Source organism: Loxodonta africana, chromosome 26 (genome assembly GCF_030014295.1).
Source record: "Loxodonta africana isolate mLoxAfr1 chromosome 26, mLoxAfr1.hap2, whole genome shotgun sequence".
NCBI lineage: Eukaryota > Metazoa > Chordata > Mammalia > Proboscidea > Elephantidae > Loxodonta > Loxodonta africana.
Genome location: NC_087367.1, coordinates 25328837 through 25473015, shown reverse-complemented (window position 1 = coordinate 25473015; position 144179 = coordinate 25328837). Strand labels below are relative to the sequence as shown.

The following is a 144179-nucleotide window of genomic DNA, read 5'->3' as shown; positions in this document are numbered from 1 at the left end:
CAGGGGATGGTATAGGAAAGAAGCCAGCCAGTGAGAGCAATGTTACTGGTGACGTTCTTCTTCTTTAAGTCAGGCTCACGGGTGGTCCTCTCATTATTATGCGTCATCACGTAACTGCATATTACATTCTCTTGCATATAGCAACTATTGCATAATTATAATAAAAGGAAAAACCAGGTGGCCAGACTTTTCTGAGAACACGGAAACAAGATTCTTGCAGTTACTCATGATTCTGCCTGAGCTCACAGACTTCCTAACACAGAATATTAGAGGTGGTACTGCCAGGAACCAAACCCAGGTCTTCTGACCTCTCTTTGCCCCCAGGCCACACCCTCTGTCTGGTGAATAATGAAAAGAAAAAGCCAATCTTTTCTTCTTCTCTTTGCTCCTCCAATACCTGGCATCAAAAAAAAAAAAAAAAGGAGTTGCAGTCAAGTTCATTCCAACTCATGGCGACCCCATGTGTGCAGAACAGAACTGCTCCATAGGGTTTTTGAGGCTCTGACTTTTTAGAAGCAGATTCCCAGGCCTTTCTTCCAAGGCACCTCTAGGTGCTTCAAACCACCAACCTTTCAGTTAGTAGTCGAACACTTAACGGTTTGTGCCACAGGGCCTGACAATTACAGGCCCTCAAAATGTGTTTGTTAACTGAATATTATGGAATTCTTGTTGGACTGGCCACAAGGCATCTCCGAAGTACTAAAAAGCACTCCTTGTCCTGGTTCAGTGGCTTGAAACCAAAAAATGGTTCCCAGAAGCAGGATGAGAAGACGACCAGCTGTATCATTCACGGGCATTCCCAGAACTCATGTGTGGACATGTGTGAGGAGATATCTGTGGGAAGGGGTGCAGGGACCCCTGCATGGGTACAGTTCTCAGCCGTCCCAGCAGGCCAGCCTCGCGTGACTGACTTCTTTAGCTTTAAGGTGTAGAATTCAAGGGACAGGAGCCAAACCCTGTGAATATATCTGTTGTCTCTGAGGTGAATAGTTGCCAGGATCTGTGGTTTGGCTGTGGATTAAGCAGTGGAAGCACTTTCTCTTCCATTATATCTGCATAAAAGGCTGGCTGCTCCCAAATCATGTTTATAAGTTCCTGGCCAGGGAAGCGGTTTCCATCTCACTTCATTGGCCGTGATACAAGATGTTTCCCTGAACCTCAGATTTCCTCAGTCCCTAGTCCTATGAGGTAAAAGGCCCCTCAGGGATGATTATTCTTCCACTATGCCACCAGAGTTTCCTTGCTTTTTCCAGACCTTCAGTATCACCAAGAGGCTGAGCAGGGGTCCTCGCTTGTGGGGAATTTACAGCCTTTCTCCTTCGTCAGCTCCTGTGTAGAAGAACACTCAGCAAAGGCTCATAAAGCCTAGCTGTGGAATTGCTGGGGCCGAGGTATTAGCACCTTGCCCTGGCTTTCCTGGCTACAATTAGCAGTGGCCAAGATCTCTGATTTCACCTCAGCATTTTCTAGAGTCACAGCCTCTTAGAGCATTGTGACAGACCAAGAATTTTGAGTCTTCCCATCCAGGAACATGACCTATCTCACCCTTTACTCATGTCTTCTTTTATATCCCTCAATAAAATGTCTTTTCTTCTTCATCAGGTCCTACACATTTCTCAATAATGATATTTCCACTTATGTTCTATTTTGGGTGACTCGGGACAACAATCTGATGAGGCAAGATAACCAACTACAACTGCACTGAGGTGACTGATGGCTGGTGTTCTACTGAGGGAACAAGCCAAGACAGCTGCCATTTGTTTACTAAAGACAAATCACTTCTTTACCACTCCCTTCCTGCAGGTTATGCTAAGATTTGGCTGCTTATTTATAATTTCTGGTTGTACAGGTCTTCCGCAGGTATCAGTAGAGAGGGTGCTGCTCCCTACAGGGGAAGCTTCAGCGTGATTCCCAACACCATGTGTCATGGATTGAACTGTGTCCCCAAAAAATATCTGTTAACTTAGCTAGGTCATGATTCCCTTGTATGATTGTCCACTATTTTATCATCTGATGTAATTTCCCTATATGTTGTAAATCCTATCACTATGATGCAATGAGATGGATAAGCGGCAGTTATACTGATGAGGTCTACAAGATTTGTGTCTTAAGCCAATCTCTTTTGAGATATAAAAGAGAGAAGCAAGCAGAGAAACATGAGAACCTCATACCAAGAAAGCAGTGCCAGGAGCAGAGCACATCCTTTGGACCTGAGGTCCCTGCACTGAGATGCTCCCAGACCAAGGGAAGACTGATGACAAGGACCTTCCTCCAGAGCCAACAGAGAGAGATAACCTTCCTCTGGAGCTGGCGCCCTGAATTCAGACTTCTAGGCTGCTGGACTGTGAGAGAATAAACTTCTTGTTAAAGCCATCCACTTGTGGTATTTCTGTTATAGCAGCACCAGATTATTAAGACAGAATTTGGTACCGAGAGTGGGGTGCTGCTCTAACAGATACCTAAAATATGGAAGCAGTTTTGAAACTGTGAATTGATAGAGGACTGGCAGCAGCAGAGAAGCAGCAGCAGCAGAGAAGTGGCAGCAGAAGCAGCAGAATGAGGAGATAAACACCAGATGACTAAGACACTGTGGTAACATCAAGAAAAGGTGTCGGCCACCTCAGCTGGCCACCATACTGTGGCGCAGGCTGCCTTACCTAATACATGCACAAGGGGCAGTGGGTAGATGAACAAAAATACTTTTTTCTAAGCTGAGGATCCCTGGGTGCCTGCTCTGAGGAGCTTCAGCTTCAGACGCAGTTCTTAGCTTGGCTGATACTTTCTCCCCTTCGCAGACTAGCACGCCTTTATAACTAATGTACACTCTCTTTCACTGGACGTTTGGGATGTATGGGCCCATTAGCACTGAAGCTAGTTTTACTTGAGTGTGTAAGACCTGATTTATAAGCTTTGCAGATGTTTGTGTCATTTATTTAACTTAGCTTTAATTCCTAGCAAGTTTGGACTCCAACTTCTGCACTGGTTTTTTCAAGTCACCGACTTGGAAGATCCACCTTGAAGACTGGTTTCACAGGAAATGTAATCCAAACATCTACAGAACACCTGTTCTGTGGAAGAGGAAGTTGTGCTTTGGTAGACCCAACAGCATAACTGGCAAGCCAAAACAGGACAGAGTTCCTGAGGCCTGGGTGACTTCAGAAGCTTGTCCAGTGTCTCACCCCACTCCCATCCAGGTTGGGCTCTATCCATCACGTCTCTTTTAAAGAACACAAAGCAGTGGACTCCCCTGAAGCTGCTTCAATCTCTTTCCTTTGTAATTATGTAGAAAAGTTCCCTTACATTTTCCATTTACATTTCATAAAACCTTCACAAATGTAACTTTTGTAGTGTTTTATTTTTTTCAAAAGTACCAGACACCAGGGTATAAAGTAGAAAGAGCACTGGACATGGATTTCAAGGAGCTGAGCATGAGGCTGACCTTACTGAGATCACCTACATCACCTTGGCCAAGTCACTTGACCTCCCTATGCTTCACCCCATCTGAAAATGGGAAATACCTAGTTCAAAAGATTGTGATGGGGCAAAAATGACCTTGTAGGAGCTGTGCAAGTGTTAGGCATTATTATAATTTTTCCCTAAGATCAATAACAGATGAATTTGAATGATTTCAAGACAACAGTTATTTAGTGGACAGAATATAAGAGATTCTTGTAATAATAATATGATAGCTATAATATAATTACAGTTCATTTGTATGGAGCACTTATGTGCCAGGTACTGTGCTAAGACCTTCATATGAAGTATCTCATTTTTTTCTTGTTGTTAGGTGCCATCCAGTCAGTTCTGACTCATAGCAGCCCTATGTACAACAAAACAAAACACTGCCCAGTCCTGCACCATCCTCACAATCATTGCTATGTTTAAGACCATTGTAGCAGTCACTGTATCAATACATCTCTTTGAGGGCCTTCCTCTTTTTCACTGACCCTCTACTTTACCAAGCATGATCCCCTTCTCCAGGGACTGATCCCTCCTGATAACATGTCCAAATTACATGAGACAAAGTCTCCCCATCCTTGCTTCTAAGGAGCATTCTGGCTGTATTTCCTCCAAGACAGACTTGTTCATTCTTCTGGCAGTCCATGGTATATTCAATATTCTTTGCCAACACCACAATTCAAAGGCATCAATTCTTTGGTCTTCCTTATTCATTGTCCAGCTTTCACATGCATATGAGGCCATTGAAAATACCATGGCTTGGGTTGGGCGTTGCTTAAAGTGAAGTCTTGCTTTTTAACATTTTAAAGAGGTCTTTAGCAACAGATTAAATTTTTTTTTTTTTTTTAGCAGCAGATTTGCTCAATGCAATGTGTCATTTGAATTCTTGACTGCTGCTTCCATGGGCATTGACTGTGGATCCAAGTAAAATGAAATCCTTGACAACTTCAATATTTTGATAGTGCTTACTGGTTGTGAGGATTTTTTTTTTTTTTTTTTTTTATGTTGAGGTGTAATCCGTACTGAAGCCTGTAGTCATTGGTCTTCAACAGTAAGTACTTCAAGTCCTCTTCACTTTTAGCAAGCAAGGTTGTGTCATCCGCATATTGCTGGTTGTTAATAAGTTTTCTTCCAATTCTGATGCCCTGCTCTTCTCCATATAACCTAGCTTCTCAGATTATTAGCTCGGCATACAGACTGAATAAGTATGGTGAAAGGATACAACCCTGACACATACCTTCCCTGACTTTAAACCATGCAGTATTCCCTTGTTCTATTCGAACGACTGTATTTTGACCTATGCCCAGGTTCCTCGTGAGCACAACTAAGTGTCCTGGAATTCCCATTCTTCACAATGGTATCCATAATTTGTTATTATCCACACAGTCAAATGCCTTTGCATAGTCATAAAACACAAGTGAACATCTTTCTGGTGTTCTCTGCTTTCAGCCAAGATCCATCTGAGATCAGCAATGATATCCCTCATTTCACCTCCTCTTCTGAATCTAGCTTGAACTGGCAGTTTCCTGTTGATGTACAGCTACACCTGCTTTTGAATGATCTTCAGCAAAATTTTACTTGCTTGTGATATTAATGATATTGTTCAATAATTTTCGCACTCTGTTGGATCACCTTTCTTTGGAATGGGCACAATTACAGATCTCTTCCAGTCAGTTGGTCAGGAAGCTGTCTTCCAAATTTCTTGACATAGATGAGTAAGTACCTCCAGCACTATATCCTTTTGTTAAAATATCTCAATTGGTATTCCATCAATTCCTGGAGCCTTGTTTTTTGCTAATGCCTTCAGTGCAGCTTGGACTTCTTCCTTCAGTACTATCAGTTCTTGATCATATGCTACCTTCTGAAATGGTTGAAAATCAAACAATTCTTTTTGATATAGTGACTCTATGTATTCATTCCATCCTCTTTTGATGCTTCTTACGTAGTTCAATATTTTCCCCATAGAGTTCTTCAATATTGCAACTCGAGGCTTGAATATTTTCTTCAGTTCTTTCAGCTTGAGATATGCTGAGCAAGTTCTTCCCTTTTGGTTTTCTGTATCATCAGTCAGAACAAGGTCAGGGGCTGATTGCAGAACAGACCATCAATTGCTCATACATATTCAAGTTCAGCTGAAGCTGAAGAAAATTAGAGCAAGTCCACAAGAGCCAAAATACAACTTTCAGGATATCCCACCTGAATTTAGAGACCATCTGAAGAATTGATTTGACTCACTGAACACTAATGACAAAGGCCAGAGGAGTTGTGGAATGATATCAAGGACATCATACATGGAGAAAGCAAAAGGTCACTAAAAAGGAAAGAAAGAAAAAGACCAAAATGGATGTCAGAAGAGACTCTGAAACTCGCTCTTGAACATAGAGTTCCTAAAGTAAATGGAAGAAATGATGAAGTAAAAGAGCTGAACAGAAGATTTCAAAGGATAGCTCAAGAAGACAAAGTATTATAATAAAATTTATTCCCTATGCACTTATATTATTTGCCCATTTTTTACCCAAGAAAAAAAACTAAGCAAGTTTTAGTAACTTGGCCAAGGTCACATAGCTCCTAAGTAGCAGAGCTGGGACTTAAACTCAAAATATCAAATCCTGGAACCTTTCTCCAGAAGCTTCCAAACTATCATGAAAAATAAGACATTCACAAATAAATGTAATATAAGGTATACCATGGATAATGCTATTGATTGTTTTTATTGTCATTAGGTGCCATCGAGTCGGTTCCAACTCATAGGAACCGTATGTATAAATAGAATGTAACATTGCCTGGTCCTGAGCCATCCACACAATTGTCGCTAGGTTTGAGCCCATTATTGCAGCCTTACTGTGTCAGTCCAACTCATTGAGGGTCTCCTTCTTTTTCACTGACCCTCTACTTTTCCAAGCATTGATTAGTCCAGTGTAAACAAAGAGCCAGAGGGAAAGAGGAGAAGAAAGATGAAGGGATAATTTGGGAAGACTTCATGGAAGAGGTGGCATGTCATCTGTGTTTTGAAGGATGAAGAGATTTTTGAAAAATAGAGGGAAAAAGTGTCCCAGACAAAGGAAGGTGTGAACACAAGGAGCCAAAACCAAGTAACAAAGCACATATTTGGGTAACATATTTGCCGTGGCTGGAATGCAGGAAAAGTAAAGGGAGACATGGGAAAAGTAGGGACTGTTTATTGTCCCCTGGTATTCATTTGTCCTTTCTTCCTTTTAGTAAGAAAAGCTCTTATTTTATTGTAGCACGTTACAAGCCAGCCAGAGATTTCATTTCTCAGCCTCTCCTGCAGCTATGTGTCATTATATAACTCCGTTTGAGCCAATAGTGCATGAGATGAAGTGGTGTGCTATTTCTAGGCCATCTCCTAAAGAGTAAGCCTTATTATGCTCGAGGCTTCTCTTTTTCCCTTTCTCCTGGGTGGAAATGGTGACTGCTAGAGCAGAAGCCTTAGACCTAGATATGAAATTCACATGTGGAAGATGGCAAATCTGCCACCAAACCTGGCTGCCCACCTCTAGATACATGACAAAGGAAAACATTTTTTATCTTTTTAAGTCATGGTACTTTGGGTTCCTGGGCAAATCCCAGAAGCACAAATTTTTGTGGTCTATACCCTAATTTATACAGGGCTCATTCATATAGAGCCTTGAATTTGATGGTAAAAAAAAAAAAAAAAAGGGCTCCCATTGGCAGACTTTGTTTAGTTTGAAGCATCTTGAGTTCAAACTGTGATCTAGTGGTACAGTTTCTCTTTCTTAAAAAGCATTAATGCATTAATGGTATGCCAATCTAGCAGGTGAGTTTCAAATTATGTTAGGTAGAGCTTGAGGTCAGCAAAGCATGTTTGCTTGGGTCTCATAGCAGAGGGGTGTATTGCTGAGAAAAAGCTTTGTTGAGAGAGCTTTGTTTTCAAATCAACAGAAAGGGAAGAGGAAATATACACAGAGGTGAAGGACATGTGTCTGAGCACAATTCCACTAAGGAACTGCTTGTCCTTGGGCTTCAGAAAGTACTGTTGCCAGTTATTCTGGAATAGGGTTACTCTAAGGTGAACAGAGTCCCTGGGTGGTGCAAATGGTTAACACACTTAGCTGCCAACTGAAAGGTCCAAGGTTCAAGTCCACCCAGAGGCACCTTGGATAAAAGGCCTTGTGATCTACCTCCAAACAATCGGCCATTGAAAACCCGATAAAGCCCAGGTCTGCCCTGACACACATGGGGTCACCGTGCATCAGAACCAACTCATAGCAACTGGTTTAAGGTGGGCAAAGTCTAAACTGATGGTCCCGAACTAACATCTACCATCTGACTTCTTCCCTGTCAGAAAACATCAGGCGATTAAGGAGACCTAGAGTAACTTCTCATTAATTGTTCTGGTTGGTTCCAAAATGATGATAAAACTGCAAACACAGGCACGAAATTGTGTGTAGCAGCAGGCATCAGAAGGTGGTTATCTGGCTAATCCAGAATGTGTTTGCCTAATTTTTTTCTTAGATTGCCATCATAATAAAAAAAAAAAATCATAATAGAAACATAAAATTAAAGCATTTTCCTAGAGATTTTGGGATCAATCTGTAGTTCTCCTGTTTGGAAGATTCAGGTGTGAGCAGCCAACATTTTCACACATGCAGTCTGTTAACTAATCATTGGTCTTTTATAAATCTTGCCTTATAAACATATATTCAAGGTATTAGTGTGTGTCATAATGAAAACCCATTGCGGTCCAGTCAATTCCGACTCATAGCGACCCTATAGGACAAAGTAGACCTGCCCCACAGGGTATCCAAGGAGCACTTGGTGGTTCAAACTACCAACCTTTTGGTTAGCAGCCATAGCTTTTAAACACTATGCCACCGGGCTTCCACGTGTGTTGTATGTTAAATATTTCTATTACACAGATTTATTCCTCAAGGATTTGTTGCTGAGAAAGAAAAAATTTAAAAATGAAAAGCAACAACTTGTAGTTCTCAAATAAGCAGAAAATCAGGATACTATTACTTGAAGATAAAACAGTCCACTGATTTATAACGTACTTACATTCCTGGAGAATTCAATGTATTTTAACGCCATGCAAAAAAAAATTATATTTGTATGTAAAGTGAAGTTTGAATTTAGGTTCAAACTATTATAAAGAGGTTTTCTACCTAGATGGATTTGTGGTGGGGCCTTAGAAAGCTCTGTGGGATGTGTAGCAGTTTTTTGATGTGAGGGCCATGCTGGGCACAGGAGGATGACTGGCATCCTTGACCCCACCCCCCACAAAATGCAAATGGCACCCCCAATCTTTGTGAAAGTAAAAAAAAAAAAACTCCTGTAATCCCTTTACAGGCAAATTGATTCTGGGCCCTAAGGGGCAGTCTCACTCCCACTGAGTATCGCTGTCAGAGTACCCACCAAGTTGTTTTCTTAATTGGCTTCCTTGGACACGTCCCCAATGCACCTGCAACGCCTCAGCATGGGCGTGTGCGTCAGAAAGCTGGCACCTAGGATGTGTTTAGACAAATCGTTGGGCTTGCTGCTGGCTTCAGATCAAAGAAGGCTCTGAGCCTGAGCATTTCACCCTCCCAAGGAAAGGATTCTTGGCATCACTGAACTGAGACAGAAAAAGGGGTGGGGAGGTGTTCTCACTGTTTGGGCCTCGTGGTAAACCTTACCTCCTCAGGGCCCACAGCACTGGGTGGAGGAGGCAACTCCCAAGTAGATCTTAGCACTGTTGATAGTGAGCACATGCTAAGAGAGTAGAGAACCGAGGGAAGACAGACAATGAGGACACAAGTTGCTGAATCATTAGTGTGAGGGCACCGGCTATTTGCCTTGCCCTCCAGTTTTAGCGACAGGTAAGCGTGGCCTAGGGACAGGGAATTTTTGTGAACAGGAAATCAAAAGAAGGCAGGAGAACCCTGCAATCCTGCATTCTCACAAAGAATTAACTCTCCAGTTAACTAAAATCAAAAAAACCAAACCCAGTGTGGTCGAGTCAATTCCGACTCTTAGGGACCCTATAGGACAGAGTAGAACTGCCCCATGGAGTTTCCAAGGAGAGCCTGGCAGATTCGAACTGCTGACCATTTGGTTAGCAGCAGTAGCACTTAATCACTACACCACCAGGGTTTCCCCAGTTAACTAGGAACTCTAAAAATAGTCTAGTTGAACTAGTTAACATGTCAAAGACTCAAACAGGGCCTTCAGAGCTAAACTTACAGGTGTCCACGTCCTCAGAAAGGAGGGGACACAGACCTGGACTCTTAATAATAAAAACAAGAGTAACAGTGGCAAGGTGCCTCTGATGTCTACATTTTGCTTCCTGGAGTCAACCTAGCAGTTCTTTCACCACCAGGAGCAGAACATCAGTGAAACAGTACTCCCAGCCTGGGTATGGCTTTCCCCTTGCTTCTTAACATTCGCTCACTCTTTCTGTCTCTGCCTCTGTCTCTCTGTCTGTCTCGCTGTCTCTCCTTTTTTAAATTCATGAAACCAGGAGCCAAAATTTGTTGAATGAATTTGTTTCTAAAGCGATAGAAACAGCGTGCTTTGCTGTGCATTGTGTTTGTTTTTTCATTCATTTTTGGGGATCTGTGCTCAAATTGGAAATTCCATAAATTGGTGCCTTTGAATTCTGTCCACTAATGCTGTGAGGCACTGCCCAAATCCCCCCTTTAGGAACAAAGTACTCATCCACTACCTCCCAAGAGTGTTGCCTACTGATGGCTAACTGCTGAATCTCCCTGCACCACCCCAGGAATTGCCCTCAGCCAAAGGGAACAGCCAAACACAAAGTTACAGGGCCTCCATGGAGGCAGCCTGCACGCAATGAGCAGCTGACGCAGGAGCACAAAGGCCCCAGCCCTGTCTTAATTCAAAACATCTCTGAAGGGCCATTCCAACTTCAAGGCACCATGTGACCGGTTGAAAATCCTGTTGCAATTCTATCGCAGTTCAACTTCTCTTTATGCCGTTCTGTTTTGCTCATGCCCTCACAGGTATTGTTCCTGAGAACACTCCCCAGTAAAAATTACTTGCACACAAATCTTTCCCAGAGCCTATTCCCTAGGGAACCCAACCTACAACTGCAGGTGCCAGGAGTTGTCCTAGATAGCAGATTTGGGGGCTAGATCAGCCTCTGGCTGGCTGGCAATGAGGATGTCATTACTAGTGTTGGGTGGAGTGTTGTAGCCCCTGGCATGAAGTAGCAATGCAATTTTTAAAAACGTTACCGATTGTGATCTGGAATGAGATACAGATGCAAGGGAATACGCTGGTAGGTGCAATATTTCAGGCATCTGAGAAGCTCAGAGGAAGTGGTAGTTGCAAGAATTATGAAACTCGATGATTGTTTCTGGGGGGATATTGATTAATCATCAATTTAAGGTGAAGTAAGAAAGCCAGAGGACTTCCTTGACAACGTATAAAAAGACTCTTCCCTCCTGTACCCAGAGGGCAGAAAAAGCTGAGGATCCTTCCCAGAACCCAATTATAAGAGTTGAGGATCTCCAATGAAGGTTGAATTCTCAACCCTGACACTTCAGCTGCAGCAGCAAAGGATGTAGTTTTTCCCATTTACCTTCTTATCCTAAGTTTTCTCAGGGAAAGAAACCAAACAGAGTCCTGGAAGAACTATTGCCAAATGGAGTCGAATTGACTCGACCGCAGTGGTTTTTTTTTTTTTTATCAAGCAAGTGAATCCAAGGTACCAAAAGATGGACTGTGGTGGATCATTTCCTTGTCAAGACCGAAACACACATTCCACCTCAACCTCCAGGAATGCTGCCTACTGATGGTTTACCCTTGGCCAGTGATATCCACCCCAGGATTTGTCCTTGGTTACGTCTGGTACCTTGTCCAGGATTATGCCTGTTCCCCAGGGAAGCTCACATACAGTGACTGAGCCAGGGGTATGAATTCTTGTTCAGGATGTGTTTAAGAGGTATGCCAGCTTCAGAGCTCTTGTGAACTGGCTGAAGTCTCTGTCACTACTGTGTTGTAGTTCATTTTCTCATTCTGCCCAACTTTGTATTCCTCACCACTCACAGGTGGTTTTTTTGAGAACTTTTTGTTGTTCTTGTGCTCCATCGAGTTGATTCTGACTCATAGCCACCCTACAGGACAGAGTAAAGCTGCCCCATAGAGTTCCCAAGGCTATAATCTTTATGGAAGACCGGTTTTTACACCAAAAATATTCAAAACTGATATATCTTCATTGTGAATTTCACCCTTTAACATCATAAAGTATTTCTTTGTCTCATTTAGTTCTTTTTTGGCCTGAATTTAACCTTGTCTGAAGTTAATAATTATAACCTCTAATTTCTTTCTGTCTGGTATCTTGTCATCTTTCTGTTCTTTATTTTAGTTATGTTCTCGTATATGATATAGAATTGAGATTTGCTTCATGAGAAATGTATATTATATTTTATGCTATGTTTTTGTTTTTATTGCTTTTGTAAGTATTTTACTATATAGACTCTGCTATGTTTGTATGTGTGTGCTGCTTTTGATAATTAAGAACATTCGTATTTTTTTAGTGGCTACTTTTTTGTAAATTTAACTTTTTATAATGCCTTAGTACTCTGTATCTGTAGATTCTACCTATCAATACCCTACAGAGATCAATGATAAAATTATTCTATTTCCTCCTTCTCTTCCACCCCTCCCTTTCTTTCAGTCTTGATCATTTTTTGGTTTACCTTAGAATTGTTAAATACGCTTTTATCTTTATTACTTGATTTGCCAGCTATGAATGGTATCTTTTAACCCAGGAGTCAGCAAAATTTCTTTGTAAAGAGCTAGATTGTAAATACTTTAGGCTTTGCAGTTCGGATGGTTTTCATTGCAACTACTCAACTCTGCCATCATAGCATGAAGCAGTTATAGACAATTTGTAAACAAATGGGTGTGGCTGGGTGCCAATAAAATTTTAATTAAAAAGAAGGCCGTAATCAATTGGTCTCAACCCACCTGGATCAAAGGAGAGTGAAGAACACCAGGGTCACACTATAACTATGAGCCCAAGAGACAGAAAGGGCCACATGAACCAGAGACTTACATCATCCTGAGACCAGAAGAACTAGTTGGTGCCTGGCCACAACCGATGACTGCCCTGACAGGGAGCACAACAGAGAACCCCTGAGGGAGCAGGAGATCAGTGGGATGCAGACCCCAAAATCTCATAAAAAGACCAGACTTAATGGTCTGACTGAGACTAGAGGAATCCCGGCGGTCATGGTCCCCAAACCTTCTGTTGGCCCAGGACAGGAACCATTCCCGAAGACAACTCATCAGACATGGAAGAGACTGGACAATGGGTATGAAAGAGATGCTGATGAAGAGTGAGCTACTTGTATCATGTGGACACTTGAGACTGTGTTGGCATCTCCTGTCTGGAGGGGAGATAGGAGGGTAGAGAGGGTTAGAAACTGGCAAAATTGTCACGAAAGGAGAGACTGGAAGGAGGGAGCAGGCTGACTCATTAGGGGGAGAGTAAGTGGGAGTATGGAGTAAGGTGTATATAAGCTTATATGTGACAGACTGACTTGATTTGTAAACGTTCACTTAAAGCTCAATAAAAATTATTAAAAAAAAAAAAAAAGAAGGCCGTGGTTTTCTGATCTCTCTTTTAATTCACTAAGAAGAAATAAACATTTATATAACTTCTTGCCTCCTTTATTTCTGCACCTTCCCACTTTTGCTAGTTATATCAAGTTCAGGTCGTCAGTGCAAATAGTATTTATATTCTATCACTCCAATCTCCACTTTTGCTTAGGTCTAGATTTTACAGTTTAATAGATTCAGTGCTCACCATTAATATTTTTATCATCATTTTTCCATTAATGTTACAGCTGGATATAGTTTTTCCTCTAATAAATTCCTCAAGAAGGGTTTATGGAATTCCAAAACCAAAACTCAGTGCCGTCAAGTAGATTCTGACTCATAGCGACCCTATAGAACAGAGTAGAACTGCCCCATAGAGTTTCCAAGGAGCGCCTGGTGGATTCGAACTGCCGACCTCTTGGTTAGCAGCCATAGTACTTAACCACTAAGCCACCAGGGTTTCCCTAAATTCTTGCCTTTATGACTAAATAAAAGACTGTGGAGTATAAAATCCTTAGTCCACACTTTCTTTCTAGGAAGACTGGGATTCATGGGCCCCACAGGGTGGTTTTGGAATGCAGGGACAGCTCGTCATCCTCCAGGACTCAGAAATCTGATCGCCCAAAGTCAAGGATCAGAACAAGATACAGACTCAGAGAAGCTGAGCTGGCTGGCTTCACACGTGTGCAGCTCGTGTAGTCGCACGGAGTCCCATACTCAGAAGGGTCCTCACTTGGTTTAATGCTCTGCTGTTGCTGTCTTGAAATTCTTAATAATTTTCTTTGAACTTGTGTTTTGTAAGAAAGCTTAATGGGACAATGGTGCACGTGTGTGAGCAGAGGAAACGTGCATACAATGCATGTTCTCCACCACCCCTTGCTGCCCCATTTGTACACCCCGTTTGTACACCTGAGTAAGCAGGGGCGCTGACAGCCCCAGGAGGCCATGTTTCCATTCCAACTAGAGCTTGTTTTGAACACAAAAAGAAAGCGATGGTATTTGAAGAAACACAATCATATCCTTTCTTACTCATCTGTTACTTCCTATTATTAGCCATCCACTTATGCTGAAAATGATGACACAGAAGGAAAGGGAAAGATAAAACCACCCATAGTCTCCTTCTCTCTCAGCCCTTCCTTACTCATCAGTGAGCCAAAAGTATCTCTATCTCGGGTAGAATGTGCACATATGGAGAAGTGAAATAAAAACAGCTGAGTTAGTTTTGTGCAACTTTCTATTGTTCTGGTAACAACAAACCTTTAGAAAATGAATGGTTAGAGGTTCAGGGGAGAATCGGAGTCCTGGCACAACGTCTAAACCTTCCTCCCTTAGATACATATGCTAAGAATATGTTACGAAGACAATATGGAAGGGAAAGAAGAGAACACTACGACTGAACTGAGGAAGATTTCGTGTCTTTTCCTGTTGCTCTGGTAAAATTCTTGTTGTGAGGGTTGGGAATGTTGATTTTGAAAGATTCTAACAATTTTCTTCCAAGGCAGCTGATTAAATAACATGCACAAGTGTCTTTATCAGATTTCATGTCATCTGATGTTCCAACATATACACACACACATTTTATTTTTGCTTCTACAGAGAGATGAGAAGAAACCGGACACTTTTCCTCAAGTTACAGTGGGGAAATTTTAACCTCCCCAACATCCCAAAGCAGTCCCCAAACACAGTACTGCAGTGTTTGCAGCTGTAAAAGGACACCATGCATCATTTAATTTCTTCAAGTGGAAACAATTTTTACTTCCATCCTGCCTTCCCTCCACCTACATTAAAACTGTTAGAGGACATTTTCATCATGTGAAATGTCTTCTGGAACTTCTTTGTGTTGCCTGAAAAGTATTTCTTTTCTAACCAAAATGTTTGGCACAGGTTATGGCTAACCGTGGAGCGGTAAATCAGCTGGGACTGTGGTTTGGGGGGTGAGAGGTAGTGGAGAAGGACCTCCCACCCTGGGACCACCACGCCCCCTCCCTGCTTTCAGCTTGTTAGGCTTCTCAGGAACTTCCTTCCAGGCCACCACCAGCCACAGGCTCAATAAAAATGACCCCCCTCTCTGGCTTTAATGCTGAGGGCTGGGGGGAGACGTACCTAAATTAAAATGAGCTCTGGAGTTGAGAGCCAAATGGAGTGAACTCCATTTGGGGTGGGAGCATGGGGGGTGAGGTGCAGCTTCAGGCTCCATTTCCTGACCCTCGAGCCCTTACAGGCTTCACTACCTCACACACAGCCCTCCCAACAGATGCTTTGCTTTGATCGGGTTCTTCTTTTCCACCCACTCCTACGTGCTGGATTTTTGGATTCGCCGTTGCTCCCTGAACTCTCTTGCCCAGGGCTCAGCACTCAGTCCTGCTTCTCCTGCTCCTCTTGCAAGAACCAGCTGAAGTGTGACTGCCCCTCCTTGCTCTGAAGCCATCCTAGAGCATTTGGCACTGCCTGCATTCTAGCACGTTGCGTTGCTGTCGTGTTTGCTTCCCCCACTAAACTGTAATGCAGGAATAATGCCTTATTTATCTCTGCCTCCCCTCCCACCCAAATGCCTAGGGTAGGACGGGATTATTAAAAAAAAATAAAACAAAAACCAAACCCATTGCCATCGAGTCGATTCCGACTCATAGCGACCCTACAGGACAGAGTAGAACTGCCCTATAGGGCTTCCAAGGACTGCCTGGTAGATTCGAACTGCCGACATTTTGGTAAGCAGCCATAGCTCTTAACCACCACGTCACCAGGGTTGCCAGACTGGCCTATAGGCACATATTTTAAAAAAGAAAACCGGTTACCTTCAAGTCAGTTCCAACTCGTGGCGACCCCATGTGTGTCAGAGCAGAACTGTGTTAGTAGGGTTTTCAGCGGCTGATTTTTCGGAAGTATATCGCCAGAGCTCTCTTCCAGTGGGAGCCCTGGTGGCACAGTGGTTAAGAGCTATGGCTGCTAACTAAAAGGTCGGCAGTTTGAATTCACCAGCTGCTCCTTGGAAACCCTACGGGGCAGTTCTACTCTGTCCTATAGGGTCACTATGAGTCAGATTCAATTTGACGGCAATGGGTTTCTTCGAAGGTGCCTCTGGGTGGACTTGAACCCTCAACCTTTCGGTTAGCAGTCAAGCACATTAATTTTTATTTCTGTTTGATAATTCTCTTTCCGTCGTGTTTTTGGGATTCCTCCTCCGCCACTGCAAAGCCTATAACAGAGGTGGTCACACTTGTGAGATCTAAAAAGTCACATGGGCTGCTCTGCTCAGCTGTAGGGTACTAGGGGCTATTGCTCAGCTTTGAACAAATCTGGGGATTACTTATAATTGAAAATCAGGCTCCAAGAGCCTGGAGAGCCATGAGGGCGTTTATTATCCTCCACCCCCACGTGCTTCCCCTTTGTCCCTCTCGCCAGGGCAGTCGCAGCAGGATCTCAGGCCTCACAAGCACCTGCGCTTGGCAAACAGCCGCTTTCCTGCTGGGGTTGTTCTGGGACTCAAGAATCATAGCCCACCCTGCACGCCCACACATGCACTCCTGACTGGGGTGGAACATCACAGACTGAGACGTAGGGCTGGGTAGCCAGCTGAGGCGGAAACTCCAAAAGGACTCACTTATTCTCAGGGTCATCTCAGCAGAGGCCTGCAGATGTGGGGGCCCAGGACCTGAGGTCACTGCGAGTTCCCTGGTGTGAACTTAGCCCCATTTCCCACCCCCATGGCCACCTCCCTCCCCCTTCATGGCCTGAGCCTGCCCCTCCCACGAATACAGTAGGATCTCAGGCTGCTAATGGGGTACATGCCCCGGCCAGGTGATAAAGAAAGTGGAATAACCCAATAAAGATTGCCAGAACTGGAGAGGCAGGTAAAGATCTTCTAATCCAAAGAACGTAAAACTCTTTTAGCTGCAGAGCCCTTTCTTCAAAAGAACCGTACTGGAAAGCCCAATAAGTAAAGCCAATAAAAACTCAAAAAAAAAAAAAAAGAAAAGGCCATGCTTCTCTTTGAATTCTATTCTCCTGGGCCAAAGGGTTTTTATTTTACTCTCCTTTCTTAGCTCCTTTCCCTTTCTGACATGCAGAGGCACCCGACATGCAGAGGCACCCGACATCTCTGTCCCCAAAGATGGGGTGCAGTTAGGGCCTCTACACCCAGCAAAGGCAGGGTACCTGTCCAGGAGTGGTGCTTATAGAATGCCTTAGGCAAAAAGCACATTGATCGGTGCGCTAGTCAAAATGCTGTTTCTTTCGAGTAGTGGTGGAAGCCCAGCACAAACGAGCCTAGTTAAAATTGGGCTTTTTGGAAAGATACTGGAGCATCCATGTATCTGGGGTTCCCAGGGCCTAGAGTAGAGCCTCCATACCATGAGGAGCACTCTCTCCCGTATCTTAGCTCTCCTTATCTCTGCTTGGTTTTATTCTCTTCAATAGAGGGTTTTCTTCTGTGACTGCAAACACAGCCTCCAACAGCTCGAGTCTCATCCCTCCAGCCACCCTGAGTTAAGATGACTTTACCACTAGCTCTTAGAACCATCCTAGAAAGGCCTCTGATTGGTCCAGATTCTGTCACATGCCCACCCCTGAGACAATCACTATAGTCGGAGGGATGGGGTACCAAGTGGCACACCCATCTAAACAGGACATAGTCTACCCCATGGCCAAGAGCACAGAGTTCTGGAACTGGCAGCCTCCCCAAGGACTGAGTCTTGCCCCAAGGAAGAGGGACTGGGGAGAAAGCCCAAAGAAAGAGGGGTTCCTGTTAGGTTGTTGCTGGTGAATGGCAGAGGTTCTTAACATTTTGACAGACCCCTCTTGGAAACAGAGCCCTAACCAAAAGGAATGGTCTTAGTGAGCCCAGTTTTAAGTATTGTTGTTGTGTGCCATCAAACCAATACTAACTCACAGCAACACCATGGGACAGAGTAGAACGGCCCCATAGGGTTTTCTGGACTGTAATCCTTATGAGAGCAACTGGCCAGGTCTTTTCACCCACAGAGTTGCTGGTGGGTTTAAACCACCAGCCTAGTGCTTAGCCATTGTGCTATCAGGGCTACACCAAGCTTTAGAGACTAAAATTAGAGACTGGAGGTTGGGGGCGAGGGAGAGCCAGCCCAGCCCCTCAGACCACCTGCAGAGGGAGCCTTCTCCACTGGCCCCCTACACAATCATCCTGCCATCAGGAGTACTTCAGAGAACGGAAAGACTTTGCTTTACCACCTAGAGCTATAAACCAAGCATTGGCTGGGAACATGTTTGTTGCTTTTCCTCTTAAACCTAATTCAACTTGAAAAGACTCTGTATCTTATCTTGTGCAAATGAGCAAAGGAAAGTGTGTTGGTTCAGTGGTGCAATAAATAACCCCTCATTATGAGAAATATGATTCCGCAGCCTACTAAGCTGTTTGGTAACCGTAACCTGGCATGCAGGAGCCTTTCTTCGGAGACCGGAGCTATCGGAACCACTTCCCTTTTCAAACAACTTCAGCTAATGGCTCTCCATGCTATTAGTGGAAAGAGTCCAAGCTATCTTTGATTTGTGGTAACTTGATTGAGTCCTGAAAGGAGAGGCCAGCTTTTCGGGGAGGAATAATTGCAGAGTGATATGATTCCTGCAGAGTCTGAGGGACCACAAATTTGGAGAAACTTAACTCCTCCGAAGAGATGAAAAGATATGTCAAGGTTTCTCACTCCCACGCTGGCCCCTTTCTTTCCTCTGTCAGCTGATTGCAGCTTTTTTTTCTTTTTTTTGCCTCTCTAATTTTCTGACACTGGGAATGTTTGCCGAGGAGAGGGGCCTTCCGGGGTCCTTGAGAGCCTGCAAGCCAGAAACCCTTTAGAAAATGATGTAGCAGAACAGCGTGGCGAAAGGTCAAACCGCCATTTATCTCCTTGGGCAAAATTCAGTCCTCAGAACACACTTAAAACCTGCCCATGAATTTCAAACACTGGCTCCAGCCACCACTGGACAGTCAGAGTGGGGAAGGTTGTGGTCTGTGAGGCCATTAAGTTGACCAGCCTTACTAATAGGAAGAGAGACACCATTTTGTAAAGTCACATGACCACCTACACGCTTCTGCAGGCCCATTTCAGGAGCCTTTGAAGCCGCTCGATCTAAAATGAAATTTCCATAGAGCTCAACAGAAGACAGAATGGGACACCATTTGTCCTGACATCTGAATTTATTTTCAGAACAATAATAGCTGAAGGTTATCTCAGGCTTGGGAGAGTCCTTTTTTTAATAAAATTCTATTTTGCAAGAATTTTAGATTTACAGAAGATTTGCAATGATAGTACAGAGTGTTCCCATATACCCTTCACTCAGTTTCCTCTAATATTACGTTAACATCTTATATAACTATGGTACCTTTGTCAGAACTAAAATCATAATGCTAGTACAAGTTCATCAAACTCTAGACTTTATTCAGATTTCACCAGTTTTTCCACTAATGTCCTTTTTACTGTTCTAGGATTCCACCCGGGGTCCCACAGTGCGTTAATTATCGTGTCTCCTTAGCCTTCCCCAGTCTGTGACAGCTTCTCAGCCTTTCCTTGTTTTTCATGACCTTGAGGCTTTTGAGGAGCACTGGTCAGCTATTTTGTAGAAAGTCCCTCAATTTGGATTTGTCTGTCTGATGTTTTCTCACGATTAGGCTATGGTTATGCGTTTTGAGGAAGAATACCTAGAGGTGAAATGACTAGAAGGGATTTTTTAGAGAACAAGTAGCTCAGAAGTCATAAACTGACTTCAAGCCAAATTATATTTTGTTTTTCATAGTCTGTATTTTCAAGAAATTCTGTCAATATTTTAAAATCACAAATTTTTCCAATTCAGATTCCCAGCTTCTCCTTAAAATTAGAAAGAGCTAGTGACTCCAACACTCCATGGCAAACAGAGGCCGGTGCTGAGGAGCTGGTGGCCTCTCCATGGGACATCTTCTCCCCCCACTCCTCCCCCAGTTCTGTTGTCATTTATCACCGTGTCCACAGTGTTGATTTTCTTAAAGACATATTTTCTGTATTTTTACCATATTTCTGTCATAACAGAAATGGACCAAGGGGGTCCCATGCTTCAAGAAAAACAAGGCAAGACCAAGAAATGTGGTGAATTGAATCTCAAGGAAATGTTACATCTCTTTATAGCAAGAGATGGCATGAATGCACACTCAAACTGTGTGTGATTCTACATCACTATTGTCCACCTGACATGGTCCTCACCTCTTATTTGGCAATAGAAGGAAAGGAGAGGTGTGGGTCAAGAGGGAAAGCCAATAATAAGGAAAGTAGATGATGAAGGAAAAGGATGAGTGAAACCTCCACCTGCCCTGACTTCCTCCCAAGATCTTTCCCCCGACCAATTTCATGTCCCTTACCTGGGGATAGTCCTGTCACCTACCGGAAGACAGCCATCCAATGGAGCCTACACATCTGGGCCTATTCTGGGCAGGAATTTCAAGTACTTCAAATTCCACCTCAGAATAGGACCTGCAGTGAGCAGGGAAAGGATCTTCCATGCCTTTTGTACCTTCTATAACATAGGGTGTGTGAGAAGTACAGTGAGAGTCTGAATGATTTCTCCTCTAGCCCCATTTCCTCTTCCCGACAACCTATGAGTCAGACATCCCTATCACATGAGCTAGCATTTTGAGCTCCAGCCTCCCCCTCCCCAGGCAAAATGATAGCCAAACCAAAAAAAAAAAAAAAAACCCGGTGCCATCGAGTCGATTCCGACTCACAGCGATCCTATAGGAGAGAGTAGAACTGCCTCATAGCGTTTCCAAGGAGCGCCTGGCGGACATGAACTGCCAACACTTTAGTTAGCAGATGTAGCATTTAACCACTATGCCACCAGGGCTTCCAAAAAATGATGGCATTAGGTGGGACTCATCAAATGCGTTAGGTGGCAGATTCCCCAAATTCACCTCCTGACCTTCCTCCTTCTCTCTTTCCATCAGGTCACCCTAGCCTTGAAGGATATAGATCTGCTTACAATGTGACCACACCAGATGTTGAGGTGGCAACGCTCATTTTGATGAGTCCCACCTAATGCATCTATTATGGATCAAATTGTGTCCCCCAAAAATAAGTATCAACTTGACTAGGCCATGATTTCCAGTATTGTGTGGCTGTTCACCATTTTGTGATCTGACGTGATTATCCTATACGGTGTTAATCCTAATCTCTGCCTGTGGATAATGAGGCAAGATTAGGTTATGTTAAAGAGGATTTGTGTGGGATGCAATACCCTTACTCAGGTCACAGCCCAGATCCAATGTAAGAGGGTTTTCCCTGGGGTGTGGCCTGCATTGCCTTTTATCTTACAAGAGATGAAAGGAGAGAGAAGTGAGCAGAACAAAAGGGACAACATACCACCATGAAAGAAGCACAGGGAGCATAGCACATCCTTTGGACCCTGGGTCCCTGTGCTGAGAAGCACCTAGACCAGGGAAAGGTTGATGACAAGGACCTTCCCCCAGAACCAACAGAGCGAGAGAAAGCCTTCTCTGGGAGCTGGTGCCATGAATTCGAACTTCTAGCTTCCTAGACTGTGAGAGAATAAATTTCTGTTTGTTAAAGCCATCCGCTTGAGGTATTTCTGTTATATCAGCACTAAATAACTAAGACAGAATAACAAGCACAGACTGGGTGGGGAGAGGATATCACCAGCTAAAAGGAGTGAGTACTGGACCAGGGGCCAGAGGAGCTGGGCTTTGGTCCCGGTATCAGGCCCATGCAGTATCAGGCAAGTCACCTAACCCTCTGAGCCTGAGTTACTTCAGCTATCAAGTCAGGTGACATTTGCGCCTGACTTGCCAACTTCCTGATTTCTGTGATGTGTAAAGGTGACATTATAAGCTTCCTGACTTGTCTTCTTCACTCCCAAACTTGAGTTATATCCTTCTCTGTACGTCCATAGCAGCCCATCTTTCTGCATCTTACATCTCCACTTATATCACATTCCCTGCATATTTGTTCTTCTGGAGCACCCTGACTTCTAATAGAGTTGCCTTGAGGACAAGATATTCATATTGAACATATCACAGGGCTTGGTATAGGGCATGCTCATAAATGTTTGTTGAATGAACAAATGAATCAAACAACCAGGAAAATATGATAGTATATGTAAAAGTGCTTTGTAAACTATTAGATTTTAGCTAGAGGTAAGGGGATGGGGTGGTACCTGGCTAGTTCCTGGCATGGATAACCTGACTCTGGACCTTCCCTCTTCTAAGAGAACCTGTTCTGGCCCACAGCTAGTGGTTATTTTCTAACTCTGCCCTCTGGCCAAAGTTGTTTGGAACAGGCATAGACACCTGACTCAAGTCTGTTAATCTATTGACCAATGAGACATCATCTAGACTTTTGCAGCATTTGAACTGTCTCAGAAGTAACAACTCATTAGATGAAGATGGGTAATAGAACTGAAATGCTATGTAGGGTCATGCCTGGGGTAGTCACGTTGGTCCATTACAAGCAAAAGAAGCTGCCACAGTAAAAGGATACAGAGAACCTGAGATGAAAGAGATCATCTAACCCTAAGAATTGAACAGGGCAATCTCAACTTCCAACATTCCAGTTTCATTTCCAGTGTGGCAGCACTTTGCACCTTGTCCTTGAATGGCTGAGAGATTGCCCCTTGACATCATGTAATAAAACTGCCTTTGCTTAAGCTGGAGGTGGGATATCTGTTCCTTGCACCCACATAATTTTTTGTGAAGAAACTGGGCAATACAAGACATAGTCACTTATTAAGAGGTATAAACTTACCTACAGGGAGAAGGAAAAGACACCAATAAGTGCAGAGGCACAGTCACTTAAACTGAGGCAGGAGTAGATCTGAGGGCTCTCCTTTGGACTAAATCTCAAAGTCAGTGGTGGAATGGTCACTCCCTGAGAAGATTCAAAACATTTCTCTTGGATCAGCACAGGAAGCTGTAAAAATGACTTGGGGGCAGCTTCTGACCTCTATTTTCACAAGGGGGAAGGAGAATCAAGATCAACAGCCCAAGGCTGAGATCTTTACCAGCTCTGACACCAACCGTCCCACGCATGGCACTCTCTACTTTTCTGTTTGGTTTGATAATTTATTGCTATGGCCACACAGAACTCACAGACCATACTCACAGTTATGGGGTTTATTAGGGAAGTAACAGGTTACAACTCAAGTTCAGGAATGCTCAGGATACAGTTCTTCCATCAGGATACCCTCTTCTCACCTGAGCCTACATGCACAACTGTCTCTGGTCCCTCGGCCTCTGCCCTGCTCTGGCAAGTGTTAGAAAGCTCTTTTAGCTCCACCAATAAGTGCCCTGAGGCATCCCCTCCACCAGTAAGCCTTGGCCCAGAGTCACTCACCTCTATCTCCGTAGGCCAGGAAGTCTACAACACTGTCTCCTGCTAGTCTGTTCTGCCACATTTCCCCACCGCTTCTCCACCATCTTCAGTGTTATACCTCTTCTCTCTCTCTCTCTCTCTCTCTACCCCTCTTGGTCTTCTGGTTCAGGAGCTTCTTAGTTCAGGGATCCTGGGTTCAAAGGACCACTGTGTTCTTGGCTTTTCTTCCTTTGTGGTGGTGAGATACTCTCCTCTGTTCTGGAATTAGCTCTCTGTTAAGCCTACCAGGATGGCAAAACTGACCAATTCCTTCTTTAGGTTTCCCTAGACCTTATTTTCATAGTCCCACCCAATCACTCCGGTGAAAGTTACAAGGACCATGGTTAGAAGGGCCGTATTAAGTAATTCACTGCACCCAGAGGCTGAATCAGAAACAAGGAAAAAATATCAAAGAAATAAAACTTCAGCCTAGCATGCTATTGACAGAGCTAAGGGCTAACAGTGGCCAGACCAGGAGGCCTCCCAGAACTCTCTTAGGAGATTGGCTCTGGAGGGTTGGGAAACTCACCAAACCAGGAGAAGACAAATCCACAAGAGTCCACATTGCAAAAAATCACGTGAGTGAAGCAACAAAACAGGAGAATAAGGCATAGCTGACTTTGTGGTCATGGCCAAAGGGATCCTGGTAAGAAAAGATTCCTTATCCAGGATCTATAAGTCACTCTGGGTGGTGCTTGTTGTGTGATTATGAAACACTATGGAGTTTGTGGTTCCTGTCATTTGCCTGCTGTTATAGATTGAATTGTTTACCCCAAAAATGTGTGTTGCAAATCCTAACCTCTGTGCAGATTGTCCTTGTTATGTTAATGAGGCAGGATTAGCATATGGTGTATTTTGAGTCAATCTCTTTTGAGATATAAGAGACTAAATGCATGCTAGCAAACAGACATGGGAGAAGATAGATGCCAAGACACACGGAGATCTCCAAGGAACCAGGAAGCAGAAGCTGAAGATACAAGGACTATCCTCCAGAATAAAATAAATAAATAAATAAAAATCCCCCAGAGCCAATAGAAAAAGAAAGTCTTTCCCTAGAGCCAGTGCTCTGAATTCAGATTTCTAGCCTCCTAAACCATGAGAAAATAAATTTGTTTGAAAAAGCCACCTGTTTGTGGTATTTCTGTTATAGCAGCACGAGATAACTAAGAAGGAGCCCTGGTGGCACAGTGGTCAAGTGCTCAGCTACTAACAGAATGGTTGGCAATTTGAACCCACCAGCCGCTTCATGAGAAAAAAATGTGGCAACCTATTTCTGTAAAGATTTACAGCCTTGAAAACTCTGTGGGGCAGTTCTACTCTGTCCTACAGGGTCACTAGGAGTCAGAATTGACTCGACGGCAATGGATAGATAACTAAGACACCTGCCTCAGAGGAACTAATGTTTATTGACGTTTCTTTTGTAAGAGGCAGAACCATCAATTTGACTTTCCAGTGTCAAAATTTCTCAGGTTTCTGGAAGAAGCTGGGCCCAATTGAAATGGACATCTCCATATTGGCTTTATTCTTAACCATAGACAGTATGGATATTGTTATAATGACAGCATTTACAAACATCCAGATTTGATTCTTATCACAATTTCACTGAAGAAAAAAACCGAAGCTTAAAGAAACTAGATAGCTTGCCCACACGGCACATGGTCTGGCCTAGCCTGCATTCCCTCTAAGGCTGCTTCTTCTCCTTGTCTTGCCAAACCTCCAGCAAGCAGGGAAGCTCCTGCCTCAGGGCCTTTGCACATACACTTGAATTGTTCCCTCCACTTTTTCCCCTTCTGTATGCCTCACTCCCTCACCACTTGTAAGCCTTTACTCAAATGTCATTTCCTCAGTGAGGCCTTCACTGAACCCTCTCTCACCCCGTATTTAAAATTGTACCTTCCCTCCCCATACCCAGGATTTCCTGCCCTCCCTCCCACTTTATTTTTCTCCATTGTCACCCTTTAATGTAGTATCTGATTTAGTTATTTATTTGTCTATCTCCTCTCAGCCACTAGCAAGAAATTTTTTTTTTTTTTTTTTGGTTTTCTCTGCCACTAGCAAGAAATTTCCACAAGGATATTTGTCTGTTTTGTTTACTTTGTAACTACTGTTGCCTGAGCATCTCTGGCACATAATTCAATAAATAATAACAACCTTAACCTTCTCAGATGATGCTGGCAATTCACTTACTAAGACCAAAACAGCAAAATCTCAACCCAGCTTTCGTTCATTTCCTAACAGGTATGTATGTATTATTGCGTTGTTGTTAGGTGTCATTGATTCTAACACACAGTGACCCTATAGGACAGAGTAGAACTGCTCCATAGGGTTTTCTAGGCTGTAATCTTTATGGGAGCAGATTGCCATAAAGATTTACGGGTTCAAACTAAATCCTTTCCTCCCATGGAGCCACTGGTGGGTTTGAACAAATCCTTATTATTTCCCTTTTTTACAGGTAAGGATACAGAGGCTCAGAGAGTTAAATAATATGCTACAATTGACAGCTCTGTACTTTGAACCCAAGTCGATCTGGTATAAAACCTCTATTAGCAAGAGCTTACAGTCTAGTGAGGGATGATTAAACAAATATTTGTGAGACCGTGTGGTAAGTGCTAGGAAAAAGCAATGTCTGGGATGCTAAGAGAAAGCAGAGAAGAAAAAGTATTTTTTCCTATAAAGTAGCTAAGTTAATAGATTAGAGGAAAGTCATAAATACAGAAGCATAATTCCACAATTATAGAAACCGAGTACCTGCAGTGTGTTGGGCACTATGCTAGACCCTTTTACAAGACAGTCGCTAATTTAAAGCCTAAACGACTGGTCCAAAGATGTGCAGGTAGTAAAGGCAAAGTAAGAAACTAGAGCCCATATCTCAAGACTCACTCTCCTTTGCTTCTTCTCTGGGACCAAACTCCATTATCTTCTCCGTGCGCCTTAATGACGAAGCAGCAGAGCTTGATGACTCTCCAAAGTACCCTCGCGAATGAAACAATTGACTGAGTGCAAGACAATAGTGCTGTTAGGTGAGAGTGAAGATCATTAAATAATCTCACCTGAAGAATGTTCATCTAACACTTTTTGCAGCATGGAAGGTGAGTCTCTGGGGTAATGTCACAGGGTTCTGTCTCTGGCCCTCTCCTTTTCATATGTACCACCTCATACTGTAGAAAGCATGAACAGTGGAAAATGCTGGGCTATGAATTTCAACTGCACAGTCAACTCAGTGTGTGACCTGGGTGGAGCCACTTAGCGTGTTTGAAACCTTATCTCCTCTTCTGAAAAAAAAGAAACTCCAAATTTCTAAAGTTTTATAACCTTTTGTCGAATAAAATTTTCAAATGACTCAAAGCTGAGAAGGATAGGGAGGGGACAATAAATACAAAAATATCACAAATTATCTTGATGAGCTAGAATGCTGGACTTAAATCAGTGAGGTTAAATTTCATCAGAAAAAAAATCAAGTACTAAATTTCAGCTCAAAAACTCAGCAGCAACTCATGTGGCCCCAAGCTTATCATGATGATGAGTCTGCTAAAAATCCTACTATCATCCTGGGCTGAATGAAGAGAGTCCAGATTATGGGGACTGAAAATCACAGTATCCAGTGTTATTAGAAGTATGATGTACTTTATTCTGGACGAGGTATTTTAAATACAGATAAACTAAAAAAGAGTAACCATTGCCCCGCGTGATGCAAGTGGTTAAGTGCTGTACTATTAACCGTAAGGTTGGCAGTTCAACCTACCCAGAGGCACCTTAGAATACAGGCCTGGTGATCTGCTTGAAAACCCTGACCTGCCTTGAAAACCCTATGGAGCAGTTCTACTCTGTACACATAGGGTAGCCATGAGTCAGAATAGATGCGACAGCCACCAACAGCAATGTACAAAGCATGACCAGGATCTAGAAACCATGTTAATTGAGGACTGATTTTTCACTTTTGAAAGGAGTCACGAGCATTTTGCCCAAATATTTGGAGAACTTTCATGAACAGCCTTATTCTGAATTGCTCCAGATAGCAGAGCCATCCTGGTGTGAGAAGTTCACAGAAAGGTCATTGTGACAGGGTGAATGTGTTTTACATGTGGGAAGGACATGAATTTTGACGGGATAAATAGTAGGATGTTATGAATTGTGTCCCCCCAAAAATATGTGTTGGAATCTTAACCCCTGTACTTGTGGATCTAATGTAATGTAATCACCCACAGTGTTGTTGTTGTTGTTAGGTGCCGTCATGTCAGTTCTGACTCAGTGATCCTATGTACAATAGAAAGAAACACTGCCCAGTTCTGTGGCATGCTCACAATCATTGCTATGTCTGAACCCATTGTTGCAACCACGGTATCAATCCACCTCACTGAGTGTCTTCTTTTTTGCTGGCTCTCTACTTTTTTTTTTTTTAGTTTTCTCTACTTTACCAAGACTGGTACCCTCCTGGTAACACGTTCAAAGTATGTGAGACGAAATCTCGCCATCCTTGCTTCTAAGGAGCATTCTGGCTGTACTTCCAAGACAGACTTGTTCGTTCTTCTGGCAGTCCATTGTGTATTCAATATTGTTCACCAACACCATAATTCAAAGGCATCAATTCTTCTTCAGTCTTCCTTATTCATTGTCCAGGTTTCTCGTGCACATGAGGCAATTAAAAATATCACTGCTTGGGTCAGGTGCACCTTAGTCCTCAAAGTGACATCTTTGCTTTTGGACACTTTAAAGAGGTCTTTTGCAGCAGATTTGCCCAATGCAATACTTCGCTTGATTTCCCGACTGCTGATTCCATGGGCGTTGATTGTAGATCCAAGTAAAATAAAATTCTTGAGAACTTCAGCCTTGTCTCCATTTATCAGGGTATTCCTTACTGGTCCAGTTGTGAGGATTTTGGTTTTCTTTATGTTGACGAGTAATTCATACTGAAGGCTGTAGTCTTTGATCTTCATCCCTAAGTGCTTCAAATCCTCTTCACTTTCAGCAAGCAAGGAATCACCCACTACATTGCAATCTAACACAATGTGATCAGTCAATCAGTTGAGGTCATGCCAGTGTAGAGTCCATCCTAAACCTCATCACTTCTGAGTTATATAAAGAGCAGCATAGACACAGACACAACACGCTCACAGACAAAGGAGGAAGACAGAAGCTATCTGACCACAGAAGCAGGTGAATCTACGAGCCCAGGAACTCCAAGAATTGCTGGCTACTCGAAGCTGAAATGTAGTCCTGGGTCCGAGCCCACCCGGAGGTGCTCAGAAGAAGGGCCTGGTGATCTACTTCCTAAAAATCAGCTCTTGCAAACCCCATGGAGCACAGTTTTACTCTGACGCATATGGGGTTGCCATTAATCAAGACCAACTCAACAGCAACTTGTTAGAAGCTAAACAAAGAAGGACCTCCCTCTAGAGGCACACCCTGAACTCAGACTTCTAGCTTGCTGAACTGTAAGAAAACAAATTTATGTTCTTTAAAGCCACCTACATATGGTATTGCTATTGTAACAACACTAGGAAACTAAGACAGCTGGTTTCTGTCAAAGCGAGAAAATGCTTTCTAAAAAGCAGAAGAAAGATTTCTCCCATCTAAGGACTAACCAGGTCCAACACAACTTAACTTCTGAGATCAGATAAGATGGGCTGTATTGAAAACTGTCTAAACTACTGCCCAGCTATTCCTTTTTTAAATATATATCTTATAAAGACTCCTACACATGGGCACCAGGAGACATGTACAAGGATGTTAATTGCAACACTATTTGTAATAGTGAAAATTGAATGCAACCACAAAGTCCATCACCAGAAATAGACCAATAAGATGTTGCATAGTCATACAATTGGATAGTACAGAATGGTTTAAATTGATAAACTATATTCTGCAATTCTAGATTCCAAAAAGTAATGTTGATGAAAAAAACAAGCAGTAACATGATAGAATCTATGTAATATTTTGAATTTACAACTAAATCCAAATGTATTAATGTATAACTAATAAAATATAAAACATGAAGTGGAGTATATCAAATTCCAGATAATGACTATCACTGAAGACAGAGGAATGGGAATGGGAAGGAAAACAAAGGGCTTCAAATTTGTCAGGAATATGGTCTTTTGTGTAAAATCATATGTCAAGAGCTGTGAACAGTCTGAGTTTTTACTATATGTTCAGGGTTAACAAGTTAGCCTACCGCAGTCTCCTGGATGATGGTACATGACTTCTGGATGGGAGACCAAAGACAGTGTGTTTACTCAAAGCAATAGCTATAGTCGGGCATCAGCATTTTTGCACCACTTCCCTGAGTACCAGTTCCCACAGGGCAATGTGAAGGAGGCCAGATGATGACTACAACTGCAGTAGGCTGTATAACAGGAGAGGAGCCCTGCTTAGGAAACCTCATTATTTATAGTGGGCATTTATCATGCCTATTCTTTGCACTAGGAAACCCCGGTGGCATAGTGGTTAAGTGCTACGGCTGCTAACCAAAGGGTCAGCAGTTCAAATCCACCAGGTGCTCCTTGGAAATTCTATGGGACAGTTCTACTCTGTCCTATTGGGTCGCTACGAGTCGGAACCGACTAGACAGCACTGAGTTTGGTTTTTGGTTTTGGTATTCTTTGCACTAGAGGGAGACAACTATATTGTATCAGTCATGGTTCTCCAGAGAAACAGAACCACGTGTGTGTGTGTGTGTGTGTGTGTGTGTGTACATATAAGGAGATTTATTTTAAGGAATTGACTCACACAATTGTGGGGGATAGCATGTTTAAAATCCATAGGGCAGGCCAGAAACTCAAGCAAGAGTTGATATTACATCTTGAGGCAGGATTCCTTCTTCTCTGGGAAACCTGTTTTTGCTCTTAAGGCCTTCAACTGATTGGGTGAAGCCCACATTATCGAGGGTGATTTCTCTATTAAAAGAAAAAAACAATTATAAATGTCAATCACATCTAAAAATACCTTCACGGCACCATCTAGACTCCTCTTTGACCAAACAACTAGGCATCATAGCCTAGCCAAGTTGACACATTTAACCATCACATGTTCCAAGTGTCTGTCTGCTCAGGTGACCTCTTTCTCTCTGACTCAGATTTTCTTTTTCAAAAGAAACCCCTATACCTAGCTTCTTACCTCAAAGGAATGCTGATTCCATTAAACCCAGTTGCCACTGAGTCAATTTCGACTCATGGGAACACCATGTGTGTCAGAGTAGAAATACGCTTCGTAGGGTTTTTTGTTTGTTAAGAAATGTATAACACAATGGCTGATTTTCAGAATGTAGATAACCAGATCTTTCTTCCAAGGTGTCTCTTGGTAGACTAAATCTCTAACCTTTCAGTTAGTAGCCAAGCACTGTAACTGCACCTTCTAGAGACTCTGATCCCATTAAAGCATTCACTGTATTGGACATAACATTTAAAAAGTCCACAATTAGAATATTCTCTGTGCATAATGAAAGATCCCACATCCTTGGTCCTTTCCTTCAAATATCGTGCTGACAACATTCTTATCACCATAATATGCAATATACACACACATATACATATACACTTATGGGCTCTACATTTCTGAAATTGTCCTCTTATTCATTCTCAAAGGCTAAAAACATAGGAAGGGCTACTAATTGCTGAAAGAGAGACAAGATTTGGTAATGAGAAATGATGATCTTTTTACTCATCCTCTCAGCAACAATAAAAATGAATTATTCATCTAGTAAACACCTAAAAGAAAATTCATATGTGTGGAAATTTTAAATTAAGTGAGAGTATATTTATTTAACAGTATTTTTTAAAAGATTCAGAAAATTCCTTTATTTAGCAAGCTCCCCTAGTAATTATGTCAGAAAAATACTCTGAAAGACGAAATGTCCCCGTAGTTTGGCTTTGCTCATACTTGATACCAGGGATACCCAAGTCAGATAAGCAATGAATTTCCTCCACAAGCTGAACAAAGCTGAAGTAAGCTACAGTTGTAATCAACTAAATCAAAAATGCATGGCTGGCACAAATGCTTTTGAAAGATGGACTTAATCTGCCCCCTGCTGTATTCTAGGTAAATGACAAGACTTCCCAATTTAACAGCAGGAAATAGAGCCAAATTTGGCATATGCTGGCAACCCTACCTAGAATGTAAAGGCCATGGCAAAAGAGACTGTGCATGAGGTTCACCACTGTGTCCCCAGCATGGAGTACAGTACCTGGAATACAGCAGACACAACAACATGTGTGGCATGGATGAATATAGAGGTAAGAAAGATGTGCTTATGTACTCTGAGTATGTATAATACCAAGAGAGTACACAAGCCCACAGAAGAAATCAATGTAAATGTTTTGCAATGCTCCGATCATACATGCTCGAAAAGAAATTGGTGCCAACTGGGCGTGTGTTTTCAACAAGCCAAACTCCAGGGTCCTCTAATTATTCCAGTGTGCTGGAAGAGTCAGACTTAAGGATAAGCAAAATGGACAGATTTTCTGAATGCTATAGCCAAGAAATAACTCTTTGAGAGTTTAGAGAGGATCAAGAACCCATGAGATTAAAAAAACAAAACAAAAAAACAGGTATTTCCAAAATGGCAGAACTTAGTGAGAGATCGGAGAGTTCTTTCAGCCCTTTCTCCAGGCAATTTCTGCTGCTATCAGCACTCCAGTGATTATTTTTATGTTTCTCAAGGACTAGTGAAGGCAAGGATGGAATGATAGATATCTTTAGTCAGGGATAGATTTATTGAATATGAAAAGAATTCAGTTAGAGCTATGATTTCAACACTGATATATATACATACCTGCCCTGGAGAAATTTTGGCTTCGCTAAGGAGTCAGCACAACCTGCATATGTAGAACAATTCTAAAGGAAATATAATTAAGGCCAACGGATGTGATATAGATACTGTAGGATCCCACTCTAGGGATACATCAATATGGGTCTGACTTCTTTAAGCCATGGGAGAAATAGATATGGACCGGATAAGCAGAAAAAGAGGAAAAGGCATTTCACACTGGGGGAAGATAATGAGTAAAGATACAGCTGGAGGACTGAGCATGCTCTGGCATAGGATGGTACCTCAAGGCAAACACTGTTGTTGTCAGGTGCCACCAAGTTGGTTCTGACTCATAGCAAGCCCATGCACAACAGAACAAAACACTGCCCAGTCCTGCACCATCCTCACAATTGTTGCTATGTTTGGCAGATATTATGTAATCATCCTCCATTTTGTGATCTGATGTGAGCAGCCAATCAGTCAAAGAGGAATTTCCTTGGGCATGTGACCTGTATCCAATATATGTGGATGTTCTGGTAAAGCTCACCCTCTCTTGATCCTGCGTTCAACTTGTCATCCTCTGACCTCTGGTTCTTGGAACGTGAGCCAGCAGCCTGCCATCTGACCTGCAGATTTGGGGGATTTGCCAGCTCCTGCAACCCCATGAACCAGCAGTCTTCTGCCTGACCTGCCTATTTTGGGTTCATTGGCCCCAGGAACCACATGAGTGAGGAGAAGCCTCCAACCTGATATCTGACCCACAGATTTGGGATTGCAAGCCTCCACAACTGTGTGCGTCATGTCCTTGAAATAAACCTCTCTATATAGGCTAAGACAGACTAGGAAGAAGGACCCAGCAGTCTACTTCTGAAACAAGTTAGCCAGTGAAAACCTTATGAATAGCAGAAGAACACTGTTTGATATAGTGCCAGAAGATATGCCCTTCAGGATGGAAGTCACTCAAAAGATGACTGGGGAAGAGCTGCCTCCTCAAAGTAGAGACGACCTAATGATGTGGATAGAGTCAAGCTTTTGGGACCTTCATTTGCTGATGTGGCACAATTCAAAATGAGAAGAAACAGCTGCAAACATCCATTAATAATTGGAATGCAGAATGTGTGAAGTATGAATCTAGGAAAATTGGGAGTCTTCAAAAATGAAATGGAATGCATGAACATTGATATCCTAGGCGTTAGTGAGCTGAAATGGACTGGTATCGGCCATTTTGAATTGAACAATCACATGGTCTACTATGCCGGGAATGAAAACTTGAAGAGGAATGGTATTGCCTTCATTGTCAAAAAGAACATTTCGAGATCTATCTTAAAGTACAACACTGTCAGTGACAGGATAATATCCATACACCTACAAGGAAGACCAGTTAATACGGCTATTATTCAAATTTACATACCAACCACTAAGACCAAAGGTGAAGAAATTAAAGATTTTTGCCAACTTTTGCAGTCTGAAATTGATCGAACATGCAATCAGGATGCATTGATAATTACTGAAGATTGGAATGTGAAAGCTGGAAACAAAGACAAAGGATCGATAGTTGGAAAATGTGGCCTTGGTAATAAGAATGATGCCAGAGATTGCATGACAGAATTTTGCAAGACCAATGACTTCTTCACAGCAAATACCTTTTCTCATCAAAATAAATGGCGACTATACAAGTGGACCTCACCAAATGTAATACACAGGAGTCAAATCAACTACATCTGTGGGAAGAGACCATGGAAAAGCTCAATATCATCGGCTAGAACAAGGCCAGAGGCTGACTGCAGAACAGACCATCAATGGCTCATATGCAATTTCAAGTTGAAACTGAAGAAAGTTAAAACAAGTGGACGAGAGTCAAAGTGCGACCTTGAGTATATCCCACCTGAATTTAGAGACCATCTCAAGAATAGACTTGACACGTTGAACATTAATGACTGAAGACCAGACAAGTTGTGGAATGACATCAAGGACATCATACTTGAAGAAAACAAGAGGTCATTAAAAATACAAGAAAGAAAGAAAAGACCCCAAATTGAGGTCAGAAGAGACTCTGAAACTTGCTCTTGAACATTGAGTAGCTAAAGCAAAAGGAAGAAATGACGCAGTAAAAGTTGAACAGAAGATTTCAAAGGGCAGCTCAAGAAAACAAAACAAAATACTATAATGACATGTGCAAAAGGGAAGAACACTCTCTGCATTTCTCAGGCTCAAAGAACTGAAAAAAACTTCAAGCCTCAAGTCGCAATGTTGAAGGATTCTCTGGGGAAAAATTAAACGACTCAGGAAGCATCAAAAGAAGATGGAAGGAATACACAGAGTCACTATACCAGAAAGGATTGGCTGACGTTCAACCGTTTCAGGAGGTACCATATGAGGAGAAATCAATGGATCTGAAGGAAGAAGTCCAAGCTACACTGAAAGCATTGGCGAAAAACAAGGCTCCAGGAATTGACAGAATATCAAATGAAATATTACAACAAATGGATGCAGCACTGGAAGTACTCACTCGTCTATGCCAAGAAATTTGGACACAGCTACCTGGTCAACTGACTGGAAGAGATCCATATTTATGCCTATTCCCAAGAAAGGTGATCCCACTGAACGCAGAAATTATAGAACAATATCATTGAAATCTCATGCAAGTAAATTTCTGCTGAAGATCCTTCAAAAGTGGCTGCAGCAGTATATCAACAAGGAACTGCCAGAAATTCAAGCCCAATTCAGAAGAGGACGCAGAACCAAGGATATCATTGCTGATTTCATATGGATCCTGGCTGAAAGCAGAAAATACTAGGAAGATGTTAACCTGTGTTTTATTGACTATGCAAAGGCATTCAACTGTGTGGATCATAACAAATTAAGGGTAACATTGCAAAGAACAGGAATTCCAGAACACTTCATTGTGCTCGTGAGGAAACTGTACATAGGTCAAGAGGCAGTCGTTCAAACAGAACGAGGGGATGCTGCGTGGTTTCAAGTCAGGAAAGGTGTGCATCGGGGTTGTATCCTTTCACCACACCTATTCAATCTCTATGCTGAACAAGTAATCCAAGAATCTGGAGTACATGAACAATGGTGCATCAGGATTAGAGAAAGATGCATTAACAACCTGCGTTATGCAGATGATACAACCTTGCTTGCTAAAAGAGGACTTGAAGCACTTACTGAGAAAGATCAAAGACCATAGCCTTCATTATAGATTACGCCTCAACATAAAGAAAACAAAAACCCTTACAACTGGACCAATAAGCAACATCATGATAAAAGGGGAAAAGATTGAAGTTGTCAAGGGTTACATTTTACTTGGATCCATAAACAACACTCATGGAAGCAGCAGTCAAGAAATCAAACGACCCATTGCATTGGACAAATCTGCTGCCAAAGACCTCTTTAAAGTGTTGGAAAGCAAAGATGCCACCTTGAAGACTAAGGCGAGCCTGACCCAAGCCTGGTGTTTTCATTCACCTCCTATGCATGTGAAAGCTGGATGATGAATAAAGAAGACCAAAGAAGAATTGACGCCTTTGAACTGTGGTGTTGGAGAAGAATATTAAATACACTATGGGCTGCCAAAAGAATGAACAAATCTGTCTTGGAAGAAGTGCAACCAGAATGCTCCTTTGAGGCAAGGATGACAAAACTACACGTCACATACTTTGGATATGTTGTCAGGAGGGATCAGTCCCTGGAGAAGGACATCATACTTGGTAAAATAGAAGGTCAGCGAAAAAGAGTAAGACCCACAATGAGATGGACTGATACAGTGGCTGCAACAATGGGCTTAAGCATAACAATTGTGAGGATGGTGCAGGCCCGGGCAGTGCTTTGTTCTGTTGTACGCAGGGTTGCTATGAGTCAGAACAGACTCAATGGCACGTATCAACAACATTATCCCACAGACCACTATGCTGCCCCACTACATTGAATGCTATAGATCCTGGTAAGTGTAAAGCATCTGGCACTCCAGCTGGCCTGGCGAGATACATGTTTCCAACAGAGTGGGCATTAAACTTCATAAAATTAAGTAGACTGCCCTCTCACAGTGAAGTTTCTGGAGATCTAATGGTCTGGAGAACGGAATACCCCTCTGTTGTGGATTGAATTATGTTCCCCAAAAATATGTGTTGTAAATCCTAACCTCTATGCCTGTGGTTATAATCCCATTTAGGAATGGATTGTCTTTGTATATTAATGAGGCAGGATTAGTGTAGGATGCATCCTGTGTCAATCTCTCTTGAGATATAAAAGAGATCAAATGCCCGCTAGCAAGCAGGGATGGGGTAAGATAGATGCCAAGACACATGGAGATCTCCAGGGAACCAGGAAGCAGAAGCTGAAGAGATAAGGACCTTCCTCCAGAGCTGACAGAAAGAGAAAGGCTCCCTCTAGAGCTGGCACTCTGAATTCAGACTTCTAGCCTTCTAAACTGTGAGAAAGTAAATTTCTGTTTGTTAAAGCCACCCGTTTGTGATATTTCTGCTATAGCAGCGCTAGATAACTAAGACACCCTCTAAAATAAAAGAAAAGTTGCTGCACTTTGTGACCTTTACCACTAAAATGAGGTACAATGCTTGATAGGTCTCACTGAATTTGGGAGGCAATATATACCATGTTTTGGAGCCCTGGTGGCATAGTGGTTAAGTGTTCAGCTGCTAACCAAAAGGTCAGCAGTTCAAACCTACCAGCCTTTCCACAAAAGATGTGGCAGACTGCTTCTGTAAAGATTTATGCCTTGGAAACCTTGTGGGGCAGTTCTACTCTGTTCTGTAGGGCCACTATGAATTGAAATTGACTCGATGGCAGTGGGTTTGGCTTTTTTTCTTTTTTTATATACCATGTTTGAGTGTATTATGCTACCCCTTTCACCGAGCAACCCATAAGGCTTCCAGATTTGAGTGGAACTCAGGGAAAGAAAAGGCTCTGTAGCTGGTCCAGAGTACAGTGCAATCCAGCACTGACACTTGGCCCTTATAATACACTGGTTCCAATGGCTTGGAGTATCTGTGGATGATTGGGATGTTTATGGATCCTGTGAAAAACCCTGATAGGATAATGACAAAGAGAAAGCTCCTAGGACTTAGGAGAAAAACTAACCACACCCTTTTAAAAACCCAAACCAAATCCATTGCTGTCAAGTCAATCCTGCCTCATAGCAACCCAATAGGACAGAGTAGAACTGCTTAATAGAGTTTCTAGGGAGCAGCTGGTGGATTCGAACTGCCAACCTTTTGGTTAGAAGCCGTAGCTCATCGTAGCTCTTAACCACTGTGCCACCAGGGCTCCAAGCACACACTTTAGCAATAACTAATTGCCTAGCTTGCCATTGGGTCTTGGTAGAAATTAAATACCTGACCATGGTACTCTAGGTGAATATGCAACCTGAGCTACCTTCATGAATCGGGTAGTGGTTTTTTTTTTTCCAGAAAGCCGTCAAATTTGGACTTTATCATCAAGAGAAAGTACATTTAGCTCAAGTTTAATACTGAAGGCACAAATGAATCGCACAACCAGATTATTCACGTTACCAGTATACTTACTCTGACCACACGGCCAACCTTTCTTCAGTCAACTCATGACAATTCCAATGACAGCTTGACTGAGGAAGAAAATTTTGACACTGTTGTACAGATAGTTGGCACACACAAACAGTACCAGCCAGAAAGTCTGCTAAGGCTCTACAGCTCCATCTGGTGGCTCCAAAACATGGTGGAAAAGAACATCCTCTCAATGGACAAAAATTTGAGCTGTATATCTCAAGGCCAGCCTTGCCCCATGTGGTTCCCAAGAAGCACCTGGTAGATTTGAACTACCAATCTGTTGGTTAGCAGCTGCAGCTCTTAACCACTACACCACCAGGGTTTCCAACCTTGCCTAGAAGTTGAGATGATCTGATGTATGTATTTTACTGATCTGTGGGCAATAGAAAATAGTTTGCCTGACCAGGGACTTGGGAAGGACAAGAATGGAGGATTAGTAACCAGGATATTGGGCTGATATATGTGGACGGACCTTTCAGAATAGGCTCAGGGTATACACATACTTAGATCTTTTATGGTTGCTCACAAAAGGGCTTCTGATACAGAGGGAAAAATCAACAATCTGGTGAAAAAGATAACTCATTTGTGGATGCCAGTCAGGCTGCTTCCCTCGTCACTCCAGTGCTTGTTCAATAACTTCATGGACCCATTGGCCATGGAAGCAGGAATGGAGCTTATACCTGGATTGACCAAATAGACATCTTACCAAAGCTGATCTAGCTGCCACTGTGATTGACAGCCCAATCTGTCATCTACGGTGACCAACTCTGAGCCTCCAAAACAGTGCTAGAACCCAGGGAGACCAGTTAGCCACCTGGTGGAAGGTTTATTATGTATGACCCCTTTCATCACAGAAAGGGCTACAATTTGCCTTCACTGGAATGCACACTTATTCTGCTATTGATTTTTCTTCCCTGCATTCTATTTTTCATGGACTTACCAAATACCTTAATCATCATAATAGTATCTCACCCAAAGGTGCTTTTTATTGTTATTGTTGTTGTGTGGCATTGAGTTGATTTTGACTCATAGCAACCCTACAGGACAGGGTAGAACTGTTCCAAAGGACCTCCTAGGCTGTAATCTTTATGGGAACAGATCACCAGGTCTTTTCTCCCATGGGGCAGCTTGTGAGTTCAAACCACTGGCCTTTCGGTTGGCAGGTGAGTGCTTAACCATTGTACCACCATGGCTCCTTTCTATTAAGGAACTCATTTTACAACAAAAGTAGTAATGCAGTAAGCCAGTGCTCACAAGATATGATAAGACTAGTGAATTCTTTCAGTGTGTAACAGATAACCTTATAGAATGATGGAATGGCTTTCTGAAATCTCCATTACTAGACAAGAGACATTTTGTGGAACTAGGATGTCGTCCTACCAGATGCAGCATAAGTCCTTAATCAGTAACTGATAAAAACCAAACCAAACCAAACCAAACCCATTGCCGTCAAGTTGATTCCAACTCACAGCGACCCTATAGGACAGGGTAGCAAGGGAAAACCACTGGAGAATTTTAAGCAGCAAAGACGTGTGAACTGATTTACTCCTTATAATGAGAGAGGGGTGTGTGAGAGTAGAGTAACAGTGGAGCTAGTGAGGAGCCAAGTTCAGAATATGTTCTGAAATAGAACCAGTGGGCTTGGTGATGGATTGAACGTGGGGTATGAGAGAAAGAGAAGAAGCAAGGAAAAGTACTCGATATCTTAACTGAGACAGGAAAATGTTGTGAGTGTAGTAAATTAGGGCTGGGCAAGAATCAGTAGTTCTGTTCTGGCCATGCTAAGGCTGAAATGGACATCCAAATGGAGATAGCAAGTCGTTAAACACAGAAGTCTGGGTAGAAGAAAGACATTTGAGAGTCATCATTGTAAATAAAGATGGTGTTTATGGGATGGAACTTCATGTAATCATCTAGGGGAAGAATAATAAGGGCATAGTCTTGAGATGCTCCAACGCTGAGAGGTCTGATAGAGTAAGATGACCCAGCAAAGGACACTGCATAGGAGAGACAAGTGAGATTTAAAAAAAAGGAAAAAAAGAGACTAAGTAAGATATCAGACTGATTTTAGCTCTGAAGATTTCTCTTGTGACTGTAATAAGAACTGTTTCCAAGAAGTGATGGGAACAAGCCAGATTGGAATAGGCTGAGGTAAGAAAATAGACAATGTGCGTAAACAAAACTTCAAGGAAATTTTGCTGTGACAGGAAGCAAAGAAATAGGACTCTAACGAGAAGGGAAAAGGTAGATCAAGAGCAACAACCATGTGTGCTCTGGAACCCATCTTCTGGAGGGCTTTTAATTCTTTAATACTTTTTCTCTTCTGCTGGATCTTTTGGCTTACAAACGTTCTTTAAACTTACATTTAAAGCAAAACAAAACAATAGGACTTCCTTTGGCCTGCCCGTTGGTGAGGGGATCTGACTGTTATGATATATGGGGTTTTTACTGGTTTTCAACTGATTAGCTGCTCACAACAGATTGCATCATGGATGGTGTCATGAATTGTGTCCCCCCAAAATATGTGTCAACTTGGTTAGGCCATGATTCCCAGTATTGTGTAGTTGTCCTCCACTTTGTGGTTGTAATTTTCATATGTGTTATAAATCCTAACCTCTGCCTGTGATTAATGAGGCAAGATTATATTATGTTAAAGAGGATTAGGGTGGGATTGTAACACCCTTACTAAAGTCACATCCCTGATCCAATGTAAAGGGAGTTTCCCTGGGGTGTGGTCTGCACCACCTTTTATCTTAAAAGAGGTAAAAGAAAAGGCAAGCGAGCAGCAAGAAAGCAGTGCCAGGAGCAGAGCATGTCCTTTGGATCTGGGGTTCCTGCAAGGAGAAGCTCCTAGTTCAGGGGAAGATTGATGACAAGGACCTTCCTCCAGAGCCAAGAGAGAAAGCCTTCCCCTGGAGCTGATGCCCTGAATTTGGACTTCTAGCCTAGTAGGCTGTGAGAGAGCAAATTTCTGTTTGTTAAAGCCATCCACTTGTGGTAGCAGCATTAGATAACTAAGACAAATGGTGATTGCATCATATCTGCCAAACCACTGAGAATCACGGCCTAGCCAAGTTAACATATAACCTTAAACATCACAGAAAGGGATAGACCATTTAGGTGGAGTTAAGGTTGACCAGAATGACCACAGAAGAAACAAGGAGAAAGACTGTAAGCCAGGTGCCAAAGCTGTTAATGAAGGAGGGGTGAATGGTAGGGAAGTCGGTAGATTGCCAACAATAAATTGGGGTGTTGAGTGGAAAAGTCTAATGACTTTAAAGAAGTTGCTTTGTTTCCTGTTGTCTTTTAATAGAAAAGAAAAAATTTTTGAAATCAGCATAGAGAACAAGAATATCTAAGCCTCCTTTAGGACATGAAGTATATAGAACGTTGGAGAAAACCAGCCTTGAGAAGGCTGTAGGGAAATTTTTACCGGGGGAGTGAAGGAGGAAGCCAGATTTCATTAAAGTGAGGCATGAAGAGAAAGCACAGAGAGATAAAGCTTTTGGGCAAATCTGCTAATAACAGACACTGAATTATAGAGAGCACAGAGGAAAGGTTTGTAAGGACAAGAAAGAGTTGAATGTTTGGTTAGATTCTGCTATGGTTCTTAATCCTAGCTGCATAATAGAATCACCCAGGAAATTTTTTAAGGCCAAGTGAATGAGAATCTCTGAGGGGTGGGACTAGTGTACTGTGATCCTGATACACAGACAGAATTGAGAACCACTGGCTTAGGTGATTATGAAGCAATATGGAGACAAATGGCTTAGTTTTCTCATGGAGAATGTGTGAAAGAAGTAGTGAGACATGACGGGGCTGGTCCTGGAATTCCAGAAGCATTGGCAGGGCTGGGGGAGACAGTGTTCTCAAACACTGTTGTAGAAGGTGTAAGTTGGTACAAGATTTCTAGAGGGCTATGATTTCTCTTCTATGACTTTATCCTAATCTCCCGATTATTACCAGATGCCCACAAAAATGTAAGTACAAGGTTGGTTGCTGCATTATTAGCGTACCAAAAACGGAAATACCAAATATGCAACATTATAAAATTGGATAAGTTGTAACAAAATAAAATGCAGCCATTAAAAAAATTTTTTAATGATTTACTGTCATGATATATTAAATAAACATTGCAGGTTTAAAAGAAATTATTTATGGCATGGTACCAAAATTTCAAATAGATACTTACCCTTAATATCTACAGATTAAACACCCAACCTCTCTGCATGGCACATAAGGCCCTCACAATCTGGCCTGTCCATCTTTATAACTTGGTTTTCTGCAGCTACATCATAACAAAGAAAAGATTGAAGTTGTCAAGGATTTCATTTTACTTGGATCCACAATTAACAGCCATGAAATCAAAAGACGCATTGCATTGGGCAAATCTGCTGCAAAGGACCTCTTCAAGATGTTGAAGAGCAAAGATGTCACCCTGAAGACTAAGGTGCACCTGACCCAAGCCATGGTATTTCCAATCGCCTCATATGCATGTGAAAGCTGGACAATGAATAAGGAAGACCGAAGAAGAATTCATGCCTTTGAATTGTGGTGCTGGCAAAGAATATTGCATATACCATGGACTGCCAAAAAGAACGAACAAATCTGTCTTAGAAGAAGTACAACCAGAATGCTCCTTAGAAGCAAGGATGGCGAGACTGTGTCTTACATACTTTGGACATGTTGTCAGGAGGAATCAGTCCCTGGAGAAGGACATCATGCTTGGCAGAGTACAGGGTCAGAGGAAAAGAGGAAGACCCTCATGGAGGTGGATCGACACAGTGGCTGCAACAATGAACTCAAGCATAACAACAATTGTAGGGATGGTGCAGGATCGGGCAGTGTTTCGTTCTGTTGTGCATAGGGTCGCTATGAGTCGGAACTGACTCGACGGCACCTAACAACAACAACACATCCACCACTGCTCTTCTAACACCCTACACCGGAAGCACACTAGGTCAGTGCTGCTTCCACAGCACACTGTGTTCTTCCGTGATGTTGTGCTTTCATTCCCTTTTCCTCTTCTCTGCCTGTTTAGGAGTGTTTGTCCTTCACAGTGGTGGTGTACAGTGAGAACTACACTGCTATCGGGCTGCTAAAGCCAGCAGATCTGGTTTCCAATCCCAGAGCTACACTTCCTTTGGTAAAAGTGGGGAACCTCTGAGCCTCAGATGACTCATCTATAACGTGGAGATGAAAAACAAAAAACCCACCCAGGGTTATTGCACTGTACCAGCAGTATTTCGTTTAGATGCTGAATATGTCACTTTGTTTTTTCCTTCTCAGTCCTTTTGTTTGTTCGTTTTGGCCTCCAATTAAACCCTCAATCTTCCCAGGAAGAGCTAACTGCCCTCTCCTCTCTGTCGCATGTGGACTTTCTTCTTAGATATTCATGATGAATGTAAGAGCTCTATCTCCTGACTGGACAGGACTTTATATACAACTCTGGAAAGCAAGAGGCTGCGTCAGGTCAAATTGGTACACTATAGCTCCAAAGATAATACAAATCTGTAAGGATAGACTATCCTTGGCCTTCCCGAAGTTACTTTGCCAGAAAATTTTCAATTAATGATCATGTTCCTCAGCATTTTGAGACCAAAGGGGAAAATACAACCACTATTTATGAGCCCACAGTTGCCAAATCATCACCTAACTCATCTATAGTAGATGGTTTATGTGTAAGAATGGAAAGTGGGTGGAGGGAATAACGTTTACTAGTCCAGCCCATTTGTTAAAATGTTCTGAAGATTTACGATACAACAAAAATATTACATAATGCCAAAGTTTTTAAATGCATAAAGTATGAGTTTTTTCTTGTTGTTGTTTCCTTCTAAGGAGCTTAACTCAGTTGAAGAAAAGAACTCATATTGCTTTTTTTCCAATGCCAAAATAGCAATGACCACCACCTTCCAAAATTCATGTTTATTCTCTTCAGGAAGCAGAGATGATTTTTCACAAATATCATCACCCCCATGAAAGAGATTTAGAAGACTGTCTATCATTCCTTTATACAATGATAAGCATTCTCATCTACTCCTAACATCCTGAGAGGTAGATATTACCCCCATTTAACAGATGACAGGCCTGTGGCTCAATTGTTATCTGGCTCCTAGGATCAAAGCTCAGTTTTAACTCCAAGGTCCATCTGTTTTTCTTGGAAGTGAAATTCATCTTCCAGTTCTAAGCTGCACACGTTTTTAGGCAGTCTGCGTGTTTTGTGACTGGGAATTCTAAACTGCCATTTTAGATGACCTCTTTTTCTTGCTCACATACCCGTTTGTCTCCAGAATGACTACGTTGTTTGCTAATTACCGTCAAGCTTCTTCATAACAAGGTTAAAAACCTTTCTTACATAACCGTCCAGATAATGGGGGGGAGGGGGAGTAAGTTATGGACAAGTATCAGGAACTACAATTATCAGCACACTGGCCAAATGAACCAGCAGATAAGGCTCCAGAACCTGCAGGCTTAAGACAAGTAAAATCTGAGAGCGCAATTTTCTGTTCCTGTAAGTACTATTGCTTCCCAATGACCTTCACATTTTACACTTTTTCTTACCAATCCTGTAATATGGGGAAAATTGTCAAAAAAAGGAGAAAAAAAATACTCTTATTAGTGATCCAGGGTTAAACGTTCTTTCCTCAAAACCCCATCCACCCAATTCTGGGACGATGGCAGGGTAAACAGACCATGGTTCCAACCCTCCCCCACAAATACAAGGAAATGGCACTTAGTTTTGAGGGCCTCTGAATTGGGCAGCAGAGGAAAGCAGCAGCAGGAAACTGTAGACAGGCAAGAAATCAACGAATCAAGGAGTCACACAGTAGGAAAACTGCTTCTCCCACTGTCCCTGCCCCTCCCCCAAGCCAGTGGGCTGCTGTGAACTGGGGAAGTGGTCCCAGAAAAAACAGCCTGTTTCCCTACCTACCACACCTCCTGCCTATACAAAGAGACAGGACCCCAGGCTTTTGCTCTAAAATCAACAAGGCAGACGTTCCCAGGGGTTTGTTTGGAGTGTGCCAGCACTTCCCCAGCCAGACACTGTCAGCTGCAAGCCTACTGGGAACTGCTACAGAATGCCCATGCAGTGGGGCCCATTCTCATAGTCAACACTCTATCTGCCTCTCCTGCCACCCCATAGCCCAGGCCTCTGAAACCAGCTGGGCAAACCTCCTTTCTGCTGGTACTAAGGACTGCTCTCAGAGGCTGCTGCATGCTAGAAGGCAGGAATCTTGAGAGGAGGCTACATTCACAGCCAACAATACTGGGGAGTGGGGTACTGATAACAAGGCGGGCCTCCATGGGGATCTAAGTGGAGTATGGCACACCCTCCCCCACCTGGCAACTGTTCATTGCCGGGTGTTGCACACTGCTACAGAAGGCCACTGCAGTGGAATCTGCTCCCGTATCCAGCACTGTACCTGCCTCCCTGGGCACCCCATAGTTCAAGCCTCTGAAGCCAGACCTCCCCGGGGATCAACTTAGATATGTCTGCTTCTCCTTCCAGTCAACACTGAAGACTGCTAAGGCTGCTGTATGCTAGGAAGCAGGCATCTTGTGTGAGGCTATGCCCACATCAATATACTGTAGAGCAGGCTCTGATAGCAACAAGACAGACCTTCCTGGGGACCCCTTCAGAGCATGACAATCCTCCCCTACTCAGAAATGGTCAGCCACTAGACTGAAACAAACTACTACAGAAGGTCACCTACCCTGGAGCCAGGAGAAGTGTCACCTAAGAGGAGATTGCCCCCCAACCCCCAACCACCACAGGGCCACTGAGGCTCTGAAGCCAATGAGACAGATCTCTTGGAGGTCCTTGGAGGTCCTTCTGGGGAGTGCCAGCCCCTCCTTCTGAAACAGAGGAAAGTCTGCTTGTTTCCCGTGAAATCCAACTCAGAAGCAGCCCCCACAAAAGAGGGAATGAAGCCTCAGGCAAAACCAGAGGTAACACCCAGCCTGGAAGGGGGCTCTCTGGGTCTGGGTTCTCTGACTGAAGTTGTGGATACAGCAACAGAGAAGGGAAGGGAGTAATAACCACAGAGAGAGGACTGTGCCCCCTGGGGGACAGATTGATTAGTATACAATATGTCTCGTGAGTGCTAGTGCTGGCCAGTGAATAGATGGATCAGTGTGATTTCTGGTGTGTTTGGGAGAGACTGAAAGTTGAAAACTGAAATCTGGAACTTTCAAATCATAATTAAACCAGGGAGAGAAAAGGAGCTATCACAGAGAGGGACAGGAAACAGTAATTAAAGTCTGAAGGTGCTGCCTGCCTAAAAGCTTTTTGCAGAAAGTAGTGCAGTCAAAACCACCAAATACTGGGGAGAACTGAGAAAGTTAACACCCTTGAAAATGTCAATAAAATTTCAATGTCCCAACAAAAAAAACACAAGACACACAAAGAACTGAGAAACAATGGCCCACCCAAATAAACATGACAAAGGGAGTGAAAGTGCATCTAGAGATCACCAAATAATGAAAAGATGGAAAAATATAATACAACAACATTAAAAATAATTAAAAACTAAGGGAAAACATGGACAAATAGCTAAAAAGAAACATGAAAAACGACAGAGAACAAAATGAGGATCTAAAAAAGAGGTATTGCCACTGAAAGAGGCAATAACCGAAATGAGAAACACAATCGGACTTACCAACAGATTTAATCAGGCAGAAGAATCAGTGAATTAGAGGGTAAGATAGTTAAAATTACAGATGCTGAAGAGCAACAAGAACAGCGGCTCAAGGAGGCTAGGCAGTTTAATGGAATTGTGGGACAACAGGCCTAGTATATGCATCTTGGGAATTCCAGAAGGAAGAAAAAGGGACAGAAAGAATATCTGAAGAAATAATGACAGAAAATATTCCTAAACTAACAAAGGAAATGAATCTACAACTCCAAGAAGCTCAAAGAACTCCAAGCAGGATAAACCCAAAGAGATCTACACCAACACACACCATAGCGAGGCTCTCAAAAATTAAAGGTAGAGAATCCTGAAAGCAGTGAGAGAGAAGCAAACAGTCACGTACAAAGGATCCCCAGTAAGATTAAATGCTGATTTTTCCTCAGAAATATTAGAGGCCAAAGGTAATGGAATGATATATTTAAAGTGCTGAAAGAAAAAACTGTCAACCAATAATATTATACCCACTGAAACTATCCTTCAAGAATGAGGGTGAAATTAAAACATTCTCAGACAAACAGAAGCTGAGAGTTCATATTCACCAGACCAGACCAGGCCTAAAAAATACTAATGGAATTTTTACATATAGAAAAGATGCTAGAATTCAAAACTATACATAAAAAGAAAGACCCATAAGGGGAAGATATATAAAGGGAAATTCATGGACAAGTATAAGGACTAGTAATAAGGTATTCATGCTTGAAAATTCTAAATGTTTTGTCCTTCATGGTTTTTAATAACAAATACATAAAAGGCAAGGATAAAGTTATTTTACAGGGCACATGAAATATAAACATGTAATAAGTGATAACAACAAAAGGGGAGGGGAATGGTATAGATATAGAATATCTTTTATGTTACTGAAGTTAAGGTGGTACCAACTTACCCCAGGTTGTTATAAATACAAGTTCTTAAATGTAATATTCATGGTAAACACTAAGAAAATATATGTATTTTTAAAAATACCCAAAAGGAAAGGAGAAAGGAACCAAAAATGTTCACTAGAATAAACCAACAAAACAATAACAAGCAGTACTAAAGGACAAAGACAAAGAAGGCTTAAGACACATAAAATGACGAAATGGCAGAAGTCACTTCTTATCTGTAATTACAGTGAACATAAATGGACTAAATTCTCTAATCAAAAGGCAGAGAGTGGCAGAATGAACTTAAAAAAAAAAACATGATCCAATTATATGCTGTTTACAAGAGACACTTTAAACTCAAGGGCACAAATAAGTTGAAAGGATGGAAAAAATATTCCATTAAAATAACCAATGGATGCAGAAAAAGCATTTGATAAAATCCAACACCCTTTAGATTGGAATAGAAAGGAAATTCCTCATATGATTCAGGGCATATATGAATAGCCTACAGCTGACATTATACTTAGTGGAGAAAGACTGCCCCTTGAAATTAGGAACAAGAGTGTCCACTCTCACCACTTCTATTCAATACTGTATTAGAAGTCCTAGCCAGAGCAATAAGACAAGAAAAATAAATAAAATGTGTCCAGACTGGAAATGTAGGAAGAATCAAAAGAAGATGGAAGGAATACACAGAGTCACTGTACCAAAACAACTGGTTGACGTTCAAGCATATGAGGAGGTAGCACATGATCAAAAACTGATGGTACTGAACAAAGAAGTCTAAACTGCCCTGAAGACACTGTCAAAAATCAACGCTCTAGGGATCAATGGAATATCAATTGAGATGTTTCAACAAATAGATGCAGTGCTGGAAATGCTCACTCATCTATGCCAAGAAATTCAGAAGACAGCTACCTGGCCAACCAACCGGAAGAAATACAGATTTATGCCTATTCCAGAGAAAGGTGATCCAACCGAACGTGGAAATTATCAAATAATATCATTAATATCACATGCAAGTAAAATTTTGCTGAAGGTCATTCAAAAGAAGCTGCAGCAGTACATCGATAGGGAACTTCCAGGTATTCAAACCAGATTCTGAAGAGGATGTGGAACCAGGGATATTATTGCTGATGTCTGATGGATCCTGGCTGAAAGCAGAGAATACCAGAAAGATATTTACCTGTGTTTTATTGGCTATGCAAAGGCATTCGACTGTGTGGATCATAACAAATTATGGATAACATTATGAAGAATGGGAATTCCAGAACACTCATGCTCGTGAGGAACGTGTACATAGATCAAGAGGAAGTCGTTTGAACAGAACAAGGGGATGCTGATTGGTTTCAAGTCAGGAAAGGTGTGTGTCAGGGTTGTATCCTTTCACCATACTTATTAAATCTGTACACTGAGCAAATAATCCGAGAAGCTGTACTACCTGAAGAAGAATGCAGTATCAGAATTGAAGGAAGACCAACAACCTGTGATATGCAGATGACACAACTTCGCTTGCTGAAAGTGAACAGAACTTGAAGCACTTACTGATGAAGATCAAAGACCACAGCCTTCAATATGGATTACATATTAGCATAAAGAAAACAAAAATCCTCACAACTGGACCAATAAGCAACATCAATGATAAACAGAGAAAAGATTGAAGTTGTCAAGGATTTCATTTTACTTAGATCCATGATCAACACCCATGAAAGCAGCAGTCAAGAAATCAAACAACACATTACGTTGAGAAAATCTGCTCCAAAAGACTTCTTTAAAATGTTAAAAAGCAAAGATGTCACTTTAAGGACTAAGGTGTGCCTGACCCAAGCCATGGTGTTTTCAATTGCCTCATATACATGCGAAAGCTGGACAATAAGGAAAACCGAAGAAAAATTGATGGCTTTGAATGGTGTTGGCAAAGAACGTTGAACATATCATGGGCTGCCAAAAGAACAAACGAATCTGTCTTTGAAGAAGTACAGCCAGAATGCTCCTTAGAAGCAAGAACGGCCAGACTTTGTGGAGAAGGACATCATGCTTGGTAAAGCAGAGGGTCAGGAAAAAAGAGGAAGACCATCGATGAAATGAAATGACACAGTGGCTGCAACAGTGGGCTCAAGCATAGCAATGATCATGAAGATGGCACAGGACCAGACAGGGTTTCGTTCTGTTGTAGCTAGGGTCACTATGAGTTGGAACCAACCTGACAGCACCTAACAACAACGATAGATTGGTAAGGAAGTAAAATGATCTCCATTCAAGGACAGTATGTCCTATATATAGAAAATCTCAAAGAGCCCATAAGAAAACTTTCAGGGCTAATGAAGTAATGTAGCAAAGCTGCAGGGTACAAAGTCAACAAACAGAAATCAACTGGGTTTCTATATACCAGCAATGAGAAAGCTGAAATGGAAATTAGGGAAACAATTCCATTCACAACAGCAACTAAGAGAATAAAGTACCTAGGAATAAATCTAACTAAGGATGTAATGCAAATGGGCTTATACAAAGAAAACTATAAAACTCTGCTCAAAGAGATAAAAACAAAACTTGAGTAAATAGAAAGATGTTCCATGTTTATGGAAAGACAGTATTATTAAGATGTCACTATTACCCAAAGCAATCTATAGATTCAATGCAATCCCGATCAAAATTCCAGCAGCCTTCTTTACAGAAATAGAAAAAAAAAATCTTCAGTTTTATATGGAATGGCAAGAGGCTGTAAATAGTTTTAAAATGATGTTGAAAGATAAGAACCAAGTAGGACTCACATTTCCTGATTTTAAAATATACTACCAAAAAAAAAAAAAAAACCCAAAGATGTTGCGGTGGAGTTGATTCTGATTCATAGTGACCCTATAGGGCAGGGTAGAACTGCCCCACAGGGTTTCCAAGGAGTGGCTGGTAGATTCAAACTGTTGACATTTTGGTTAGCAGCCGTGCTTTTAAGCACTACGCCAGCAGCTACAGTAATCAAAACAGCCCGGTACTGGTAAAACAATGGACACACAGACCAATGGAATAGAATTGAAAGCCCAGAAATAAACCCACGCATCTATGGTCAACTGATACTTGACGGGTGCTAAGTCCATTCAATGGGGAAAGAAGAGTCTCTTCAATAAATGGTGTTAGGAAAATTGGATTTCTACATGCAGAAAATTGAAACAGGATCCATGTCTCACACCATACATGAAAACAAATTCAATATAGATTAAGAACCTAAACGTGCAAACCAAAACTATAAAATTCTTAGAAGAACAAGCAGGGGCAAAGCTGTCAGACCTAGCTTTCAACAGTGGATTATCTAATATAATAACAAAAGCAAAAGACAAAATAAATTAAAATTAAAACCTTTGTTCATCAAAAGTCTTTACAACAAAAAAAGCAAAAAGACAAGCTACCCACTGGGAGAATATCTTCAGAAACCATATATCCAACAAGAATCTAATAATCAAAATACATATAAAACTTCAAAAACTTTACAACAAAAAGACAACTCAATCATAAAGTAGGCAGACGAACTGAATAGACATTTCACCAAAGACAACCTACAAATGGCCACCAAACACATGAAAAGATGCTCAGCATGATTAGCCACGAGGAAATGCCCTCTCACTCCCACTAGGATGGCTAAGATAAAAAAAAAAAAAAAAAACTGATAACAAATGTCGGTGAGGATGTGGGGAAACTGGAGCCCTTATCCACTGCTAGTGGGAATGTAAAGTGATAGAAATGTTGTGGGAAAGTGTGGCAGTTCCTCAAAAAACTAAAAATACTACTACCACTTGACCCAGCAATTCCACTCTTAGGTATATGCCCAAAAGACTTGAAAGCAGAAACAAAAAGAGGCTTGTATACCAGGTTCACTGCAGCACTATTCACAATAGCTGAAAGGTGGAAACAACCCAAACTCCCATCAACAGATGAGTGGATACAAATTTGGTACATATATGTAATGGAATACTACTCAGCCAAAAGGAGAAATGAAGTCTTGATACTTGATACAGTACGCATGGAGCTTGAAGACATCGTGTGGAGCAAAATAAGCCAATCACAAAAGGATGAATATTATACAACCTCATTTATATAAAGAGAAAAGAGAAATGTATAGAGACCAAAGTTTATTAGTGGTTAGAAGGGGCCAGAGGAAGGGGGAAAAAGGGGGGTTAACAGTGACAGAAAAATTGCATTAAAGGTATTAACAGTCGATTATTGTAATTGCTGTCACTAAGCTGTACACCTGTAAAAAGTTGAATTGGCAAAGTTCTGTGATAGGTATGTTTACAACAATGACAAAAAAAAAAAAAAAAAAGTAGCTGCTGAGGTTCCCTATGCACAAACACCTCACAGAATTTGGTTCCTTGCTTTGGGGATTAGAGTCATGGTTTCACGGGACATCCCAGTTAATTGACCTAATAACGTGTTTTGTGTTTCTGTTCTACCTTGTAGGTCATTGTACAGGGTCTGGGGTGTTAAAAACTTAGAAGCCGCCATTCAAGGCACAACAACTGGACTCTTATTTACCTGCAGCAACACAAGGAGAGTCAGAAATAGGAGGATATGGAATGTGTGGCTAATTGCCTCCATCAACAATTGCCTCCTTTGCTATGAGCCCAGAACTGGATGGTGTCTGGCTACCATTACTGAACATTTTGATCAGAGATTCCACAGAAGAATCTTCATGAAAAGGTGGAAAATGCAGAACAGAATTTCAAATTCTCATGGACTCTGGACTTTCTGGAGCCATGGAAGGTGGATGAAGCCTTGAAACTATTGGCCGGAGACAAATCTTTAAATCCTGAAAAAATACCCCCTGAAATCATCTTAAAATCAAACAATAGCTTAGCTAATAAAAAAGGCCTGCCTTGAGCATTATGTTCTTTTAAGATCTATATGTGATCAAATTGAAAACAGCAAATTCATATAGGAACCTTACAGGGCAATGAGTTTATGTTAATAAGGAACTCAGAAAAGGATGGTGAGAATGGTTGCACAACTTGAAGAATGTAATCAATGTTACTAAACTGTACATGTAGAAACTGTTTAATTGGTGTCTTTTGCTGTGTATATTCTCAACCAAAACAAAGTAAATTTTAGGAAAAAAAAAAAAATCCACACTCAAGACTTAAGATAATTACGTGTACATTAAAGAATTAATGCCCCTTCCAGATTGGTAAGGAAGAAGTAAAAGAATATTTATTTGCAGGTGACATAATCTTATACACAGAAAACCTAAAGAATCCTCAAAAAAAACTACTGAAACTAATAGAAGAGTTAAGCAGAGTATCAGGATACAAGACAAACATACAAAAATCAGTTGGATTCCTCTACACTAACAAAAAGAACATCAAAGGGGAAATCACCAAATCAATACCATTTACAGTAGCCCCTAAGAAGATAAAATACTTAGGAATAAATCTTACCAGAGACGTAAAAGACCTATACAAGGGAAACTACAAGACACTACTGCAAAAAAACCAGAGAAGACCTACATAAGTGGAAAAACATACCTTGCTTATGGATAGGAAGACTTAACATTGTAAAAACGTCTATTCTACCAAAAACCATCTATAGGTACAATGCAATTCTGATCCAAATTCCAACGACATTTTTTTAATGAGATGGAGAAACAAATTGCCAACTTCATATGGAAGGGCAAGAGACCCTAGGTAAGTAAAGCATTACTGAAAAACAAGAAGAAAGTGGGAGGTCTCATTCTACCTGATTTTAGAACCTATTATACTGCCACAGTAGTCAAAACAGCCTGGTACTGGTACAACAACAGATACATAGACCAATAGAACAGAATTGAGAATCCAGACATAAATCCATCCACATATGAGCAGCTGATATTTGACAAAGGCCCAAAGTCAGTTAACTGGGGAAAAGACAGTCTTTTTAACAAATGGTGCTGGCATAACTGGATATCCACCTGCAAAAAAGTGAAACAAGACCCATACCTCACACCATGCATGAAAACTAACTCAAAATGGATCAAAGACCTAAACATAAAATCTAAAATGATAAAGATCATGGAAGAAAAAATAGGGACGTTACGAGCCCTAATACATGGCATGAACAGTATACAAAACATTTACTATAAATGCAGAAGAGAAACCAGATAACTGGGAGCTCCTAAAAATCAAACACCCATGCTCATCCAAAGACTTCACCAAAAGAGTGAAAAGGCTACCTACAGACTGGGAAAAAATTTTTAGCTATGTCGTTTCCAGTCAGCACCTGATCTCTAAAACCTACATGATCCTACTAAAATTCAACTACAAAAAGACAAATAACCCAATTAAAAAATGGGCAAAGGGTATGAACAGGTACTTCACTAAAGAAGACATTCAGGCTGCTAAGATATATGAGGAAATGTTCACGATCGTTAGCCATTAAAAAAAAAAAACCAGTGCCGTCGAGTCGATTCCGACTCATAGTGACCCTATAAGACAGAGTAGAACTGCCATTAGAGAAATGCAAATCAAAACGACAATGAGATTCCATCTCACTCCAAAAAGGCTGGCATTAATCTAAAAAACACAAAATGATAAATGTTGGAGAGGTTGTAGAGAGACTGGAACACTTATATACTGGTGGTGGGAATGTCAAATGGTACGACCACTTTGGAAATCAATTTGGTGCTTCCTTTTTTTTAAAAAAAAAAAACTAGACATAGAACTACCATACGATCCAGCAATCCCACTCCTTGGAATATATCCTAGAGAAATAAGAGCCTTTACATGAACAGATATATGCACACCCATGTTCCTTGCAGCACTGTTTACAATAGCAAAAAGTTGGAAGGAACCAAGGTGCGCATGAACGGATGAACTGATAAATTATGGTATATTCACTCAATGGGAATACTATGCATCGATAAAGAACAATGATGAATCCATGAAACATTTCATAACATGGAGAAATCTGGAAGACATTATGCTGAGTGAAATTAGTTGCAAAAGGTCAAATATTGTATAAGACCACCATTCTAAGAACTCAAGAAATTGTTTAAATAGAGAAGAAAATATTCTTTGATGGTTATAAGAGGGGGGAGGGAGGGAGAAAGAGGGGTACTCACTAATTAGATAGTAGATAAGTTTTATTTTAGGTGAAGGGAAAGACAATACACAATATGGGAGAGGTCAACACAACTGGACTAAACCAAAAGCAAAGCAGTTTCCTGAATAAACTGAACGCTTCAAAGGCCAGCGTAGCAGGGGCGGGGGTTTGGGGACCATGGTTTCAGGGGACATCTAAGTCAATTGGTATAATAAAATCTATTAAGAAAACATGCTGCATCCCACGTTGGAGAGTGGCGTCTGGGGTCTTAAATGCTAGAAGTGGCCATCTAAGATACATCACTTGGTCTCAACCCACCTGGACCAAAGGAGAATGAAGAACACCAAGGACACAAGGTAATTATGAGCCTAAGAGACAGAAAGGACCACATAAACCAGAGACTACATCAGCCTGAGACCAGAAGAACTAGATGGTGCTCAGCCACAACTGGTGACTGCCCTGACAGGGAACACAACAGAGAACCCCTGAGGGAGCAAGACAGCAGAGGGATGCAGGCCTCGAATTCTCATAAAAAGACCAGACTTAATGGTCAGACCGGTACTAGGACCCCAGAGGCCATGGCCCCCAGACCTTCTGTTAGCCCAAGACAGGAACCATTCCCAAAGCCAACTCTTCAGATAGGGATTGGTCTGGAATATGGCATGGAAAATGATACTGGTGAGAAACAAGCTTCTTGTATCAAGTAGACACATGAGACTATGTTGGCATCTCCTGTGTGGAGGGGAGATGAGAAGGCAGAGAGGGTCAGAAGCTACCCAAAAGGACACAAGGAGAGAGAGTGAAGAACTGTGCTATCTCAACAAAGGGAGAGCAATTAGGAATGTATAGCAAGATGTAAATTTTTGTATGAGACTGACCTGATTCGTAAACTTTCACTTAAAGCAAAATAAAAATTAATTAAAAAAAAAAGAAGCAAGGATAATGAAATTTTGTCCTGTTTACTTTGGACGAGTCATCAGGAAAGACTCATTGTTAGAAAAGGACATCTTGTTTGGTAAAGTAGAGGACCAGCGAACATGAGGGAAACCCTCAGTGAGGTGGGATGACACAACAGCCACAACAATGGACACAGACACACCAATGCTGACGAATTGTACAGGGCCAGACGAGGCTTTGTTTCTTTCCACAAGGCTGCAATGAGTTGGAGCCAACTTGACAACTAACAACGATGAGCGCTAAAAGAGGCCTTCGAGATCATCAAATCTCCTTACTGCCATCTTACAAATGAGGAATCTGAAATCCAGACAGAAATGCTTTGCTGAAGGCAAACTTGCTTCAAAGTAAGGCTTGAGGGAATAATATAGCAAGTACGTATAATCTGAGGATTACAGCACACATTTCCCATGTCAGCTCTCCTGCCATTTCTATGGTGTTGGAAGTATTTTTCCCATTTGATAGATGAGAAAACAATAAATAGCACAAATAAAATTAAAAAAAAAAGCCCTTCAAAAAAATTCACATTAAAAAAAAAAAAAAAACTCCACATACAGGATAGTCCCATTTTTGTGTAAAATACAAGCCAAGAGTATTTTTATGTATACATAGTGTTTCAATAGTACACTCATCAAATAGTTACCTCCAGCGTGTACAATCAAAAGCACATGAAAATTTTCACCTCTTGCTTCATGACTTAAGTGATAGTATGTTATGATTTTCACCTTGTCTCAGTATGAACAAAATCTTTGCTCTGCCTTTTAGTGCCTCAGAATGTAGCCAGGTCAGAGCTTGCTCCCTGAGTTAGGCGCAGCACTCATCCTGTAAGTGAAACGTCACACTGATTCAAACCCATGGAGGATGTAGCACAGCCCTGCGTTTCCAAGTCTGAAATAGCTGAGACTGAGTCTTCCACCTATTTTGCAGGGCTGTTTTGAGGATAAAAAACATCAACGTATGTAGAAGTGCTCTACTGAACTAAACAAAGGCTGTGGCCCCCTCCCCTAAGCCTTTTTACACATACCTTTCGTCAACTCCTATCTTTGGCTCTGAAGAACCCAACAAGTCACAAATCTAAAAGAATGCAGGCGTTGTATTGCACTGAGGTATGTATGTCAGGGTAACTCAATCCCTCAGCCTCAATTCCAGGAAACTGCAAATTCTAGAGGAGAGGAGAAATTCCTGGGATCCAACATAAGACTTGAGAAGGTGGCATTTCTTTGTTCTGTTTGGGAATGCCCCAGTTTAGCTTTGGAGGATTTCCCAAAGTTCTGTTCTATGACAGGAGCTCCAGAGAGAACCCAGTAACACTGTCATTTGATTGGTAAGACCTGGCCAAATGAGAAGATGGCTGATAGAAGCATAGCTGCCAGCTCTCCAGACTGATTTTTGTCATCACTCCACAACTACGGTACAAGTAGAAAAACACTTACATGGAGAGATCAATTCTGGTCAAGGTACAGTGTGGGAATTCAGGCCATGAAGGAAACTAATGAAGCCAAAAAGGTGTGTACAACAGATCCAGGCAACCCACAGTAGCAGATAAGCAGCTAAACAAAAAGCCTCTTCCCTGGTTAAAAGGTTAAGCAACTACTTAAAAAAAAACTTTCTGAAAGCCATTTTGAATATTTATATAGTAAACCACTAACAAACATGTTACAGTGCTTCCTGAAATCCTATGGTATATTTTAATAGGTCTTCACCAGGTTAAGATCAAAACTACTTTTTTTTTAATCTATAATAAAGTAATATAACTAAGACCAGCAGCATTCATGCCTAAAGCCCAGGGTGAAGTCCCTAGCCCGCCTGGCTCAATTCTGAAAGTAGCTAAAGCAAGCCCAGGTCAGAGCTCTCTGGAAGTATAACCCTCAGATGTGAAATACTGCTATTTCATTCTAGAAAATATTTCAGTGAACCAAGGATGGCTCGGTATCCTCATGAGAAATACACAGGTCATGCTCAATAGCAGGGTCACAATTAATTGTCCCTTCAACAAAAGTAAATTATTTGTCTTGGACTTCGTATCTTAATTAGGAAATCATCTGCCATTGAGAAAATCAACTTTTTAAAAACCTAATTTGCAATACAGATTACTTAAAAAAATTATACCGCACAGGCAGCAGTTCAATAAATAATTAATGCTTGTTAAAAAAAAAAAAATTATACCACAGGAAAATGTACTAATGCCAAATTATCTGGGTCAACAGTTTTGAGGTGGTCTTTAATCCTTTTTATTTCTTCTTGCTTAACAAACTTCAGGGTCTTCCAGCTGAAACTCAAAATGCTTTCTTGATGACCTTTATAGAATTATATCTTCTTTGGGACAAACATTCTTTCCAACATTAAATACTAAGAAATCCAGTGGTCTAGATTTCACCAACTTTGTTTTCAAATAAAAAGTATGCTACATAAGCCTTTAATTTCACAAGAACTGTTATTATACGACAAACTTTTTATTTCTTCCCTCATAAACAGTCCACAGCATTCATTAAACAGGGTGGTAGACGAAATAAAGAGAGACACTTTTCAGGTGAATTCTTTATGTTTAAGAACAGATAAGTTGGAAGCAATTTAATACAGATGGAAACAATACAATCCATATAAAAACAGGATTTGAAGGGAAAAAGATATACCAACCAAAGTAAATTTAGAGCTTTCATGCATACAACCCAACATCTGAATTTTCACTTAAAAACCAAACTAGGTGCTTTAACAGGTGTTCATAAAGAAGGCCACAAAAGTATTGCAAAAAAGGCTAGCCTTACATATACCACATTTAAAAAAGAAAAAAAAAAAAGAATAAATCCCCCAGCTACACCTAGGCTAATCACATTTTCCCTAGCAGAGAGACACGGAAAATTAACTTTTCACAAGCTCAGCTTCAAGGTCTAACACCTTGGAGCTCTCACCTGACTGTTTCCTGCTCATGCTCTTCTTCAGTATAAACAAATATGGTTTATGAAGTGGAATACATACTTGAAGGATTCCTTAAAAAATAATCACGAGTTTCATTTTATATATACAACAAATTTTTAATTATATGCTGAAAATAAATTACAGGAAATAACTTTCAAATGCAACAGAGGACAAAATTTCACAACAAACATTCCCAGTGAATTCCCTTGGGGGGGGGGGGGTGAGACTGCAGTGCTTAGGGAACATAAGTATCACAAATTTATCAAAAACTTTAAATTGTCTATGCATTCACACACTGACATGAGCCACAAACATTCCTTCACAGGGACTGTACTTATTAGCCTACCACAGAACCAGATTTTGTCATAAACTACAAAACTTTTAATACAAAATTGTATTTATATATTTATAATTCATATACATGCCCTATCTGTGATTTTAGAAAATAAAAGCTACACACTGTACAGACACTCTTAACTCATAGCTGTAGGCAACATTTTTGGATGGAATTTCTCCCCCAATAAAATTAATGGCATATTTTATGTACATGAAGGCTAAACTGCAAAAAAGACAGTTCAGTTTCCCAGATATGCATCTCCTTTTAGGGCAGGTTTATAAATTTAAAAAGGCAAGACAAACGTACACCTCAGAATCACTTTCTTAGCTACAAGAGCTGTCATGTAATGTCTGTGAAGTTTCTGATACATGCATTTACATAATACTGGTATTGAAGACAGTAAAGCAATATGTAATTTTAATGTAGTGGCTCAATAAAGGCTTCATTGTCATTCCAATCTGATTCTTGATACAGTGATTCATAACTTCTCTAAAAATTAAGATTTCAGTGGGATATGGTGTTAAACAGATGCTAAATATATTTCTTAAAATATTTCCCTGAAATATCCTTTTACATAAGACAAGTTTCACTAACATTAGATTAATAAAAAGAAGAAAGAAAAAAAAAAAAAAACATGGCACAAATGTGCATGATAAACTAATGCTCCTCAGCCAAGCTCATGTCTTCGGAGCCGATGAAAGAATGCTTACAACCAGCAAACAATTTTCACACTCTGTGGCAGCTATCTGTGAAGCCAGTTACACTAAACTACTTCTACAGTTGATTGTAAACTTTGGTTTATTTTTATTTGAGTTCTCATTGTACAGCAAGCATGAAAAAAAGGGAGAGTGGAGTCCATGAGGAGATGAAGTGTCAGTCTGTCTTTAATCTGGCATGATGAGACACCTGGTCAGTCAGGCCTGCTTTGATAGAGTTTGTTACAGACTGCCTTATGTTTTCCTCCATCAAATTATCACCCAGGGGCTTCAACACCTGTGGCATGAGACATGTGCAAAACAAACAAAAACATGAGGTAAAAAAGGAGTCACATACAAAAATAGATATAAAAATTCAATTCAAAGCAATGACGAAAATAACCAGGAAGGCGGAAAATAAAAGGATGCTTCTCCCAAAAAAAGTTACGGTGCTACAAATAATGCAATTAGACATTTTATAATGCAACAAAAATTACTCTCCTCCTATTCAAACCATTTACAATTCCTATGAGATGGATGTGCAATTCCATACCCTATATGCAGCATCAAATCTGGTATGTATACAGCATTTATGCAGACCGGCCCAGACGGTCCTGCTTATTGTCCTACATGTATAGTGTGAACACTTCAGAGAGAGAAAAAAGTTAAAAATACTGTCTAATTTTTCTTCTTGTTATTGTTGGATGACAGTCTCTGTCGCTGTGCTGACGAAAGAGCACGATGAATCATTCGACGTCTAGTAACTTCAAACAGTTTGGAAAACACCTAGAACACGGAGTGACTCGTTAGGAGAATGGCTTAAGAGTGCCTTGAAGTTAAAAGAGTTTAAGACTACAAGAATTTGAGACTTTGTAGGTTTTCTCACCTTCCTGGGACTCCTCTGAAGCAATAGAAAAGAGAAATGCAAAGAAATTTAGACGCGGTTTGTTGACACAGCACAGATCCTCTCTGACTAGTGATCACCGTACCTCAACTATACTGAAAATCAGTATACACACTTTAGATTCTTCCATTTAATTGGTTTTTGTAATAATGGCACCTCTAAAATCCTAGAATAAATGCTGTACAGGAGATGAGTATTTTTCAAAAGAACCCATTGTATAATTATTGAAATTCATGTCGAAGAGAATGATAGTCCAAAATTTTAAAGTAGGTAATATTAGAAAAGAAAAAAGTGAGATTGTGATAGTTTTTCATCCATCTTCTACTAAAAGATAGCAAAGAACGCAAAGTAATGAGTTTTTTCAAGAGATTAAAATTTAAATTAAACAAATATCCGACCCAAGTCCACACAAGTGAACTTCCAAATCAGATCTGAACAGACAGCATTTCTCTAACAGGAAATACAAAAACCAAATTAATATAGTGGATCACTTTATAAAATAATGATATTCTTACAACAGAAGTCAACATCTAAAAAACTTTCTTCAAAAGATGATTTACTTCTCCAGTCTTTGAATTTAAAGTGAAAGAAACACGGACTTTGATATCCTAAATCTTGGTATAAGCCCAATACTTCGTTGGCTCAGAAGTGGCATCTGAAAATGCTATTATACTGTCCATCAGTAATAACTGCAGCTTTCACTCTGGTCTCTGATGTGACGCCCAAGTATTTCACAATGATCATTTTAATGACAATCTCCGTGGAATTTTCTGCACATGGGCAATTCCGGGACACAGCTGGCAGATACAGACATGGCTTTCCTTAGTAGACCCTTGCTGGGGAAGAATTCACAGCCTGACTTTAAATTCTGGTTTGAGGTAAAAGATTATTATTGAAGTTGATTCTTTGCTTGTGGAGCTTTGCTTGTTCATTAGCATTTCCAAAGTACAGAAGCCAAACTTTTTTGGTTTAAGAAATCCCTATAAGACTCTTCCTTGCAGTATATTAACACTGTCTTTATGGAAGGCAATGAAGACCTGTCTACCATCAATATTTTTCCTGGAATAAAAGAGTGCATTGCTTCTTGCCAGTATTAGTAAGACACTTCTTTTGCTTTCCTAAAGCACTGAATTTCCAAAGCCTCTTTTCCTTACCTTCACACATCTCTCCCTGAGCTTTACAGAGTCTGGCCCTGCTCATTGTCAGGGATGATCAGACCTACAAGTAGGAATCTATCCAGATGATAGTAAAGATTCAGGCTAACAAAAACACATTAAAATTATGACTTTAAAGAAAAAAATTCAATTCATACTTTACATTCAGATCATGCATCCAAACAAAACAGAAAATACCCTTTTGATATTCCTCATATAAAGGAAAAGGTAGGTGTGCAGATACTGAAGGAAAAAAAATCATAGGGATAATGAGATTAGTCACTGAAAAACTAAAAGACAGATACCAACCTGTTCCCATAGTGTTTCAGCAATTTGATCAATCACTGTTCCAATTTCTCTGAACTCCCCAGAGTATTTAACATATGCCCAAGTACACAGAGATGTCAGTGCTAACCCCATGACAAGGTTACACAAGACAGCTATAGAGTTCAGGCCAATGAAGCCAGTCAGTCCTGAGATTATATACATAGCAAACATGACGGCAAACAGTGTGGCTGGAGTACGAGCAGCATAGAAGATGTTTTTGCCATCATTGTGCTTTATAAAATTTGCATAGGTTTCTTCAATGTCAGCCTCAAGCTGGTCCTGATAGCGACGGCAGAATTCGTCTCCACCCATTTTTTTGACAGAACGAAACTGTTTAATGGCCACTTCTTTGAGATCCAAGTGCTTCCGCTCCAGATCTGAAGGCGCAATGTAAGGCTTGTCCCCTCCGCACACCTGTACAGACAGGGTTCCAGCAGGACAAATGACATGTTGGAACTGACCCTCGAAACCAGTCCCCTGTTCCCAGTTGTTAGCTTCATAAAGTTAATTAAACTGCTTACAGTATCTCACATGAAATCGCAACCTGTTTATTTCTTGTATGATTAACTGAATAAGATAAAATAATTTTTCAGATATGACTAATACCAGTAAAAGGGAAGACAAAGAAAGTTACACTACACTCTGTACCTCGCTTTACTTGATCCACCAAATAACAAAATAGTGCTAGAAGACCGCTGAGAAGAGAGCAGGTAAAATATAAAAAGGTATTTTAATGTTTGAGTTAGCAAGCACAGCACAGGAACTGTTATTGGCCTTAAGATAATATGACTTACATCAGAGGCTACAAATAGCAGCACTCTGAATCATATGTCAGAAAGGATTGCAGTAGCTTATATAATAACTTGCCACCTGTACTCTGCACTCTAACCACGTGAATTATATTGAAATAGCTTATTTCCAGTGAAGATGATAAAGGGGAATTAGGGCATGCTATAATGTGACAATAAGGAGTCCTGGTGGTGCCGCAGCAATTAAAGCACTGGGCTGCTAGACCAGAAGGCCGGCGGTCTGAACCCCCCCAGCTACTTTTTGGGAGAGAGCTATGGCAGTCGGCCTCTGTGAAGATTACAGCCTCAGAAACCCTGGGGGCAGTCTACTGTGTCCTATAGGGCCACTACGAGTGGGAATCGACTCTATCGCGATGGGTTATAATACGACAATACATTAAAGAACAAACAAAAAACCACTGCCCTTGAGTCAATTCTGACTGAGAGCGGCCCTACAGGACACAGCAGAGCTGCCCCACAGAGCTGACGAGGCTGTAATCTTCACAGAAGCAGGCTGCCACTGCCACATCTCTCCCCCTCGAAGCGGCTGGTGGGTTCGAGCTGCGAACCTTTCATTGGCAGCTGAGCGCTTAACCACTGCACCACCAGGGCTCTCTGTGACAATACATAAGGAGCACAAATTAGTTTAATTATTTTAAATATAAAAACATGCTATCCTACTCTAACGTCAAATTTAAATTTCAGTTACAAACCTGTTCCATACTTTTGCTATAGGTATCTCTTGCTCCTGCTACTGCAGCAAGATTATTAGCTTCAGCTGTGGCCTAAAAAATAAGATAAAATGTACCAATTATCACACAAAAATATCCAATGTGTCTATAATTGATTAACATAATACGTTATGGACAAGTACGAAAATAAACCAAAGAAAAATATTACCAACTCCCAGTTTTCCTTCCCTAAGTAAGAAAACACTGACATAAAAGATACGATAATTCTAAGAAGACTGCCTCTCTAATGTTAGGTCCATGTTAAAACGGGTTTGTAGAAAATAATCTGCTCAGGAAAATCGATAAAGAATTAATGTGTTTAATCTCCGGATACAAAGAATCAAGAATTATCATATGGTTATCTCACAATATTACACAATATTACACAATAGACACTTTCAAATCCACAAAAAGGCTTAGCTGTGTGAGTTTTACTAAGAAAAAACCAGCTTAATCCACTACAAAACTGGGAAATTATTCAGAGTGGAAAATCTTAAAAAAGAATGAGCTGAGTTAAAATAACATAGTCCCAAAAGAACACCGCTTTTTAAAAAACAAAAACAAAACAAAAAACTATCTTCACTAGAAGCAGCCATAGATCATTAACACCAAGAGAAAATAAGCCTTATTCCAAACACCACTCCTTGTCAAAGACTCAGAGAACGAAAGCAGCTTAGTCAGAGATGCCCACATGCAGCTACCTTATGCCAACAGGCATTTCTCTAAACTCCGCGCATCTGAAGAGAAGGCACCAAACCTACTCATGTGCAAGGTCTACAATCTACAGTTGCAAAATATCATATAAAAACTCCAGAACCTGTGACACGTATTGCCTTAAATATCTAAAATGTATCTGTATGTAAAGCAGCACTGGAAAAAAATTTAAAGGTCCTCCCACCTCCCATCCATTTACAACTATTTATTTCTAAAGCCAGTAGTAAAAATAGGTACAGGAATAAATAAATGTATGTATGCAACACACACATACACACTACCTGAAGCATGGACTTTGGGTGTGGAAGTTCCTCTCCTTGGTAAATTTTAATGTACGCCTAAAAAAGACACAAATTTTATTATGTTGGCAGGCTGTGCAATTTGGCTCTACATCTCCAAAGAAAGAAAACCATTAAATATAGGAATAATTTGTACCATTAAAAGGAAATCCCAGGCATTAAAAGTTATACATTATTCTCATATTCCTATTAAATTAGCCCTATTCTTAACATTATTAAACACATACATTGTTAAATAATATCCTAGAAAAATGCTTCTAGATATAGTTCCAACTTGAATAAAAGTTATATCTCATATTTAAAAGTTATATATAAAATGCCATCCACTTTATGAAAAGAAAGCCACAATTCCCCTCTATTGCAATATCTCAAATAAAAACCTCAGAAGATATTTTTAATTCTGTATTACTCCAGCTTCAATTATTATGTTTCAGCTCAAGAAAAAAAAAGGTCATCTCATTTGTGGTTTAAGAATAAGAAGGAGAAGATGGGAGTTTATAAGTAAGCCCATACAGGAATCGTCCATGTAAGTCTTCTACTGGCTGAAAATTAATTCATAGTTTAACCAAGACTGGACGAGAGTGGTCGAGTGTCCACTAAGTGAGCAAAAGTACACTCTTTAGTTAACTGTATTTCCCTTCCACCAATCTGTAACTATTATGAATAAATACAACCCTGTACAGTGGTCACGCTCTGGCAAGCAAGAGTAGCCCGAAGCTATAAAGACTAGAGAAGAGTAAACAGAAAACAACACAAACTCTGAATCATTTACTTAACTCATTAACAAATATTGAATTATGTTGCTAGAGTGATATTGTGATAAATGGTTCTTCTCTCCCACACCAAAGCCGGTGAAAAGGGAGAAAAATTACACAAACAAAATCACTGTCTAGAAGATGCAAATAGTCTGCTACAATCTTTTATTTTCATTTATTTATTTTTGTTTTGGTTTTATGCTACAATCTCTTAAACAGCTTTAAAATTGTTTCACCTATAACTAATTCAAGGCAGAAAAATAAATTTTAAATTATTTTTTGCTTTTAAATAAAGAAGTTTCTTGTACATACAGTTGAAACAGTCATAAGTGAGCTACACTTCTAACTTAGACAAAGGCATTTAAGTTAAGAGTTTGCCTACCTTAAAGTATTCTACAAGATCTCTACAAGTGACTTTAGATCCACTTATCTCTTTTTCTACCAAATTTTCAGGGGCAAGCAGTAATGGAACCAGATTTCGAAGCTCTCGTTTGAAGTCTTCATCAATATCTAGTGGACATAAAATTAGCCAATATATTAGTCAAAAAAAAAAAGTAAAGAAGTAAAATTCTATTTCCTAAAATAATAGTGCACAGTATCTATTACGGTACTTAAGTAGGTTTGTTAAAAAAAACAAAAACAACATATCCAAACACTCCATATCTCCCAGGAAAAAATAAAATAGTCTCCCCCTTAACTCTAGCCCATCTCCCTAATACCCAATAATTCTGCCAGCTCAAAAAATATGTAAAATGAACTGTGGATTACCAAAACAAATTCTACATTAAATGCTAACTAAAATATTATTTTCAAAAGAGGCAAACAATTCATGAGGTTAAATTTTAACACTGGATATTGTTTTCCACCCATACTGTAAGTTTCATCAATCCTCAAGCCTTCTGCCATCACGTTCAAAGTAATCTGAAAAAAAAATGATACTACACTATGACTGAAATCTGACTGTATCAACATATTAAATTGCTATATGTTTTTTAGTAGACTGCAATCAGATGAAATATTGAAAAGAACTGTTCTCAGCCTTCAAAATAACTTTCAGGATACCAGTGCTGAATAGGTTAACCACTAAGCTAGGCGGCTGCAAACCAATCAACAGAAAGCTAGAAAGACAGACAGCACTACAACCGCCTCATTAATGAATCTCAAAATGTCCTCCAGCTTAAGACGGAAAATATCAATCATCAAATATTTTTAAAATAAAACCTTTCAGCCACTAAAATATAAGTTCTGACTTTAGCAAGAATGGGAATTCCCACCTTTTAGTCTCCCATCAAAACTAGGGTTAGTTGCAACTTTAAGACCAGGATGTGGTAAAAGGAAGCAACCAAGATTTGAGAAGCAATTGTGAATGTGCTTCCTTACGTTCTGTAGCTCTTCATGTTGATTTTGTTTTACCTGAGGGCAGAAGAGAACAGGGTAAAGACGCAAAGAGAAGACAAGAAAAATGTCTCTCAGGTACACATGCACGTACACACACACGTGTGCACACATACTTAACTCAGATGCTACTCCAGATGAGTGTTTTCTTACAACAAAAAATATTACTAAAGGCTCATTTCTGAACATGATTTCTGATCTTAAACAAGATGTTCTTCTTAAGTAAACTACTTGGGATACCAAAAAACACAAATAACAATTAATCATAATATCATCTAACATTTGAATAACAAGTTGTAGCGGTGGCTTACAAACCAGTAAGTACATTAAGAATTTGCACTGGAAAAGAAAACAAAACAAAGTAGCAATATGCCTACAAACAAAAGGTCAGCTCCTAGGCCAAAGATAAAAGCTAAGGTGAAAAGCTCCAGTGTGGTCCAAAGAACCTTAGAAATTTATTAGGATTTAAGGGCTCTTTCCACACAACTATGATTTAAGTTATTTAGCAGAGAGTTTTGGGAAGAGAGACTGCTATGTATTTCCTAGAAGAAAATCCTAAACTGAGAAACATTTTGAATAATCACTCACTTATCCCTAAATAATTCACATACTCTCCCAAAGGCTCTTCTCAAAAATCATTCTAAAGAGACTTATTTAAATGCTCAAAGCCAGCACCAATCATATAGAAAAAATCTGGAAACGACCCAAATTTCCATCAACTAACAGTAGAATGGAAAAAACCGTTGTCCATTCACAGAATGGAAAAAAACACACAGCAATGAGAATAGATGAACTAAACTATATGCAACAATAGGGATTAATCTCAGAAACATAACGTTGGGCAACCAAAGCTTGACACAGACTGCATACTCTATGTGATTCCATTCATATGAAGTACAAAGTCTATTAGAAATCAGGATAGTGATAGGACTAAAAAGGGTGGTAGTATATAAAGGTGGGTGCCTCTGCAGGCTATAAGCGTATATAAGGTTATGTTGTAAGTGTATGTTCCATTTGTACAAATTCATAAAGCTGTACGCTTATGATCTGAGCAGTTTTATGTATATACGTATTGCTTCAGTAAGAAGTTAAAAAACCTTCTTGTCTCGTAATTCCAAGTGACAAGAGAAAACCCTGATGACTGAAATCACCTCCAGTAATAGGGTCTAGAAATACCTTTCACATAATCCAAGAAAGAACTGGTTTTAATCTCATTTTAGGAAAAACAAAATTATACTGTACTCCAAGTCTCTTAGTACTGATATTTGTGCCACCCCACAGGCAAGGCATCTTATTAATCAGGCACGAACTCTCTTCCTTATAAATAAAGGGAGCATCATTTATCTTCGAGTATGTGAGTAGCTGATAGTCTGTAAGCATCTGGCCTGTGAGTTCCCTAAGTATTCCCACAGGAAGGCATCTTCAGGAATGAAAGATCATGTTGGTGAGGTTATTTTTCAGGAATGCTTTGGTGTGGCATATTGTGTGGGCCAGGAGTCTAGATATTTGAGTCCTAGTGCCAGTTATCAATAATTAGTTTTATTAGTTTAAGACAGCCCTCTAAGCTGCCCTTCCATGAGAGACAGCATTCCTCTGAGAGAGGGTCTCACGTCATCTGTGCACATTACCCAGCCTGTCCCAAATGTCCAGCTCAGCTGGGCCTGAAGGAGACGTATACGCAATCTAGGTAGGGCACATGGCTAGTCTTCTTCACGTGTATCATTCCAGTATTTATTCATATTGATTTGCTGAGGGGCAGTTGGCTCTGGAGAGAAATACTTGTTACTTAATTTTAATTCGAGGACTCTGTCCACTTTGGAAGGAGTAGAAACAATTTACTTTTCACCAGTTATGTATACAGTCACCTGTGATAATTTGGGATAATTTATTCCAATGAAATATAGAGATTAGTAGCCTAAGCAGCAGTTCAGACACCCACCCCTTCGCCTGGCTTGGGGCTTCTGATCTCCTCTATAAGAATTGAGGACTTACCTGCAGTCTCTTTTCAAGGAACTGTTTTCCACCTTCCAAACCATATGAATGTTCATAAGGATAACTCCAATCTCGAATCAAAAACATCAATGTCTACCCACACAAAAAAAAGTATAAATCATTTCTTACATACATGAAAAATTGCTACTCTAGTAACTGAAGCCTCCCTTACTGCCTAAACAATCATTATCAAAAGTTGTAGTAGACCATGTGGTTAGTACTGCTGGCAGTCATCCACACCAAGAGTCTACCTAAATCAACATTCCCAGCCCCCACACCAAGTAAACACCTCCCATTCAAGAACTTCACTAGGTGTAAGGAACGAGTCACCACAAAGAATAATACAGGCTATTTTTAAATGACTAAAAGGCATAGAATCAAGATGGTATTAAAGAAGACAACTAATTCTAGATGGCTAACTTCAGCCTGATTACAGATTTGGTGTCAATGAGGCCATTTCCACATGATTTTTTATTCATATAGGCTCAGGTTTCTCAGCCTTGGCACTATTCACATTTTGGGCCAGATAATTTTTGTGAGTGGCTGTCCTGTGCGTTGCAGGATGTTTAACGGCATTCCCGGTCTTTATGCACTAGATGCCATAGCAAGCCCACTCCCTCAGCTGTGACAATGAAAAAGGTCTCCAGACATAGCAAAATCACCCCTAACTGAGAAATACTGATATAGTCTAAACAGTATTATTTCATTCATATACACAGTGGAAAGTATTTCATAAAAGTGATTGCTTGAGCCAGACCAGCCAGACAAGAATGGGGCAGAATCAGTGTAAACCCACTAACACTAATAATCACCAGCAATGCTGTCATATAGGAAGGACTTCACACACTGATAAGCAAAAAGGATAGTCACTCACCACTACTGTCACTGCAAGTGATCAAATACTACTAATGCTAACTTATAACTTGCACCTACTTCAAAAAATAAACTATCAGAAATGAGGTGTCAGTGTCTTCATCTCTGTAATGACAGGACTCCACAGAAGCAAGCTGAGCATACGCTTCTCAAATACCAAAGTCATTTCTGACTTCATATTCTGGCTTTTAAGTAAAAAAACACAAGGAGATAGTGGGAGACATGGAGAAGATATGATAAATTCTGGGACCTTCCTATATAAAACCAAAATAAGAAATAACAGGACTAACTTCAACTTATAATACACCACAAAAAAGAAACTCATAATATTTTGGTGTAGTTTTTAGCATGTGTAAAACAAACTTTACATGGCTGTGTTAAATTCCCTGTCTTCAGTCCTAGAATTAAATGATATCTAAGAAAAACAACACCCTCTTAATCCTAATAAAACTATTAAGAATCAATCTAGATTCATTTGTTTCATTTTCTATACTGTTAGCCTACTACTGGTAAGTAAGCTAGTGATGACACTATCATAGGTTAGTTTCAACTCCACTAAATTTGTCACTAGAAATGGCTTTGTTGTAATATCCTAGGGTCTTCAAAGTTATAACCTGAGGTAGGCTAAAAAAAAAAAAAAAAACTTATTTACCTGAAAAGGTTTCTGATAGATTTCTTCCATTGCAAGCCTGCCGTACTCTGTAAATAACTATTAAATCAAGTTATTTAAAATACTGTCCCAAAGAGATTGAAAAAAGACATTTGTAAAACTATTTTATATACAACTAGATATCAAAGCCTTAACTTAAAACCATTTGAAAGCCATGCACTTGATTTTCTAACACTGAGTACATACTGGAAACCCGAGTGGCATGGTGGTTAAGCTTTGGGCTGGTAACCAAAAGGTCGGCAGTTTGAATCCACCAGGCGCTCCTTGGAAACCATATGGGGCAGTTCTACTCTGCCTTATAGGGTCGCTATGAATCGGAATTGACCTGATGGCAACGGATTTGTTTTTTTTTTTTTTTTGGGTATATACTGAAATTTATTTTATTTAGAAGTTGTAAATCAGTTTAAAACCATGTAACATTTAGTCCTAGATGTAAATTCACAATAAAGTGGAAGTCAAATTTTGACTATTTTGGCACGTATTATCTGAAACATACGTACTTGCAAGTGCTGAAGATCATCTTCTTGAATATTCTGAGACAAATTATATACCTGTTAAAACACAATTTATTTTGCTTTTATTATAGTGTTTTATTTTAAATACCCAGCTTGTGTATAATTTTACTTGTGGAAATGAGGGCTGTTTTATACCTGAGCACAAATAAACTACTTAAGCAGCATTTTAACCAGCGGCTCATGAGAAGGATTTTCTCTTTTACCTTATCAGCACTGAGGATAAAACATTAAGGGAGGAGAGGTGTGGTAAACTATGTAAAAATCAGGAATACATGCATACAAGGCCTATAAAATAGCAGACATAAAAATCATGTGTATGGTGAATGACCCAGTAAGTCTCTTTTCAAAATTTCTTTAATGTTATGACATAATTTCCCCCCACAAAAAGGCAAGATTGTTTCTACAGCCATCTTTCTAAGTCAGTGACTGTGAAGGGCAATAGGTCTACAAAGATAACTTCAAAGATACAGAGATAAATTCCTCCCTGATACAATCAGATGGTTATGCCTTGACAACCACCAACTCTAATGTCATTCTCTTCTCACTTAAATAAACCCATCAGCCTAAAACACTAACCAGAAAATTTCAAGGCTGCCTGTGATAAGTGAAAGGCTAACAGTAGGTGGCGTTCTTGCCATATTTTAGGAGGCTTTCCAAGGCACATAGACAATGGAGGTCTAAGTATTCTCAATGGAGGTCTGACAATGGACATCTAAGTATTCTCAAGGAAGGGAAATTGGAGAAAGATTCACTAGGTCCAGTTCTTCTGAGCCATGTCTTTAGAAGGTGACCCAGGGATGCCAGAGAAGAAAAGTCTGGACATCTACCTAAGTTACCTCTGCTAAGAAATAATTTACACCTAAGTAAACAGGATTACTCCAAAGATAGAACAATTAGTTCTAATGGCAAATAAGTAATAATCTAGCTGAACTACTTGGAGGTCAAGAAAAGAGAAATCCAGATCCTTTCATTGTTAGGGCCAGGTTACAAACAGCAGAGAAGGGGATTTGTTCATTTCAGATCATTAGGATTTAGCATGCTGTCTTATACTTAATAGGTGCTTAATAAATATTTCTTGAAAGAATAAATGTCAAGAAGATCAATGTGTCACTGATTTATCAGCCAGATATCTTCAGTAAGGAGAGAAACCTAGCCTCAAAGGTCAGGAAGAAAGCAATAATAACTTTTATCTTCTTGGTCAATTATCATTTACAAAGCCATTTCTTATGTATTATCTCATTTAAATCTCACTTCTGACTGCCCACAGCAACCACATGTGAGATAGGCAAGACAGGTAACATCCTATTTTACAGATAAGCAAGTGGCTGAGTTACTTAAGTGGCTGTCCAAAGCCAGGCCTCTTTCTACTATCAAAAAGCTGAATAAATAAACAAGAGGAAGCCAAGGGATGAGTATTAGGACTCTCATAATTTAAGGCAAGTCCAACGACCCTAGAGCCAACTAACTCGAAAGGCCACGATATGACAACAGTGATGTGGCTTCTACTAGTCTCATGGGAATAGCAGCTGTGCCCGCTTACAAGATCAGAGAAAGAAAAAAAAAATCACTGCTGTCGAGTTGATTGTGACTCATAGAGACCCTATAGGACAGAGTAGAACTGCCCCATAATGTCTCCAAGGAGCACATGGCGGATTCAAACTGCTGAACTTTTGGTTAGCAGCCAAAAGAAAGGCACAACAACAACAAAAAGGGCTCTGAGGGTCTCCAATAGCATCATTTAGTGGGTGGCGACTAGCGTTCAGGGCTTAAAGAAAGAGCAAATAGTTGCCTCCCCAACCCTGAAAAAGATTCTTTAGCTCAAATTAATACTCAAACCTTCTTTCCACACCAACAGCTAGAGACTTCAAGTTGAGGAAGGAGGGAAATGGGAGCTTATAGATTGGTCTTATATTCTAGATATTTTTTTAAAAAAGCATTACAAAACTCCAAGACACTGTGATATTACCCATGATCTGCAGTCAACAATTTCTTATCTTGGGAGGATTACACATACCTTTTTTTTTTTTTTTCCCCCAGTATTTGCAATTATACTCCTTGATAACACTGAAGGTTAACCTTCTGTGTCAACTTGACAAAGCTATGGCGCCCAGTTGTTTGGTCAAACGCTAGTCTAGATGTTGCTATGGAGGTACTCACATGTGATGAACATTTAAATCAGGTGACTTTAAGTAAAGCAGGCTAACCTCCACAATGTGGGTGGACCTCGTGCAATCTAGCTGAAGGCGTTAAGAGCAAAAACTGGAGTTTCCAAGGGAGAAGGATTCTGCCTTAAGACTGTATAAGACTGCCAGAATTTCTAGCCTTGCACCTGACCTGCAGATTTTGGACCTGCCAGCTGCCACAACTGTGTGAGCCAATTCCTTAAAAATCAATCAACCCCTCTTCTCCCTCATCCCCATCACATATGCGTGTTTAATTGGTTTTATTTCTCTGGAGAAACCTAATTAATACATTTACCATCACCAGCACTATGCTTAGTAATTCATTTTCAGCCAGAGAAATATCAACCACAGATGACCTCAGAAAAGAGAAAGCAAAGAAATATAATGACGTGGTAATTTAATTCAATCGAATTAGTCTAAAGTATACAGAAAAGAGATAGCCTAGCTTGAAGAGACCAGAACTTGATAGAACAATTAAGGCATAAAATACAATTAAGACTGATGACTGCCCTGACAGGGAACACAACAGAGAACCCCTGAGGGAGCAGAAGAGCAGTAGGATGCAGACCCTAAATTCTCATAAAAAGACCAGACTTAATGGCCTGACTGAGACTAGCAGGACCCCAGTCATCATGGCCCCCAGACCTTCTGTTAGCCCAAGACAGGAACCATTCCCAAAGCCAACTCTTCAGAGAGGGATTGGACTGGACAATGGGACAGAAAAAGATGCTGCTGAAGAATGAGCTCCTTGGATCAAGTAGACACTTGAGACTATGTTGGCATCTCCTATTTGGAAGGGAGATGAGAGGGCGGTGGGGGGGGGGGTTAGAAGCTGGCAGAATGGACACAAAAAGCAAGAGTGGAGGGAAGGAGCAGACTGTCTCATTAAGGGGATAGAAATAGAAATTAGGAGTATATAGCAAGGTGTATATAAATTTTTGTATGAGAGGCTAACTTGATTTGTAAACTTTCACTTAAAGCACAATAAAAATGTTTTTAAAAATACAATTAAGACATAAAATAAGTGAAAAAGTAAATGAATCAGGTGTGGTAAATCCTTAGTATATCATAAAAGCATCACTTAGGTTTACTAAGTTAAATAGGAATTAATTCTTGTATCTCTACCTCCATTAGTTTAATTAAGCACCGGCTGTCATAGATACAAGTAGAAAACTAGACTTTCAAGTTTAATTACTTGAGGTTTTTGTTTGTTTGTTTAACCAGAAAGTAAAAATGTACCTCACACCTTACTGTATCTGGCAATCATATAATTACATTCAATTAAGGATAACATGCAGTAATATTCTTTTCTTAAAAGGAAAAAAAAAAAAGATTCTGTGGTGAAAGAACAGACAGCTTGGCTATTGGTTTATCACTTTCTTGGTAACTACTCAAAGTATAAAATTTTACGTTGTGAGCCAAAGCAGCAAGCACAGAAATGTAAACAACCAATGGGAAATGTAAATAACTCTTTGATTTTATTCCTTTTTTTCCTTCAATCCAAAGGCATTTGAGGAAAGGGAAAGATATTGGGATTATCTGAACTGAACATACCGTGTAATCTTGTGTCTCACCTGGACAGAGCTAGTCATAGTGCTCAGAGCAAACACTGTTGCACAGTCTTTGATAGTTGATTGGCTATCAAAGGCACCCTGGGTATCCATTAGCAGCACAGCCACCTAGAAATTTAGAAGTTTAAAATACTAAGCAAAATATTAACCGAAAATGACAGTAAAAATCAAATACAAAACTATCAATGTCAAATTCAGGAAATTAAGGCAAGAATAGGACACTAATATCTCACTCTTACATAATAATCAATATACATTAAAGTTATCAAATATTAACACTTTTGTGTTATTTTGATTTTTAATACCAGAAAATAGGTGAAGAGGGGTAAAGGATAAAAAAAAATAGTAAAAAATAATAAACAGGATTTTACCTTTGTTCCATCCGGTCGGTCGATTACAAATACTTCATTCCAGACTTGTATGCCAGTTGTTTCTCTCTCGCAACCACCTCGCCATGTAAAGCCAGTCAATGGTTCATTGTGTCCACCAATCCAACTCTGGGAATCCTGTTAATGTCAGGCATAAATGTAAAAATAAAACACAAAAAATTTAAGAACTAAAAAAACTTAAGAAATCAGCCTTTATTTTACAGATGAAAAGCTAAAGTCCCCAGAGATAAAATGGACTGTGTAACGTTACATAAGTAGTATACAAAAGTGGTCCCAAATTCCGTCTAGGGCTCTATGCCTGACAGACCTACCATCTCCTCCAAACCTGAGCCTTCTGGGATCTGCTCACATTCTCACTCTCTAAGGCTTCTAGATAAGTAAGGTCACGCAAGCTTTTTCTCCTTTATGGAGAGACTTCCTATAAATTGTAAAACCATAAAACACAGACACCAGGTATTTTTATATCTCCTTGTACAGATAAGCGAAGCTTAATTCTGAACACAGTGGCTGTCAAAATAGCATTGCTCTTTTAGAACAGATTATACTAAAATGTATAAAAAAAAAAATGTTTTCACACTGCCTTAATTTTCTCTTTAAAAAGCATCAACTTTAAAAATAACCACAAGACTTGTTTGGAACCTGATTCAAACAACCCATGTGTGAAAAAAAGGCTTTTTCAAAATCAACAAGGAAATCTGAACCCAGACTGGGTATTATATGAAGAGAGTGTTCAATCTGGGTAAAGATGATTGTTTGGTGTTATAACGGCCTCTGGGTGGACTCAAACCTCCAACCATCTAGGCCTCAGAAGAAAGGCCTGGAGGTATACTTCTGAAAAAATCAGTCACTGAAAACCCCGTGGAGCATAGTTCTACTCTGACATTCATGGAGTTGCCATGAGTCCGAACTGACTCAATGGCAACTGGGATACTACAGCTGTGTTGAAATAATGACAACAGAGTCCTCATCCGTGTCTTAACAGTTACTTATGGTGAAAGAATATCCCTGGGATTTGCCTTAAAATATTCTAGCCCCCAACTCCCCTCCAAAAAAACCTAAGGAAGAAAAGAGATGAAACAAGACCAGCAAAATATTGATAGGTACACAGGGGGTTCATTATACTACTCTGTTTAAAGTGTGTTTAAAATTTTCCATGTATTTTATTTATAAACACGTGTTTCATTTTCTTAAGTATTCCCAGCACACAGAATGGTGCCTGGCTTGCAACAGGTACTCAAAATATTTGTTCAATGAATGAATATATAAATAAGTTTAATTATAAGCTTCACTGTGTTCTCTTTTGAGCATGGGTTAAGATATATCCTTAGAAACAATACAATTACATGGACAAGACAGTAAATTTTAATTTTTTTTTAATTTTAAAAAGCACAGATGACTGTAATCATAGGCTAACATGTTTGTTGACCTCTTCTTCATAAGAAACTTTAAAAGAATTGGTATTGCATAAAAATCTATTGACTATATATCATCTCTTCTTAGTTTACCTTGTAATGAATATGGTAAAGAATACTAAGCTGATTAATCAATAAAAGGATAAAAGAAAAAGTAAATCACAGAACCTAGATAATATAATTTTGTAAAACTTAAGAATCATTTCTCTTCTAACACACTAAACACTGAGAGTTTTCATAAAATACATTCATTCATTCAACAAATATTTATTGAACTCCTACTACATGCCAGCCAGTGTTCTAGGTGCTCGGGATAAAGCAGGAAACAAGAACAAATATCCCCTGCTCTTAAAGAACATTCTAAAAAAAAAAAAAAAAGAACATTCTAGTGGGTTCTAAAAGGCAGCCTCGCTGATAACAGCAAACTGTCTCCTCCCTAGTAGCTGTCGTAAGTTACTAAAGGCAAACGTAAGAACTCAAAAAACACTTAAACTGGCACCATTTACTACTATGGGGACAAAAAAGCCTCAAAATTCAGAATTTTCAAAAGTAATCTTACTCCTTCACTGAAATAAAGTAAAAACGAAAAGGGACTAGATCTTACAGAATAAATCTCAACTGCAAAAGGAAATCTGAAATCACCTGAAATATAAGTATAGTCAAATATTACAGTGAATAAACATAAACTCTTGCCAAAAAGACTTGCCTATGCAATATAATCATCAATAATAAAGATCCTCTACCTACTCTAAATGGTAAGAAACAAATTCATATTACACCAAAAGAAATTAGTTGGAATAAAGACATTACATAATGGTAAAGGGGTCAATTCTGCAAAAAGATTTAACAATCCTCAACCTCTCTGCACCTAAAAACAGAGTGTGAAATACGTGAGGCAAACTTTTGGAAACAGACAGCAGTGCCAGTTGCGCAATATGGTGAATGTTATTCACGTCAGTAAATTCTACACTTAAAATGGCAAGTGTTGTGTTATATTTAAAAAAAAAAAAAAAAGTGTTATATTTTACCACAGTAAAATTAAAAAAAAAAAAAGCTGGAGTAGCTATAATTAACTTCAGACAAAACAGACTTCATTCAGAACAAGGGAAATTATCAGGAATAAAAAGAGGCATTACATAATGATAACAAGGTCAGTTCTCCAAAAGACATTAACAATCCCTAACCTCTCTGCACCTAAAAACAGAGTGTCAAAATACGTGATGCAAACTGATGGAATTCCAAGGAGAAACTGACAAGTCCATCCTCATAGTTGGGGGCTTCAACACCCCTCTACCAGTATTTAAACAGATCCAGCAGGTCCAAAATCTGTAAGGATATTAGTCGAACTGAACAGCATCATCGATTACCTGGATTGATGTTTATAGAACACTTAATTCAACAACAGCAGAACACACAGTCTTCTCAAGCTTACACAGAACATTCACCAAGACAGACCACATTCTGGACCATAAAACACACCTTAACAGATTTACAAGAACAGGAATGATACAAAGTATGCTCTTAGACCATAATGGACTTAAATTAGAAATCAATGACAGAAAGATAGCTGGAAAATACCCAAACGCTTAGAAATTAAACAACACACTTCTAAATAACACATGGGTTAAAGAAGTCTCAAGGGAAACTAAAAAATACTTTGAACTAAATGAAAATACAACTTAAAAAAAATTGTGGGATGCACAGAAAGCAGTGCTTAGAGGGAATTTTATTGCATTTAATGTGTATATTAGAAAAGAATGATCTAGAATCAATAATCTACCACCTTAGGAAACTAGAGAAAGAACAGCAATGTAAACCTAAAGCAAGCAAAAGAAAAGATCTAATAAAGTTGGAGCAAAAATAACTGAAACTACAAAGATAAAAACAACAGAGAAAAATCAATAAAACCAAAAGCTGGTTCTTTGAAAAGATCAATAAAACTGATAAAACTCTGGCCAGACTAAGCAAGAAAAAAAAGGGGGGGGGGGCACAAATTACTAATATATGATAAAAGAGGAGTCATCGTTACTAATTCCATGGACATTAAGAATATAATGAGGGAATATTACAAACTTTATGCCCACGAAAAGTTTTTTCATTATAAAAATTGATATTATTTTTCATTCTAATTGAAATTACACTAAATTTAAGCCTGCAAATGGAAGAACAAAAAATTAGTCTCAATCGAAACCAAAACCCAGCGCCATCGAGTCGATTCTGACTCATAGCTACCCTATAGGACAGAGTAGAACTGCCCCACAGAGTTTCCAAGGAGCTTCTGGCAGATTGGAACTGCCGACCCTTTGGTTAGCAGCCATAACCCTTAGCCACTACGCCACCAGCGTCAATCCAGAAACCAAGATCTCAATAGAAAAAGAAATTCAACATGCTACCAGAAAGAAAGTAGTCCACATAACCTCCATACCAAATCCCCCTAGCTTTTACTGGGGGGGGGGGGGGGGGGGGAACAAATTCTTACTTTCTTTACTGACTCCTTTAAAATCCCGATCAAATAATAACACAAAATTTAAGATTTCAGCAGCTTATTACATAATAGTTACATACAATGTTTCATCTGTAATAAATGAAATATTCAAAGGCAAATTCAGTTAAAGTAACAATTAAATGAATAAAACAAACTTCTACATTAAATCTGGCAAACAGTTTTTTAAGAGCAAAGGAACTCGTATAGAGGAGTATAATGATGATTATAAACGAACAAAACGCACATCTATCAAAACAGCTAAAATTAAAAAGATAATACTGTTTACAAGATGTAACCACAAATCTCTTACATTGCTAGTAGACGTGCATAATGATGAAACCACCCTGGAAAGAACGTTTGGCAGTACCTATTAAAATTAAATAGGTATTTGTTTTCCCTGTGACCCCGCAGTTCTACACCTGGTATAAACCCAACAGAAATAAGTACTACGTCACAAAGAATTGGACAAGGTGAACAGCAACTTTATTCATAACAGACAAGAACTAGAAACAACCCCCCTATCTATTAAAATAGAAGAATGAGTAAATAAACTGTGATATATTCGTTCACAAAATACCATTCAGCAATAAAAGGTAACAACTATTGATACATGCAATAACATGGATAAATCTTAGACTTAAGACAAAAAGAAAAAAAAAGCCAGACACAAGAGTACATACTTTATAAATACATTTAGGTGAAGCTCAAAGGCAAGCGAAACCATTCTACAGCGATACAAGTCAGAACAGTGGCGGCCCTTGAGAGCTGGAGATAATAATGACTGACCGGAGATTGAAAGGCCTTCGAAAAAGGTGGAAATGATCTCATTTCTTGATCTCGGTGGCAGTGGTTACAAATGTGGACGTATGTAAAAATTCACTGGCTGTACTAAGGTTTACGCACTTTACTGTACATTAAACTATACCACAATAAAGGTAATAAAATTAGAAAGAAACGTTTTAAAATGTAGTTCTTCCTCCAAATATATTTCTTTCTTAGAAAAGAACATGAAACAAACCAAGTTTTCTTCATGGATTCACACATTTTCCATGGTCTTGTGTCTTAGATACTGTTAGCCTAGGAGGGGAAGGTAAAATCCAGTTCAACATCCCATAGGACCATATTCTGAGATATTCTGAGATATGTGTGCTTTTGGCAAGTTGTATGTAAAGGCACATAAAATCCCAACTTCTGGTGGCAGTTCTGGGAGCAGCTCTTTAAAGAGTAAAGAATAAAAACTACATAAAGGATAGCTTCCCTTACAATGACTTTATCAGTTTGCTACAAATGAAGTCAAAACTCTTGAGTACCAACACAGAGCATCGACGCTTTCTCCATTAAGCAAAGACACAAGTACCAGTGGGCAGCATAAACAGTTAGCCATGCTTGCACTAACACATAAACATGGAGTATCCTCCTGTCAGTCTATTTCAACTTCTGAAGGACATATTGAAAAGAAAAACCACTTTTACAAAAGAATAATTCAGTAAGTACTTGTACTTTATATACTACAAATATATAGGAAAATTATCAAAGAGCATTTTACACAGTAGTTTTTAGAAAAAAAAAAAAAAAGCTTTGGAATCAAACCACCTGGTCTGTAACTTCAGCCTTGCCACTTACTTTGAGCCTCATTCCTTCACCTTTTAAGTGAAAAGACTAATATTACTGTATAGGGTAACTGTGAACAGTAAGTGAGATAATACCTGTCAAATGCTTAGTCAACAGAGTACACAGAATTCAGTAAAGATTCAAAATCTGTTACCTTAAAAGACAATATGCCCCCTAATGGAAGAATATTCACTTCATCCATGAAATACTCTTGCCAAAAAAAAAAAAAGTCAAATCTGAGTTTGGTAAAGCCTCTAAAAGCCCCTCGATTCAACTACCAATTTACAGGAAATTTACAGGAGAAGGGAACGTGTAAAACTACAGTGATGGAATGCAACCAGTAAATCCGGATGGGGAGACTCTGTAAGACCAACAATCAGTGTCTTCAACAAGCTAGACACAAAAAACTGTTTATCTTTAAGAAATACATACCAAAGTTGTAAATACAATTTATTTCTGCAAATGAAGAAGTGACATGATGACCAGGATCTACTTCAACACAATACAAAAGGTGGGGAGTGAATTAGGTTATAGATGAAATGAAACTGAGTTGATAATTGCTAAAAATAGGTGTACACGGGTGTTCATTAGTGTCTACATTTATATATGTTTAAAATTCTTCATAATGGCGTTCGTAACAGGAAAATTAAGAAATATAAAAGTAGAAGCAACTTTGTACAGAATTTAGAATCCTTGTCTAGAACAGTTCAATAGTAACAACGCTCATCATTTCTTAGTGTTCAATATAACGCAAACATTGTGCTAAGCTTTACATTATATAATTTAAATTCTACTAAATTAGGTTTTGACTTTCGTAAGCTGATTCTTGGAAACGCTGGTGGTGTAGTGGTTAAGAACTACAGCCGCTAACAAAAAGGTCAGCTGTTCAAATCCACCAGGCACTCCTTGGAAACTGTATGGTGCAGCTCTACTGTGTCCTATAGAGTCGAATTGACTCAACGGCAACGGGTTTGGTTTGTTTTTGTTTTTTTTTTGAAGCTGTTTCTTGGAATTAAAAGTATTCAAAATAGCCAGATGTAACAATTTGGATCAACATTTTTCAAAAATTTCTACTGACAATGGAGTAACCTACTTTACTTTGAAAGCGTGGAATTCACAAAAATCAGCTGACTGAAAATTACAAAATCAAAGCCAAAGTCCGAAGATGGATAAATAAAGTGCAGTATAGTAATACAATGGAATACTAAACTAACAAAAACAGTAACTACTGCAACATGCAAAAACATGGGTATTCTCACAGATACAGTGAAATAAGCCAAACCCAGAATACCTACGGTATGATTCCACATTCATGTGAAGTTCTAAAGCTTGCCCTTGGAAGTACAGTAGCTACAGCGAAAAGAAGAAATGATGAAGTCAAAGAGCTGAACAAATTCCAAAGAGCAACTGGAGAAGACAAAGTAAAGTACTATAATGAAACGTGCAGAGACCTGGAGTTAGAAAACCAAAAGGGAAGAACACATTCGGCATTTCTCAAGCTGAAAGAACTGAAGAAAAAAGTCAAGCCTCAAGTTGCAATAATGAAGGATTCTATGTGCAAAATACTGAACAACGCAGGAAGCATTCAAAGAAGATGGAAGGAATACACAGTCACTGTACCAAAAAGAACTGGCCAACATTCAACCATTTCGTGACATAGCATATGATCATGAACTAATGGCACTGAAAGAAGAAGTTCAAGCTGTCCTGAAGGCATCGGCAAACACAAGGCTCCAGGAATTGGCGGAATACAAACTGAGATGTTTCAACAAATGGATGCAACCCTAAAAGCACTCACTCATTTGTGACAAGAAATTTGGAAGACAGCTACCTGGCCAACCAATGGGAAGAAATCCATATTCATACCCAATCCAAAGAAAGGTGATCCAACAGCATGTGGAAATTATCAAACAATATCATTAATATCACATCCAAGTAAAATTATGCTGAAGATAATTAAAAACGGCTGTAGCAGTGCACTGACAGGGAGCTGCCAGAAATTTAAGCCGGATTCAGATGGACATGGAACAGGGCTATCATTGCTGATATCAGATGGATCCTGGCTGAAAGCAGAGAACACCAGAAAGGTGCTTACCTGTGTTTTACTGACTATGCAAAGGTATACACTGTGTGGATCATAACAAATTATGGACAACACTGTGAAAAATGCGAATCCCAGAATACTTAACCGTGCTCATGAGGAACCTACACATAGACGAAGAGGCAGTCATTTGAACAGAACAAGGGCACCTACATGGTTTAAAATCAGGAAAGGGGCGGGGGGGGGGGTGGTGCACAGAATACTTGAAAGTATATACAGTCATGCACCACTCATCTGTCCGGGCAACGTCTGACCACATGTATGTCTATGGATCCATAAGGTTGGAAAAGGGGACGTAGTGGACTTAGGTATGTCACACTTGACAATCACAACGATCATTAAGAACAAACGAACAAACGAAAACTCCCCAAGCCGTTAAAGGACTGGCTCCACTGAAAGCTACAAGGTTAACAAAAATGCAAGAGGGACATACGTCAGATATGCAGAAATTGCTAATGACGTGGATTGTGGGTCAAACACAAAAGTGATCCCCCTTCACATTGTGATGATCGCTGCTAAGGAACAAAGCTTGTTCAAGATGTTAAAGAAAAAGCAGGACCAGACCACCAATTTTAGTGCTAGCTCTGGGTGGTTCAAACACTTCAAACATTTTTCCCTGCGTAACGTGAAATTAAACGCTTATGCAAAGTCAGCAGAAGAATTTGTTGAAACCTTAGATAAACTGTAGAGAGAGGTTATTTGCCCCGCAAATTTTTATTATGGACAAAACCTCCTTATTCTGGAGTAAATGCCTGAAAAAACCTTACAGCGTTCGCGCAACATCCAAATCACAAAACTTCCTATCTCATAGACTACATCGTGGACCTTAAGCGACGCGTGACTCTGTGTGTGTGTATATGCATTCACACACGTATCTCAGAGGGTAAAGTCAGTCTCCTTCCCAACTCCACCGCTAAATGTCTCTCATTACTAATTTTAATGCCCCCTGTATGTATAATTTGTAATTTTTTTGTTTTTGTACAATTCACTACTTTTACACATTAATAAGGTGATTTTTTTTAAATATAGGCATAATAGACCTGATAGTTCCCACATAACTCTTTACAATTATTTCATAATTTTTCAAGAATGACTTATAAGGTAATATTCCACTTAAAAATTATTGGGTATACCAATAAACCTGAATTTCTGTTGTATATAAAAAAAAATTTTTTTTGTTGTTGTATATAGGTCATACATAATTGGCATTCATGATGAATGTCATAAGTTATGAGTTCAAATGCTTCTTATTGTCATGAATTCAATAAATCGGCAATTCCAGTGACACCCTCCTGTCCTACTTTTCATATTAAAAGTCTTGTTATAATAATTGCTTAATTCTGAAATGACATGAAGAGATTTTATCCTAGAAAAACCCTTAGTTCATTTCTCAAGTTTACAAGACAAGACTAATTTCTTCTCTCCCATATAGTAAGCAAAAACAACCTAACAATTTTCTCAGTAGAAGTACCAAAAAAAACCAAACCCACTGCCATCGAGTCGATTCCGACTCATAGCAACCCTATAGGACAAAGTAGAACTGCCCCAAAGAGCTTTCAAGGAGCGCCTGCTAGATTTGAACTGCTGACCCCTTGGTTAGCAGCCGTAGTACTTAACCACTGGGCCACCAGGGTTTCCCAAAAGAAGTAGCCGCTCAAAAAATAAACTATACAAAAAGCTACTTTACAAGAAAATGAGGCCTAAAAATCAGGATTTCCTCTATAATTTGGAAATGTTTGGTTAAAATATCAGAATATTCTTAGTTTTAAGAACTTAGCTACTGATGTTTTTGTTTTTATTCAACAGAGAAGAGCTCACATTCAGCCTTATGATATTATTCCTTTATTAACTACTCAAATGAAAATACTCATCTATTTTTATGTCATATAGTAAAATGTTTACACGACTAGCTCCTTTATTTAGTAAACTGCATATTTACACAGACTGACTCCGGTCAATACAGAAGACACACACAGTCAATATGAGCCACTGCTGGCTTCTCTCCTACTTCTTTCAGGAGCATCCCACCAAGGCTTACCTTGTTGTTAGCTGCCACGGAACCAATTCCAACTCATGGCAACCCCATGTGTGCAGAGTAGAACTGCCCCACGGGGTTTTCAAGGCTGTGACCTTTGAGAAACAGATCACCAGGCCTGTCTTCTGAGGCACTTCTGAGTAGGTCTGAAGCGCCAACCTTTCAGCTAGTAAATCTGTTGCCATGGAGTTGATTCCGACTCACAGCAACCCTACAGGATAGAGGAGAACTGCCCCATAGGGTTTCCAAGGAGTGGCTGGTAGATTCAAACTGCCGATCTTTTGGCTGGCAACTGTAGCACTTAACCACTGGGCCACCAGGGCTCCTTTCAACTAGTAGTCAATGCTTAACACCACCCAGGGATTCCTTGCAGGCACACAGTAAGATACATTTGAAACTATTCCACTGTTATTACTCTTTCCTTATTTTATCTCCTAGGAAAAACATGAACGACCGCTAAACCAGTATAAGTAGAGGCATGTTATTCCAAAAATCAGATGCTGCTTTAATGCGATTTTTGATTTGACAGAGTAAGATGATTTATAAAGACCTCTATTCGAACACCTTATGAATAAAGATTAATAAGGATATTATTTTACAAGTTTAGAACCCACCTAACTATGTGTAAACTCAGGCCATCTGCCATTATACCCTTTCCATGGCTTCAGTATCTCTCCCAGGAAAGGAAGAGTTCTATTAGTTCAGGAATTATAAATACATGACACATATGGGCTGCTACCCCATTCTAAGCAGCCACTACTAACTGATCAGAGCTGGAATCAGAAATGGCGAATGAGGTGAAAACTTACACGTCATTACTAGACAAGAGATCTACGCTTCCTTTCTCTTCCAACATTTGACTATCTGTGACCTACTTGGAAGCTAATACATTTGCAGTGAACAGCTAAGACGCAGACATACATAATATAAACAAGCTAACCTAAGGAATAGAGGAATTCTTTGATTGTCTTTAAATATGCAGATTTTTTTTTAAGAATATGCCACTATTTATACATGTCTCTATTACAGTTGTAAAACTCAGGGAGATAAGTCTAAGCTTAAAAACCTTAAAGTACTATATCTTTCTCAATTGCCTAAACATGTAAAAAAAAAAAAAACTATTATTTAATATGATCTATATTCTTGATACTCAGGCATACTTGAGCATGCCTAAAGAGATCCCTATGTAAAGAATTTTCCAAAGAGCTTCCTGTAAAATCTACTGAGAATGTTGACATTACTGCTTATCTCAAGACAAGCATACTCGGTTACACATTTATCAGAACTTTTAAAGGTGAGCACCCTAACAGGTGTTTAAACAATTCTGTAATTCCGTCCAAGTGCTATTTTCAGCGTCTTCACGTGGCTTCTGTATGTCAAATGCCCCACCTAAATGATCCACTCCAAAATTTCCAATTCCTTCTTCTTGGTCCTTATCAAAGCTCTCATTCTCTCAACCCAACTTTCAACTATTAGAAAAACACTACGACTCAAGTGATAAAATTCTTTGCCTTTTTTTTAGGGAAAAAGTCAAAGTCAGGAAGGAGGAAGGAAATTATAATTAACCATCTGATACCATCAAAAGGTGAAAATGAATAAAGGAATGGAGATTCATTGCTCAAAATAGATAACAAACACCTAAGTATCAATTATTGCACTAGGTAATGGAGATATGTCTCATATATATATATATATATATATATATATATATATATATATATATATATATATAAAACAAAGCCCATACCCATATTCAAACTCGTCTAGATTGGTTTACTGGGTTAAAGGCTTAGGGCCATAGTCTCCTGGAACAACTTAGTCAACAACTGCATAACATAATTCGTAAAGATAATGTTCTACACCCTAGTTTGGTGAGTAGCATCTGGGGCCTTAAAAGCTTGCAAGTAGCCATCTAAGATACAATTATTGCTCTCTGCTCATATGGTGCAAAAGAAAATGAAGGAAACCAAAGACTCAAAAAAGAAACTGGTCCACAGGACTAAACAGCCCACACAAACCACAGCCTCTTCTAGCCTGAGGCCAGAAGAACTAGATGGTGCCCAGCTACTACTACCAACTGTTCGGACCAGAGACAGGATAGAAAGTCCTGGAAAAAAATGAAGAAAAATGTAGTACAATATTAAAAGTCCTAAGAAAAGCCAGACTTACTGAACCAACAGAGACTAGAGGAACCCTCAAGACTATCACCCTAAAATACCCTTTGAACTTGGAACTGAAGCTACTCCTAAAGGTCACCTTTCAGCCAAATAATTGTTTAGCTTATAAAATAAACAGTATCACCAGTAAGTAATGTGCTCCCTTAAACAATCAGCTATATGAGACCAAACGGTCGACATTTATCCAAAAGCAAAGATGAGATGGCAAGGACAGAAAGGGAAGCTAGATCAAGAGAATCAGAACAAACAGAAGGGAAGTAATGAGAATGCTGATACATTGTAAAAATTGTAACCAATGTCACAGAATAATCTGTACAAAAATTATTAAATGGGAATCTAATTTACTGTGTAAACTTTCACCTATAACACAATAAAATACTAAAAAAAGAAAAGCCCAGTCCTGACAGAGCCAGGAAAAATAGGCAACAAAAGTAACATCAATGTAACATATGACCTGAGCCATGAGAATCTGTAGGACATAACATAGTCTTATTAAGTCAGGAAATACCTCTTGTGAAAAGATCAGTCAGGAGTACAGCAAGGACTGACTTAAGAAACATTGTTATACACTCAAGGAAATGAAAGAATTATAGTATACCCGATGTACAGAGGCAAGAGATGAAACTCAGAGGTCATGCAAGGCCATGGAAGCCACTCTAAGGAACTGGATGTTAACTCAGAGGGTAATAGTAAACCACAGAAAGTAACTTATTTGAGGAACAGAGGTATGCTTTTACAAAGGTCTCAATCAGCCTACTTTCACTCACTGTAAAGACGAACAAGAAGGGGAAGGTGTGAGGGAATAACAAAAAGTGAGAGAAGATGAACAGCAGTACTTCAGAGACTTTCAGGGTATACTCAGATACCTTGGGTTAGAGCCACAATGCCTGGAACACAGATGCTCAATCATACGCATCAGTATGTAGTGTGTACATAAAGGAATTATGGAGATGAGAAAGAGTCAAGGGCCCAAATAAACTTATATTTTTGTTTTATCTGTAAAGTCATAAAGAACTGTATTTCTATAAAATTAAAGATACAGCTCTTCCTGCTTTTCGTCTTTTATTTTTTTAAACAGAGTTGGTTGGTTGGTAGTTTTCTGTTTTAAATTGGGTTCAACTTATAAAAGACTCTATTCACCTTGTTATACATATATCTAAGCATGAAGTCCAGCAGAAATGATTTCCCTTTACGAAAAGCTCCTGCCACAGATACCACTACTATGTTAAGATCTCGTATATGTTCCTGCAGCAATATCTGCTCCAAGGCTTCTTCATCAAGCTCAAAGTTATGGTCATCTTCATGAGCAAGAACAATCTGCACTGGACATGGTTTCTTCATAACCTCATCAGAATTTACTAGGTCATCATCTTCATAATTCTCACCTACAATTAAAAAAAGAGAGAGAGAAACAGATTAATTCTTTTTCTGAAGGATTACAACTAAAGCAGAATCTCAAATAACTTCACCACTATCTCTAGACCATTTGAGGATAGTTACAAAAAGTCAAGCTCAAGTACATATTAAATTTCTCACTCCCTCTGTAACTGGACCAAGAATGCCACTAAGAGTTCCCACTATTATACAGATAAGTAGCAGTATCAAGTAATGCCTCTATCTCAATTAAGTCTTAAAAAACTAAACGTGACTACTACCTGTTCTTGAGCATTACTTTATTGTGTAAACAAATTTTGCTACTATGCACATAGAAACTAAATTCAGAAGGGAAAAAAAAAAAATCACCTTCACCTAATAGTTCAGATCTCAATTTTCCCTGTAGGTATCATCTGGAAAATTACTCAAAGTTGCAAAGATTAAAACATATATATGATTGTGAATGTTGCTTAACTTCATGATAGAACTTTAAGGGCAAAGTTAAGACCCTACGAAGTTTCTAAAAAGAACTTTCTAAAAAGTTCCTAATTTAATAAACGTAACATAGAATAGCCTTCCGTATTAAAGCAAAGCACAGAACACAAGAATGGTCAATACGAATTATATCCTCAATCATCCTAAATGGAGAAAATCTGAAAGCATTCCGCTTGAGAACGGGAACCAGACAAGGATGCCCTTTATCACCACTCTTATTCAACACTGTGCTGGAGGTCCTCGCCAGAGCAATCAGGCTAGATAAAGAAATAAAGGGAATGCAAATTGGTAAGGAAGAAGTAAAAGTATATCTATTTGCAGCACAGAAAATCCTCAAGAAAACTACTGAAACTAATAGAAGACTTCAGCAGAGTATCAGGATACAAGATAAACACACATAAATCAGTTGGATTCCTCTACACCAACAAAGGGGACGTCAAGGAGGAAATCACCAAATCAACACCATTTACAGCAGCCCCCAAGAAGATAAAATACTTACAAATAAATCTAAACAGAGGCGTAAAAGACCTACACAAAGAAAACTACAAGACACTACTGCAAGAAACCAAGAGAGACCTACATCAGTAGAAAAATATACCATGCTCATGTCTATTCCACCCAAAGCAATCTATAGATACCATGCAATTTCAATCCAAATTCCAATGACATTTTTTAATGAGATGGAGAAACAAATTACCAACTTCATATAGAAAGGAAAGAGGTCCCAGATAAGTAAAGCATTACTGAAAAAGAAGAACAAAGTGGGAGGCCTCACACTACCTGATTTTTGAACACGTTACACCGCCACTGTGGTCAAAATAGCTGGTACTACAGGTACAACAACAGATACAGAGACCAGTGGAACAGAATTGGGAATCCAGACATAAATCCATCCACATATGAGCAGTTGATATTTGACAAAGTCTAAAGTCTGTTAAATGAGGAAAAGAGAGTCTCTTTAACAAATGGTGTTGGCATAACTGGATATCCATCTGCAAAAAAAAATGAAACAAGACCCATACCTCACACCATGCACAAAAATCAACTCAAAATAGATCAAAGACCTAAATATAAAATCTAACACGATAAAGTCAGGGAAGAAAAAATAGGGACAATGTTAGGAGCCCTAATATATGGTATGAACAGTATACAAAACATTACTAACAATGTACAAACACCAGAAGAGAAACTAGTTAACTGGGAGCTCCTAAAAATCAAACACTTATGCTCATCCAAAGACTTCACCAAAACAGTAAAAAGATTTCCTACAGACTGGGAAAAAATTCTTGGCTAGGACAAATCCCATCAGATTCTAATCTTTAAAATCTACATGATGCTGCAAAAACTCAACAACAAAAAGACAAATAACCCAATTAATAAATGGGCAAAGGATATGAACAGGCACTTCACCAAAGAAGACATTCAGGCAGCTAACAGATACATGAGGAAATACTCACGATCATTAGCCATTAGAGAAATGCAAATCAAAACTACAATGAGATACCTTCTCACTCCAACACCTAAAACCAAACCAAACCCACTGCCATTGAGTCGGTTCCAACTCATAGCGACCCTATAGGACAGAGAAGAACTGCCCGATAGAATTTCCAAGGAATGCCTGGCGGATCTGAACTGCCAACCTCTTGGTTAGCAGCCGGAGCACTTAACCACTACGCCATCAAGGCTTTCTCACTCCAACAAGGCTGGCATTAATCCAAAAAACACAAAATAATAAATGCTGGAGAGGTTGTGGAGAGACTGGAACACTTACACACTGCTGGTGGGAATGTAAAATGATACAACCACTTTGGAAATCGATTTGGCATTTCCTTGAAAAGCTAGAAATAGAACTACCATACAATCCAGCAATCCCACTCCTTGGAATATATCCTAGAGAAATAAGAGCCTTCACACGAACAGATATATGCACACCCATGTTCACTGCAGCTCTGTTTACAATAGCAAAAAGATGGAAGCAACCAAGGTGCCCATCAACGGATGAATGGATAAATAAATTATGGTATATTCACACAATGGAATACTAAACATCGATAAAGAACAATGAATCCATGAAACAGCATGGAGGAATCTGGAAGACATTACGCTGAATGGAATTAGTCAGTTGCAAAAGGACAAATATTGTATGAGACCACTGTTATAAGAACTCAAGAAATAGTTTAAACACAGAAGAAAATATTCTTTGATAGTTACGAGGGTAGGGAGGGAGAGAGAGGGGTATTCACTAATTAGATAGTAGGCAAGAACTATTTTAGGTGAAGGGAAAGACAATACACATTACAGGAGAAGTCAGCACAACTGCACTAAACCAAAAGCAAAGAAGTTTCCTGAATACAACTGAACACTTTGAAGGCTAGAGTAGCAGTGGCAGAGGTCTGGGGACGGACCATGGTTTCAGGGGACACCTAGGTCAACCGCCAAAACAAAATGTATTAAGAAAATACTCTGCATTCCACTTTGGTGAATGGCATCTGCGGTCTTAAACACTAGCAAGCAGCCATCTGAGACGCATCAGTTGGTCTCAACCCATCTGGAGCAAAGGACAATGAAGAACACAAGGAAAATATGAGCCCAAGAGACAGAAAGGGCCACATAAACCTGAGACTACATCAGCCTGAGACCAGAAGAACTAGATGGTGCCTGGCTACAACAGATGACTGCCCTGACAGGGAACACAACAGAGAATCCCTGATGGAGCAGGAAAACAGTGGGATGGAGAACTCAAATTCTCATAAAAAGACCAGACTTAATGGTCTGACTGAGACTGGAAGGACCCCTGAGGTCATGGTCCCCAGACCTTCTGTTAGCGCAAGATTGATTGGAACCATTCCCAAAGGCAACTCTTCAGTCAGGGGTTGGACTGGACTATAAGACAGAAAATGACACCAGTGAGGAGTGAGCTTCTTGACTCAAGTAAACACATGAGACTATGTGGGCAGCTCCTGTGCTGAGGTGAGATGAGAAGGCAGAGGGGGACAGGAGCTGGCTGAATGGACACAGGGGTGGAGAGGAGCAATGTGCTTCCTCATTAGGGGGAGAGCAACTAGGAATAGTAGCAAGGTGTAAATAAGTTTTTGTATGAGAGACTGACTTGATTTGTAAACTTTCACTTAAAGGAAAAAAAAAAAGTTTTATCCTCTTTTCATCTTCCTCTGGGGCTCTTTCTCACCAAACACCATAGCTGCCATCTCAAGATTCTATAGTTTCCCAAAACAACCATACAACCCCTTCCTTTGTTTACCACAGCACACCAAAATAAGGCAACCTTTGCTGAAAGAACTTTACAGAATAACTACAGAAAATGGAAATAACAGAAGCAAATTTCCAACATTTAGATATCTGCCCTTTTAAAAACACACCTGCTAGCTAGCTTCAGAGGACATGTTCTTTGTCTTGGCTTCCTCTCCTGCCAACTGCTTGATCAATGTAGCCAACAAGTTACTCCTAGGGACCTTATTCTCTCCCACATCAAAATCACATTATTTGCATAATTCTCTTTTATTACTTATTCTAATTATATATTAATTTAGAATTTAACTGTTATACCTTTCCTGGAAAGTTTACTTTTCATGCATTCAAATATCATACCCAGCTCTACTGATATACCACTGATATGGTCAGTGATAACAGTCTCTTTCATTAAACACTGTTTTTATTTTCAAGACCCTCCTTAAGCCTATCTACTCATTGCCAGTTTCCAGTCTAGGAGACATTCAGTTTCCACTGTGGTTAATGCAATGACTGTCCCTCCTCTCCCAAGTGAGAGACTGTCAGTCAACAGTACAATACCTTACCCACATTATTGCCATTCACAGAGCAAAGATTATATACCTACATTAATGGATTTTTAATCTCTTTACAGAGAGAAACATCTAGCTCATTCTAACTTGTGAAGAGTATTAGAGCCTTTACTTCCTCATCACAAGGCATCTTCAACTGTGCAGAGCAAAATCAACAATATTTAAAATGTGCTACAAATAGTGACAATGCAGTACAATGAACAAACGACTTCAAAGGAGAATCTTGAAAATGAAAGCAATATTTAATATAAGAGACTATTCTCACTGACTGTTTCAATGGTATATCAACATAGCTAGGTATGCTATTTGAATGCATGAAAAGTAAACTTCCCAGGAAACATAACAATTAAATTTTACATTAATATATCATTAGAATAAATAATAAAACAGAATGATGCAGTGTGATTAAAAGCTGCCAAGCTCAACATGATGACCGTAATCAGTGTCACTGAATTGTATATATAAAAAATGTTGAAATGGCAAATGTTATGTTACATTTACCACAATTAAAACAAATGAAATACTGATACATGCTAGAGCATGAACGAACCCTGAAAACACGATAAATGAAAGAAGCCAGCCACAAAAGCCTTCTTGTCCAGAAAAGGCAAATCCATAGAAACAGGAAGTAGATTACTGGTTGCCAGGGGCTGTGGGGTCAGAAGGAGAGGGAAGTGACTGCTAATGAGTATAGCATTCCTTCTGGGGGTGATGAAAACGTTGTAATGGTGATGGCTGCACAACTCTGAATATACTAAAAGCACTGAATTGGACACTTTAAAAGTGTAAAATTTTACTATTCCAATAAAGCTGTTATTTAAAAAAAAAAAAAAAAGTTTCCAAGGTTAATTAGTAGTTAAGACAATGAACCGTGGGGTCAAAATGCCTGGATGGCTTTAAGCATGTCGCTCAACTTCTTTGTGCTTTGGTTTTCTCATCTGTAAAATGGAGAGATAATAGTGTCTACCTCACAGGATTGGTATCAGGATTAAAATGAGTTGAAATATGTATGCCGTGTAGTAAATAACAAAGGTATTTGCTATTGACAGTAATTGAAAAATCATCAACCCCACAAGAGAACCTTCTATTCACACCGTGCATTATGCCAAAGCTCTGCAGTGAATTTCAATTAGCCAGTGTAGCTCTGTAAGGACATCACTATCCACCCATTTATTTGCTCAGGTAGAAGACTGAGCGCTATCACTGGCGCCATCTCTTCTTTTTCTTATCATCTTAATCTAATCAATTCCAAGTTCTTAAATCTGTGCTTATCTCAGAATCTTCATTAATACCTGTTTCCACTACCACCATCCTATCACAGCCTGGACTGTGGTACTAGTTTCATAACCGGTTTGCCTTCATAAATACTCACCCTCCCTCCTCTAATCCAATCTCAGCAGAGCACCACCAAAAAACACATTTAAATGCAAATTTGATCAAGTTACTCTCCTTAAAATCATTGTTAAGGAGGATTAGTGATTAAAAGCCTACACATATCTTATAGGATCTTGTACTCACTGCCAACCTGTCTTGCCTCATTTGATGCTACTCCCATCTCCTTAAACTACAAATAGCCAAGCTACCCTTCCTTCAGATCCTTATGCTAAATTCTTTCTAGACTCTGATTTCTTGCTATTCCTCTACCTGGAATACTCCTTCCCATGTTGCTCCCCTAATCAATTCATACATATTCCTGCGTCTCAGCTTAAATGTCACTGCTTCAGGAAATTAACTAATCCATCATTTAAACATCTGTGTAAGTACTTATTTGTTGTATGTATCCCCTCCTAGATTGCCGTTCCTCTACATAAAGCCTTCATTTCACTGCAAGAAGAAAAAAAGAAAAATCTAAGTTGCTCCAGTGTTACGTGATCTGGCTCCTACTTCCCCTTTGGCTTCGTCTTACAACACTCTTCAGTTCATTCCCAGAGCTCCAGGCATTCTGGCTTTCTTACTGTTCACTGAACAGCTCAAGCTTGTCGCTCACCTTAGAATCTTTGTCCTCTGTTGTCTCCTCTGGCTGGAATGTTCTATTCCTAGAAATTCATGTGGCTCACTTATCCATCATCCAGGTCTCAGCTCAGATGTTACTGCCTCAGTGTGGCCTTCCCCAACCGCTCACTCCATCACTCTAATGAAACAGTCTTTTCTGTAGCCCTTATCAATATCTGGAATAACCTTTTTTCATTTGTTTACATGGGTATCTTATACCTCCCCCCAACAGACTATGTGCTCCACAAGAATAAGGATCTCAATCCTCCTGTTAACCACTATATCTCCCAGCACCTAAAACATTCTTGGCACCTAGCAAGTGTTTAATAAATATTTGTTGAATGAATGAAATTTAAACATTTCACTCAAGAGCCTTATGTCTGTCCTGACCAACTTTACAAGCAAATTTGATAATCATGTAATTAGAAGGGACACAATCTGGGGAAATACCTCTTAACAACTCAGTTAGTATATTCCTCACAAAGTAACAATAAAAAGTATGAAGTTCTACGAAGCAAAACACTTAAATAAGAACTTGAAGTTAGTAAGTGCTACAAGTACATCACAATAGCCAAATTTGGCGATTGGTGATTTTGTTAAAAACCAACAAACAGTTTTGTTCTTTTTGTAAAGTAACTGTAGAAAGCTTTAGTAGATTAGATAGGCAGACAGACAGACAGATAAAAACAAGACACACATCCACCCAAAAACACTGAACAAGGAATCTTTATTAACTTGAAATTTCATCTAAATTAGCTGGCTATAGTTATCATCTGGCCAGTTTCTTTTTGTTAGCATGGATAACGGCAGTTCACCTCAGAGAAAAAGGCAGCACACGTCTACACACTTGGCACCATCTTTAGTCTACAGCCTCTTAAAGCAAACTGTGCCGAATGTATTTCAGTTATAACGGTGCTCAGCAATGACGTGATCACCGACGTTTATGCCTCATCATGATTATCTACCAAGTTTGGATTAAATACAAGGTGCTTCACTTATCAAAAGCTGAAATAGGCACTTGAATAAAAAAAAAATTATATGTAAATTTCATTAATACTTGCAAACCTTAACATTCAGTAATTAGGAATGACTGGAAGTTTTTTGTTTTTTTGTTTTTTGAAACTTACATTACTGTAAGATTTTAAACTGAAATTAAATCCTATGGACAAAAAACAATAGTGATTTTATTTCCATTCTTCAGGTCCAAAAAAAATTACTGAGACAAGTAGATCTCATCCTTCCGTTAGAGTTTCCGGATTCACTATTCCAAGTTCATTCTTCCTACCTTCAGTCCCCCATGAGTCTTTCAAGTCCAAAGCTGAAAGACACCTTAAACACCCCTCCATACCTTATCGCTAAGTACACCTAACAATCAATTTGCCACAAGCCCTACCAAAAAAAAGTCTTTTTTTATTGCTGTCTAATCATAATATTAAACTTGCCAAATTCATAAATTCAGCATATATTATAATAGCAAAATTTATACTTCAGGACTGACCTAGATCCGGCAGCAAACCTGAAGCTTAATTTTAAGCAGACAATAAAAAAGTGCACCAAATCTGCATTACAATGTTACTAGCTTTACATTACATCAACCCAAAACTAAACTTACAGAGAAAGAACCAAGTAAAGAGCAATTTGCTTTTCACAATCAATGAAAGTATATTTTAAATTATTATTCATATTCCAAATAAAAGCTACGAACAAATTTTTACAGAAAGTAACTCGGATTCAGTCTACTCTGTCATATACAAAATTTAGTTATGTGAAAAAAAGCAATCTTTTAGTGACTTGTACTTGTTCCTCAACATTTACATTCTACAGTCAAATAATAACAGCATCTAAGTGTTCAAAAGTTTATTCTGGCACATATTTTTAAAAGCCATTTTTAAAGATTATATTCTTTTAAAACGGGCAAACCTACTTCTCAGAACTTATAAGGAAATAACCAAAGATGCTAACAAAGATGTGTAAGTTTGTTTACTTGCGTTACTTATGATGGTGAAAATTAATGTTGAGTGTCTCAAAACTGAAAAGTGGCCCAACAATTATTTTAGCCATATACTGACATATTACGCAGCTTAAGGAAAAAAACACTTAAGAACCTAAGGATTTTCTTTTTTTAATCCGCATAAAATAAGTAGGAAAAAAACGGATTACAAAATAGTACAAACAATTCCCAATTCTGTTTGGTTTGTTTTTAAAACTACAGTCAGACTTTGAAGAAGGAAAAAAAAGAACACTTTGGGCCTTCTTCTTCAGGCCATTAGAGTAACTGGTACCAGGCCAGCCCTCTAACACATACAGCTATAAAATTAGACAAAATACATATGGCATCTTGCTTTTTTTCAAGCATTGGACAACAGGCAGTGCAAGACCATATAATCCCTGAGAAAAGGAAATTCATGAGGTCAGCTCTATCATCACCTCCAGCTCTCTGCCTGGGAACAATATTCTACCCACAGCTAGGGCACAAGCAAAGATGAGAGATCAGGATGGCTAAATCAGTGCAGAGGTAAAGCCAAGAAGACTTTGGCCAAGGGCAAGCTAGGCATGTGCAGGAGAACACAATGCTTTGTATGCAAGGGTTACACAGAGAACAGCTGCTACACGTTTGAAAAAGGAATAGAGATTTCAGAACTCAACAAGAACTTCGGAGTTCTGGCCCAGCCAGAGTGGAGCAATCTCATGAACACCTCGGACATCACGATGAGACATCAGAAAAGCTCCATCTTAGAATTAAGGACCACACTGTAAGTAAGTCCTACTGAAGTTCACTTCAAGAAAGCCTAAAACCAAGACTTTACAAGATCTCCAAAGAAGACAATTTAGAATTAGTCCCATCAAGTTAGATGGTTTTCTCTCTGAGCTTTCCACAGATCCACACTAAAAACAAAACACAAAGTCTACATAAGGTCAATATCAACCAGTAATTAAACAGCTTTCCACAACAACAGATAACAGAATCCAGGATCTTTGCAATGTATAACCCACAATATCCAGTATACAATAAAAAATTACTAAATATGCAAAGAAACAGGAATAAGCGGTACATAATCCAGGGGGAAAAAAAAGAAGTTAACAGAAACCTGCAAAGGCCCAGATGTTGGATGTGGCAGACAAAAGTTTTTAAGCAGATTGTTCTATGTTCCCAGGCTTAAAAGAAAAAAATGATCCTATTAAGTGAATAGGCAGGGATTCTCAAGTGTGAAATAAGAACTATTAAAAGACAAATGGAAATTTCAAGCTGAAAAATGAAATAATTAGAATGAAAATATTCACTGGATAGACTTAACAGAAGATTGGTGATGGCAGAAGAAAGGGCCAGTGAACTTGAAGACAGAACAAAAGAAATGTTTTAATCTGAAAAACAGATTGACGAAAAACTAAATAAGAGTCTTAGGGATCTGTCAGGCAATATTAACCATGCATAGTTAAGAGTTCCAGAAGAAGAAAATGAAAATAGGCCCAAAAAGTAATGGTCATAATGTTCCCAATTTGGGTGACGGAGATTACAGACCCAGGAAGCTCAGAGAACCTCAAGAAGGATAAAAACAAAGAAAACCAAAAATAGGCACATCACTGTCAGACTGCTAAAAACAAAAGAGAAAGAGAAAATCTTTTAAGCAACTGGGGGTGGGGGAGTAGGGAGGACGATACACATTACATAGGGGAATAATTCAAACAACTGCTTCTCATCAATATATCCTTAGAGAGCTTAAAGAAAAAGTTTCAACCCAGACTTCTATACCAAGTGAAACTATCATTCAAAATGAAAGCAAAATAAAGACAATGGGTGTAAGATACGAGAATTCATCCCCAGCAGAGGTACACTACAAGAAATGCTGAAAACAATACCAAATGCAAACTCTTTTCATTCCTTCCTACAGATCTGAACCTGAAATAGAAAATAAGTGGTATAAAGGTAAAAGGTTGCTCCCCCCTCCAACTAATTTCCTTAAAAGATAATTGATTATTTAGAACAAAAGTAATAAACTACAATGTGGGGCTTATATACAAAGAGAAAAAAAAAAACTTAAATGTTGTAGGGACGAGTAAGTTAAATTATACTGTAAAGCTATTATAATTTTGAAGTGGAAGGTGGTAAAACACAGGTTCTAACAGACTCTGATACATTAAGGATGCATATTGTTAACCCTAGTGCAGTGACGAAAATATAAAATGAGTCATAACTAAAAAAGGCAATAGAAGAACCAAGTTTCATTATAACCTCACTGATACCAGTTTTCATTTTTTTACTAAACAAAAGGTAAGGCCTTAATTGCTTTAATATGCATTTCCTTGACTGTGGTTGGCCATTTTCTATGAATATTATTTGTTTCTTTTTGTATGAATTGCCTATTCATAATTTAGATAGCTATAAGAAAACTTAAACAGTTTAAAATTACCACCCAGAAGTTCCTTTAATTCTGCAGTAGCAATTGTTAAATGCTTCAAGTGTTTTACAGATAGTAGATAGTATTTTGAGGCCAAAAAAGTTAATGTTCTACCTGCATGTTTTAGAGTAGGGTAATCTGCATGTAGTACATAATTTAATACTGAAAACTGATCAAAAAGGCTTATAGTTGCTATATATATTTGCCTGCATAAAATATCTATAATTTACTTCCTATAGAACCTTCAGTTAAAAATGCAACTTCCAATTTTAACATTATAAAGCAAATTGTGTTCTTCCCATAGGAATAATGTGGTTCTCTCACCTGCATGGTGGTGAAAAGCTGGAACAGGCTATAAACAGACCACAGACAACAAAACTTATGAGCCCCCACTAAGTGCAAACAGACAAAGCCTCAAAGCGAAACAGCTTTACTTTCGATACTCCAATCCTGCTTTTATGACCTTTACCATAATTAAGATCTCCAGACTGAAGATTGAAATTTGAATTTATAACTGTCTAAAAACTACGACCAACTGTTAACTAAAGATCACTGACTGGCTAATTAACTGAGGGTGATAGCCCAGCTAACAATTAGGAGTTGTGCACAGCAAAAACTTGTACTCTGCTCTTCACTTTTTGTAAATTTTCTTCAAACTTTGTAACTTTTTTGCTTTAATTCTGATCTCAAAAAAAAAAGGCAATTCACCAAATGTCAAATTAGAAACTACTACCCTGGAAATAAAGCATGGCATTTTAAGTCCACAGAAGCCAGGAATAAAACACCATGAGTTATTTCCCAGGTATAAACAAAGCACAGTTGCGGAGGACAAGGAAATATGACCGATCTCTAGGTCATAACATTTGCAAGTATAAGTTTTGTTAAATATGACAGGTTGATTAATGGTGTGGGAAAACGTGATAAAATGGACTATTAGTAAATGCAGGAAATCCATTAAAACTCTAAATCAAAGCAATAATTTCCTCAGAAGCACTTTCTACAGTCTTCAAAATGCTTAAACACTGGATAGGTGAGATGGGCAAGGAGGAAGTTTTTAGCTCAAAAGATGGTCTAAGGTTTAGGATAAGAATTGACTGGCACTGAAATTCAGTGGGAAATGTAAAGTTAACTGGAAGGAATTACTATTTGAGTTCACCAACAACAAAACAGTTTTTCTGGAAAGTGTATGTATTAGCAAAGCTACAGTAACAAGAAAGAAAGAACAATGCCTGGTCTCAAGGCAAATGGGACTCCATTGTTAGAATCTCACCCAAAGGAGAGCAGCAGCAAAGCACTTCAAAGTAGAAGGGCAAGGGGTCACTGAAGACAAACGCGTCTCCAGCATTTACTATCGAAAGTTCTAGAGAATCAACAGGAAAAATATGAAACAGATGATAAGAATTTTGAGAATAATTATAAGGTCTTTGGAATGAGGTGGCCCTCCTAGCTTACTAAAGTGAAATCTATCAAAAAAAGAAGGTATCTTGATTTCCATGTGTTACTTTTTTCTTTTTTTAAGAAGCTTCAATTCAGCCAATCTAGTTCACAGACAAAAATTCTTTGAAAAAAGTATTGATATTAAAAACAAAATCATTATTAAAAATAACATATTTATATTAAATATCTGGTTTATGTCCTTAATGTCTATAAAATATTCATCCAATTTTCTTTTCATTTATTTTCAAGATTAAGAATGATACTATGGAATGAAATAGATTTCCTTAAACAGAAACCAAATTAATAATTACAGGCATTAAACATCTGTCTTAAGACTGTTACCCAGGAACCAATTAATGTCTAAGGTCCTCTATAAATAGAACCCAGGTAGTCTTTACTCATTAGAAATGGGGACTTCAAGAAGGCAGCAATGCCCAATGGCTATTAAAACTAATGGGCGAAAAATCAACGGGCTAGATTGTAATGGGCAGATCAGCCCCTAGCCCTAACACCCCTACCTCATCGATCTTAACATCACAAAGAGGTCATCACACATTTTGTGGCTTATGATGCAATATATCAGGAAGCATAATCTGATCCTCTATATCTGACTCCAAAAAACCAAACCAGCTGCTATCAATTCCAACTCATGGCAACCCCATGCGTGTCAGAGTAGAACTGTGCTCCATGGGGTGTTCAATAACTGTGATCTTTCAAAGTAGGTCACCAGGCCTTTCTTCCGAGATGCCTCTGGGCAAATTCTAACTGCCAACCTTTCAGTTAGTACCCAAGCTCTTAACTGTTTACACCACCCAGGGACTCTTTATCTAACTGAACCCTGTTGCTGTCGAGTCAATTTTGACTCATAGTGACCCTACAAAATAGAACTTCCTCATACGGTTTCCAAGGAGCAGCTGGTGGATTTAAACTGCCAACCTTTGGGTTAGCAGTCAAGCTCTCAATCACTGGGCCACCAGGGCTCCATTTCTAACTACAGGGGAGGAAATACAGGAGACAGAGAAACATATTAAACACCACCACAGAAATGCAATCAGCAAAATCCAGAACACAGAAAATTCTACTGGACAAACCAACCAGTTATTAGAAAAATAAATTGTAAAGAGAGAGGGGAAGGGAGGAGAACCTACAAAAAAGAGAATTAAGAGATACACCAACCAAATGCCTTGTCCAAGCAAATTAACTACTAAAATGTATGAAACAATCAGGGAAATTTAAACTCTGGATATTTGCTATTATGACATTCCTAGCGGTGTTGTGGCTATGTTTTAAAGTTTCTAATCTTTTAAAGACACAAGTAAAACATTCACATAAAAGATCTATTATTTGCTTCAAAATAATCTGGCAGGAGGCTAGCAATGGGGTAACAGAGGGAACTAAGTGGCCGTACATTAATAATTGTTTGATCTGGGTGATGTGTATACAGGGGTTCCTTATACTGCTCACTTCTGTACATATTTGAAACTTTCTAGAATAAAAAGTTTTTTAAAAGGGAGGTGATACACAATAGCAAAGAGATGGAAACAACCTAAGTGCCAATCAACGGACAAATGGATAACCAATCTGTGGTACATGCCTACGTGGAATACTATGCAACTACAAAGAATAATGGGTCCATGACTCAATCCACGCATGAACCTGGAGGACACCGTGGTGACTGAAATAAGTCAACCACAAAAAGACAAATATTGTACGGTCCCACTACTATAAAAAGTCAAGGACAGACATACACACAGAAAGCAAAGTTCGTTGATGGTTACCAGGGATGGGAAGAAGAAAGAGGAAGAATCACTTTCCAGATAGAAGACACTTATTACTTTTGGTGATGGGAAAGGCAAATAAAGACACTGAGAAGTACACAAGAAAAAGGGGTAATTTCGGTAAATGCTGTAACATATACAATTTTGCAAAAACAACCAAAACAATATGTGTGTGCTTACACAGGTAGATATGGATGCATATCTGTGTACAGGAAGGCATGTGTGAGTAAATGCACGTGCATGTGTAGGCGTACCTGTAGGCATATGTATATCACATCTGTGTGCGCTGCATGTATGTCCACATGTATAACAAACCACACAGGTGGCATGGCTATGGAGGCTTCCAGACATATCCAAACAACATGCACGATTGGTTTACTGGGTCAAAAGGCTTGGGACCCTAGTCTTGGGGGACAACTTAGTTAATTGGCATATCATGGTCCACAAAGATAATGTTCTATATCCTAGTTTGATAAGCAGCATCTGGGGTCTTAAAATCTTGTGAGTGGTCATCTAAGACACAACTATTGATCTCTACTTGTATGAAGCAGAAGAAAATGAAGGAAATCAAACACTCAAAAAAGAAACCAGTCCACAGGACTAACAGCCCACACCAACCACCAGCTCTTCAAACCTGAGACCAGAAGAACTAGATGGTGCCTAGCTACCACTGCCAACCATTCTGGCCAGGGAAACAACAGAAGGTTCCAGACAGCATGGGAAAAAAAATGTAGAACAAATCTCAAATTCCTAAAAAAGGCCACACCTACTGGACCAATAGAGAGTACAGGAAATCCTGAGACTATCCCCTCAGGTACCCTTTGAACTTAGAATTGAAGCTATTTCTGCAGGTCACCATTCAGCCAAATAACAGTGCAGCTTATAAAACAAACAATAAATGGCACCCATGAGGAATGTACTGCTTTAAACAATTAACTATATGAGACCAAATGATCAACATTTACCCAAAAAAAGCAAAGATGAGACAGCAATGAAGGGAAGGAAAGCTAGATCAATGGAAGCAGAACAAACAAAATGGAAAAAATGAGAATGCTGACACATTGTAAAAACTGTAACCAATGTCACGGAACAATTTATATAAAAATTGTTAAAGGGGAACTTAATTTGCTGTGTAAACTTTCACCTAAAATGCAATAAAACATTAATTTAAAGGGGGGGGGTGATGCAAATAAAAGGTTTATTAGGTGATGAAGTAGATCTAAGTACAAAAGAGATATATATATGCCAGTGCTACCAGAGGCAAGAAAAATTCTCTCAAATAGTCTAAAACACAGCTTCTCAAACTTTTTTCTATTTCCACAGCATTTCAGTGATTGGGAGGGGCAAAAGGGTACCATGGAGGGCCCAAAATATATGTTTTCAAAATACATGAAGTCAGGTGATTCTAAAATCCTGTGCCCACCCATCCCACTATTTCCCTCAATCCACTCGGCAGAAACCCAGTTCTAAAACACACTAACACTTGCCTCCTACACTCTAGAAGCCAGAGTTGCCCAAATTTGACTAACTAAAAGAAGGAACGTGCTCTTTAATAAGGGAAAGTTAAAAAGAATGAGATTTTAAATCAAATCCATTAAAAATCCTATTAAAAAAGAACTCTAGGTTTACTGATGAATTCTAACAAACATTTAAGGAAGAAATGATACCAATTCTACACAAACTCTTCCACAAAACAAGGGACAGGAACATGAACCAGCTTGCTTTATGAAGCCAGTATTACAACCCTGATTACTAAACCCAAAGACATTACAAGAAAACAAAGTATACACCAGTATCCCTCATGAACAGCCATAAAAATTCTTAATCAAAATCCAGTATCCAGAATATAAAGAACTCTCACAAGTCAATAAGAACATAAGCAACTCCATTTTAAAATGGGTAAAAGATTTTAACAGACACATCAAGGAAGATCTACGAATGGCCAATAAACACATGACAAGATACTCAACATCATTACTACTATACTATTACTACCCATTTCCGCTGAGTCGATTCTAACTCATAGCGACCCTACAGAACACAGTAGAACTGACCCATAGGGTTTCCAAGGCTGTAAACCTTTCTAGAAGCAGACTGCCACATCTTTCTCTCACACAGTGGTTGCTGGGTTTGAACTGCCAACCTTTCAGTTCGCAGTTGAGCGCTTAACCACTGCGCACCAGGGCTCCGTCCTCAATATCATTTGCAAAAAAAAAAAAAAAAAAATCCATTGCCGTCAAGTCAATTCCAACTCAATAGCAACCCTACAGGACAGGGTGGAACTGCCCCACTGAGTTTCCAGGAAGCGCCTGGTGGATTTGAACTGCCGACCTTTTGGTTACCAGCCATAGCACTTAACCACTACACCACCAGGGTTTCCCATTAAATGTCAGGGAAATACAAATTTATACCACAATGAGAAACCACTACACAGTCACCAGAAGAGCTAAAATTAGAAAGACTGACAAGACTGGGTGAGCAGCACCACTCTCATTATTTCTGGTAAGCGTGTAAAATGACATAAACACTATTGTAAAAATGGCTTGGGGGCAGTGTCTGACCTTCTCTAACTTCACAAGGAGGAAGCAGAATCAAGATCAACAGCCCAAGGCTGATGATTCCTATCAGGCAGGTGTCAGACATGCCTCCTCTCTCTACCATCTTTACTAATTCTGACACCAACCATCCCTCCACAGAACTCTCTACTGGGTGCAATAATTCACTGCAGTGGCCACACAGAACTGACAGACCATACTCACAATTACAGAGTTTATTAGGGAATAACAGTTACAATTCAGGCTCAGAACACTCAGGATACAGTTCTTCAGTGAGGTCAGCCTCTTCCCAGCCATGCTCACAGGCATGCCTCTCCCAGGCCCTAGGACTCTCCCGCCAAAGGCACTCAGCTTTCTCTCTCAGTGGGCTGGGGAGCCCCCCGTGCCATCTCCCGCTGCCAGGTCTCTGCTGCTGGGTCTCTCCTGCCACCACTTCTCACCATCCTCAGGGATACAGCTTTCTCTCTCTCTCTCTCTCTGTCTCCTGCTTCCGGGAGCTTTTCAGTGCAGGGATCCTGGGTCCAAAGAATGGGATCTCCATTCCTGGCTGTTCTTCCTTGGTGGTGGTAGGATCCTCCTCTCTGCTCTGAAATTTGCTCTCTTTTAAGGCAAAACTGACCAATCCCCTTGGTGGGCCACAACTACCCTACCACACAGTCCTGCCCAGTCACCTGGGGGGGAGTTATAAGACCATGGCTAGAAAGGCCACACAAAGGTAATCAAACCACCACTATGAAAAACTTTTGGACAATAACTTATAAAGTTAAACATACATCTATAAAAAGAACCCAGCAATCACACTCTTAGGTATTTGAAAGAGAAATTAAAACATGACAACAAAAAGATCTGAATAGGTTCTTGCAGTTTTGTTCACAGCATCCAAAAATTAGAAACAACCCAAATGTCCGTTAACTAGCGAATTAATGTATGGACTACTACTCGGCAATGAAAATAAACAATTACATACACAACTCAGATGAATCTAAAAAACATTATGGTACGTGAAAAAAGCCACACACAAAATACTATACTGTATGATTCCATTTACATGAAATTCTAAAGCAGATCACGGCCGTCAGAAGCTGGGGGTAAAGGAAGACAACTGACTACAAGGGAAATTTTGGAAGTGATGGAAATGTTCTACATCATGATTGTGGTTACAAAACTATACATTTATCAAAACTCAAACTGTATTCTTAAAAATCAGTGAATTTCATTTTATGTAAATTATCTCTCAACAAAGCATATTTACAAAAAATCAAATCCACCTATTCCCCTTAGCACTTTAATTTATTAAAAGAGAGATTAAAGCAATACAGCCAAGATATTAAACATTTTCCAGGACAAACTTCTAATTAAGGATAACTGCCCACAAAGATTATGCTCCACTGTGATGAAAAGCAGTGATTGTCCATCAATTCTGACACTGCTGAAGTTCAAGTTAAAATATCTTCTCTTGATCTGAATTCAAGACCCTGAAAACATAATTCTGAGTGTCTGCAATGGTGACAAATTTACTCCCTTATGGATGAATTCCCATGAATACAGAACTTGATCATAACAAGATATTTTGGTGAAAAAAAAGAAAAAGTTATTATGAAGTTACCAATTTTCTTAAAGAACTTTAGATGTTTGGGGGTGGGCATTTTTTAAGTCCTAAAAATGTTTTAATCATCAACAGAATATATATATATTTCCCCCTAGAAAATCATATCTCGTCAAGATGTATGCAGACATTTAAGTTTCCATACATATGCTTAAAAATTAGGCCCAATACTTAAAATTAAACCTAATATAGTCCTCACAGGGACTGAGAGATTATGTAGCCCAATTCCTTTATCTTAAAGATAAAGAAAACAGATAACTAGACAGCTGTCTGGAGGGAGAAATGGGCCAGTCTTACCAACTGAGTGCTATTTCCTCTACAGCAGTGCTTCTCAAACTTTAACATGCACATGAATTACCTGGGAACCTTGTTAAACTGCAAATTTCTGATTCAGCGCATCTGGGGTGGGGCCTGAGACTTTGCACATAACTCACCCCGAGGTGATGCCAACACTGCTGATCACAGGGAGTAACAAGGGTCAGAACATTTTACAGGTGTACACGCCATTCATTTAACTTTATTTCATGTAGTTTCCAGTGATGTTAAAGCAAAAGATGCCCACGCCACCTTCGCCTACCACTCGATCTCTCAGGATTTCTATCATTTCTCTGTTGAGGAGGACACTCACAGAAAAGTATAAAATGAATGGTTTTTGCAACTGAAAAAAAAAAAAATCACTGCTGAACATACTATACGTATGAAATTATTTCTATAGACAAGTTCTACAACCCTGATCAGGCTTTGTAAAGGTATAGTGACTTCTAGTCTTCCATCAAAGCTTTGCTCCTAATCCCTAAAGAGACATTTCAACCTTATCTGTTAGTAAGACATAAACCTAGGAGCCCATGAGAACCAAAATAAGGAAAACAGGTGAGGGCAGAGGGAAAGATAAAGTACAAGAAAAAGGGGGTAAAAATCAGTGATTTTTCCACTTTGAATGTGTCCCAGAAATCATGCCTAGTGAGATAATATTTAACGTAACAATTTCATTAAGAAAAGAATTTACAATCTCTTAAAAATCACCTCTATCACCCAGCCAACCAACACTCCCACCTATGTACAACCATGCCTCATTAAACTGGACTCAAAGTTTAGAAACTGATCTAAAATACGGATTAAACTGTTGGGCAAGCATACTACTTAGAAGTACACACTTCTCAAAGTATTTAAGACTGAGCAAATAAAGACGATATCAATTTCCTAATAACTAAGAAACTTAACCTCCCACCACACATACCCACCAAAATTATACCTTGAAAACATTAGCTCTGATTTTCTCTAAGACACTGTAAATAATTACATTTCTTTTAAAAGTCCATTATTCAGATTTTCCTCTGATTTATATAACTAGAATCAGTGAAATTTTACCGTCCTTTCTTTTTGCTTTTACTTGGTCAAGAACCTAATTATTATAAAATCTGTATACTAACAATAACACTAGTTTCTGTGCCTAGATTGCTTGTAATAGGCTACTTTTAAATGTGTCAGAATTCTAAAGTAGCAAAACAAAAATCTGTACCATGCTTATTTATGTAATTTTAGGCAGATAAATATTCATACACTTAGAAGCCAAATCCAAGCTCCAGCCTTGAAAACCTTTAAAACTTTTATACATTCTCACTGTGAACATTCCTAGTTTCCTAAAACCATATTACTTATCTTCTAAGAGCTAACAAACGGTGCCCAGAAACTTGTTTGAAGTAAAAACAAATAAATAAATAATCAATGTTCAGAATATTGCTATTATATACAGAAATGATTATGTTACCCCAACGGAGTCTGGTATCTCAAAAGCTGGAAGGCACTCAAGCAAAATCAGGTAGCAGCTAACACCTCAAGCTCTGAGTCATAAAAACCTAGGTTTGAACCTAAGCTCCACCACTCACTGGTTGAGATCTCACCTCTCTGTGCCTTAAGTTTCCTCATCTGTAAAATGGGGATAAGAACAGTAGCTACCTCATAGGGTTATTCCAAGGATAAAATTACTTAATTCATGCCAAATGCTTAATACAGTACCTGACATATAGCAAACTCTTACTAATTATTAGCCAATACTACCATCACCATGATGTCTAACTCCATCATTTTACAGGTAAGAAATCCGAAGCCTGGAGAAGTTAAGGACTATCCCAAACTTGCACGTTGCCAAACCTAGAATCCAAGTTTCCCAGTCTACCACTTTAGCTCTATATGCATTTCGGAAACCTGTTGTTGTTATAAGTTTCGACTCACGGCTACCTCATGTATAACAGAAAAAAATGTTGCCTAATCCTGCACCATCTTCATGATTATTGGCATGCGTGAGACCACTGTTGCAGCCATTACGTCAACCCAACTCACTGAGGATTTCTCTTGCCTTCACTAGCCCTCTACCAAAAATGATGTCCTTCTCCAGCCATCCGTCCCGTCTGATGACAAGTCCAAAGTAAATGTCTTTGGACAATATTCTGTGATCTAGGGTTTTCAATAGAACCCTGGAGGCGCAGTGGTTAAGTGCTCAGCTGCTAACCAAAAGATCAGCAGTTTGAGCCCACGAGCTACTCCATGGGAGAAAGATGTGGCAGTCTGTTTCCTGAAACGTTACAGCCTTGGAAATCCTAGGGGGCAGTTCTGTTCTGTCCTACAGGGCCGCTTTAAGTCAAAATCGACTCGAGAGCAATGGCTTTTGCTTTTGGTGATAGGTTTTTCATGGGCTAATTTTCATAAATAGATTGCCAGATTTTCCTCCTAGTCTTAGTCTGGAAGCTCTGCTAAGCCTTACCCATCATGAGTTATCCGGCTGGTATTTGAAATGCCAGTGGCACAGCCTCCAGCAACACACGAGGTGACAGCATGACAAGCTGACAGACTGCTGGTGGTTCACAGGCCTAAACAAGATGAGACTCTCTTTCACCTTTGTCCCTTAATGGGAGGACTATGGCATAAACTATCCGTGGGACTGAGGGCACAAGAACCGAAAACAATCGAGCCTATTTTAAATTGCCTATTTAAAACAGATTCAAATTGCCTTTTGGCCAGATTTTTGTTGTTGGTTCTTTTCTACCAGAAACAAACAAGTCTTGGCTACCACAGCATATTTCCGTTACTGTACTTCATACTTGAGCAGACGTTTAGTAAATTCTCTCCGAACACAGAAGTAAGCTACCTCTGAAAACAAGAGCAGCAATGTGGGTTACAAGGTCAAACGGTTACGTTTTACCTCCATGAGAGTGCCACAGGAATTATCACAAGTAGATGAAGCAAGATAATTTCAAACCATTAGGGAACTTAGCCCATTTTATTTTTTGACCTATATATTAAAATAATAACACCAAGCATATCAGCTACCTTTTTCTCCCCTTCCCCTCTCATTTCAATGCTAAATAATATATTTATCTTTCCATCAACCTTTAAATCTCAGACACTAACAGCAGTTTTGAGAAAATCACTGTATCTAAAAAATTATCATAATGTGATGAAAACTTTTATCTACCAGGGCAAGTACCAACTTGATTATTGTCAAGGTACACCAATTTCAATGAATTTCACCCTCCTTTCTCACACTTGTAAGGGTAAAGGGGGGAAGTTTTTAAGCAAAACTATAATCCTCCATCCTTCCTAGGAGACGCTTCATGCTCTGATACAACCAACCATTCCAGCATAACTACTGAGGATTCTGATTAAAGTCTTAGGCAGGGTACATAAGACAATCCTACTTACCGAAAAAAAAAAAAAAAAAAAAACAGATATAGAAGATGTCTTAAAATGTTAACGTGATATACAGTTAGGATTGAAAACAGGAGTCACCATCAGTCACCTGGGTGAGCTTTTATATCAGTGCTGGGCCTTGTCCCCCGGACTGATACATTCAGGAATAAGAACGCTCACAAAGACACCAAAATCTGAATTTCAATGCCGTCTATTTTTGAAGGAGAGAAGAACCTATTAGATACTACAAGATTGTAATTCAACAATTTGCTCTTAGAAAATAATGTTATTAAGAACTTAGAAAGTTAAAGTTCTCTCATACAAAACTCGAACTACAATGCAAATTACAAAAATAAAAAATTTAAAGACCCCAGAAAACGACCTATTAACAATGTCAGTTATCAAATATTACCCCTCAGCTCCACCCCTTTAGCCAACAGATGACCATCCTAAATTATCCAGGGTGTTAAGAAATGTTTTAACAAGTATATGATATAGGTGGCGTCCTCCCTTCATTACTATCAAATTAGGAGACAAAGAGTTGTTTTTTCCTATAAGATTCACATATCTTCTTCCATTGGAAATTTACCCTGTTCCCATGGTAACCAGTGCTGATGTCACAGAATTTTCAGGGTTCCCACTTAAAGAACACTGAGGCATAAAAATGCTTTCATACATTTATTTAAATAGATGAAGAAAAAAAATAAAATAGATTATGAATGTATAAATTCAAGGTATTTTTCCCAAAGCATATCATCAAATATTACCAAAAAAAAAAACCCATTGCCGTCGAGTCGATTCTGACTCATAGTGATCCTATAGGACAGAACTCTGTCCCATAGGGTTTCCAAGGAGCGCGTGGTGGATTTGAACCACCAACCTTTAGGTTGGCAGCTGTAGCACTTAACCACTATGCCACCAGGGTTTCCCATCAAATATTAGCCAGTTCTAATTAAAGTATAAAGAGCCCTGGTGGACAATCATTAAGAGCTCAGCTGCTAACCAAAAGGTCAGCGGTTTGAGCCCACCAGCTGAACCACAGGAGAAAAGATGTGGTGACCTGCTCCCATAAAGATTCCAACCTTGTGGGGCAGTTCTGCCCTGTCACGTTGGGGCACCACGAGTCGAAACTGACTCAACAGCAACTAACAACACAATTTTTATGAGTAAAAAATAATAAGGATAGAATGTAGGGTGGGCTTAAGGGGTTTTGTTTGTTTATACGAGGTGATTGACTAATATCTGGTATTTGAGGTTTTTAGGTTCTTAAAGTTCCAGATTAAGGTAAATTTTTGGATGGCAACTACGATAACCAAAATAATCATAACTACTACAGACATACAGAACTCTTCCTGGACAGACAACGGCGGGGGGGGGGGCGGGGGGGGACTACTTGCTACAGAGTGGTTAAGCCATCTGTAAGTTACCTGTACATGGGTCTACAACAGAGTTAGTGTCAGTATTTAATTACCCAACTGTAAACACTGAGTTCCATACACACTAAAGTTTAAGAACCACCTGAGTAACTTGCTTAGAATACAGATTCTTGGACTCCACCTCCAGAGTTTGATTTGGGTAATCAGGCTTAAAAAAACCAAACCAAACCCATTGCCGTCAAGTTAATTCCAACTCATACAACCCTATACGACGGAGTAGAACTGCTCCAAGGAGCTCCTGGTGGATTCAAACTGCTGACATTTTGGTTGGAAGCCACAGCACTTAACCACTACGCCACCAGGGTTTCCATAAAAACCCATGGCTGTCGAGTCAATTCTGACTCACAGCAGCCCTATAAAACAGAGGAGAGCTGCCCCATAAGTTTTCCAAGGAGCGGCTGGTGGATTCAAACTGCCAACCGTTTGGTTAGCAGCCTGAGCTATTAACCATTTCACCACCAGGACTCAGTCAAACTAAACCCATTGCCTCTGTAGTGATCCTGTAAGACAGAGCAGAACTGCCCCATAGGATTTCCAAGGAACAGCTGGTGGATCCGAACTGCTGACCTTTTGGTTAGCAGCCAAGCTCTATGCCATCAGGGCTCCAGGGCCCAAGAATCTACATTTTTCACACGCGCTGCATCAATGACCACCAAGCTAATTCTGATGCAGTGGTGGAAGGACTACCCTTTGGAATCATTGCCCTTCAAACAAGAAGACACTCCTAGAAGTCAGAATGCATAAACCTTTCTTCAATAAATATCCACTGAACATCTACAATGTAGTTCTAAGAACTACAGATTGAGTAGTGAACAAAAAAACAAAATCGTGTCCTTAGGAGCACACATTCTAAAGGTGGGGAGACAAGAAAACAATCATAGGACCATCAGCTGGTGTTAAGTGTAACACAGAAAAATAAAGCAGGTTAAAGGAAATAAAAGTAGAAGTTGCCATTAAAAAAAACAATGATCAGGGAAGGCTTCCTAATAAAGAGACACTTAAGCAGAGAATTGGAAGAAGTAGTTATCTGGGAGAAGGGTAAAAACATTTTTAGTAACTTTCTCATCCTTTCTAAATAATTTACTCTACGAAATAATTTGAGGTGTTGTACCTTCCCTTTTATTATAGAAGTATTATGCGCTAATAGCTATATATTATCGCTTTAATATTCAAAATCACCTTGTGGGATAGCTACGAATATCCTTGTTTATAAAGGAGGACAGCGAAGCTCAGATAAACCAACCTGCAAGGACATACAATTCCTAAGTATTCAAGTCGGGATGCACATTCAGGTCTGCGATTCTTAAATTCATGCTCTTCCAACCATGGCAGTCTACCTTTTTATTATCAAATAAGCTTGTTTGTTGAATAAACTCAGAGCTGAATTATTATGTGCTCAAGATTTCTAGAAAGCTAAAAATACAATTTGTTTTTCAAAAAAAAGGGCGGGAGGTATTTTTCATCTTTGTAACAAATCTTGGCATACAGATTTGTTTTCCATTTAAATTTTCCAAAAATTTGCTTGTCAAAACTCAACCATTTATAGTCAGCAAATGACAGTATGCCAAATCACATGTGTAGAGAAGGAAATTTTTTTCTTCATAAACCTTCTACAAGGCCGTATGTAAATGGCAAACTCTTAAAACATAAGATGCAATAAAATCATATCTGGTAAGATTATATATTTCTCTGTGTGTGTAAATAAATGGGCAATTCAATGTTTCATATCCACCGACCCCAACAATGCTCAGTACACCTACACAGTGTGTCACGAATAACTGAGGAAGGCTCCACCCTACCTACTTCAAGCTAATAATCAAAGAGAAGGGACTATGCTAGATACTATAGAAGTACAATTCACTAATAATCGTCCTTGCTCTCAAGGTTCTTACAAGCAAGTATAAAAGGACAGTATAAAGCAAATGCTACATAAGTAATACAAAAAAAGGGCTATATTGGATTATTTAAACTAGGGTTATCACTGAAGAAATCTGGGAGAAGCCTGCATCTCTCTGGGCCCTGAAGGTCAAACGGAGGGTAAACATCACCCTTAAATGTTCAGGGTAAGGATGGCTGAGATTATACCTGTGGGAAGCCACTAAAAATTTCGGGGCAAGAGGAGTGATAGGCTCAAAGCTGTATTACAGAGATAAATGGAAAGTGATGAGTGAGTAAGAACTATAATGAGAGTCTAAAAACAGGGAAATCAGAGCCTAGGAATAAGGTGAAAGGTCCAAAGTCAGGACGTGAGAATAAAAATGCAAATGGGGGCATGCAAGAGCTAGTTCTTAAACCTATCCTTCTTTGGACCAGGCAACAGTTTATACAAAATTATTCCACATTTTTTACAGGAAGCATTTTCTTTTCTTACGTCTTTTTAAAATGACAGTGTACTACATTTCTGTTTCAAATGTATTTTTGGTACAGTGGCTCCAAGATTTTACAACACAGGGATCGGGAAGCCATCACAACCACGGCAGGTTCCTAAACTCAGACAAATTCCTTTTTGGTCTAAAAATTAACTCTGGGAAAGTTAGAAGACATTAAACCCATAGAAGAGCAATGAAATTTGGGATAACCAATTAGCTGACTTCAAGGAGTCATAAGCAAAAAAACAAGGACCCAAGTTTAAACTGAGAATAGGGTTTTCATGACAAATCTCAAAAAGATATCTACCAAGACTCTGGAAATGAGATGCTAAATTTCATTCTGCCACATTTCCCTACCTCAGATGACAGTTACGGCAGCAGTTTAAAAAACGGAAGCAGAGGCAGAGGAGAGAGAAAAGAGAAGAAAAGAAATACACTCAAATCCCAGACTTGGCTCCATACAGGCAAAATTCCTACTAGGAGAGCAGCTATAAAAAAAATAAATAAATGAAGGGAATGGTGCCAAAAACAGACAAATAAAACATCCTTTCTGCTACATAAAAATAAGACTACAAAAAAACAAAAGGGATAAGTGGAGCTTCTCACCGTACCTTCCCTTTTGTCCCTTCTCTATTCGGTGATTTTAGAGTGCGTGTCAGGATTCCTGTGTAAATACATACATATGCTCACAACAGGGGGAAGGAGTAGCACTTCTCCAGTTTTTAAGAGGTCATATTAGGCTTCAGACAGTTTTCCCAGGAATTATCCAGTTATTTAACTCAACTCTTGGCTCTACCTGGCTACAGAAAAACAGTCCATGTTCCTTTTTTTTTTTTTTAAAACATAGCACCATCTGATTTTTCAGGGCCCTCTAATTCCTTTTAAGTACTTCTTCAGCATCCTTTTTAGAATGAAAATTCTTAGAAAGCAGAGGCAACTGCTTAAATTATTTCATAAAAAGCTCTTTGTTGTGACCCCAAGTACTATTTTTATCTTCAAACAAGTGATGAGTCCTACACTCTGCTAAGAGCCACCTATTCAAGGCCTGACAAAGGCCACAATTCTTAAACAAACAAACACACTGCTGCCATCATGACAGCACCATGTGCGTCAGGGTAGAACTGTGCTCCATAGGGTTTTCTATGGCTCATTTTTCAGAAGTAGATCGCCAGGCCTTTCTTCCAAGGTACTGTGGGCAGACTCAAACCTTCAGCCGTTCTCTTAGCAGCTGAGACTGTTGCACACAGTAATTTCTACTTCTGAACTTAATAAACTTTACTCAGAAATATGCAAAAGGTCTATCTGACCTCCCATTTGTACGAAAGCTGAGAATAGAGGTCTGTTCTACACTTTTCTGTACAGGTATTCACTCCAACAACCAGTATTCATTACAAGCAACTAAAAAGCCCTTTTATAAAACCAAAAAAAAAAAAAAAACCCATTGCCACTGAGTCAATTCCAACTCAGTGACCCTGTAGGACAGAGTAAAACTGCCCCGTAGGGGTTCTAAAGAGTGCCAGATGGATTTGAACTGCTGACCTTTTTGGTTAGCAGCCGTAGCTCTTAACCACCATGGTCAATTGAAAACATCAAGGGAAAAAGCTAGTTCCTCTGTCAAAATACAGTTCTCTGCCTGCTCTACACCTTTCTATCCCAAAAGAAAACAAGTCCCAGCCTCTTCATATGCTCTCTTACCCTCAAGAGAAGGGCTGATAACTTTCTTTGCACACTAAATTCATCCCAAGTGTTTTTAAGACATTATCTTTCCATATTTAACTTTGAAGGTAGGTGTTCTGAGTTAAAGAAACGGAAGCTTAGTGGTGGTGCAGATTTGAACCCAGTCTATCAAACTCTTGAGCCTGCTGTTCTCCTACCACACTACTGGGCACTGAAGTATGCCCACTCTTGACTCTACTCTGGCAATAAAAAGACAAGAGTAAACAACCAATTTCTCAAAAAAAATGTAAACAGCAGAAAAAAAATACTTCAATAGCTCACCTAAGGAACCAGAAGTGACTGGTACAAAATCCGTAAGTTGAAAAGCTGCCAATTTATCATAAAAAGAAACTCATATAAAATCACTCTTAGTTAAAAAAGACACTATTCTCACAAAAAAAAATACAAAAATAAAAAACAAGTAGGAAAAAATGTTTCGTGTATGCAAAAGGACTTTTACAAAACAATAAGAGAACCACTAAATGAGAAATGGTCAAGAATATAAAAAAGCAGTTAATAAAAAGATTGCATTTTCAATTACCGTTTTAAAATTTCAACATTAACTGCAATCAGGAAAGGCAAACTAAAACAGTAAGGTGCCCATTTTTACCTATTAACTGGCATTTACATTTAAACGACAACACCCACTATGAACCAGAGTTATTTTTAGGGGAGAGAGAGGAGGAAAATAGGTAGGACCTTTCTGAACGGATCTGGCAATGCGCATATGCAGTCTTAGAAATGTACAAGCCATTTGACCCAGCAATCTGTTTTTAAGAACTTATCCTAAAGGTCAAGATGAATCTACAAAGATATTCATCTAGTGTTATTCGCAAGAAAAAAAACAATATACAAAGGGTTGATTAGGTAAATAATACTATGCTGCCATTAAAAAATCATGCCACAACTATTTAATCACATGGGAAAATGCTCGCAATATAAAATTAAAAAGTAGCTTACAAAAATTATAGTAAGATCCCAATTTAGAAAAAATGAAATTACGAATTTTAAAAAGGATATATACTAAAATGTTAGCAGCAGTTACCACTTGCTGGTGGTATGATTTTTCTTCTTTTTATTTATTTGTTTTTATCTTCCAAGGGGAAACCCTGGTGGCGTAGCGGTTAAATGCTACAGCTGTTAACCAAAGGGTTGGCAGTTTGAATCCACCAGGCGCTCCTTGGAAACTCTATGGGGAAGTTCTACTCTGTCCTATTGGGTCGCTATGAGTCAGAATCGACTAGATGGCACTGAGTTTGGTTTTTTTTTTTTTTTTTTTGTATCTTCCAAGGTGTCTATCAAGATTTATTTGCTTTTGAAATTTAAAAAAATTTAAACTTTTAGAACAAAGTATGAACTATCACATTACATGTATTAGGTTAAGAGCTGTGATCAAAAGCCCTGTTTCATGAGAAGTTTAGCTACAACTTAAAGGCAATAAGTTTCTCTTAATATGTAGCTGTAACAAGATATTTGGCAGCTGCTACACGATTACACGGTTGAGCCTTTTTGAGAACTTCTAGCCTAATTAAAAATTTAGCTATTTTTTGAGAAACAACATCCAAGTCCACTGCCATTTTCCTCTCAACTATAAACAAAAATTCTATACAGCCAGTTCATGTTGGCATATCTATTTAAAAACTAAAGTGCTGATGAAAACAGTGATGTCTGAAACTTCAAAAAAATTTAAGAACAAGGTACATTTCCTGTCAAAATTTCTCTCCAACTTGTCATTCAAAAATCAGCTCCCCCCCATTATGACACAGGTGAACTTAATCCAGTTTCTAATCTCTCATAAACCCCTTCATTCAAATATGAAAAGAACACCACACCTACTAAGCCAATTCTCTCAGCTTTAGAAGTTTCTTCACAGATGGTTTTTAAAGTGCCTTCAGAGATACTGGAAACCCTGGTGGCTTAGTGGTTAAGTGCTACGGCTGTTAACTGAGAAGCTGACAGTTCAAATCCGCCAGGTGCTCCCTGGAAACTCTATGGGGCAGTTCTACTCTGTCCTATAGGGTAGCTATGAGTTGGAATAGACTCAACAGCAGTGGGTTTTCAGAGATACTATGTCTTCAGTACTCAAAAAAAATAAGGTCCTATATTTGTTATAACCATATTTCCACACAAGGAATGGAAAACCAGGAAGGGATTAATGTTACAAATAAAAGTTACAAAGCTCCTACTAGAATCCAAGTCTCCATTTCAAATCCATACAGAAGGTCATAGGAAGTTTACAGTAATTTCTACTTTTGAACTTACAAACTTAATAAACTTTACTCAGAAATATGTAAAAGGTCTATCCCATTTGCATGAAAGCTTAGAACAGAGGTCTAAGTAGGTTTTTAGTTAAAATGTTATATAGTTCTAATCATTACCTATAAACCTACTATAAATGATCACATGAAAAATTAAAAAAGAAAAAAAAAATTTATGGAATTCCCTGCCAGTATGGTTTCATGTGACTCATTTCTTAGGCATTCCTGTGCATATAACAGACCCAAGTTAGGTTTTGTGGTTTGCTATAGGAAAGACAGTGAACTATACTTGGAAACTGCTATGCCTTAAGCTAATGAACCCTGTAACCGAAAATAAACAGTTTAGAGGACTATACCGGCTCAGAATTAAGTGACTCTCTAAAATGCGAATTTATTAAAATTAAGATAGCCGAGAAACATGAAAGCATATTTAAATCGTATTTTGAAAACAGAACAAAGGCTTCTCAAGTTGCCCGTTTTAAAAATTAATTTTTAGTTCAAACTCTCATCTTAAAATAACCACATATCATAGTAATAACTACCACCAACAGAATGTTTGGTGCTACATTAAGCACTTTTATTAAATTTAACACTCATGATAACCCTACCATGAACATATTACTGGCAGTTTACAGATAGACTTAAAAACTTGACAGCCACCTCTCTCAAACTAAACCTCCCTCCATATCACAAGAGGAGAAAAAAAAAAGAAAAACTTTGTTGGCAAATACACACATATAATAGCAAAGTAGTAAAACTGGCACACTCTTCCGTATATGTTACAATGTCTTACACAGAGGCAGCTTTAGAGTTTACAAAACACTTGCACCCTACTGTCTCATTTGTTTCCCACTACAGCCTTATTATGGGGTTATCATCGCCACTTTACCGAGGGCTTCCTGGCACAGAGAGCTTAAGTGCAGTCACTCATGTTTGATTCTTTGTTCTTTTTCCACTACACTATCTTGCTTCTGGAAACCCCGGTAGAGCAGTGGTTAAGTGCTACGGCTACTTATCAAAAGCCTGGGCAGTTCGAATCCACCAGGTGCTCCTTAGAAACTCTATGGGCAGCTCCACTCTGTCCTATAAGGTCGCTATGAATCGGAATCAACTCAACAGCAAGGGGTTTGGCTTGTTTTTTGTTTTGTTTTGTTTAGCTTGCCTCTAAGGGCTCCTGGACAGTAAAAATGGTTTGCACTGGCATTTCGAATCACTCGGCAGCACTGTGGAAGAAAGGCCTGGCAATCTGCTTCCATAAAAATTAAAAACCAAAACCAAACCCACTGCCGTCAAGTTGATTCTAACACAGGGCAACTCCGTAAGTCACATAGTAGAACTGTTCTATAGAGTTTCCTTGGCTGTAATCTTTACAGAAGCAGATTGCCAGGACTTTCTCCTGCAGTGCCTCCAGATGGGCTCAAATGGGCAACCTTTAGGTTACTGGCCAAGTGCAAATTATAGCCCAGAAAATTCTAAGGAGCAGTTCTATTCTGTAACCCACTGGTTACCGTGAGTTGGAATCAACTCGACAGCAGCAGGTTTGGTTTTTTGGTTTTTAATGTGCCTCTATTATTAAAGAAACATTGTTCCCACAATAACAGCATGATGCAAGGAAAGATGAATGACTATATTCTAAATAAATACCCTTCATCAGTTCCATATTTCATCAATAAGTTATTAGAATCACCTGGCTGGCTAGCAGGACACCCAGTTAGCCAGTAACTGGTTATTTCAGTGTGAATCATAGAAACATATTTTATCTGAATAATTTTTATCAAACTGGTAGGTTAGCAAGGGAATCCCCAAGATCCTACTTGTACTGGCCTGAAGACCAAACCCGAAGTCAATCCGAAGTACAAACCTCTTTGGGAAAATAGAGAATGTATAAATGACCTTCTGTGACTCAAAATTTGTTTTAGTAAATATTATCTGCCCATTTACTCCAGAGCAAAAGGTGAGAGTAGCTACTCAAACACATTTTCACAAAACTCCATCCAAGTTTAGCAATACAGGTGCACAAACACAGAGATATGTTAACAAATAACTTGGAAAATCATTTGTAAAATAAGTACCTTGGCTGTGCCCTTCAGAAGACTCCATACTTCTCGATGTCCATAACAAGCAGAACTGTTCTACTTTCTTCAGTAATTATCCTTCCCATTCCTACTTTAAAATTTTCTATTCCGTTTAGTGACTTGCCCTGTCTTTCCTTAATTGCCCCATATTCTTTCCTTCATTAGTATGATTTCAGATTTCATTCAATAAAGTTTTACCCAGTCGTCTATAATCATATGTGAGAATTCTAAATAAAGGTCTCTACCTTCCAAGTCTGGTGAGGAACAGTAAGAGTGCCTCTGAGTAATTCTGCAACTGTGGGCAAGTCACATTCACTCCCTCCAATGTGAATAAAAATATCTTAATTCCCTCATGGGAAGGTTTTAAGAAATAAAATCAAAATGAGATGTTCAAAATGCTTTACAAAGTACCAAGTATTGTAAGTATTGCTGTCATATTTGTGGTCTGGTACTTTCTTCTAGCAATCCATTTTTAAGTCTGTAAAGAAAGCCAACTCTTTCAGGTGAGGAAGAGTAAAGGAGAGGAAGAAAGTAACTTGGGTAACATCTCCATTGTGGGATCAAGTTCTGTTATTCTATACTCACATCTACCTTCCTGAGTTAAACAATGCCCAAATTTTCTAGAAAGTAAAAAACACACCTGGGCTTTGACAACCCAAAATGGCTACATAATCAGAATATCACTAAACTTAAAAAAAAAAAAAGCTGTTTTATAAAATAAAATTAAGAAGTTTAACTTCTACTCCAATTCCTTAGATTTTTGGCTCTTGACTTTGAGAGCCTGTCAAATGGCTTTGCTTTCAATTGTGTGCATCAAACGGGTCTTGCAACTGAGCATAAACAATTTTTTTAAGTGCATCTTGCTACTACTAAGTCCTGCAATTTAAAAATGTCCTGAACTCCAAAATTATTAAAGTTGCAAGCTAATTGGTAATTTTTCCAGTTACTCTTAGCAGCTGCCTAAGTTTAAAACTACCTATACCAAACAGGTAGAAAAAGCATTATTTTGGAAAGGGTCTAATATTTTCACCTGTGAATGATCAAAAACTTTATTCTAAAGTTACAATACAATTGCAAACTAAAAACAAATTTCTAAATACACCTAGGTGCACTTGATTTAAGGCCAGACTCATTTTCACTCATGGTTTATTTTCCCTGTAACAGATTTTTTTTTTTTTTCACTGTAAGGCAGCCCTTTTTCCTTCAAATAAAGAATTCTGAACAGCTTCAAAAACATTTTACTAAATAGATTTAAACACATCCACAGATTCCTCGAGACACAAAGCATCTTCCTATGACTAAATTACCAGAGTAACAGGCGTTACTGTTACTGAATTCAGTTCTTCAACTTCACTTCTCCAGAAAGCAGAGGGAGACAAAGAGTTTTTATTCAGTCAAAATTAAAGGAGTCCCTATTCATTCACAGCCTGTTTGCTCTTACTAGAGACACAAACCCTAACAAGTTTATTTGGTTTTTAATGCAGTAATAGATGACTCAGAGCAAATTAGCAGGGAGAGGACTGTTCTAGGCAGGCATTAGATAGGAACGGCTATTAAGTGAAGGTCAAATGCCAAAAAAAAAAAGACAAACACCTATGGGCAATAGAAAAAAAATGGGCAATAGAGCGTTTAATAAATAGTGGACCCTACATATCAAGTCTCAAGCGTTTCATCTCTTCTCACTGTACTATTGCATAAAAACAATGTGCATAACCATGACTGTGTCATAGTTCTGGTATTCCTAAGAAGGCAACACATGAAACATTTTGGAATGACAACTAAAATGGTTACCTGGGGCGGGGGGGGGGGGGGGCCGGGGGAGCACAAGTCCCTTCCCTAGGACCCAAAAGAGCTAGACTAAGCTACTCGAGAATTCCAACCGGCGGAGGTCTAAAGTAAGAGTCCCTGGTAGTCTTTTTCAGTGGTGTGCTACCACTGCAAACAGTTCTGCGAAGGGCTTCAGTTGGCAAGCAATAAAATCAGCTTTATCTCGTTTTCTTTTTCCGTTAGCAAACTACAGTTTGTCATCTCCTCTGACATATGTCCAACATCTTCAAGCGCTACCAATGATGATTAAGTATAATTTCACATAAACTTTTCTATTAAAGTGAGTCCTCACGTTACTATTTAATCAAAATGTTTTAAATCTCATCGCACGAAACCTTATCAGATACGAGGAGATAAATCTGAAAACAAGATCGTATTTGGTGTATTTAATAAACTCTTATCTAAGCCATGGTCGTACTTCCCCTACTTAAGCGTCTACTATTTATAAACCTCTGTAAAACTTTACGCCTCTCAACACCATCAAAATTCTCATTCAGGAGTTCATGCGTTCAGTTCACACCACAGTGAAAGATCAAATGCTAAACTCCTAAAAATAGTGGTGTTATGAGTGAGAGGGACACATAACACTCTGCTGCCAAAGCAAACGCGTCTTCGAGAGGGCAGGGGCGCTCCTTGTACACGTACAGTAGGAGCTCACATTCAGCAAAGCCAGGGAAGGATGGATCAGGTGACTTCACACCACCGACACCTTCGGCCAAGTCGGGCCCTACCACCGTCTCAGTAACTAGTAAACGACTCAGACCCCAGTTTGGCAACTAAACGTCAACTCGCAAACCTAGGCACGCGCAGTCCACGGGAATGGGTTTGGGGACCGAGGAGCCCCGGATCCCGAGCGCCCAGGCACAGCTCTGGCCTGCGTGCCGCGGCTCCCTCTGGAAGAGTGTTTGAAGAGCTTTCGACCTGGCCGCCAGGTACCTGCTCTGCCCGCGCGCTCCGCGTCCTCCGCCGTGGACCCCCGTCTCGTCCCGGCCACCTTTCCTCCTTCTCCGCGAGGGGAAGGGCAGCGAGTGCCCGCCAGGTGACAGACCGTCCCGCCGTGTCCAGGGCTCCCCGGACCAGGCGGCCCCGCCAACGACCTCCCCGCGCCCTGGCCTGCGGCCCCGGCTCAAGGCCGCCCCCGCAGGTCGGGGCGGACACGGAGGCAGCCACGCGGCCGGCGAGCGGGCAGGGGCCGGGCGCGGACGCAAGGGCCGCCGGTTCACCCGACAGCTGCGGGAGGTGCGGCCACGGGCCGCCCTCTCTGGCCGCGCGCGGCCGGAGCACGGGGCGCGGCAGGGGCTAGGCCCAGCGGCCGGACGCGGCTGCAGGAGGAGAGCTCAGCCGGCCGAGGACGACGAGCCCGCCGCTTGCAGCCGGTGCCCGCGAGCCCGAGCAGCCCGCGCCCTCTCGCCCGACCGGGGCCCTGCGGCCTCCGCCCTGTCAGCCCGTACCTAGAGGAGTCGTGGACGAGACGTGGTTAACCCCGACGCTTGGGTCGCTACTCCGCCGCCGGCGCCGCAGCCCCTGGTGCGGCTGCTGCCTCCGCGCTACCTCGTCCCCCTCCGCCATCTTGTACCGATTTAAAATTAACTCCCCACTGACGTCAAACGCCGCCGCCGCTTTATCAACCTCCCGGGAACCGGTGGGGCGGCCGGCAGGTCCTAGCGCCGCCCAGGTTTCGCACCACCTCTTTCGGCTCCCCGCCCCTGCCCCGCCCCTCGGGGCTTCGCTCCGCCCCCGCCCTGCTGCTGCGCGCTTCTCCGGGCCTCCCACTTCTGGGAGGAATTGAGGGGCGCCTCAACCGTCACCGGTTCACGCCCAACTTCCCTGAGCCCATTATCACGTTCTCCTAGAGCTGAGCTGGTCTGCGTAAACACAGAAGGGATCTCCAGGGTGCGAAGTACCCCCTTCTCAATTCAGTAACCCAGTTCTCTTTAGATCTTTTCTCTGCAAACTCATGTCCTGCATGTGAGCTTGCTTTCACACCCCTTTTCTTCTCTCCTTTTTATCCCCATCTCCTCCTCCAAGGCCCTCCCCTCGCCTCAACAGTCGCCTGTGCCCCACTTTTTTTCTTGATGTTTTCTTTACTCGCAAAAGTCCCCGATGTTGCTTCCCTTCCTGAGACCGTTATATAGTTTGCATTAGCTGCTTTATGCAAGGTATCATCTTGAGAATAAGAAAAGATGCAAAGATAAGTATTTTTGCCCTCAAAGAATTAGCAATCCAGGATAAACTTGCAGTTAGAATTAGCGGTTAAGAGCACTGAGCACGCCGCATCATTGTCCTGCAAAGGGAGCCCCAGAGAATTAAGGCGATTCCCAAGGCTGCACTGCCCACCAATTGGCCAACGAACTGGTATCTTTTTCCTCTATGACACACTGTTTATTTCTTAGGCTACCGGTACAGTGCCCTGGACAGGTCCACCGTTCCTGACTCTAAGGAGTACAGATGGAGAAGCCAAATGCAAGCACAGTCGAGAGGAGGAGCTTGGTTCCATGGTCACCTCAGATCTCTGTGTTTAAAAGGCCTTCCTCCATTTTTCATAGTCAGTAATCCCCCTTTAGTCTCTTATCACAATGAATTTCTTATACCAAACTAAAAACCTCAGTATTACACTAGACTTCTCCTTCCCTCCCCTCCACACCAGCTAAAGTCAACTCCAACTTCTAAATCTCTCTCCAGCTCACCTCCTCTCTATCCCCACAGCCTCCTTCTCGATTTAGGCTCTCATCATCTCCCACTAGACTTCTTCTAACAACCTCCCTGCTTTTCACCCTTCTCCTGTGGGTCCTCCCCACAGCCTCGAGCTTGAGTGTTCTTAGATGACAATCTGATCATGTAGTTTCTCTGCTCAGGATAAAGTCCAGACTCGTCAGAATAGTTCAAAAGGCCTTTCATGATTTGGGTTCCGCCTACATATCCAACCTCACTGTCACCACTCAAATGTTCATTGCTTCATTCTTTGACAAATAAGTCTAGACCCTACAGTGAATGCTGAAGACACCAGCGGTGAACAAGACAAAGTGGTGTCCCTATTTTTTTTTTTTTTTTGTCTCTTTTCACACTTCCATCCTTTCATCATCAGAGAGTGAACTACATGAGCTCAAACATCTGTCTTGATCAAGGTAGATCTCCGGTGCCTGGTTGACAGCAGCACCTCAATAAATGTGTGGAGAATGAATGAATGAATGAGTTACAACTCTGTACCACATTACCTAATGTTTCTAAATTCCAGGTCCTCGTTCTTATAACTAAGTATACAACAGGATTCTTCTGAGATCAAATCAAGAGATGTATTGAGAGCATTTTCTCAACTGTAAAATAGCTAACATTCATGGAATGTTTAATGATCCAGGAACTGTTCAAAGTACTTCATATGTATTAAGCCATTTTATCTTGACAGCAATCCTCAGAGTTAAATGCTATTCCTATTTTCATCTTACAGATAGAGAAACTGAGGCACCAAAAGGTAAACTGAGTTGCCTCAGTGGCAGCGCTGGCACCTGATCCCAGGCAGCCTGGCTCCAAAGTTTATGCTCATTGCTCAGTATAAGAGTGTATAACTCATAGACTGTGAATTCCTGGGTGGAGGAATCCATAACTTATCCATGACAGGTACTTTGGGTTTCTTCCTTCGGTCAATGTAAATTGTATTAAAAGCTATTTCTCCCTAGTTAACAACTTTAAAATGTTTAAATCCCGTAAGGGAAGAAATGGGCAAAAGACATCAACAGAAAATTCACAAAAAGAATTCTAAAAATGGCCCTTAAGCCTATGAAAAAATGTTCAATTTCACCCATAATAAGAGAAATTCAAATTAAAACAACACTGAGAAACCGTTTCTCACACATTAGGTTGGCAAACATTCAAAAGCTTGCAATTCACTCTATTAGCAAGGTCGTGGGGGGAACAGGTAAGTTTCATTGCTGGTAAGAATGCAAGAGGATATAACCCTGTGGTTACATCAACAAAATTCATTCATATGCTTCCATCCACCAATCCCACTTCTGAGCATTTACCCTGAAGATACAACTCGAACAATATATAAAATACATTTACATGAGATTATTCATAGCAGCATTATATGCAATTGCAAAATACTGGAAACTAAGTATCTGAGCATACCATAGACAACTGATTAAATGAACTATGATTAAGTGCTTGCAGTTAAAAAAAAAAAAAAAAGATTTCTATGAACCAATATAGAATGATTTCCAGGAGATAATCTTAAGTGAAAAAAGCAGAATGCAAAAATGCTACCTTTCATGTGACAAGGAGAAATAAGGAAACATACATTTATCTATGTATCTGTCCAAAAAGAAAACAATAAGAATAAACAGGAAAGAATGAAGTTGGTTTTCTCCAAGCGATGTGGGTTATGGGGGTAGAAGGAATAGAGACAGAGCGGCGCTTCCCTGAGTGTACCTTTCATACAGTGTTTTGCTTTTGGTCAAAAAATAAAATTAAATCAACAAAGATGGGGTAGACCTAAAACCAAAGAAAATTAAAATAAATGAACCTAACTATTAAAAATGAATAGCATAACCATAACAAAGAGGAAAAAAAAAAGAGTCAAATAGTTTATAAATACAGTGTTGGACTATATTTCTCAGTCTCAGTTGAAGTAGAGGTAGAAGAGCAAACATCCTGAATTCTTAGTAGGCTTGTTTTTTGTAGTGGCATGGACAAAGCAATTCTGAGCCTGTTTGAGATGTATTATGGGGTTGAACAAATAATTGAATGTGTTGATATTGTGGAAAACCAGGGTTTTCAATGAGGAAAAGGGGATGTACAAATAAGGGAAGGGAGAAGCCAAGATGAACCTACAAGATGGATTAAATTGAGAGTACTTATGCAGACTTATGTTCCGAAAGTATGTGTGTATGTTTGTGTGTGTTTGTGTGTGTGTGTGTGTGTATGTATGTATGCTAATGTATATGTTGTTTTCATTGTTGTTTTGTGGGATAGATCCATTTCAACTCATAGCAACCATATAAGACAGAATAGAACTGCCTCATAGGGCATCTAAGGAGCAACTGGTAGATTTGAACTGCCAGCCTTTTTTTAGCAGCTGAACTCTTAACCATGTGCCACAAGGGTTCCTTCTGACTCACAGAGACACTATAAGACAGAGCAGAACTACCCCATAGGGATTCCGAGACTGTAAACTTTACAGGAGACGATCATCAGATCTTTTCTCCCTTGGAGCAGCTGGTGGGTTCAAACAGCTAACCTTTCAGTTAGCAGATGAGCACTTAGTCACTGTACTACTAGGGCTCCTCATATGTTTATATACATGTATGTATTTCCTAGCTGTGTCAACAGAAAGGGTACCCAAGTAGCAATGAGCATACCTAGTGTCCAGTCTTGTTCTCTAACACCATTCCTCACTGAAAGGAAGCTTATCTCAAAGCTGGGTGAGTACAAGGTGAGTCTTAGACATCTTTTTGCATTGGAAATTAAGGAAGTACTCAAAAATATTATGTTGCAAAGACACAGAAGTCAGCTTGAAGGGGCTTCCATTGGCAAATTTGGGACAATTTGAGCATCAAAATAGTCAAAGACAATAATGAATTATCACTCTTTGGAAAAATAGGAATCTGTGATCCCATAACAATAATAAATAGACAAGTAAATAATGTAGAGGGAGGACTCTTGTTTTTGGTAGAATGCTGAGGGTCAGCTGGTAAATGTGGAGGCAATACTGGAGATGGAAAGTCACCAATTTGCAGTCTTCACACTAAAGATAAGTTCAGATAAGCATTATCTATGTATGCTAAATCCAAGGGGAAAGGCTGTGGAAACAGTCTAGATTAAAGTAGGCTAAAGAGACATGACAACCAGGTGTTTTTAAAGAGACATGACAACCAAGTGTAAGACATGATCTTAGGTGGAAAATGTACTGAAGGGGGAAATGCTATGAAGGACACTATTCAGTTAATTTATAAAATTGGAATTTGGATGGAGAGTAGATAAAAGTAGTGTATCAACATTATATTTTCTGAAGTCAATAACAGTACCATGGCGAAGTAAGAGAATATTCTTATTTATACAAAATATATACTAGAGTGCTTTGGGGTAAAGAGCCATGATATATGCAACTTTCTCTCAAACAGTTCAGAAAAAAGCTATTGTGTATAGGAATAGCAAGGAAAAAAATCAAATATATGGAAACTGAATAACACTCTGCTTAAAAACCACTGGGTAATAGAAGAAATCAAAGATGGAATAAAAAAATTCCTGTAATCAAACAAGAATGAAAACACATCATACCAAACCATTTGGAACACAGCAATAGCACTGTTCAGTAGTCAATGTATAGCAATAGATGCACACATCAAAAAAGAAAACAGTTAAAGAAGCCCACAGCCACCAGAAGAAAGGAAATAACAAAGATCAAAGCAGAAACAAATGAAATAGAGACTAGAAAAACAATAGAAAGAGTCAATGAAACCAAACATTGGTTCTTTGAAAGGATCAGCAAAATCGAGAAACCGTTGTCCAAATTGGCAAAAGAAAAACAGGAGAGGACACAAATAACCCAAATAAGAAATGAAATGGGGGACGTTACAACAGACCCAACTGAAATAAAAAGGATCATAACAGAGTACTATGAAAAACTCTACTTCAACAAATTTGAAAACCTAGAGGAAATGGACAAATTTCTAGAAGCACAATACCTACCCAAACTAACACAAGCTGAAGTTGAAAATCTGAACAGACCTATAACAAGAGAAAAGATTGAAAAGATTATTTTTAAAAAAAACCCAACAACAACAGCAACAAAAAAGCCCTGGCCCAAATGGCTGCTACCAAACATTCAGAGAAGAGCTTACACCAGTACCACTTAAACTATTCCAAAACATAGAAAGGGAAGGGATACTTCTGAATTCATTTTATGAAGCCAGCAATAACCCTGATACCTAAACCAGGCAGACACCACAAAAAAAAAAAAAAAAGAAAGAAAGAAAATTACAGACCAATATCTCTCATGAATATAGATGTAAAAATTTTCAACAAAATTCTAGCCAATAGAATTTAGCATCATATCAAAAAAATAACACAACACAACCAAGTGGGATTCATACCAGGTATGCAAGGATGGTTTAACGTTAGAAAATCAATCAATGTAATTGACCACTAAATAAAAGAATCACATGATCATCTCAATCAATGCAGAAAAGGCATTTGACAAAGTCCAACACCCATTCCTGATAAAAACTCTCAAAAATAGGTATAGAAGGGTAATATCTCATCATAATAAAGGGCATCTATACAAAACCAACAGCCAACATCATTTGAGAAGCTGAATACATTCCCCTTGAGTCCAGGAACAAGACTAGGATGCCCTTTATCACCACTCTTATTTAACATTATGCTAGAAGTCCTAGCTAGAGCAATAAGGCAAGAAAAAGAAATAAAGGGCATCTGAATTGGTAAGGAAGAAGTAAAACTGTCCCTATTTCCAGATGATATGATACTATACATAGAAAACTCAAAAGACTCCACAAGAAAATTACTGGAAGTAATAGAAAGATTCAGCTGAGTAGCAGGAAACAAGATGAACAAACAAAAACCAGTTGGATTCTATACACCAATAAAAAGGATGATGAAAAGGAAATCAGGAAAACAATATTTTTATAATAGCCCCTAAAAAAATAAAATACTTAGGAATAAATCTAACCAGGAATATAATAGACCAATACAAAGAAAACACTACCGCAAGAAACCAGAAGAGATCTACGTAAGTGGAAAAACATACCATGCTCATGGTTAGGTGAACTCAACATTGTGAAAATGTCAATTCTACCCAAAGCAATCTACAAATACAACGCAATTCCAGTCCAAATACCAACAACATTCTTTAAAGAGATGGAAAAACTAATCATTAACATTATATGGAAAAGAGGCCCCAGATACATAAAGCAGTATTGAAGAAGAAGAATAAGTTAGGAGAACTCGCACTACCTGGATCTCAGAACCTACTATACAGCTACGATAGTCCAAGCAGCCTGGTACTGGTACAACGACAGATACATCGACCAATGGACCAGAATTGAGAACTCAGATGTAAATCCAGCCACCTAAGGTAACTTGATCTTCAACAAGGGCCCAAAGTCCATCAAATGAGGAAAAAACAGCCTTTTTAATAAATGGTGCTGGCAAAACTGGATGTCCATCTGCAAAAAAATGAAACATGACCCATACACAAAAACTCATTCAAAATGAATCAAAGATCTAAATATAAAGCCAAAAAGTATAAAGATCATAGAAGAAAAAAGAGGGTCAACTCTGGAGGCCCTAATACATGGCATTAACAGGATATAAACCATAACTAACAATACATAAACACCAGAAGATAAGGTAGATAACTGGGGTCTTCTAAAAATTAAACACTTGTGTTCATCAAAAGACTTCACCACAAGAGTAAAAACAGAACCTGCAGACTGGGAAAAAAAAATTACCTGTGACAAATCCAATGAAGATCTAATCTCTATAGGAAAAGTCAACACCTATGCAACAAAAAGGCAAATAATCCAATTAAAAATAGGGCAAAGAATATGAACAGACACTTCACCAAAGAAGACATACAAGCAGCTAACAGGCACATGAGGAAATGCTCGTGATCACTAGCTATTAGGGAAATGCTAATCAAAACCATAATGAGATACCGCCTCATCTCAACATTACTGGCATGAATCAAAAAAACAGACTATAACAAATGTTGGAGAAACTGTGGGGACATTAGAGCTCTTATGGACTGCTGATGAGACTGCAAAATGGTACAAACAATATGATGCTTCCTTAAAAAGTTAAAAATAGAAATACCATATGATCCACCGATCCCACACCTTGGACTATATCCTAAAGAAATAAGAGCCATCACACAAATAGACATAAGCACACCCATGTTCATTGCAGCATTGTTCACAATAGCAAAAAGATTGAAACAACCTAGATGCCCAGCAACAGATGAATGGGTAAACAAACTACATACACCCCATTGAATACTATGCAATGATAAAGAACAATGATGAATCTACAAAGCATTTCACAATGTGGATGAATCTGGAGGGTAATATGCTGAGTAAAATAAGTCAAGCACAAAAGGACAAATATTGTATGAGACCACTATTATAAGAACTCAAGAAAAGGTTTAAACACAGAAGAAAACATTCTTTGATGGTTACAAGGGTGGGAAGGGAGAGAGAGGGGTATTCACTAACTAGATTAAAAAAAAAGCGAACCCACTGCCATTGAGTCGATTCCGACTCATAGCGACCCTATGCCACAGAGTTTCCAAGAAGCACCTGGCGGATTCGACCTGCCGACCCTTTGGTTAGCAGCCGTAGCACTTAACCACTGTGCCACCAGGGTTTTCAACTAACTAGATAGTAGACAAGAATTATTTTAGGTGAAGGGAGGGACAACACACAATATAGGAGAAGTCAGCATAACTGGACTAAACAAAAAGCTAAGTTTCCTGAATACAACAAAACATTTCAAGGTACAGAGTAGCAGGGGCAGAGGTCTGGGGACCATGGTTTCAGGGGCCATCTAGGTCAATTGGCATAACAAAGTTTGTTAAGAAAACTTTCTGCATCCCACTTTGGTGAGTGGTGTCTGGGGTCTTAAATACTAGCAGGTGGCCATATAACATGCATCAATTATTCCCAACCCACTTGGAGCAAAGGAGAGTGAAGAACACCAAAAACACAAGGAAAATATGAGCCCAAGAGCCAGAAAGGGCCACATAAACCAGAGACTCCATCAGCCTGAGACTGGAAGAACTAGATGGTGCCCGGCCACCACCAATGACTACCCTGACAGGGAACACAGCAGAGTTCCTGATGGAGCAGGAGAAAAATGGGGTGCGAACTCAAATTCTGGTAAAAAGACCAGACTTACTAGTCTGACTGAGTCTGGAGGTACCCCAGAGAACATGGCCCCTGGACTCTCTGTTAGCACAAGACTAAGACCATTCTTGAAACCAACCCTTCAGACAAAGATTAGACTGGACTATAAAACATAAAACGATACTGGTGAGGTGTGTGCTTCTAAGCTCAAGGAGACACATGCGACAAAGTGGGCAGCTCCTGTCCTGGGGCGATATGAGAAGGCAGAGGCGAGTAGGAGCTGGTTGAATGGACACTGGAAGTACAGGGTGGAGGGGAGTGTTCTGTCACATTATGGGGAGAGCAACTAGGGTCACACAATGGTGTGTGTGTGAGTTTTTGTATGAGAAACTGACTTGAATTGCAAACTTTCACTTAATGCACGAAAAAAAAAAAAACTTTGATGGTTACGGGGCCGGGTGGAAGGGAAAAACAGTAAATAGGAAATAGATAAGTAATAACTTTGGTGAAGGGTAAGACAACAGTACACAATACTGGGGAAGCACAAGTTATCCAAGACATGGTCATGGAAGCTCCATAAAACCAGATAGGCACATCAAAACTTCCTGAGGTACCAAATTACTGCAAAGAGGGCTGTGGGGATCATGGTCTCGGGGAACGTATAGCTTAATTGGTGTAACAGTTTATAGAGAAAATGTTCTACATTCTGCTTTGGTGAGTAGTGTCTGGGGTCATAAAATCTGATGAGCAGCCACCTAAGATACTCCACTGGTCTCACCCCATCTGGAGCAAGAAAGAATGAAGAAAACCAAAGACACAAGGGAAAGATTAGTCCAAAGGACTAATGAACCACAACTACCACAGCCTCCACCGGACTGAGTCCGGCACAACTCGGTGGTACCCAGCTACCACCACTGACTGCCCTGACAGAGATCGCAATAAAGGGTCCCAAACAGAGCTGGAGAAAAATGTAGAACAGAATTCTAACACACAAAAAAAGACCAGACTTATTGGTCTGACATAGACTGGAGAAACCCCAAGAGTATGGGCCCCGAAACCCTTTTAGCTGAATAACGAAGTCACTCCAGGCTCATAAAACCAAACGAGACTAAAGGGGCACACCAGCCCAGGGGCAAGGATGAGAAGGCAGGAGGGGACAGGAAAGCTGGTAATAGGGAACTCAAGGCCGAGAAGGGGAGAGTGTTGACATGTTGTGGGGTTGGCAACCAATTTCACATACCATAATGTGTATTAATGTTTAATGAGAAATTAGTTTGCTCTGTAAATCTCATCTAAAGTACAATTAAAAAAAAAAAAAAGCTATTGTGTATCTACAGAAAAAGAAAGAGAAAGGAGAGAAAGAAAGCAATGAAAAGAGCAAAATGGGACAGAATGTTAACAACTTGTAAATCTGGATAAAAAGTACACAAGTGGTCTATGTACTGTTCTTATTTTTTAAACTTTTCTGTAAATTTGAAGTTATTCTAAAGAAGAGAGTTTTTTCTTTTTTAATTTTAAAAACTTAAAACTTTCATTTTAAAGGGCAAATCATCTCTTCGAGTCCATTAGAGATCAATGAAAACTTACACTCCATGTACTATTACACAGTTATTAAAAATGATTATTAACGTTTTAGCAATAGAGAAAAAATGTTCATAATGTCAGGTAGGACAAAAAGTAGAGTATAACCACATAAAAACATGGGTTGACATGGAAAAAACTAGAAGTAGGTATGTTAAAGGAAGCTGGTAGGATGATGTGGTGGGGGCATATTATTCTTGAATTTTCAGTTTTCTGGAGTCCTACTATATTGCCTATATAATTTTTTAAAAGTACTTTGCAAATGGCTCTTTAGGTCTTTTCACAAATTTCTGTGATAAAGCAGGCCTAGATTTCAGGAGGAAGGATTTAAGTTAGACATCAGAAATTACTTCCCACCTGGCACAAATTTTAGAAGACATTGGCACCAGTTAACTATGTTTACACATTCTGGAAATAGCAGTTAGGATATCCCTTTGGAAAATTTTTTAAACAGGGTGACTACTGATTCAGAGCTCTTGAAGTCCTTTTCTGACGTAGATTTTCTGCTTTTTACACGGTTGCCAGGAGTCAGAATCACTGGACGGCACACAACAACAACACATAGTCTATGGCTCAAATTCCTTTTACTGCCTATTATTCTAAATCTTTAGAATGCAAAAAAAAGAAAAGTTCTCAGCATGTTCTCCAACCATTCAGTCCAAGTATTCCTGATGACTCTGATTCAAGCAGACCTTCCCATTGAGTGTTAAATCACGCATTCGGATGTTTGGTTGTGAAAATGCAGTCACTAGGAGAATTGGAGAGCTTGCCTCCCGACTTCCCCTGCTCCTCCGTGATAATTCTAACCAACCAACCCCCTACCGTCAAGTGGATTCCAACCCATAGTGACCTTACAGGACATAACAGAGCTGCCCTATAGGGTTTCCCAGCTGGTAAATCTTTTTGGAAGCAGGTTGTTACCTCTTTCTCCCACGAAGTGGCTGGTAGGTTCAAACCACCAGCCTTTGAGTTACCAGCTGAGCACTTAGCCACTGTGCCAACTAATAGTTACTCAATCCCTTTTCCTTTCTCCTCCTTGGAGTTCTAAAAATTGCTTGGTTTGTCTGAAAAAATCAGAAAGGAAGAATTAAGCTGATTTACAGAAAATCCACAGACTCAATCCAAATATACGTAAACAGAATTAGGAGTTCGCTATAGTTGTATCTCATGAACCTACAAGAACAACTGTGTGCATGTTCTTGACAATATTCTTGGGGCAACTAAGGTTCTAGCTCTGGGACCAGAACCACCACCATAATCCAAACAACAATTATACTTCTCCCTGTTTCATATTAAGCGCAGGCTGTTACCAACTTTTAAGTAACAGTCCCCTTGTTTCTTTGTGACATACAATTTGGAGGGCTCATTTTGTCAGGACATTTTCTGTTTTATTATTGGCCTGTAGAACATAGTATAAAAGACAAAAGGAAAAGAAAAAAAGAAGACAATGATGAAGAAGAAAAAGCTTTCAAAAGGTAACCTCACACTGTCATTTACTCACTGAAAAATTTTGTTACCAACTGCCTTTAATTCAGACACATGGCAGTTCCATGTGTGTCAGAGTAGAACTGCGCTCCCATAGGGTTTTCCGTTTTAATTTTTCAAAAGTAGATCACTAGGCCTTTCTTCCAAGGTGCTCTGAGTGGACTCGAACCTTTGATCTTTCAGTTCAGCAGTGGAGTGCGTTAACTGTTTACACCACCTACAGACTCCAAAAAATTCTGTAGAAGCATATAAAAATAAGAAACAGTTGCAAACAGGACAACACAGGCCATTTGCTAACTAAAAGCTAACATAACAAAACAAGCTACCCAAGTCCTTTGCTGTTGTTAGCTGTCATTGAGTCAACTCTGACTCAGGGTGACCTTATGTACAATAGAATGAAACATCACCCAGTCCTGTGTCATTCTCACATACGCCAGCATGTTAGAGCCCATTGTTGCAACTATTGTGCCAATCCATCTCTCAGTGGGTCTTCCACACCCACATTGACCTTCTACTTCATCAAACATGACGTCCTACTCTAGCAATTGATCTTTCCAGATGACATGTCCAAAGCAAGCAAGATGAACAATGTTCTCTTATGATCCATAAGGTTTTAATTGGCTAATTGGGAGCCCTGATGGCACAGTGGTGAAGAGCTTGGCTGCTAACCAAGAGGTTGGCAGTTCATCCACCAGTCACTCCTTAGAAATCCTATAGGGAAGTTCTACAATGTCCTATAGGCTTGCTATGAGTCGAAATTGACTCGACAGCAACAGATTTTTGTTGTTATTGTTGTTAATTTTCAAAAGCAGATCACCAGGCCTTTCTTCCTAGTCTTAGTCTGGAAGCTCTGTTGAAACCTGTCTACCTGGGGGACCCTGCTGATATTTTAACACCAGTGGCATAGCTTCTCACATCACAATAACACACAAATCACCACAGTATGACAAATTGACAGTTCTTACTGGCCTGTAAGTTTCATCCTTTCCTGTTCGGTGCAGACCTTCTTTTGGAAGATTCAGAATGTTTTGTATTTAATAAGAGACCTTATGGTTTTCCTCACTCTGCCTTCAATTTTCAGGAATTCAAATCTATTTATCTAGTCTATTACCTCACGTATTTTTCCTTTCCTTTCCTATGCTTTTCTCTCTTTGGTGTTCTGCCCATCTTGGCCCCCATACCCACTCCCTCCCCAGACTGTGGTTACTATACCTGAATTAAGATGAGTCAAACTCTTTCAAAAAAAAAAAAAAAAGTTGGCTGCCCAGAAAAAAAAGGCAGTGATCCCTAAAGAAAGCTCACCACAGCAACATTTCAGGGAAACATTTCTTTCTTACCAGTCCTCTATAGTGGAAGAAAAGCACAGGGTACAAAGAGTAAGAACAGATCAAAACTGGTCCTAAAGATCTTTTTAACCTTCTTTTTAACCATGTTTGCACACTGTTGCTCCTTCTGTGAAGATGTGTGCTTTCTTGTGCAAGAATGGCTGACAGAACATAAATGAGCTATTTCCATGAAACTACGCAGCTCTGGGCACAGGCAAAGTTGCTTCGGGTGACATAAAGCAGGTGTTATAAAGCACAACAGGGCTAGAGAATGGGCCTTGGGGACTGGTAGCCTTGGGAGCACTAGGAAACAGTGCCCTTGACCCAGTCATTGGCATTCTCATCACGGACTCTGCAGGCTCTTTTCATTGACCTCAGGGGCAATGACCATTGCCTAATCCCAGAAGTTACACAGTCACTGTAGCTAATAAACTGATTTGCCACATGTAGGCTTTCTTTGGGATTAAGCGTTTCGGGGAGAAAGGTCCAGACAGGAAATTTTTTGGGAGAAAGAAGAAAATCAGAGTTCCTCCTGGAGTAGATGTGGACAAGAGTAAGGACTCTGAGTTATTGATTGGCAGGGAGACTTCATTTATATCCAAAGCTGGAGCCAGGGTCTGTGTATCAAAGAAAGATCCCTAAAAAAGATCAAAGAAGGCCTGGTGGCACAACAGTAAAGCATTCAGCTGCTAATCAAAACGTTGGTGTTTCAAACCCGCCTGTGGCTCCCCTGGAGAAAGACTTGGGGATTTGCTTCCATAAAGATTACAGCCAAGAAACACTATGCGGCAGCTTCACTCTGTCACATGGGGTTGCCATGAGGCAGAATTGACTCAACAGCACCAAACAACAACAAGAAACATCAAGTCAAGAACATCAAGCGTTCTTTGAGGTTAATACTTATTATAAGAGTCTGGACAAGGGTGCATGTCTCTCTGGCTTAGTTGAGTTCATCTCATACTGACAGTTGTGGGGCTCTTGAAAGGCAGTTGCTCCACATGGAACACTGTGAGCATAGATGGGTTTCCACTGGTTTTGCCGCTTAATATTCTTGTTGTTGTTGTTGGGGGCCACTGAGTTAGCTCTGACTCATAGCCACCCTATATACAACAGAACGAAACACTGCCCAATTCTGTGCCATCCTCACAATTGTTATGGTTGAGTCCATTGTTGCAGCCACTGTGTCAATCCATCTCATTGAGAGTCTTCCTCTTTTTCACTGACTCACTACTTTATCAAGCATGATGTCCTTCTCCAGGGACTGATCCCTCCTGATAACGTGTCCAAAGTATGTGAGACGTAGCCTCACCATCCTTGCCTCTAAGGAGCATTCTGGGAAGACAGATTTGTTCGTTCTTTTGGCAGTCCACAGTATATTCAATATTCTTCTCCAACACCCCAATTCAAAGGCATCAATTATTCTTCACTTTTCCTTATTCATTGTCCAGCTTTCACATGCATATGAGGTGATTGAAAACACCATGTCTTGGGTCAGGCGCACCTTAGTCTTCAAAGTGACATCTTTGCTTTTCAGCAGTTTAAAGAGGCCTGTTGCAGTAGATTTGCCCGGTGCAATGCATCTTTTGATTTCTTGACTGCTGTTTCCATGAGTGTTGGTTATGGATCCAAGTAAACTGAAATCCTTGACAACTTCAATCTTTTCTCCATTTATCATGATGTTGCTCATTTTGGTTTTATGTTGAGGTGTAATCCATACTGAAGGCTATGGTCTTTGACCTTCATCAGTAAGTGCTTCAAGTCCTCTTCACTTTCAGCAAGCAAGGTTGGGTTATCTGCATAAACCAGGTTGTTAATGAGTCTTCCTCTAATCCTGATGGCCCATTCTTCTTCATATAGTCCAGCTTCTCAGATTATTTGCTCAGAGCACAGATTGAATAGGTATGGTGAAGGCACACAACCCTGATGCACACCTTTCCTAACTTTAAACCATGCAGTATCCCCTTGTTCTGTTTGAACAACTGCCTCTTGATCTATGTACAGGTTCCTCATGAGCACAGTTAAGTGTTCTGGAATTCTCATCTTCACAATGTTATCCATAATTTGTTGTGATCCACACCATCAAATGCTTTTGCATAGTCAATAAAACACAGGTAAACATCTTTCTGGTATTCTCTGCTTTCAGTCAGGATCCACCTGACAGCCACAGTGATATCCCTGGTTCCAAGCTCTCTTCTGAACCAGCTTGAATTTCTGGCAGTTCCCTGTTGATATACTGCTGCAGCCACTTTTGGATGATCTTCTGCAAAACTTTACTTGCATGTGATATCAATGATACTGTTCAATAATTTCTGCATTCAGCTGGATCACCTTTCTTGGAAATAGGCATAAATATGGATCTCTTCCAGGTGATTGTCTTTCAAATTTCTTGGCAAGGATTTTTGAAGGATTCTAGGGGGAAAATATTAAATGACTCAGGAAGCATCCAAAGAGGATGGAAGGAATACACAGAGTCACCATACCAGGAAGAACTGGTGGACGTTCAGTCATTTTAGTAGGTAACTATGATCAGGAACCAATGGTACTAAAGGAAGAAGTCCAAACTGCACTGAAAGCATTGGCAAAAAACAAGGCTCCAGGAATTGATGGAATACCAAACGGATGCAGTGCTGGAAGTACTCACTCGCCTGTGCTTAATATTAGGTGCCCATTTTTCTCTAGAGAAAGGGACAGCTGTACTTCATGAATATAACAGATACATAATGACCCCCCGCCCCCCTGCCAAGTCCTATTCCTCCTCAGGGGCAACTACTTGAACTGGTATATACGAGCATCAGTGTGGCTTAATGAAAAAAGCACCAGCTTTGAAGTTCAAGCCCTAGCTCTGCCACTTGGTTTCATGCCCTTGAGAAACTTGATTAACCTCTCCAACCTTCAGTTTTCTCTGCTGTCAAGTAGGAGTCTTGTCTTAGTCATCTAGAGCTGCTATAATAAAAATATCACAAGTGGATGGCTTTAAAAAAGAGAAATTTATTCTCTCACAGTCTAGTAGGTTACAAGTCCAAATTCAGGGTGTCAGCTCCAGGGACGTCTTTCTCTCTCTGTTGGCTCTGGAGGAAGATTCCTTGTCGTCAATCTTCCCCTGGTCGAGGAGCTTCTCAGGCACAGGGACCCCAGGTCCAAAGGACACACTCTGCTCCCGGTGCCGCTTTCTTGGTGGTATGAGATTCCCCCCTCTGCTCATTTCCCTTTCCTTTTTATCCCTTGGGAGATAAAAGGTGGTACAGGCCACACCCCAGGGAAACTCCCTTTATGTTCGATCAGGGATGTGACTTGGGTAAAGTCAGTGTTACATTCCCATCCTAATCCTCTTTAAGATAAAATTATGATCACAAAATGGAGGACTACCACAGAATTCTGGAAATCATGGCCTAACAAAGATGACATTTTGGCGGGGGGGGGGGGACACAATTCAATCTATGACAAGTCTTTTCCTACCATTTTGTAGATAATATGGATTAAGTTTTTACCCCAGTGCCTGACACATGGCAATAAATGATAGCCCGTTATTATTGCACTATGAAGCAGCTCTCTCGAGCCTAAAAAGTGATAGAAGAGCAGGAACATAATCATAATACCTATTCATAATTTCCTTTAATCCACAAAGTACCTCAACGAGGCAAGGACTATTGGCATCATCCTTATCATCAGACTTCTACAGATGAAGAAATTGGGACTTAAAAAATGTTACATAATTTGTTCAGGATCACTTGGCTAGTTAAAAAAGGAGCTAAGATTTAAACCCAGTTCTGTCTGCCTCCAGAGCCCATGTTCTTAACTATCTCCTGAGATGTTATCTAGTATGTCTTAGAAACAACGATGGCGAGACTTTGGCTCACTTACTTCGGCCATATCATCAGGAAAGACCAGTTGCTAGAAAAGGATATCATGTTTGGTAAAGGAAAGCTTCAAAAACAATGAGGAAAACCCTCAATGAGATGAATATAGACCAGAGCTGAAACAACAGTCTCAAACTAACCAATGATCATGAAGATGGCACAGAGCTTGACAATGTTTCATTCTGTTATATATAGGGTCACCATGAGTCAGAGCTGATTTGACAGCAACTTAACAACAACTACAAGAAGTAGCTAGACACGTAGCTTCTGAATGTCCAGGAGATTGTTTCAGATTGCTGGAGTGGAGATAGACCGCACTCAAAATCCAGGACGAGGGCACCCATGAGCACCATGATGAGTACTCTCTGAGATCCAAAGGGGAGCATCTACTTGAGTAACTGACTTTATAAATTTCATAAGTATCTTGTAGTCATTAAAATAGTTCAGAAGAGAGAGTGACAAATACCCAAATCCATAAGCTCAACTTGCTTGAATTCATTTGGAAAAGTAGATGAAGGCTGGTTTTTGAATTAAGATCATCGTAAAGAAAGCTATGGGAACTCTCTAGGAGTTATATACCATTCGTGATGGTTAAGGTTACATGTCAACTTGGTTAGGACATGATTCTCAGTGGTTTGGCAGTTATGTAAGGATGTAGCTTGGCAGTTATGCAATGATGGGGTCATCCTCCACAATGTGATCTGATGTGATCAGCTAATCAGTTATAAGAGGTGTTTCCTCTAGGGCGTGGCCTGCATCTAATATATGGATGTTCTGGCAAAGCTTGCTTGCTTGCTCTGAATCCTGCATCTAGCTCATCATCATTGGATCTCTGGTTCTTGGAACTAGAGCCAGCTGCCTGCTGTATTGCCTGCCAGTCTTAGGATTCATCAGCCTGTGAGCCAGCAGCCTGCCATCTGACCTGCTGACCTTGGGTTCATCAGCCCCTGCAGCTACGTGAGTCAAGAGAACCCTCTAGCCTGACGCCTGACCCTCGGACTCAGGACTTGCCAGCCTCTACAACCACGTGATCCATTTCCTTTAGATAAATCTCTCTCTTTCTATATATATATATACACTTATCTTTATGTATATATACATATATGTGCATGTAACACACATACATATGTACTTCTCATTGATTTCACTTCTATAGAGAACCCCAGCCTAACACACTATTCTATAGCACTTTTACAAAAACAAAAATAATAACAAGGGAATGAAAATGCAGCCACCAAGATGTAGAAAGTGTGCTGTAGCTTGAGACAAACACTGCCATGTGCTTTAGTCTCCTCTGAAAGCAAGGTGGTAAATGATATCCGCCTCAAGCCGGACCACTCCTGGTTCACCCCATAGCTTCCCTGCCCTCAGGAATTCCTTTGAAGTTGGTGGGAAATTCATACTTCACAGAAAGAGCTGTATATTTTGGCCTCCTTTAAGATGAAGACAATATCTACATTGACTTATTACAATCAACGTATTTTATTTGTAATGGGAGAACAGCCAAGTCTTTTACGTCACAACCACACCTAATCCCAAAGCCCTAAAAATTGGCTGGCTGACTGGTTGGCAGCCAGAAACACTCCACCTTGACAATGCCCTTAAAATGAATTGTCTTTGTCGAAACCTAAATAATCCTTGGGTTCACTTTCAGTAGTTTCCTCTGGGTTCTATTGGGACGTTTAGCCCAGGCTTTCATATATCTTTCATAGAAATCTGTACCTCACCTAAATGTTAAATCTAAAATCATAAAGTTCTTGGAAGAAAATATAGGAGCAAAGCTTTGGGACCTAATTTTTTTCAGTGATAGATTATCAGACACGACAACGAATGCATGTGCAACAGTAACCGAAATAGATTAACTGGAACCAAATAAAAGTTACATACTTATGTTCATCAAAAGGCTTTACCAAAAAGAAGTAAAAAGACAACCTAGAGACTGGGAAACAGTCTTTGGGAATGTTATAACTGCTAAGGGTCTAATATCTAAAATATATAGAAAACTTTTACAAACTTAACAACAAAAAGACAAATCACCCAATCAAAAACTTGGTGAAGGACATGAACAGACACTTTACCAAAGAAGATATTCAAATGGCAACGGACACATGAAAAGATGCTCAACATCATTAGCTATCGGAGAAACGTAAATCAAAACCACAATGAGATACCATTACACTCCCACTAAAACTAGGATTGCTAAAATAAACAGAAAATAACAACATATGGAGAAACTGGAGCCCTCACCCATTGCAGGTGGGAATGCAAAATGGCACAGCTGTTGTGGTAAATAGCCTGGCAGTTCCTCAAAAAATTAGAAGTAGAGCTGCCATATGACCTATCAATTCCGTTCCTAGATATATACCCTAGGGATCTAATAGAAGTGACATGGACAGATGTATGCATACCTATGTTCATCGCAGCACTAGTCACAATAGCAAAAAGAAGCAACCTAAGTGCCCATTAACAGATGGACACATAAGTAAAATGTAGTACATATATACAGTGATATACTACTTAGCAAAAAAGAAAAATGAGTTTCCAAAGCTCTTGGAGCATGGTTGAACCTGGAGGACATTATATTGAGGGAAATAAGTCAATCATGAAAAAAAACAAATATCGTATGCACTCACTTTTATGAAATCACATGAACAGGCAAATATACAGAAACTAATTTTCATCAGTGGCTGCCAGGGATGGGGGTGGATAGTGAACAGGGGGATTTACTCTCTAGATAGTAGATATTTGCTTTTTTTGGTGACAGGAAAAGTAACACCAAATGGGGGTGAAGAGTACAAAGCTTGATGAAGGTAAACTATGTTACTAAAACATACACAAGAAAAAAGACCTGTTGGTAATTGCTATGGCATATAGAATTTTGAAACAATAGCAAAACAACCAAAAAATATATATGTGGGTATATTTGTATGTATGTAGGCAAATATGTGCAAATATGTGTATAGATATGTATATATGTGTACATATAGGTGTATGTATATGCATCTGTGTGAAGGCATGGATATATATTCATATGTATAATAAAGCAGATGGGGGCATAGTTACAGGTACTTCTCAAACATAGGGAAACAACTCACAGGATTGGTATTCTGGGTTTGAAGGATTAGGACCATAGTCTTGTGGAACATCTTGGTCAATTGACATAACATAGTTCATAAATTTATGTTCTACATCCTAGTTTGGTAAGTAGTATCTGGGGTCTTAGAAGCTTGTGAGTGGCCATCTAAATACGCATATTGGTCTCTACTCATCTGTAGCAAGAGAGAAAGAGGAAACCAAAGACTCAAGAAACTAGTCCACAGGACTAATAGTCTACATGAACCATGGCCTCTTCTAGTCTGAGACCAAAAGAACTAGATGGCGCCCGACTACAACTACCAACCAGTCTAACCAGGGCCACAATAGTGGGACCCTGATAAAATGGAAGAAAAATGTAGAACAGAACATCAAAGTCCAAAAAAACCCCAGACTTACTGGACTGGTTGAGACTGGAGGACTTCCCAAGATTATTGCCCTGAGATTGTCTTCAAACCCTGAACTAAAACTAACCACTGAGCTCACCTTGTAGCTAAATAACAGATTGGCTCACAAAATAATGAATATTACCTGTAAGTACTGTGTCCCTTTAAAAAATCACTTATATGAGACGAAATGGTTAACAATTACTTTCAAACAAAGACAAGAATGTGGGGGAAAAAGGGGCAAGGAAACTAGATTAATGGAAATGGAACAAGCAGAACAGAATTAATGAGAGTGTTCATGCATTGTGAAAAATGTAACCAATGTCTGAACAATTTGTACAGAAATTGTCGAAGGGGAACCTAAACTGCTGTGTGAACAGTTTTATTTTGGTTTTTTGTTTGTTTGTTTTTTTAATATTATTTTAAAAAAGAAAGAAATCTGCACCTTACCTCAAGCATTTCCTTCCCCCAAGTATCATGCCGCCCCTCTCATGCCCTATATTCACGGAGTCTGCCTTCAAGGAGCCCTGGTGGTGCAATGATTAAGTGCTCAGCTCCTAGTTAGGTTGGAACCCACCAGCTACTCCGTGGGAGAAAGCTGTGGCAGTCTGCTTCCAGTAAAGGTTAAACCCAAAAATCCATTGCCATCGAGTCGATTCTGACTCATGGTGACCCAATAAGACAGACTAAAACTGCCTCATAGGGTTTCAAAGGAGTGCCTGGTGGATTCAAACTGCTGACCTTTTGGTTAGCAGCTGAACTCTTAACCAGTACACCACCAGGGTTTCCAAAACAAACCTGTTGCTGTGGAGTTGATTCCAGCCCATACAGACCATAGAGGACAAAGTAGAACTGCCCCATAGGGCTTCCAAGGGATGGTTGGTAGATTTGAACTGCTGACTTTTTGGTTAGCGGCCATATCACTTAACCAGTTGCCACCAGCCTTGGAAACCCTATGTCCTATCAGGTTGCTATGAGTCGTAATAGACTCTACAACAATGGGTTTCACTGGGAGTTTTTTGTCTTCAGATATAAACGCTAAGAATGTGAATTCCTTCTTTCTGTTTCCATAATAGTTCTTTGCTTAAGCTGAGATGTCAGCAGGTAATGCCACTGCCACCTGATCTGCCTGGTAAATATTTATCTTTCCAGCTTTTCCTGTTCACCCTCCAGTGAGGTGAGGTATTGTGAAATATAATCAAATAATTGTTGTTGTTGTTGTTTAATTGTTGTTTTAAGACATTACATTTTGGAGTGATTTGTTATATAGTAATAGCTAACCAGAACACATGCACTTGGTATAATGCCAATTATAAACATACATAGGTAGTAATTGCATAAATAAACACGTGGCAATGATAATCACTGAGTTTAGGATAGTGATAATTACTTTTTGGTTATGTTGCTTGTTTGCTTCTGCTATTTAGAGCAGTGGCTCTTAATTTTTTTGTTTTGATTTTTTGGCAGCAATATACATGATAGGTGGCAT

At 39.6% G+C, this 144179-nt stretch overlaps 1 protein-coding gene across 3 annotated transcripts; it reads right to left on the bottom strand.

Moving 5' to 3' along the window:
* Window positions 1–57780: 57780 nt before the first annotated feature.
* ATL2 (atlastin GTPase 2) lies at window positions 57781–122696 on the bottom strand. 3 transcript variants are annotated; one of them, XM_023555294.2, is made up of 14 exons: window positions 122558–122696; window positions 87427–87671; window positions 74448–74582; window positions 74080–74184; window positions 70308–70358; window positions 69790–69846; window positions 68265–68357; window positions 66152–66290; window positions 65260–65387; window positions 64105–64161; window positions 63092–63163; window positions 61573–62004; window positions 60092–60106; window positions 59510–59991 (listed from the first exon to the last, which is right to left on the bottom strand). In XM_023555294.2, the coding sequence occupies exons 1-14, from the start codon at window positions 122673–122675 to the stop codon at window positions 59884–59886; spliced, it is 1755 nt and encodes a 584-aa protein (XP_023411062.1). In that variant the 5' UTR covers window positions 122676–122696; the 3' UTR covers window positions 59510–59883. The 3 variants fall into 3 exon arrangements, with proteins under 3 accessions (XP_003416131.1, XP_023411061.1, XP_023411062.1); XM_003416083.4 differs by lacking the exons at window positions 59510–59991; window positions 60092–60106 and adding an exon at window positions 57781–59503 and having other exon boundaries at window positions 122558–122695; XM_023555293.2 differs by lacking the exons at window positions 59510–59991; window positions 60092–60106; window positions 87427–87671 and adding an exon at window positions 57781–59503 and having other exon boundaries at window positions 122558–122670.
* Between the last annotated feature and the right edge of the window lie 21483 nt (window positions 122697–144179).

What these genes read in the sequence shown, in the direction of transcription:
- ATL2 (XM_023555294.2), bottom strand. Translation starts at nt 122,675, where the DNA reads ATGGCGGAGGGGGACGAGGTAGCGCGGAGGCAGCAGCCGCACCAGGGG. An exon ending in TTAGATATATGTATAACAAG is followed by an intron (nt 74,583 to 87,426) that starts GTGAATAGAGTC and finishes TGACATTAACAG; the next exon opens with GATTCCCAGAGTTGGATTGG. An exon ending in TCCTTGAAAAGAGACTGCAG is followed by an intron (nt 66,291 to 68,264) that starts GTAAGTCCTCAA and finishes TTCTGCCCTCAG; the next exon opens with GTAAAACAAAATCAACATGA.